This window comes from Sparus aurata, unplaced genomic scaffold (genome assembly GCF_900880675.1).
Source record: "Sparus aurata unplaced genomic scaffold, fSpaAur1.1, whole genome shotgun sequence".
NCBI lineage: Eukaryota > Metazoa > Chordata > Actinopteri > Spariformes > Sparidae > Sparus > Sparus aurata.
The window spans coordinates 1-143,639 of NW_022045101.1; the positions used below are offsets into that span (position 1 = coordinate 1).

A 143,639-nucleotide genomic window follows, 5' to 3' on the forward strand; every position below is an offset into this window, starting at 1 on the left:
TGTATAACTGCACACAATATAGATCTTGATTTTTTTAAATGTCCTCAAAAGTCATTAATGCGAGGACTGGACAACAAAAAGAAGTATCACAGTTAATTTAACTAAATACCTTGATATCAGTATTGCAACAATATTTAAAAAAAATAAAGACTTTGAGATTTCTAATCTATAATTATTGATCATGTGGATATAATAATTTAGAGTGACCTATGATGACGGCGTGACCTATGATGATGGCGGTAAGAAAGTTGTTGAACTGGGACAGTGTGCAAGCATTGTGTAACACGTGTTGTTTATGCTAACAGTAACACAACTAACATGTCAGCTCATCTGCGAAGACATCATCCCAGTGAGACAGTGCAAGGAGGAAAGGGAGAGAGTCGACAGGACAACTTCTACTCCCTGCAGCTTTTAAACAGCCTTACAGTGAGTCAGACAGGGCAGCATGCATAACGAAAGCAGTGGGGTATTTCATAGCCAAAGATATGCAGCCTTTTGCCATGGTGGAGGGTACAGGATTTCGTTGTATGATTTAAATACTCGAGCCACAATATAAAATCCCCTCCCGCAAACACAATAATCACAGTAATTCCTGCAATTTATGAAGAGACCCAACGAGTAATTGTTAAAGAGTTGTCTGACATACATAGCCCATGTGGCGCTTACTGGTGATGGATGGACCTCCAGGGCTACTGAATGTTTCCTGACTGTATCTGCCCATTACATTATCTCAGAATGAGAGACGAAAAGTTCCGTTTTACAGACTTATGAGAGCCATACAAGTGAGCATCTCTCTGAAGCACTGACAGAAGCAGTGAAAGTTAGGGTTATTGTATTAACTGAATGTATAAACTTCTTCTGTCCTGCAGTGAAACACTCCCTGAAGTATATCACCACTGCATCTTCTGGACTATCAGACTTACCTAAGTACGTTGCAGCTGCAGTGGTTGATGATAATCTGGTGCTTTACTGCGACGGCAGCAACAAGATACTTGAACCGAAACACGACTGGGTGAAAAAATTATTGGAAGATGATCCACATCACTTGGAGTATTACAAAAGAACATGTTTTGAAATAGAGCCACCTTATTTCAAGGTCGAAGTCAGTCGTTTGAAACAGCGCTTCAACCAAAGTGGAGGTACAGTATGTACTATGTTATACTTCACCTTTTACTTCATGAGCTGTTTTAGTAAGTTTTGTATCAGAAATATTTGGAATTGATTTGATCAGCCTCCCTGGGCTGAAAGAAAGTTTCCATCATGCACAGTGAAAAAGACTGAATACTTTATTAACTAATACTGCTTCAGGGGACGACTGGACCACAGAACATCTGACTGATGTGCACATTTAAACATGAGGATCCAAAAACCTTTAAATCATTTATTGAGTTGGGAATGCTCGATCAGATGGATGGATGAATGACATGATGGATGATTTCTGTACAACAGCAGATATAGATCAATATATTTACATACATGCCAAAACTCTGTAACACAAAAAGTGCATGAGAACAAAGGTAGCTTACATTATTAATGCATCCATGAAGGATATATATTCTGTAATCCTTCACTCTGATTCTGTTATTTAAAAAAAAAAAAGTAAATACAGAACAACAATACACAGTGAGTGTGAATCTAAATACAGTCCATGAGCCATATTTACAGGATTAAACTTCTCACAGGAGAGGAAGTAGGAATCAAACAACTCCAAATAATACACCACAGTCTTGTGTGAAGGCAGATACACATTATAAATACTGGCTAGGGGTGCACCGATCCGATGTTAAGATCGGATATCGGCCCCGATATTGACAAAATGGCTGGATCGGGGATCGGTAAAATTAACAGATCCACAGGCCGATCCAGTTTTGTTTTTTTCTCCGTTGCAGCACATCCTTCGTCAATAGTCAGCGGCGTGTGTGTTGCATGCTGGATAGCACAAGTTGTTGATTGACCAACTTTTTATTAGTTTATTCTCAGGTTCAGCTGCTATGTTTTATGTTGGATTCCTGTTTACAGGATGTTGCACTTACTCATGTCACATTTCTCCGCTGATTAGCTGTTAGCCCCCCCCCCCCCCATCAGTTGTTAGCCTCACCGATCAGCTGTTAGCCTAGCAACGCTAACTTTCAAACCGACGTACTCAATACTATGTGGGCTGTCCATCGTTGCTCCCAGAGCCGGCCCAGGGCGTAGGCAATATAGGCAAATGCTAGGGGCGCCGTCATCTGCGGGGGGCGCCGAAAATGGGACAGAAAAAAAGAAATAATAAAAAATTTAAATTATTTATTATATTTCGAAATATTATATAAGCCCACAGCAACATAACGTCATAGCAAAAGACTATTAAATAATGGAGAAGCCTTTTTTCTGGGTTCTGGCTCAATGCACTGTACCTGTCCTCTGTGAGGGGGCGGGTCGAGAGGCGAGCTGCCTGGAGCTGACCGGACCGAGACCCCAAGACCCAGAGAGAGATTTACTGATACTGTAGCAGAACCACAAGGTCCAAAAGACTGAAACCATCCGGCACACAGTGAAGGAAAAGACGGAAAGCAAAGGAAGAAAAACGTGAAGAAGATAGAGGTACAGTAATGTCAATGTGATGAAGTTAATGAAATTAGAAGTTTAATGATCGTAGTTACCGTTGTTGGAGCAGAGTGTTAGCTTGCTAGCTTACTTCGGACGACAGCAGCATCGTCTAGTAAATAGTCAATAAATAGCTGAGTCAACGTGTGTTAATGTTACTCCATCTTAAATTCATCAGGGACGTTTGGAAAGTTAACGTTAGACCTGTTCAGGTGTTATTACAGGTGTCTTTACTGCTTGTATGTTAAAATGCTATTAGTTTGTCATAGTATAGTTTTGAGCCTTTGGTTTATTGTGTCACCGTTTATGTTTGTTAAAGTTTACATCAGTGTTAAAGTGCAGTTAAAGTGTATTACTGTTAATACCCCACACCTTAGCTTTCCCATATCATTCATAGGTGAAATATATACACTGCACTTGTACTCTGGTTAGACTATATTGCTTTTCAATGACAAAGTTGAATGAATCTTGTCACATTTTCATTATTATTCTGTATTGGTCTTATGTATAGCACACATCAAGCATCTGTTTTTTTTTTTCATTAATATGTAACATGCAGTGGTCACATATACTTCTCCTCTCTCTTCAGATGTACTTTAACATATTTCACCAGCACCAGCCCAGTGACACAGCATCAGGACTAGGGGTGTAACGGTATGGGATTTTACAGTACGGTACAGTGACGGTGTTAGTACAGTATACCGCAGTATTTCACGGTGACAGTATTTTATTTTTTTTTCTTTCTCCCTCTCCTTTTTTCCTTCAATCTCTCTCTTTCTTTCTTTCGTCTTGTTTTTCTTTGGCATGACGTCACTGCCATGCCCCAAACAAACAACTAATCTATAAGTGAACAAAGCATTGCAAAGCATTGCAAAGCATTGCAAAGCGACGTAGTGATGCCTTGTAGATGTGTATATGCTGTAGACGACAAGACCATGCCGTTCCACTGAGAATGAAAGTGACATACAACAACAATAACCATGCTCTTTGAATGAAACATCGTAGACCGGCTACAGTGGGATTTATAATGATTCATCTTACCTGCTTGGACTTAAGCTGTGCATATTCTTTTTTATGCCACTCGCGGAGATGGGACATCATGTTAGATGTATTCGCCTTTCTTGCAACTACTTTCCTGTTGCATAGTTTGCAAGTCGGCTCTCCGTCGTCCTTTATGGATCCATCCGGTTGTTTAAGGTAGCCAAAAAACTCCCAAACAAATGAACGGAGTCGCTTGGCTGGAGGATTAAAAAGGCGGTGGAGTAGGGGACATCTGGTCAACCGGGCCCGAGGGTAAATCTGCCTCTGGTTGGGAGTCTGCCATCATCATGCCATGCTTTTTTCTAGCTTCCTTGATCATGTGGGTCTCATGTGTGTTTACCAAAACTACCTTTTTTGATTGGACTGTCACCGAACCAACTAAAAGACGCTGACCATGCAGCCTGCCCTGAACTAAATGGAATATAGGCCTACATTTGAGCAGCACACAGGTAGGAAATGCTTTTTAAATCTACTGCTGCAGCTGTAAAATTAGATTATAATGTGACTGAGTGACAACTGACCACCACTGATCCTAATGTGAACGTGAAGTGAAATGTTTTATTTGTGAGTTCCCTACTCGTGTAAGTGGCGTTGTGCCAGCAGCGCTGCATAATATTAAAATAATTAATTAATTACCGTCACAGTGAGCTTGGAAATCTCATTGTGTCACCACCGTGGCTTTACACCACCATGGTATACCGAAATACGGTATACCTTTTCACCCCTAATCAGGACTCAAGGCTGCACCAACAGACCTGCTGACTGGACATCTCTTCCAGTTCACAGAGGTCCAGTTAAAATAAAAAAGCAGTTACACATTTTCCAAAAACAAAGATGAGAGAGTGTCAACATGACTTTTGTAACAGTCTTGCTGAAAAAAATCAAAAGAAGCTAGCTGATGTACTCAAACAGAAATGATAGCTTGCACTGCTTCTGCTGCTAAATGTTTTCTCCAAAAGAATACAGACTTTCACATATGGTCCCCTTTAAGCGAACCGAACTTAGTCCTCTGTAAGTGGACCAAAAAGTGTACCAACAGAAAAAGAACTCAGTTGTTTTGTTTTCACATTGTGAGTTTATTACAAAGAGGACCGGGTTCTCTTTCTGGTCCAGTTCAGCTTTGATGGGGCCTCAGTCCCCATTCTGTTCACACCTGGTCCTCTAGAGCTCTCAAACCCCCAATGCACTGAATTCTGGGTAGTTTTCACTTGGAACAAAATGTCTGCTGCCATGCTTACCCTCCTGTGTTTTCTGGTTAGATTTGCGCATATTCATCAGGAAAATAGAGTTATCCAGATTACATATGTACGGTGGCCAACAAGGGCAAACGCGCAGCAACGGCCAAACGTTGCCAATACATAAAGTATGCAGAACCAAAGACACACAAAACACATGCAACAACAAAATGCTGCAAACAACAAAATGCTGCAACAACAAAATGCTACAAACAAGAAACGATGCAGAACAAAAACGACACATACTCCAATACAATATATCTAATTTTTTTATTTTTTATTTTTTTATTTTTTTTGCAAAATGCTTCTTGTTAACACTAGAAGGGCCTGAACTCCAGCACTACTAGAACGGCCATAAGCGGTCATTGTGACCGCTAGATATTAAACTCTATAATCTCTCATGTAAATACCCAGTGACGAATGCATTCATTGTGCCATGATATTTAAAAAAAAAAAAAAAATAACACCAATATGTACATTTTAACACACTTAATAATACATTTATCAATATTCATATCATGCACATATTAAACCGCAATTATTGCATATGTTTACACAAGATTTTATTAGAGAAAACTCAGAACAAGAAAATTGACAATTAAAAATAACTCATTTGATTATGAAACATTTTATTTTAACACTTAAAACAATAATAATAATAGAAAAAGCTTGAAAGGAGTTGATCTAAAACAAAAAAGAGTCGTTTGGATCCCTGGTCACAGTCTGCAGATTACCTCCGCTCTCATCACAGTCACCACACACGGGCTTGTGGCATTTCAAGTGTCCGATGTTTGGTTCCGTTTGCAGCTCTTTCGGACCAGCACTGCCTCCGGTTCTGTGTCTGCTGCTGCGGTGGTTGCTTCTACTGCTGCCCACCTTGTGCCGACTGCCGCGGCTGCTTTCCCCTCCATGTATTCTGCCCTCAGCTCCTCTGCCAGCTGCTGCAGGACTTTCCTCCGGGCTCTCCTGCTGCTGGTGCTCCTTGAATAAGATGCGGGCATTGATCCAAGCCAGGTCGAGGATGTTATAGAAGACCACCACTGGCCATCTTCCGTACCGCATTTGACGGAGTACGGCCTCGCAGTATTGGTGTTGTTGTAGTACATCACAGACTCTGGTTTTGCCTTGGCGCCTCTAAAGGTGCCCACACCTGTGTGCACGGTGCTTAGGATGCGGACATTCTTCCTCGGCTTTCCCTGCTACACAGTCGCATCTCTTCAGCACCGAACAGCTCCGCTCGCTGTTTCACGGAGGGGGAACTCCCGTTTATGTTTGCGCATGGTGCCAACCAGGCGATATAATTAGGGTTGTCAGTTTAACGCATTAATTAGATTAATTAATTACACAGCAAATTAACGCGTTATGAAAATTAACGCAATTAATTCTGAGATTCTGAGTGGCAATTCAAATTCAAATTTGGCCCATTGAATGATCCGTAGGCTACTTGGCAGTGGCACGTTACGGTAGCCATAGACATATGTCTTAGAGCTTAGATCGGTTCCAAAATATCCAGCCCGACCCGACACGAGCCCGTGTACGTTGTGTCCGAGCCCGGCCCGACACATTAACTGTAATTATGAGCCCGAGCCCGATTTAAACCCGACATTTTTTTTAATACTTGGGTTGTTATAACTGACGTTCTCAAGGTCCTTGTTGCACTTACAATCAGTGACGCCGGTAACGTGTTACTCTAATCTGACCACTTTTTTCAGTAATGAGTAATCTAACATGGTAATATTTCCAAACCAGTAATAAGATTAAAGTTACTAATTCAAGTCACTGTGCATTACTATTATTTTTGTCATTTTCCTTAGTAAAAATATATATTTTGCTTTCTTCTTGCGTCTCGAGGAGTGACGTCTCGTGCGCGAGAAGTCACGTTTTCAGCACAACGACACTCACTCACGTGTAACACAACGCAGCGACACAAGCATCTTGGAAGGAGGAGAGAGATGCGCGTTTTCTAGCTGGAAATACAGTCATTATTTTGAGTTATTAAAAACACACACACACACACAAATGCTTGATCAAGGGCCCGGCCCGAGGACAGTGACGGGTAATATCGGGCTCGGGCTCGGCCAGAGAATCTAAACTCTAATATGTCTATGACAGTAGCACCGAGGAACTGTCCGGACATGTTCGTCACTTCCCACCTGCGTCGCTTGTCAAAGCAGGGTGACAACAGACACCCTGGACGCGACTTAGGGGAGCGAGGCGAGCACATCGTTGCTAGGGCATTTGAACGGCAAGTTTATTTATAAAAAGAACGAAGACGGGACTATCAACAAGAACGCAATGATTTGTAGCTTTTGTAAAAAAGAATTTGCCTATCACCGAAGCTGCTCCAGCTTGACTTATCATTTAAACGCTAAACACGTCAGGGATTAAGAGTCTGCTTAAGTGCCTATTTGAGATTCAGCCTTAATTTATTTCTGAATTTCATTTATATAAGTGTATTTGTATTGCATTTTTGAATAATGCACCTGGCCTAATTGGTTTGCTGGGATGTGCTTTACCATTTTCTTTTAAATTTCATTTATGAAACGCACTTCATGAATAAACATGTGGATTTCAGATCTTCTCTTCTTAGTGTATTCAATTGATTAGTCATGCAATACAATTTTGTAATGTCCTAGAATTTGAATTCTTTATTTGGGTACCTTTAGCAGATATGAGATTAAAATGCAGTTAATTAGATTAATTAATTACAAATCCTTTAATTAATTAGATTATTTTTTTTAATCGCCTGACAACCCTAGATATAATACAACTATAGATTAAGAAGATTAAGAAGCACAATAAATACGGAGTCTTGTTGTTAATGAGACCCTGCAAAATGATGTGCGGTCAATACGACCGCTTATGGCCAAAATAGGTCAAATATGTATTTTCATTGTCTTTTGTGTACTGTGAAATAAAAAAAAATGCTGAGTCATCGGTCTGAGTTAGTTTTAAGGGCTGAATAGGACCAAGTGTGATAAGGACTAAAGGACTGGACAAATGCAAGTCACTTGCTGAAGGTTCATGAGGATAGCCAGGAGCACAATACCCACATGGCAACATGGAAGGAGTTGGAGGTCGTTTTGCAAAGCAGCTGACAATAGATAAGCGAGAGATGGCACTCTGAGGCTGGGAGATAATATGTTTGCACAATGCCTTATTTATGTTGTATTTTTATCACTTGTTTCTTTCCTCAGTTTTTATTTGGTGTGATATTTTTGACTTAAAAGAAATAAAATCTTGAATATTGTGGCATCACCAGGAGGCAGGTGGTAGAGGGCTGCTATATTCCCCTTCAGGCTTGGCTGCAGCAAAACAAAATGGCCGCAGCACACACTACGCTTCCCAGCAGGTATCACTCCTCTGACAGGTGTAGGTGTTTAGGCCACCTGATTAAGGGAGAGGGGAGGAGAACAAAGGAGGACAGAGTGCAGAGAGCAGCCATGCTTGGAGCTGGGAGCTGAAAGGAGCTGAAAGGCCAGGGATGAAATAACTGCAGCGACAAGGAAAGTGCTTTCAGGGAAAATAGAGGACGACGGACACTTTTTGTTAAGAGACTTTGTTGGGGGTGCAGGAGGAGTTAAAGGGCTCTCCCCCTCCTTCGGGAGGTTTTTTCAGTTGGACTCATAGGGGATTTTTGTGTGAAAGAATAAACCGTCTGCATTGATTCTTCTGATTTTGGCTTGTTTTTTCAGTTTTTGCACTGCTCCGCCTTGAATATCGGGATTACCTCTCATGACCTCACAATATATACATGCAGTTTCTGTGTAAGTGTATGAGCATTGATTGTGAAATTGCGATGCAAGGGGGCGCCGGCTAAGATCTTGCCTAGGGCACCAAATTACTCAGGGCCGGCACTGGTTGCTCCGTTGGTCCTCCCTCCACCACCACCTCTGGGTTATTCACCGCTTGGCTCCTTTGTCACTCTCCTCTGCTGCTGTGGTCTCTCCCAGCTCGCAGCGATGTTGGATGGTCGCTACACCGCCGTTGCTGGCGGGGTCTTCAGGTGTTCAGTGCAGGAGCACCTGGACCTCTGCTGTCACTTCAACCCAGGCTTCATCGCTGGGATTGGATCTCTTGGTCACCTGTGTCGCCCCGCTGTGTGCACGGAGCCTCCAGACGCAAGTTTGTTTACGGACGACGCTACTGACTTAGGTGCTAGTGTTCCCTCCGTGCTGACTGATAGGCGCTCCATTTATTCTTTGTTTTGTTTGTTCCACTTTGTTAAGTGTCCTTGGGTACCCTGAAAGGTATTTTGTCTTAGTTAGGAAAGTCTGGTACATTTAGTCTCTTCCACATGGTGGAAGGAAGGTATAAGGTGGACGGTATACAGTTTATTATTAATTCAACAACGGTATCGGATCGGTATCGGGTATCAACAGATACACAAAGTCCAGGCATCTGTATCGGTGCATTCCCAATACTGCCTGCATTTAAACTTCATTTAAAAGATAAACAACATGTCATCTGGATGCATGTACACTTAACTTAAAGGAAAGAACAACAATGTATCAGGAACAAATTGGCAGAATAAGTTGAAACTAACTTGTGGCAGCTTGGTCTCACACAGCGACACATACAGGACACACCCAGCATATATGTCCTCCTCTTACTAAACTCCTTCCTGCACACAGGTAGGTGAATCTCTTCTCCAGTCAAAGTCTCACAGAACTGACGCTCACCCTGACATTTTAACACACAGAATATAACTATCATACTACAAAACTAGAGAAAACAGTTTTTGTGTCAGTCCCCGCTGTAATAGTTTGGACTCAAACCAACAATGCTGCATCACTGTTCATTGTTGGCATGTTAAACCTTAAAGTGATGAGGTGAGGTGTTTCTTTCTCTGTCTCAGGTGTTCACATTTTACAGAGGATAAGTGGCTGTGAGTGGGAGGATGAGACCGGAGAGGTTATTGGTTTTAATCAGTATGGTTATGATGGAGAAGACTTCATATCAATCGACCTGAAGACAGAGACATGGATCGCTCCAAAACAACAGGCTGTCCTCACCAAACTAAGATGGGATGCTGACAAAGCTAGAATGAAGTCCAATCAGAATCACCTAACAGAGATTTACCCTGAGTGGCTGAGGAAGTATTTGGCCTATGGGAGGAGCTCTCTGCTGAGAACAGGTAGAATCACATGACCTGATGTAGTTTAATGGACACAATCATGTTCATACAGTCTGCTCAGACTGAACTGCTGTTGTGTTTTCCCTCCAGTCAGTCTGACATTACATTGTTAGATTGTTAATTGTTGTCTCTGTTTATTTTCTGTAGCTGTAATTCAATGTTGTCCTAACCAATCAATAGACACTGACATTTTGGCTGTTCTGAAACTTCTTTCCATCGATAGTCAGACTGTGATAGCCAGTTTACATTGAGCATGAGTTAGGTAAGTTTGCTGTCTCAGTGTTTCAAAATAGAAATAGTTTGATTCATCTCTCTCCAGTGCTTCCCTCAGTGTCTCTCCTCCAGAAGACTCCCTCCTCTCCAGTCAGCTGCCTCGCTACAGGTTTCTACCCTCACAGAGCCTCACTCGTCTGGAGGAAAGATGGAGAGGAGCTTCATGAGGAGGTGGACCACGGAGAGATCCTCCCCAACCACGATGGAACCTTCCAGATGAGTGTTGACCTGAACCTTTCATCAGTCACACCTGAAGACTGGACGAGGTACGATTGTGTGTTTCAGCTCTCTGATGTGAAGGAGGAAATCATCACCAAACTGGAGAAAGATCGGATCAGAACCAACTGGGGTAAGAGTGAGATCAGAGGGTGCTGAAGGGGAGTGCATGGGAACAACAACAAAAACAGTAATAATAAACTATTATCGTATTCAACAGTGAAGCCCAGTAACATGACCGTCCTCGTCACTGCTGCAGTGGTTGTTCTTGTTCTCATTGTCATCGGTGCTGCTGGATTCATCGTTTACAAAAAGAAGAAAGGTGAGAAAGAAGATTTCAGAACTTTGATTTCAGTCTCTCAGTTTCATTTGAAAAATTTTAATAAGCATCATCATTTCACAGTTAGAAGCAACAGTAAAGTCGAAAAAGCTCAGAGCCTGTGAGTCATGATAATGTCACTACTGAGATGATGTTGAAGAGGAGTCATGAGAAAATAACCTGCAGATGGTGTCAAACTTCTGTTTCACTTCAAGTCGTATGTCAGTCTTTTCTGATGTTGGGGATTTTGTTTGCCCTGTAACTTTTCTTGTTGGGCTGTTTGACTGCTTGTTCCCCCTTGACATCAAATCTCTCAGCTGCCATGCTGACTAGGATTGTCGCCGAAGTCCATGGAAACTTCACCACATCCTCTTTAGCTGTTGCTTTCTGGCCCTATGCCCACTTCCTCATCATACTTCTGCCACTCAGCACAGTCTTGCAGGCTCTGGGCCATGTGATCCTTCTCTTGCTTTACTGTGAATAGAAAAACTAGCATTAAGGGTACCATGGTGGTAAATACAGATGCAGCAGCTGGTGACTCATTCAAACTGTTACTTATTCAGCTGTTGTTCTGAGACACATATTGCCTTTGGCAGAAATACATTGATTGTCATTGGCAGCAGACTGAGACAAACACTGCCCATAGCATCTTTCCATCATCCAACCTGACCAGGCCTCACACCCCAGAGAGGAAGAGAGTCAGAATAAGAGCCGTGCTCATCCATCTTGGTCTGGCTGCTCCTGGGTAATGTGTGGTCACAGGACAATAAAATGGACAAATGGGACTCGAGGAAATCAGAGACTGTTGTGCTCACCTCTTTACAGATACCTGTCTCCAGCACGACATCATGGCTCCAGCTGCTGCACTCGACGGGCAGACAGTGTCCCAAACAGACAGACCTCTTCTTGTTTCAGCCAGATGCCCTCCATGTCGTGAGTGGAACTTGTTTTATACAATTTTATCTGGTGTGACATTCACTGGAGTCATGCACTTTTTTTTTTACTGGAAAATACAGTCAAATAAATGGAAACTGATAATTGACAGATCAGTCTCATCATCAGGGCATAAAACAGTTGATGTGAAGCTCAATAATCATTTTCCCATCATCACTGAAATCAATTCTGGAAAAATAAATACCAGAAACAAGGACTGTTTAACACGATGTGGAATAAGATTGGAATAATCAAATCCTAAAAAAATGTTGATAATGAAATGTATGAATGAATTAGTTATTTGTGTGACACTTATAACACATTATTGAATTTATATACATTGTGGATTTGAATGTTATGAATTATTCTTTATGATCATAAAATACAAGATGGCATCATCAAAGACAGGTTACGTCACTGTGCTGCTGTTTAGGCTGCTGCAGGCTGCAAATGTCAACAGGTTGTAGTTGTTTCTTAAAGGCATGTCAGTGCAGGATAAATGGACTAACAGTGTGTTTGTCCTTACAGCTCCTGACAACAGCTCTGAGCTCTCTGAGAGACTGAATGAAGACACTTGAGTTACAAACACAATCTGGATGACTTCAAATGAGACGACAAAACTATCAGTGATGATACAAAACAACATGGTGTTGTGATTGACAGCAACCAAGCAACCCAAAACCTGTAGCCTGTTCCTGATAGGTGCATGGAAATATATGACGTCACATGTTTTTCCCCTATTAGAGCTCTGCCCACTTCAAACATGCAGCACGTGATTCTGGAGAAACATAGTTGATTGTTGAGTCTCATTCCCAGGTCATCAAATACCAGAGCTTTGGGTCGGGCAGCTGTGAAACTCTCAGCCTCTATTTCATACATGTCTTTGCTGCCATCTAACGGCTGTTTAGTGGTATTATATACAGTATCACAAACAGGGCTGTGACACTTGTATTGTGGAGCCTGATTCCCTTTCAAGTGGATAAAATAAATATCACACACACACTGGGTACTTTAAGGAATCCAGGTTTGACTGGTTCTGTCCAGACTGAAACCTTTGTAGAATATATGTGCTCATGTTTACTTCAAAATATGTTATAAAATCAAATACATTTACACTTGACATTTTTAGAATAATTTCAAGAATTTAAGGAATATTTTTTTCCTCTCTGTTGACTTTTTGGTTACGCTGAAAAGCTTGAATGTGTGAATAATTTTTCACTGTCCCATTCCTCTTGTTCTTCTGCTTTTTAATAAAAAAAAAGTCAATAAGATGAATCATCAAAGCACTTCCTGTATCAGGGCTCCATTTTCCTCATCACAATAAATCAAGTAGCTGAATCAATGTGTCTGATTAGATACACAACACATGTGAAGCTTATTAGTGGTAACTGAGTGAACCTCTACACACATTCTTCTACTACAGAGCTGCTCCACAGCTGACTGCAGAGGCCTCAGTGTCTCAGAGGCTAACGCTGAATTACTTACAGTTTAATTGGTGTGTACTTTGTTTGTTAGGATCAATTTTCTAATTTAACTTAGATCACCTGAAATTTGTGGCCACACTACTGACTTTATTGTAGAGCATATCAGTATCTTATGGGGCGCCAATTGTAAAGTGTCGCATGCTAAAATAAAAAGCAACTTTTCCCCACATTTAGCAACAAAACATGTTTAAAAAACATATGTGAATTTTTTTGTTAATTTTGACCAGATTTACAGCAATAACTGGACTTTGTGATAGTTACCTCTCTTATAGAAATATAATTTCAATGTTAAATCTACAAAAAAAATCTAAATGTTAAATCTAAATCTAAATGTTAAATTTAAATCTAAATGTTACATTTTAATATGAATGTTACATTTAAATCTAAATGTAAAATATAAATCTACATTTTAAATGTTAAAATCTAAATGTTAAATCTAAATATCACGGGTGAAACTAAATATTTAGCTAATAAACAAATCTACACTGACTGTCACCGGAAGTACCAAAATAAAAGCTCATTGACACGAACGAGCGCTATCCGCGGTCTTCTCCGGGTAGCCGGACGGAGGATTGTGCTGCACTGTAACGTCTCCTCACCGTGCTCTCATGTTGCCTGCCAGCATGTCGAGCGACTTAGCTGGAAACATTGGTTGTACCATTTTGACAGTGTGGTTGGTTTGACAGTATCCATATGATCATAAACAGGCAGCAGGTACATGTTTAGATTGACAGGTAAACACACGGGGAAACACCTTGAAAAAAACACACAGACGTCATCATCATCATGAATACCGCTACAGCGGTTCTCAATTATTTTCTGTCATGCCCCCCCAGAGGACAGACATTTTTTCGCGCCCCCCTGTATTGAAATACTATTGAGAACCTGATAATATTTATCTATTTATCTGTATAACCCACTGTATGAGTTGCAGCATTCTGCATACAATCACCTGATTATCAAAATGGTTTCATGCTGTCCTGCCAGAGTTTTTAGGCATAAAACACAAACAGGTCTTTCCTCATTTCTGACCGTGTTCACAGTAAACCCAAGGTCTATGTAGGCATCGTCATATTTCCTGCTGCATAGTTCCCGACCGAGGGATTAGCAGAAGAGCTTGTGTTTGTCTCTTTTTAGAGGTGTCAAAACGGAGTTTTTTAATTTGAAAAGTAACCGGATGTTATATTGTTATTTCGGCGCTTGACTTCCGGTCTGTTTGGTGCAAAATTCAGCTGAATTGCTGTGTCGTGCTCCGGCATCCACCAGATATGTAGAAGTCCTGCATATCTGTGCCGGAGGGCTCCGGACTGCTGGAGCTGGACGGAGCAGAAACGCAGTGCAGCGGACCTGCTGGAAGTTAACACTTACACTAAAGTGAAAGTGAAACTTATCAGCTCTGCTGGCGTGACGGAGATGTAATGCAGCAGACAGGTATCCAGTGGAAATGGACCTTCGCGTCCTGCCCTGCCTCACATGCCCCCCTGACACCTCACCATTTGAGAACCACTGCGCTATGGTGATAATGCGACGACTCTGTGAAAAGGCTTACTGTCAATGTTCTCAATGCTCCTGTTCATGTGTAGAGACCCTGGTGACACTACGAGCAAAGTTTCATGTTGTGTCGAGCCTTCTTACTGTTTTAAAAATAGAGATTTTGATGCTATCGTAAAAGTGCCCGTAGCACTCCCATTGAAAATGAGTTGGACCCGAAAATACGGTAAATCTTAAAAGTGCCTCTTTTTGCTTTTACTTGAAGGTTTGACTCATATACATACACAAAAAAAGCCTAGGTTGCATTTTGGTGTGAGTTTCACATTAAGTTACTGCTGGTGAAATCATTTCAGTCTCTCAGATCACCAGCAGAGGAAGGACTTCGACCATATTATCATAAAAAGGGAGCCAATTCTTTCTTTCTATCATCCCACGATAAAATTGTATTCCGTACCCTGATGATGCAAGATAGTTAAATACAAAAGAAATATTTTGATAAATGAAATCCAATAACAACAATAATGATATTAATAAGTCACAATTAAAATGAAGTGGGAAAAATTATTATAATAATAATAATGCTAAACAGCTGATCAGCTCGGTCCTTCACTCACTCGTCTTCATCAAATCAAGACGAGAACGTTATTGTTGTTGCTTCTCTTCTGTCACGTTTCATCACCAGGTAAGATCACATTTTAAACCTTTAAACTCTTTAAACTTTACAGTCCACTCAAGTCTTTACTCCAAATTTAGTTTCACCTTTGTTTCACCTTGATCAGACTGTTTTAACTGAATCATACTGACTTCATATTTCTGAGTGGTGATGATGAGTGTGTGTTCAGACTGAATGGAGGCTGTTTGTTCTGCACATTACATTTAAAACTTTTGCATTTTGATCCTTCGCAGCAAACACACACACTTCATATCAGAGTTATGATTTGTGTTATTTATCAGCTCCTTTGTTTGTCCTGCAGTGCTACACTCCCTGAAGTATTTCATAACGTCATCAACTGGAATCCCAAACATCCCAGAACTTGTGCTGACAGTAATAACCCTTAGCAAAAAGTAGTATACTTGAAGTTCATTTTATTAAGTATGCTTGAGTATAAGTATAGCAAGTATACTATGGACCATGTACTTGTAGCATACTAGAAAGTATACTAATTTAATACTTCTTCGGACTAAATTGGAACATTTTAAGTTTATAAAGTATACTTTAAGTATACTTTTTAAGGTCATTTTAAGTTTACAGAAGTACATTTTCAGGTATACAACAAGTACACTCATCTATATACTACTAGTGTACTAAGTATATACTTCTAGTCCATATTTTAGTTTATTAACATGTAAGTTTATAACAGAGGTTATACCTCTAAGCAAACATGTGTAGTCAAGAACATTTTAATTCTACTAAATTATACGTAAGCACAACTCAACCTTTTTCTGTACTTACATGTGGCCACCTCTAGCCAGAGATTCACCATTTATTACCATATATCCAGACAGTTCAACAGACAGGAAGTCTCTCCTGGAAAACACCCCTTCACTCACGGTGCCAACATTTTTATCATCTTTGTTAATTCGACACAATTTAACCACATAACAAGGATGTGAATTAACCCGCAACCGTCTTACACATCATCTTATTCACAAACACATTCAGGAACCATAATCACATCAACAACAACAGAATACCCAAGAGTCTTTGCGCCACAGTCCACAGTATACTAAAGTATAAGTATAAGCTTTAGTATTAAAGTATAAGTCTAAGTATTAATGTACTTAGTCTTAGACTATTCTTTGTACTTTTCAGTATAAGCCAAGTATACTTCACTACACTTTTCTTAAGTATATAAAATATAGTATATAAAAAGTACACTTCAAGTATACTGCCTCAGTTTTAGTATAAAATAAGTATACTTGTAGTACACTTGAATAAACTACTTTTTGCTAAGGGAATGGATGAACATCTGATGGGGTACTGTGACAGCAACAAAACGATTGATGTAAAGGACATTGCTAAATATCCTAAGCGGTTGGAGATGTACAGACAAGGGTGTTTCCAGTTTTTGCCAAACATCTTCAGAGCCCGCACCAACAGTCTGATGAGTCTCTACAACCAAACTGGAGGTACAGTATGTAACATCTTATAGCCTGTTTAACTTTTTACTGTTCTGCTACTGATCTTAGTTGTAAAGTGACCCAGGGCCTCAAGATACCAATCAGTTCAAACTCTAACATCATTTTACACATAACCTGAAATAGAGATTCATGTAAAGTAAACCATCATATCAGTTTGTCTTCAGTGGTCCAGCCACTACCTGTCATTCATCATGTCACCATTAATCAGCTGCTAGTTAGACTTGTTGCTGAAGCTGTTAAACACAAACTAATGATAATAATCAGATTCATGAACACACGACTAAAATAACAGCAGTCATCACACAATGTACAATGTTTTTAAGATCATCTTTCCACTGAATGTTTCATCTGTGAATCAGTGTTAATTACAGTCTCTGTCTCAGGTGTCCATGTTTTACAAGAGGTGGGAGGCTGTGAGTGGGATGATGAGACTGGAGAGATCAAAGGTTTCGCTCAGTTTGGTTATGATGGAGAAGGTCTCTTGGAATTGGATCTGAATACATATACATGGATTGCTCTAAGACCTGAAGCTGTCATCGCCAAACTCAGATGGGATGCTGATAAAGATATGATAGAACAATTTAAGACTTTTACTCAGATGTTTCCAGAGTGGCTGAAGAAGTATGTGGAGTATGGGAGGAGCATTCTCCTAAGAACAGGTAGAGTCATCGCCAAACTGATAGTGGAAGCTGAACCATTTTTAGGAGGACAGTCTAAACGTAGTTTAACTCACTATTGTCCAGAACGGTTGAAGAAGTATTGGAGGAGAATGGGAGGAGCTTTCTGCTGAGAACAGGTAGAGTCACCTGACCTGATGTAGTTTATTAGACTGCTCAGACTTAACTGTCATTGTATTATTAATCCAACCTGTCTGACATCAGCTTTTTTGTAGTGGTTACATTTGCTTTAGTCCTGACCAATCACAGACATCTTTGAGTTATTACTCAATTGATTTATTACTCTATGGGGCGCCGATTGTAAACTTCCGCATGCTAAAATAACAACCTTTCGCCACATTTAGCAACAAACCATGCTCGAAAAAAAATGATGTCAATTTTAAAATGTTACGTTTGACCAGATTTACAGCAATATTTGTGAACTTTGTGATATTTACTTCTCTGGTAAAAATATAATGTCAATGTTAAATCTAAATAAAAAATCTAAATGTTAAATCTGAAGGTTAAATCTAAACCTGTTAAGAAACACTGGTAGGGCCGTTTTGGAGGCAATACAGAGGTTCAGCAATGCATCTGCAACAACAGTGACAGTAGCCCTTTTGAATGAGTCACCGCATCATCGCTGCAGCGGTGGTTCGCCAATTCTCCGTTTTGTTCTCAAAGAGACAAGCAGCTTGTTGTTTGGTGGGTTAGGGTCTCAATCCCAACACATCAGAACAGCATCCATATGATTATAAACTGTCAGCAGGTTCATGTTTAGATTAACAAGAGGACACCTGGAAAAACAACACACAGACTCTTTAGGAGCCATACAAGAGCTTTCTGTGTGAATTACTTGCCGGCGCTGCTTGGCTCCGTGTGAACAACCAACGGCAGAGAATTGGCGAACTGCCGCTGCAACGATATGTATCTCTGTGTGAAAAGTGCTAGCAACAGCTACAGCATCCACCACAGCAGAGCCACCACGGCACTCGGTAGCTTTTATTTTGGTACTTCCTGTGACAAGCAGTGTGAATTTGCATATTAAATGCATATAGTAAATATTTAGTTTCACCCGTGACATTTATATTTAACATTTAGCCTTTACATTCAAATTTAACGTTAATATTTCTATTTAACATTTATATTTGTATTTGATTTTAGATTTAGATTTAAATGTAACATTTATATTCATATTTAGATTTAGATTCAACATTTATATTTAACATTCAACATTTATATTTACATTTTTAATTTTTTTACTAAACATTGATGTTATATTTGTACAAAAGAAGCAAATATCACAAAGTTCACAAATATTGCTTTAAATCTGGTCAAAAGTAACATTTGAAAAATGACATGTTTTTTAAACGTTGTTTGTTGCTAAATGTGGCAAAAAGTTGCTTTTTATTTTAGCGTGCAGCATTAAATCGGCGCCCCATATTACTCACCATCAAAACTCAGACTGTGATGCCAGAGTTAGTTTAAGGAAAGTGATTTTACATTTGCTTGAAAGCACTTTCACACCTTCTGTTATTGATTCCAAATGTAATTTCTTCATCTTTCTTTTACCTTGTTTCTTTTCCTCTCTCTCCTCTTTAATATCTCTCTCTTTACTCTCCAGATCTTCCCTCAGTGTCTCTCCTCCAGAAGACTCCCTCCTCTCCAGTCAGCTGCCTCGCTACAGGTTTCTACCCTCACAGAGCCTCACTCGTCTGGAGGAAAGATGGAGAGGAGCTTCATGAGGAGGTGGACCACGGAGAGATCCTCCCCAACCACGATGGAACCTTCCAGATGAGTGTTGACCTGAACCTTTCATCAGTCACACCTGAAGACTGGACGAGGTACGACTGTGTGTTTCAGCTCTCTGGTGTGAAGGAGGACATCATCACCAAACTGGAGAAAGATCGGATCAGAACCAACTGGGGTAAGAGTGAGATCAGAGGGTGCTGAAGGGGAGTGCATGGGAATTAATCTGGGGAAAAAACAGTAATAATAAACTATTATTGTATTCAACAGTGAAGCCCAGTAACATGACCGTCCTCGTCACTGCTGCAGTGGTTGTTCTTGCTCTCATTCTCATCGGTGCTGCTGGATTCATCGTTTACAAAAAGAAGAAAGGTGAGAAAGAAGATTTCAGAACTTTGATTTCAGTCTCTCAGTTTCATTTGAAAAATTTTAATAAGCATCATCATTTCACAGTTAGAAGCAACAGTAAAGTCTGAAAAGCTCAGAGTCTGTAAGTCATGATAATGTCACTACTGAGATGATGTTGAAGAGGAGTAAAAAGAAAATAAACTGCCGACCATCTTGAGATGGTGTCAAACCTCTTCTTCTGTTTCACTTACACCCATTGTCGTCGAAGTCCGTAAAAACATCACCAAATCCTCATGAGCTGTTGCTTCCAGCACTATGTCCACTTCCTCATCATACTTCTGCCACTCAGCACATTCTTGCAGGCTCTGTGCCATGTGATCTTTCTTTCATTTGACTGAATAGAAAAACTAGCATTAAGAGTACCATGGTGGTGCATACAGATGCAGCAGCTGGTGACTCATTCAAACTGTTACTTATTCAGCTGTTGTTCTGAGACAAATATTGCCTTTGTTAGAAATACATTGACCATCATTGGCAGCAGACTTTGAGACAAACACTGCCCATAGCATCTTTCAATCGTCCAACCTGACCAGGCCTCACACCCCAGAGAGGAAGAGAGTCAGAATAAGAGCCGTGCTCATCCGTCTTGGTCTGGCTGCTCCTGGGTAATGTCTGGTCACAGGACAATAAAATGGACAAATGGGACTCGAGGAAATCAGAGACTATTGTGCTCACGTCTTTACAGATACCTGTCTCCAGCACGACATCATGGCTCCAGCTGCTGCACTCGACGGGCAGACAGTGTCCCAAACAGACAGACCTCTTCTTGTTTCAGCCAGATGCCCTCCATGTCGTGAGTGGAACTTGTTTTATACAATTTTATCTGGTGTGACATTCACCAGAGTCATGCACTTTTTTTACTGGAAAATACAGTCAAATAAATGGAAACTGATAATTGACAGATCAGTCTCATCATCAGGGCATAAAACAGTTGATGTGAAGCTCAATAATCATTTTCCCATCATCACTGAAATCTCTTCTGGAAAAATAAATACCAGAAACAAGGACTGTTTTAACATAATGTGGAATAAGATTGGAATAATCAAATCCTAAAAAAATATTGATACTGAAATGTATGAATGAATTAGTTATGTGTGTGACACTTATAACACATTATTGAATTTATATACATAGATTGTGGATTTGAATGTTATAAATTATTCTTTATGATCATAACATAAAAGATGGCATCATCAAAGACAGGTTACATCACTGTGCTGCTGTTCAGGCTGCTGCAGGTTTCAAATGTCAACAGGTTGTAGTTGTTTCTTAAAGGCGTGTCAGTTCAGGATAAATGGACTAACAGTGTGTTTGTCCTTACAGCTCCTGACAACAGCTGTGGACTCTCTGAGAAACTGAATGAAGACACTTGATTTACACAAACAATCTGGATGACTTTAAATGAGACGGCTAAACTATCAGTGATGATACAAAACAACATGGTGTGATTGGTAGCAGCGACCAAGCAACCCAAAACCTGTAGCCTGTTCCTGATAGGTGCATGGAAATAATTGATGTCACACGTCGTTTTTTCCCCCATTAGAGCTCTGCCAACTTCAAACATGCAGCGCGTGATTCTGGAGAAAAATGGTTGATCGTTGAGTCTCATTCCCAGGTCATCAAATACCAGAGCTTTGGGTCGGGCAGCTGTGAAACTCTCAGCCTCTATTTCATACATGTCTTTGCTGCCATCTAACGGCTGTTTAGTGGTATTATATAAAGTATTACAAACAGGGCTGGGACACATCGTGGAGCCTGATTCCCTTTCAAGTGGATAACATAAATATCTCTCACACACTGGGTACTTTAAGGAGTCCAGGTTTGACTGGTTCTGTCCAAACTGAAACCTTTGTAGAATATATGTGCTCTGTGGTATTTCTGTCTACTTTGGTTCAGTTGAAGTCGAGGAGCTGCTGAATGATTTCAGTGGCATCTCTGTGCAAAGGATCATTGTTATCATGGTATTATCTACTGTCTGATGTAGAATAGGTTATAGGTGGTGATTACCTTATAGTTGTGAAGCTATTTTTGTGTATGTCTGTGTAGACAAGCCACACCTACCAGCACCATGTTTACTTCACAATATGTTTACATAATAAATACTTTCACACTTTACATTTTTAGAATAACTTCAAGAATTTAAAGAATATAATTTTTCCTTGAGGTATCTGAACTGCAACACATTCTGATATCTTATTCGACTCAGTTTAAAATTACCCTGTTCCTCCACCTTGTGTGAGTTAAAGACTGTAGACGGTGGGGCTAACAGCTCCAAGGGACCTTGGAGTCAGTATTCAGCTGTATGTGTGTCAAAGGTTAGCAGAAGACAAGTCCACTATAGAGGACTAAAACAGAGTTTGACCCCTCATTTAGGTCATTTTGGGATACAATACCAAAGGGGTGACAGTAACAGATTTAGTCATTTATGGGAGATGAGCAGACCAACACCTTTTCTAGCTGACTGGACAGATGGACCCTCAACTAGGGTTGGGTATCGAGTATCGAGTATCGATTGGAACCGGGACTTACTTTCCAATTCTCCCGGAATCGTTCAAAAGTTTAAATTTCGATTCCAAGTTTCGATACCCAGTCCGCCGACCGGAAGAAGAAGCCGCTGAACACCCACGAAGAAGCGTCCACCGGAAGTGTTTGCTAACCGAGCGAGTCCAGCATGGATAGCCTGCGTCGGCGGTCTAAAGTGTGGCTTCACTTTTCGAAAAAGACAAAAATCTCGGCAAAATGCAACGCTTGCGACCGAATTGTTTCGTGCATAGGAGGGTGCACGACGAACATGAAAAAGCACCTCTCCCGAGTTCATGGAGTAGAAATAAATGTGTGCCCCGTCTTTGACGCGCTGCGCCGACCGTCCACCGCTGCCTCTTCCTCTTCCTCTGGCTCTGGCTCCGGCTCCGACCCCCAGCGTGGCACCGCAGTGACTGCACTGCAGTCCGAATCCGGTAAGTAAAACAATACATATTCAATAAATAATATGTCTTGCGCCAACATTGAGGCAGCTAACAAATTAGCCCACGTATTTTTTCATAGACAATTTACGACCTGAGATTGCTAACGTTAGCCAGGCTGGTGACTCCACGACTCCGCGATGTGCTGAGCCTACTCCGTTCACTATAGCGGCAAAGGGGAAGATGTCGGTGCAGCAAAAGGAAGAGTGCCACAGAAAGGTCACTGCACACATCGTCAAAAGGCTGCATCCTTTTTCAGAGGTGGAATCACCAACATTTAGGTTAGTTAAGCAATAACGATAGAGCTAAGCTAATTGATACTGAGCTAAACAGTAACAACAATATTATATGTTTGTATATGTTTGCAGGGACATGGTGAAAACTCTAAACCCCAAATACACACCACCTTCCAGGGACTACCTGTCAAACACTTTAATCCCATCGTGGTACAAGGTTGAGAAGTCCAACATTATTACAGAGCTCAGTGAAGTCAGCTCTGTTGCACTCACATGTGATGGCTGGAGTAGCATCACACAGGACCACTACCTCACCATCACAGCACACTACATAGAGGAGGGCAAAATGCAGCAAAAAGTGCTAAAAACAAAGGCTGTGTACAAAGCACAGACCGGTTGTGTTGTTGCAGAGGAAATCAGTGATGTTCTGACAGAGTTTGGCATATCTGATAAAATTGTAGCAGTCACTGTAGATAATGCTGCCAACATGGATGTGGCTATTAAGCACCTGCGATTTGTGAAATTGTGCTGTTTTGCCCACACACTTAATTTAGCAGCACAAAGTATATACTCCCTAAATTCTGTGAGTCAGTGGGTGGCCAAGGTCCGAACCATTGTTGTGTGGATGAAGAGGTGCTTGATGGCCAAGGTGGTTCTCCAAGAGAAGCAAGAACTTCTACGTAAGACACACAAAGTTCACTTTATCTAACTGTTGTGCATTGACATGTAATGACTTTATATGTCTGATCTTATTATTATTTATGAGCTCAGCAGAGTAGTACTACAGTATTTGAGTCCAATTATACAAAAATATTGTTTGTCTCCTAGGATGCAAAGCATCTGCTAAATGACTTCAAATTGATGTTCTTGTTTTTATCAGAGCTGCCCCGACACTCACTCATACTTGATGTGAGAACACGCTGGAACTCTCTGTACCTAATGCTGGAGAGATTCACAGAGCAGTACCCTGCAATTCAAGCAGCCAGCTTGGATCAACGGCTGAGAAAAAATATGGACAGGGACAGGTAGAGATAGATAGACAAGCTTAGACAAAAAATACCAGTACACGCAAAATAAGAATTCAAAGAACAGTATTAGAGCTAATGTAGGGAGTGCCTATGTTAGGTGTTTTGTTAGGAAAAAAGGGAATATTTCTAACTCCAATCTATGTGTTCTTAATTATTTTTCATACAGACTTGCTCGGCTAACTGAGGAGGATTTTAAGAAAGCTGAAGACTTCATCAACCTGATGAAGGTGCTCTACACCTCAACACTCTGTGTGTCGTCCGAAAAGAGTCCCACATGCGGACAGATTCTGCCTATCCTCAAAAAGCTTGAGGCACACCTTGCTGTAAAAGATGGAGACACAGTCTTTGTGTCAAACCTTAAAAAACAGGTTTTGGCAAACCTATCCAAGCGCTACCAGGTAAGTGACTGAGGCAGGGCATCTGGAAAGAAATTGTTGAAGAATAGAAATATCACATGGCTTGTTAAAACATTTAAAGAACAACAAATGTGTTTTGCAGAATGATGAGATCAGAAACTTTCTCCAAGTGGCCACTGCGTTGGATCCACGCTTTAAACATAAATTGGATGATGACACCATCTGGGACCAGATCCAGAGAAAGCTGATTGAACAGGTGAAATGTCATTCATGCACAACTGTCCTTTTCAGCTATTAAAATCTAAGATTTAAATGCTAATTATGTTCTTTGTAGTCAACAGAGGAAGACTGTGGAGCTGATGGGGACTCCATGCAGTCTGAGAATGAGGATGAGCAGGAGAGTGTGAGTATATGATAGTTGATATTATATAGGTTTTCAATTTAAATAATAATCATGCCTTTAATGGAGGTTTTCCCTTTTTTAGTGATAATACTGATGAACCTTTTGTTTTGTATTTTAGCAACAGCCTCCCTGCAAACTCCCCAGGAAGACTCCACTGGAGGAGCTGTTCGCTGAGGAAGAGGCACAGAACATAGTGTCACAGCAGAGCTCCATGTCCATCAAGAAACGAGTGGAGAGAGAGCTTCAGATATACCAGGAAGTTCCACCGGTCCTTATGTCTGAGGACCCTGCTGCATGGTGGTGGAACCAACAAAAGACTTATCCTTTGCTGTCAGATCTCGCTTTCTCCTATTTATGCGTTCAAGCTTCTTCTACACCCAGCGAACGTGTGTTCTCCACAGCAGGAGACACTATCTGTCCAGAACGCTCCCGCATCCTGCCCGAGAAGGCAGATATGATCATTTTCCTAAACAAGAACTGTTTCTGATTTCATACTGCTGCTAATCTGGACTGGGTTTTACAAGTTGTTTCTTATTGTTTATTTGCAATTCTGCACCAGGTTAGCCCATCAGTGGGAGCACAGTAATATGTTTAAGTACCTGCAGCATCATACACTCATGTGTAAATGTGTTTTCATGACGTTTACAAAAATAAAGCTCTCTTGAGGAAAGTGAAAACGTATTCATAATTTATAATATTTATACTCAAGTTCATAGATTTGATATTTATACTGTAGTTGAAAACAGCCCTGTGAGAAATTCATAGTAAAGTTCATAAAAAGTAAAAAGTTCATAGAATTAAAATTGATGGAGAAGTTTAGACTATTTCATTCAGAAAGTCTGTTGGTTGGGTAGCTCATTTAAAATATCCTTAACTTTTGTGACCCTGCCTCTTAAAAGAATCGGAATCGAGAATCGTTAGGAACCGGAATCGAAACAAGGAATCGGAATCGGAATCGGAATCGTTCAAATTCAAACGATACCCAACCCTACCCTCAACCCACCAAAGTAACCACTTCGAAGAAAAAGGCCTGCGCGGGTAGAGACGTTTAGGTGGTAATTGGTAGATTTCCTAAGATTGAAGGCTTGATAGGATTTCTGAAAGGGCAGAGGGCGAAGCATTTTGGCATTGCTTTGCCATAGATTTGAGAACACCAGAGGGCGGACGCATCTGGTTCGGACACTGGCTTGAGATTTGTTTCAATAAAGATTGCATCATCATTCCCCCCAGCCTGGCCTCCACAGAGTTCTTTTATCATCAAACTACACACCAACACCTTTGATGAAGAGAGCCCAGAAACTACATCCTCTCAGCTGACTCTTTAGAAAATCTGATTGGATGAGGGAGAGAGTTGGTCATCCTAAAAGAAACAAGATGCTGTTCTGTAAAGAGCGGAATTGGCACCATGTTCTTGCTCCAGCTACTGGAGTAGTTGAAGGAGGGGTAGACACTGAAGAAGGAAATGGTCGGTGGCGGGGCCGGAAATTGGAAGATCAAGGATGGACGTTAGCAAATGCTAGTGGGCGAACTGGAGCAGCCAGAGAAAACCCATACAGAAACCCAGAGAACATGGTCGCTCCACTAAGGTGACAGTTATAACCACTGAGTCGTAGTTATCAGCTGCGACAGCATCGTCACAGGCACTGTCCTCCACTCGTCAGGTTTTGAAGAGCTCGGTGAATCTTTTCCACAATGATCTCAAACTACTGGTTCTTCTCACTGGCTGTGTCTTTGATTGAAGGACATGTATTGTCGTGTTCTCGTCTTCAGCGACTCTCTGCTCCTCCTCTGCTATCAGAGCTCTAAGACTCATCACCAGACTCTCCTTCATCAAAATGAAGGTTAATGGTTAACCAAAATCATGGTTAATGTGTAAAATCAGACAGTTGTTGATGTATGGTTCATTCATGAGGGTGATTTATGTTTTTAGGGCATTTATCAGACACTTTTTTCCAAAGTGACTTAGAGTGATTTATACACACATTCGCACACTGATGGTGGTGGCTGCCATGCAAAGTGCCAACCAGCTCATCAGGAGCAGTTTGGGGGTTCAGTATCTTGCCCAAGGACACTTCAACATGCAGACCAGGGGGATCGAACCAGCAACCTTCTGAAATGAGACGCTGGCTCTACCCCTGGTCGACAGCTGCCACCCATTTTGACCGATTTATAACTAATTCACTTTTAAAAGATGCCAGCATGAATGCAAGTCTTACCGTTAAGTGTTGCTCACTTGAACTCAGAGACTCAGAAAAAACAAACATTTTTATCTGATCCAATCTCTGACTCGAGGTTCTTTTGTCTGTTTTTATTTTTATTCACCGTAGTTGTGTGAAAAAAGGAAGGAAGTGAGGGAGTTGAAAAGCTGATGACACTGTTAATATGTTACTTAATGTGAGGGGGGCTGATGAGGACTGAATCACTTGGAGGCGGTCTGGACTATTTATTCTTGGGACAGAAACACTCTCACTTCCCTGTGCCAGGATGACCAACAGGAAACAGCTGAGCCAGCTCGGTCCTTCACTCACTCGTCTTCATCACATCAAGATGAGAACGTTATTGTTGTTGCTTCTCTTCTCTCACGTTTCATCACCAGGTAAGATCACATTTTAAACCTTTAAATTCCACTCGACTCCTTTGCTCCAAGTTTGGTTTCACTTTTGTTTCAACTTGATCAGACTGTTTTAACTGGATCCCACTGACTCATCATGTTTCTTAGTGGTGATGATGAGTGTGTGTTCATACTGATTGGAAGCTGTTTGTCCTGCACATTATTTATGATTAGTGTACTTAATAAGCTCCTTTGTTTGTCCTGCAGTGCTACACTCCCTGAAGCATTTCATAACTGCATCAACTGGAATCCCAAACATCCCAGAAATTGTGGCGACAGTAGAAGTTGATGAACTTCTGATGGTGTACTGTGACAGCAACAAAAAGATGGACGTGAAACATGACATTGCTAACTTATTCTTCATAAAGTCTCCTGAGCGGTTGGAGTCTTACAGACATCGGTGTTTCCAGGTTCTGCCAAACTCCCTCAAAGCCTACACAAGCAGTTTGATGAGTCTCTTCATTGAAAGTGAAGGTACAGTATGTAACATCTTATAGCCTGTTTAACTTTTTACTGTTCTGCATCTTAGTTGTAAAGTGACCCAGGGCCTCAAGATACCAATCAGTTCAAACTCTAACATCATTTTACACATAACCTGAAATAGAGATTCATGTAAAGTAAACCATCATATCAGTTTGTCTTCAGTGGTCCAGCCACTACCTGTCATTCATCATGTCAACATTAATCAGCTGCTAGTTAGACTTGTTGTTGAAGCTGTTAAACACAAACTACTGATAATAATCTGATTCATGATCGCATGAAATGTTTCATCTGTGAATCAGTGTTAATTACAGTCTCTGTCTCTGTCTCAGGTGTCCATGTTTTACAGACGGTGGAGGGCTGTGAGTGGGATGATGAGACTGATGTGCTCAAAGGTTTCGCTCGGTTTGGTTATGATGGAGAAGACCTCTTGGAATTGGATCCAAATACATTTACATGGATCGCTCTAAGACCTGAGGCTGTCAACATCACACTGAGATGGGAAGCTGGTAAAGATTTAAGCGAACGCTATAAGACCGTTTTTACTCTGATGTGTCCAGAGCAGCTGAAGACGTATGTGGAGGATTTGAAGGACATTCTGAGAACAGGTAGGATCACCTGAACTGATGTAGTTTATTAGACACAGTGATCTTCATATAGGCTGCTCAGACTGAACTGTCATTGTATTATTAATCCAACCTGCCTGACATCAGCTTTTTTGTAGTGGTTACATTTGTTTTAGTCCTGACCAATCACAGACATCTTTGGGTGACATCACTCACCATCAAAGCTCAGACTGTGATGTCACAGTTAGTTTAAGGAAAGTGATTTTACAGTTTCAGTGTTTCACAATAGAAATAGTTCCACTGAACATTGACACTGTGATTGATGACCTGATTGTGAATCATAAGAACAGACAGACATTGTTCTTCTCTGACTGTAGTGAGTGTCTTTAGTGGTGGTGTAGTTCCCTCCTCTGTCTGTATACAGATCATGTGGAGGCTGTGTAGCAGATGTGTTGTTATGTACCCTGTCATTATTACACTGTGGTCTGGATACATGGAGCACATTACTTGGCCACCATCACCACTTTCACACCTTCTGTTATTGATTCCAAATGTAATTTCTTCATCTTTCTTTTACCTTGTTTCTTTTCCTCTCTCTCCTCTTTAATCTCTCTCTCTTTCCTCTCCAGATCTTCCCTCAGTGTCTCTCCTCCAGAAGACTCCCTCCTCTCCAGTCAGCTGCCTCGCTACAGGTTTCTACCCTCACAGAGCCTCACTCGTCTGGAGGAAAGATGGAGAGGAGCTTCATGAGGAGGTGGACCACGGAGAGATCCTCCCCAACCACGATGGAACCTTCCAGATGAGTGTTGACCTGAAACTTTCATCAGTCACTCCTGAAGACTGGACGAGGTACGACTGTGTGTTTCAGCTCTCTGGTGTGAACGAGGACATCATCACCAAACTGGAGAAAGATCGGATCAGAACCAACTGGGGTAAGAGTGAGATCAGAGGGTGCTGAAGGGGAGTGCATGGGAACAACAACAAAAACAGTAATAATAAACTATTATTGTATTCAACAGTGAAGTCCAGTAACATGACCGTCCTCGTCACTGCTACAGTGGTTGTTCTTGCTCTCATTCTCATCGGTGCTGCTGGATTCATCGTTTACAAAAAGAAGAAAGGTGAGAGAGAAAAAGGAAAGATTTCACTACTTTGATTTCTTTAATTCAGGTTGCTAAATTAAAACAAGCATCAGAGAAAGTAAATACAGTCAGCACTCAACAGACTGAGTATAAACAGATACTCAGTCTGAGTGAGTAGAAGAGAGGAATAAAGTGACTAAAGATAATCTGGCATTTACAACTGTGACTGAAATTATTTTTCTTGTTTTGATTTCAGCCATCAGTCCTCCATCTTGTAAGTAAAACTTACTTTGGTTCTATCTCAGCTGATCTGACTCACACTTCATGTTTTAGATTAAAACATGTTTCACATTATTGTGCAGATGAACCTTTTCAACACTGTTTCCTGTATTTATTGTTTATAAAAGTTTGTTTATAAATGTTTATATAAACAAAGCACAACATGGGATGTTTACTACTTACTACTACTTGATACTTACTCTGGATAAATATAGTAGATATAAGTATACGTATATATCTATCTATCTTTCTGTTTCTGACCTGCAGCTCCTGACAACAGCACAGAGCTCTCTCAGCAGCTGGTCTGCATGTTGAAGTGTCCTTTGGCAAGTTACTGAACCCCAACCTGCTTCTGATGTGCTGGTTGGCGCCTTGCATGGCAGCCACTGCCATCAGTATATGAATGTATTTATTAATTACTGTACTTCGCTTTGGATACAAGTGCTAATAAATGCACTAAATGTAAATGAATCCAGAGACCTGAATGACAGATATACATGATTACAACTGAAAGCAGCAAGGGTACCCTGAGAGAGGAGAGAACAATAATCACATTACTTTCTGTCAAAAAATGTAATTTAATCCACTAATTTAACACACTTTTATTCATTTATCATAAATCTCACCTTACAGAAGTAGTTTCTTCATTAATTCACTCTTCTCTGTAACTCTGTCACTCACTGTGTCAGTATCAAGGCACACAAGGACATCCTTTTCAGTGGCCATCAACAGAAAGGCAGACAGGCAACTCCTCACTCTGTTTTTGATGTAGCGAGGGTTGAAAATGACCGCTCACAGGCTACCTTAGTTATTGACAGGGTCAGCAAAAACTTGTATGCCAACCCAAATCGGCATGTTATATCTGAGAAGGATTTTGTAGCAGCACAGGCAGCAGTCTTTGCAAGAGACACAGGTTTTGCTGATTATGTCGATCTTTTCTTGATCATCTGATTCCTTTTCAATTGCTCTAGTTGCGTCGTCATCCAAGGGCGGTTGTACCGGCCTGTCCCATTGCTGTGCCAAGTTTCTCAGTTCAGTTTGTAGATTGGTAACAGTTGCCCTCCTGCCCTGCTGTCATACACAACTCGGCACTTGCTGAGTCCTTCAAGTACAGATTTAAGCAGAGCACTGGTGTGGATAAGGGGGAAGATTTGGGATGTAGGAGGGATACATCTGCATACACGGTGCCATGGGTTAGGAATCTTTTGTGCATGGCCTCAACAGCTCTATGAAGAATCTGGTGGTGAATATTTACCTGACAGGTCTTTCCTGAATCACTGAGGCTTTCATCCTGGGCCATCTCTCCTGGCATTCTTCATCCTTTTCTGAGGCAGTGCAGCCTCCACTTCCACATCTAGCTCATCCTGCTCCTCTAGCTTTTAATTTGCCCAATGGACAAAACAGTCAGCTGCATCTTTGATGGCCGGGAAATCTCTTGCTGTCTCTTTCAGTGAATCTTGTGTTGTGGTTACCATGTTATGTTCTGAGAGGAAGTCCATTCCTCCAGTTTGTAGGTATGTTGATAGTGGTGAGGTGAACTCAAATATATAGAGAAATCACTGAGCTGTTGGCACAGTTTCATATCGGAGTAAGTCATCTTGGTATCCTTTGGCTTTGTTTTGTGCATTTGATGCTTCATTATGGCAGAGAGTTTGGATACCACTTCTACAAAAAGGCCGCCATGAGGTCTGCCATAGTTTCCTAACACTTTCCTCAGGGCATCATGTTTGGCCCACCATCTCGTCTCTCCAATTGGTGAAATGCATTTGTGCCTCTTGTCCTGGCTCTCAGTCTCCCACACACTCACTCTAGTAAATGATTCCTTGATGAACACAGCAATGTCGTAAAGGCTCCTTCTGTGGAGTTGCCGATGCACAGGCCGATGTCCAACTTCAGCCGCTCAAGTACTTAAATTAACAGAGTCACAAACAGCTGTCCTGTAGTTGTGCTGTAGATGTCCCGCAACCATGATGTACCTCAAAATCACAGAACACTGATCTTTCCCTGTAATATCTTGAGTTGTGTCAAGCTGCACAGAAACAGCCCTGCTGTCTTGATGTCTGCAGAGATGCTCTCTTCAGTTAAATGCTTGATAGCATCGATTACTGCATTCACAGTTGTGTTGGACAGGAGGGTGATCAGAGAGCCTCTGCCTTGTGTGCCTGAAGCATGGATCTGACTGCTTGTTTCAGTTACACTGCTGAGGTGCTCTTTTAAGCACACATCATATTTCCCCAACAGTATAATTAGTTCTAAGGAATTGCCATGGCCGAGACTGTCGTTGTCCAAAGTGTATGCAGATTCATTGTGCTCCTTCCTGTAGCTGACGCCTCTCTTCCGTACGACTTTCACAACCTCCACTACACGTTCCAACTCTTCTTAACCTGCTCACGGTGTCCTGCCAGCTGTCTTCCTTCAAGGAGGTGACCAGTGCTTGCTCTGGTGTGCGACGCCTCTCTCATGCTCCTCTATTCTTTGGTGCACATGCCTCCAGTCTGTCATGCCTCTAATGAAAGTACTTGGATCATTGGGCTTGTTAAAAACAAGGCAAACAAAACAAATTAAAGCTCTGGAGGACAGGGTTTGTGGCATCCTGTCGTAGGTGAAACTTAATAAATTCCTGCCTCTTTGTGGAATGAGGGCGGCTAAAATAGTGCCTGATCTCCCTGTGACTCCTGCACTCCTTTTTCAACAGTCTGGCTTGACTGAACACAGAGAAAGAGAGCGAGGCAGGAATGTTAATTTCACTAGTGTTATTTTTCTGGTTACCTATCAATGATAAATCATCATTTTGGCAAAGCAATGTTTTACTAATATTAAATGACAATTAAGCTGTAGTACCTGCAAACTGTAACTTTATGTCAAGCTAAAATCACACTGTACTTCTCATAGCATTATTTGAAAACAAAGGCAATTCTCACACACACACACACACACACACACACACCAGCCCTCCGCCCTCCCTACATGAAACGTCCCTCTTCATTCTGCTAACATTTCAGCTATTTCTTACTGGGCTTCTCCTCCAAATCCACCTGAATAGCTAATTCTCCTTCCTTCTCCGGCCCTGCACCTGCTGCCACAGTTGAACTTGTGGCTGCAATAACAAACATATCAGTAATTTAAGCACATTTTGCTGCGTCCTCTTGTTGGCTTTTTAGCCTTTTTTCTCGTAGCTTCTCTGTGCCCCCCTGGCGCTGTTGTGGTTTATCCATTTCCACTCCTCTCCAACTCTGGTCAGCTCAAATTGCAAAATTTGATAACCTTGGTCAAGGGGGAGGGGCACCCAAAATGTGCGTCGGCCCAGTACGCCAGATGGCCTGTCCATGCCTTGAGCCAGTGTGTCTCTCGTATGAGTGGTGAGCAGAGTGGGAGGTAGGGGGGTGGGATGGAGTCATGCTATGCAGGGTCAAGGTTGTTTCTGAACAAGCGAATCTTGAGTCTTTTTGCGAAAAGATGGCGAGTGACTCTTCTGTCCTGACATTGGTCGGGAGTTTGTTCCACCACTGAGGCGCTGATGTAGTGGAGCAGATTGCTCGGGACAAATGTATGACTATGAACTGATGAGACTAAACATGTAAATTCCTTTACATTGATGAACATGAATGAATGTTAAACTCAAATGTGTTGTTCTTTGTTTCTGTGCTGATGTTTGTCTTTTCAATAAAATCCTCACATTTTGAAAAGTTTGGTCCACATGCTCATTTGTGACGACACTTCAATATATTACCTGAACATTCAGTATTCTCACAGAGGATTTGAATGAGGAGATTGATATCAATGTGAACTCTGAGCAGAGTTAGCTCCCAGACAAGGTTAGCTTAGCTTAGCATGAACACTGAAGTTAGAGATTAATCAGAGAGCCAGTATCTGTTAAAGGAGCCTTCTGACAACTAAACAGCTGACTGACTGATGTCCTGTAACGCTTCACCTGTGAGGAGGTCATAAGATACGTTTAGAAAGAAAGAGAAACAAACTGAGACTGAGAGACTCAGAGTGAGATACATGTTGAAACATGTTTATTCACAGCAGTGATCTGAGCTGATGGTTAACACCAATTAAATGTACAAGCAACATACAACAATAATAGAAATGACTTAAACACAGAGGAACCCTGAGAGAAAATGATTAAATGTTACTATATAATACTCTAAATAATCAATATCACCTGTTTCTGTGTGACTCCTGACTGTTAATAATAATAATAAATATCTCTCACACACTGGGTACTTTAAGGAATCCAGGTTTGACTGGTTCTGTCCAAACTGAAACCTTTGTAGAATATATGTGCTCTGTGGTATTTCTGTCTACTTTGGTTCAGTTGAAGTCGAGGAGCTGCTGAATGATTTCAGTGGCATCTCTGTGCAAAGGATCATTGTTATCATGGTGTTATCTACTGTCTGATGTAGAATCAGTTATAGGTGGTGATACAAATGTACATGAGGACACATTCTCTGAGATCTGAACTATCCACTGAGACCATGATCATGTAAACTCACCTGCAGAGCCGTTTCTTGCTATAAGCGTACTATGCGGGTGCATAGGGCCCCCGCGCCACTAGGGGGCCCCCTCAAGTTGCAAGGTCAGCTGCAATACCTGAGGAATGATCCGAAGGAAAAGTTGTGAAAAGGACCTGACACCTGGCCCGCTGATTGGTCAGATCTGGTGTCTACCACGCCGCGTTGCTATGACGACCAGTACTACTAAACTAGGAGGGGGCGGGGAATTGCGCCGAGCCGTAAGTTCAGGTCATTAACGGCATGGCGTCCAAACTAACGTATTCATCTGGTGCAGAAAAAAGAAGAAACTAGATGAAGAAAAACACTAGCTGAATAAAGGTAAGGTTTTTTTTTCATGATGTGGGTTGGAGGGGCTAAAATAAAATGTATCTCACATGTGAAGGCCATAACACTGATTGACTGAAGTGAAACCCGTTTTGGTGAATCACAGCAGGTCCAGTTCGTTGGCATCATATTTGTGAGGGAGGGTGTTAGGACCAGGGCCTAGGGGAAACCCTGGCGCAACAAGAGTGTGAGACTCCCCTCTTACCAAGCACCACCAGCAGCAAAGCATTTTTCAATAGTTTTATTAACAAATATTTTTATCACAATCACATTGCTGGCAGTCTGGGACAGCAGAGGAGAGCCTGCAGGAACTGGGAGGAGCTGGCCTTTAAACTTATAGCTCCAGGGAAGCAGCCAATCAGCGCCACAGGGCAACCTACAATCAGACACACCTGCAACCACTCTCTCTCACACACACGTAAAAGAGGGATATTAAAAACAAAATAGAAAAATAGAACAAAAAGACAAATAGAAACATGACCTCTAGGGTCGTAACACCTCCTCCCTTAAAACTGAACATTTCTCCCTAAAGTAATGTTCAAGTTCATGGCATGCAATCGGGTGATGAGCAATCACAAGTCTGTTCCCTTTTAAAACCATTCTACATGAAAACACTTCTGCACAGGACCAAAATCAAGTCTGTGGGTGCCACTCCCACAAACAAAATGGCCACCACCATGAGAAGAGAACACAAAAAGCAAATGCACCAACTGTGGTAACGGAGACAGGCACACCAAAAACAGCAACAGGTGCCCAACACAGTGGAGTGCAACAGCCACCACACAAAAGGCATCACTGTATAGTCAACACTACACACAAATGTTGCCAGCTTACACCTAAGCTGCAACCACAAGTGACCCGACAAAAGTGAACTGCCACTACCACACCCAAAATGGACACCTTGTGATCTCCAACCACACGTTACTGTAAAAGGAGTGTAACAAAAAGAGACAAAAGTGACCAGACAAACTGGGAAGCCACATCCACCACTCAAGATCCACTGATCTGGGGAGTGACACCATGCCAATCTTACTAATTAATACACTAAATCAGTAACACCTATTTGACCACACCAAAAGTGGACTGCAACAGCCACCACACAAAAGGCATCACTGTATAGTCAACACTACACACAAATGTTGCCAGCTTACACCTAAGCTGCAACCACAAGTGACCCAACAAAAGTGGAGTCCAGTTACCACAACCAATAGGTCACAAAAAGTTACTGCACACAAGTATTAATTAGGGCCACACATCACAACGTGACCAACACAAAAGCAGCCATCTCACACAGAACTACGTTGCTGTGCAAAGTATAAACGAAGGAAAATTGTAGAGACACCCCAACTTGACCTGCCTACAAAAGGTGGCTAACTCTCCTAGCTAGTCTTCAGTGGCTTGCCGAGCTCGAGGCGTCTTTAAACGCTGAACTCACTGAATCACCGAAGACCAGGAATCTAGTCAACTGCGAATCACTGAAGCGTACCCCCACTCAGGATTACCACCAAAAATAAGAAAGGCAAAATAACAAAAGGTGGCAAATTCTTGAAAATGCCCGGCAGCGTACTGGTCAGGGTGCTCAGACAGACACACAACATGCCTAACCCTAACCCTAGCAACAACTTAACAAAAGAGATGACCACTACACTTAACTAAAGGCCAATTACACAAACTACATCTACCTCACCTCATGGACATTCAGATCCCTGACGAGCCCCCAATTGTTACGACCAGGGCCTAGGGGAAACCCTGGTGCAACAAGAGTGTGAGACTCCCCTCTTACCAAGCACCACCAGCAGCAAAGCATTTTTCAATAGTTTTATTAACAGATATTTTTATCACAGTCACACATTGCTGGCAGTCTGGGACAGCAGAGGAGAGCCTGCAGGAACTGGGAGGAGCTGGCCTTTAAACTTATGGCTCCAGGGAAGCGGCCAATCAGCGCCACAGGGCAACCTACAATCAGACACACCTGCAACCACTCTCTCTCACACACACACACACACGTAAAAGAGGGATATTAAAAACAGACAAATAGAAACATGACCTCTATCTGTCATGTCTGCTGTATCCTCATCCAGTAGAGCTGCTGCTCTGTCATAGACCTCCTCTGCTCCTCAATATTTGTCACATAACATCACTTTAGGATTGTTTTTATGATTAATTTATCAATTTTAGTGTTTCCTCAGTTTGTACGTCTCTAATGTGAAGTGTGCTAAACAACCCTAATGCATATGAAGCCTACTGTGGATGATTATGGACTATTGTGGCAGTAGATTATTGCTCTCAGTGGATTATTTTTAACTCTACTGAGCTAGTTGCGTCTTTCTTTTCCACATTTATCAGAATATTTATTGTGACAGTGTAACCTGAACACATTTGCCTACATTCCTACAGTTTAGTTATGTGTTTGATGTATTACTTTGTTTTATTCAAAAGAATCATGATAACACAAATTAAAGTCAATTTAAAGTGAACTATACTATATAGGACCGTTAGTTCTGCCCACAGAATATAAGTTAAGACTAAATCATCAGTTAAGCAAGTAGTTCACTTCGTAATACTCTGTGAAATATAAACTAAGATATTCCTTCAATATCACATAAAGCTCATCAGTCATTTATCTTTGTCTGATAACTCTTTGAAACTGCTTAAAAGTGACAACTTTGAAATTGGGTGCATGCTTTAAAGGGACACTGTGCTGTATATAAGGTTTAAAATAAAAACAGATTATGAATTTCTCCATTAGTGTAACATAACTCAATTATACAGTATGAATATTTTCTTAGGATCTGTTTTGCTTGGTAACCTGAGGAGTTTCGTCTTTGCAGGAGCAATTCTGAAGTATTTTGGAGCCGCAGAACAGGAAGCAGCACTGCCGCCTTCAGCACCAGAGACTGGTAAGCAGCTCTCATATGCTGGCAAGGAGGCAGAAATTTTGAGGAGGGGCTTAGGGTAGATCTGCTTAAAACACAAGACTCAGATGATACTGATAATCATCACAAAGTGGTGTGATTGTGTTATATAGTTCTGTATGGTTCCTTTAAAGTATTGTTTTTATTGTTGGTTTGTTTTCATTGTTGCATTTTTATTGTATGCTGGTTTATTGTGTTGGTCCTGAAGGGCTTGTGTTACATTTGAAAGGTTCCTTACTACCTCAGCAGTATTATTCTTGTTAGTTTTTTTGTTTGTATTGTTTGCTTATTGATATGGATGCTGGCTCATTGTGATTTTCATTTCTAAGTAATAGCACATTTTATTTTCTATACAACTTTAACTTTAGTTTTGGGTGTATGTATGTTATATGTTTAATGTCAACTTAAAAAAAATAAAATTGAGGAACACTCCATCAGTTTCATTTATTGACCTATCAAGGATCCCTATTGTTTACCTGTATTATCATTTTCTATCAGTTCAACTTACTAGTGTGGGTCAACTTAAGATGTTTGATTTTAATTTGAGAGAGGTTCTCACGACTCTAGCCTGTTTTCCTCTTAAAATGTAATAGATTGTTGCATCTTTATGGATCACCCAAAAGGGTTACGAATCTATCCATCGTAGTTTGACAAAATAGGGGCCCCCAAACAGCATCTTGCATAGGGCCCCCAAAAAGACAGAAACTGCCCTGTGAAGCGGGACTGGCACGGCGTGGTTTCTGTGGGTGCTCCTCTCTAACGCTGGGCCCAATACCGCACATAGATCCAAGAGGACAGCTCGTGGGAGTCGGAAACGGCTCATCAGCCACTCGTCACTGTTGGCCAGTGGATCTCGCTGGTCTCTGAAGTTCCGCTCCCTCCATATCCTTCCGTTTGCCACATCCTCCAACAGTGCCAAAGCAGCCATTGTGCGCCATAACGCATTGTAAATACATGCCTTTATATACCCATCTATTAGGTAATATCTGCTACACGTGTGAGAATTACCCTGATTGACAAACAGTCCTCCACACTAACAATATAAGATCATTATAGTCTTTATTTGTATGGCAACAAAACACAGTTACAAAGTGTTTTATGCGTTACGCATTGAAAACGGAGATGAAACGAAATGGGCTATATGATATAGGATATTAAACTGCATTCATATCAGTGTAGACGTAATTTGCTCTACTGTTGTCTTACTATTGTCCTAAATTATATGTTTCCCGTTTGTTTATTCATTGTAGAAATATATATATATTTAAAAAAAAAAACATTTCTTGCAAATAAACTGTTCATATATGAGAGGTAATATTACTATTATTTTACACGATCATTATCAGTTTCACGACGACTAAATTCCTGAAGTTATTCTATAAATGTAAAGTGTAAAAGTATTTATTTTTTAAACATATTGTGAAGTAAACATGGTGCTGGTAGGTGTGGCATGTCTACACAGACATACACAAAAATAGCTCCACAACTATCAGGTGAATTTACATGATCTTGGTCTCAGTGTTTAGTGAAGATCTCAGAGAATGTGTCCCCATGTACATTTGTATCACCACCTATAACTTATTCTACATCAGACAGTAGATAACACCATGATAACAATGATCTTTGCACAGAGATGCCACTGAAATCATTCAGCAGCTCCTCGACTTCAACTGAAGCAAAGTAGACAGAAATACCACAGAGCACATATATTCTACAAAGGTTTCAGTTTGGACAGAACCAGTCAAACCTGGATTCCTTAAAGTACCCAGTGTGTGTGAGATATTTATTTTATCCACTTGAAAGGGAATCAGGCTCCACAATACAAGTGTCACAGCCCTGTTTGTAATACTGTATATAATACCACTAAACAGCCGTTAGATGGCAGCAAAGACATGTATGAAATAGAGGCTGAGAGTTTCACAGCTGCCCGACCCAAAGCTCTGGTATTTGATGACCTGGGAATGAGACTCAACAATCAACTATGTTTCTCCAGAATCACGTGCTGCATGTTTGAAGTGGGCAGAGCTCTAATGGGGGAAAACATGTGATGTCACATATTTCCATGCACCTATCAGGAACAGGCTACAGGTTTTAGGTTGCTTGGTTGCTGTCAATCATATAACGTGCTGCTACTAATTAACAATATTAACTAACATTGATTAAGATGAAGCAGACAGATTTCTAAGTATTACCATGTAGATGTTAGTGAAGGATGAGCAGCAAACAGTCAGGAATCACACAGAAACAGGTGATATTGATTATTTAGAGTATTATATAGTAACATTTAATCATTTTCTCTCAGGGTTCCTCTGTGTTTAAGTCATTTATATTATTGTTTTATGTTGCTTGTACATTTAGTTTGTGTTAACCATCAGCTCAGATCACTACTGTGAATAAACATGTTTCAACATGTATCTCACTCTGAGTCTCTCAGTCTCAGTCTGTTTCTCTTTCTTTCTAAACGTATCTTATGACCTCCTCACAGGTGAAGCGTTACAGGACATCAGTCAGTCAGCTGTTTAGTTGTCAGAAGGCTCCTTTAACAGAGATACTGGCTCTCTGTTTAATCTCTAACTTCAGTGTTCATGCTAAGCTAAGCTAACCTTGTCTGGGAGCTAACTCTGCTCAGAGTTCACATTGATATCAATCTCCTCATTCAAATCCTCTGTGAGAATACTGAATGTTCAGGTAATATATTGAAGTGTCGTCACAAATGAGCATGTGGACCAAACTTGTTAAAATGTGAGGATTTTATTGAAAAGACAAACATCAACACAAAAAGAAGCAATAACATATTTTTGTATGCTGAAGTTAGCATCACCCTGGTTCTAGTTAATGTTAGGCTGGTAACAGACAATATCACGGTCACATGACTTAAACGTTACCACTACTAAGTGTCTTACTACATAATGACAATACATATTTTCTATGAACGGATCAATGTAGAAGTTGTAAAGTTAAAGTTAGAATAGTCCCCTGAATGTTTTGAGTATGAATTTGACAGAAAACAACAATCAATAAAACAACCAATCAGAGCCATATAACGGAGAACAGTCCCACCTTTTCAATCAGTCCTTTTTATATAACGTTACTTCTAGTGCAAGAAGCATTACTGTCGTTTAGTTCAGCAAAGCTAAATAAAGTGACACCAGGAGAGTCACTGAGTGTGTTTGTCATTCAGGTCTCTGGATTTGGCCAGTCAGGGATCTCTACACTGTTGTCAGCAGCTGCAGGTCAGAAACAAACATCCTGTATTGAACTTTTATAAACAATAAATACAGGAAACAATGTTGAAAAGGTTAATCTGCACAATAATGTCAAACATTTTTAATCTAAAACATGAAGTGTGAGTCAGATCAGCTGAAATAGAACCAAAGTAAGTTTTACTTACAAGATGGAGGGCTGATGGCTGAAATCAGAACAAGACAAATAATTTCAGTCACAGTTGTAAATGCCAGATTATCTTTAGTCACTTTATTCCTCTCTTCTACTCACTCAGACTGACTCAGTCTGTTTAGCGCTGACTGTATTTACTGTCTCTGATAATCGTTTTAATTCTGCAACCTGAATAAAAGAAATCAACTCAAAGACTGAAATCAAAGTAGTGAAATCTTTCCTTTTTCTCTCTCACCTTTCTTCCTTTTGTAAACGATGAATCCAGCAGCACCGATGAGAATGAGAACAAGAACAACCACTGCAGCAGTGACGAGGACGGTCATGTTACTGGGCTTCACTGTTGAATACAATAAATTAAGACTGGTGCAGATGAAGCAGGTTAGAACAAATTAAAACAATCAATTAGTTTATTATTGAAGATGATCTCACTCTTACCCCAGTTGGTTCTGATCGGATCTTTCTCCAGTTTGGTGATGATGTCCTCCTTCACACCAGAGAGCTGAAACACACAGTCGTACCTCGTCCAGTCTTCAGGTGTGACTGATGAAAGGTGCAGGTCAACACTCATCTGGAAGGTTCCATCGTGGTTGGGGAGGATCTCTCCGTGGTCCACCTCCTCATGAAGCTCCTCTCCATCTTTCCTCCAGACGAGTGAGGCTCTGTGAGGGTAGAAACCTGTAGCGAGGCAGCTGACTGGAGAGGAGGGAGTCTTCTGGAGGAGGGACACTGAGGGAAGATCTGGAGAGTAAAGGGAGAGATTAAAGAGGAGAGAGAGGAAAAGTAACAAGGTAAAAGAAAGATGAAGAAATGATATTTGGAATCAATAACAGAAGTTGTGAAAATGCTTTCAAGCAAATGTTGAATGTATTGGATGTATTTTGTTCCTTAAGAAACATCTGCAAACCTTTTAGAATATTAAAAATGATGCATCATATACATCCTTTTTTACTTGCTAGCAGACTCCGTTTGCACTATTTTGTTACAATACTATGTTTGTTGGCACATCACTGCTGCAAACTGTAGATGAGGGGAATAGTGTGAAACCAGCAGCATGATGTGAATCATGTCGACCATGTGCTTGTGTGTCCTCGCCAGTCAACTCTTCTTTCTCTGGTCAGATTTTAAGTTCAATGGGACTTCTGGGTTGTGCTCGGTTATCAGGACTACACTAGAACTAGATGCAGAATTCTGTAGGGACAAATTAATCCTCCACAGAAGAACACCCACCAATGCGTGCAGGGCAGAATTAGGCCGTTACCAATTGATTAATAATATTAGAAGTTGTGAATTTTGGTCACATTTTAAATCGAGCCCTCCACACACAGTAAACTTTCAGTCACTCCAAACCCAAGAAGTAAATCCAGAAAAGATACTTATTCTGTCAGCTGGTCCAAAGTTACTGATCAACCAACACCCAACACTGTTCAACCTCAGACCAACACCGCTTTCCAGCCACCAATCAGAGAAAGCCAAACCATGAATACAAATTAGCAGATCCTGACCAAACAGACTCAGTGACCACAGTCCAACCATAGTGAAGGACGACACAGGAAGTCCTGACTGCCAACAGAGGAAAGAGTCTGTGGTCACTGCACCACAGGCGAGGTAGAGACAGAGATACACTTCCTCTTAACATGTAAAAAATATAAGGACATGAGAGTAGAATACTTAAAATGTGGTATATAAATACCAACATTTTGGAAAGTTCATCTTGTTTGTTCCTCTTTTTCTTGAAATGTATTCATTGGTTGTATTTGTACTTTTTGAAAATCGTCCTTAAAATTTACACCTGCAACAGTTTGTAATAGTGTCGGCCGAATAAATATTGATGGTTAAAAAAGCAGGATGACAGTGTTGATGGTGGTCAAGTAATGTGATCCATGTATCCAGACCACAGTGTAATAATGACAGGGTACATAACAACACATCTGTTACACAGCCTCCACATGATCTGTATACAGACAGAGGAGGGAACTACACCACCACTAAAGACACTCACTACAGTCAGAGAAGAACAATGTCTGTCTGTTCTTATGATTCACAGTCAGGCCGTCAATCACAGTGTCAATGTTCAGTGGAACTATTTCTATTGTGAAACACTGAAACTGTAAAATCACTTTCCTTAAACTAACTGTGACATCACAGTCTGAGCTTTGATGCTGAGTGATGTCACCCAAAGATGTCTGTGATTGGTCAGGACTAAAACAAATGTAAGCACTACAAAAAAAGCTGATGTCAGACAGGTTGGATTAATAATACAATGACAGTTCAGTCTGAGCAGCCTATATGAAGATCACTGTGTCTAATAAACTACATCATGTCAGGTGATCCTACCTGTTCTCAGCAGAACGCTCCTCCCATACTCCACATACGTCTTCAGCCACTCTGGATAAAACCGAGTTAAAGCAGTCTTATAATATTCTCTTAAATCTTCATCAGCGTTCCATATCTGTTTGGCGGTGAAAGCCTCAGGTCTTAGAGCGATCCATGTAAATGTATTCAGATCAAATGCCAACAGGTCTTCTCCATCATAACCAAACTGAGCGAAACCTTTGACCTCTTCAGTCTCATCATCCCACTCACAGCCTCCCACCATCTGTAAAACATGGACACCTGAGACAGAGACAGAGACTGTAATTAACACTGATTCACAGATGAAACATTCATTAAAGATGATCTTAAAAACATTGTACATCGTGTGATGACTGCTATTTTTAGCGGTGTGTGTTCATGAATACTTAGATTATTATTATCATTACAAAATGATATGATGGTTTACTTTACATGAATCTCTATTTCAGGTTATGTGTAAAATGATGTTAGAGTTTGAACTGATTGGTATCTTGAGGCCCTGGGTCACTTTACAACTAAGATGCAGAACAGTAAAAAGTTAAACAGGCTATAACATGTTGCATACTGTACCTCCAGTTTGGTTGAAGAGACTCATCAAAATGTCAGTCCAGGATTTGTATACTGGAAACACATGGAAACACATTTTTCTATACCACTCCAATTGCTCAGGATTCTCTGTTAAGAACGATTTAGCAATGTTCTGTTTTAGATCCACCTTTTCGTTGCTGTCACAGGACCCCATCAGAAGTTCATCAACTTCTAGTGTTACCACAAAGTCTAGGAGGTTTGGGATTCCAGTTGATGAAGTTATGAAAAACTTCATGGAGTGTAGCACTGCAGGACAAACAAAGGAGCTTCTTAAGTACACTAAATAGAACAAAGCCTCCATTCAGTATGAACACACACTCATCATCACCACTCAGAAATATGATGAAGTCAGTATGATTCAGTTAAAACAGTCAGATCAAGTTGAAGCAGGTGTGTAGTCAGTAATGGGCCAAGTTTTGTCAAAGTACATTATATCACAGAACATTTAAAAAAATCATGTTCATGAGTCACAAACCGAAAATATATTTAAGCACAAGATTTTATTAACAAAAAATGAATCAACCAAAAATTAACACTACCAGAGTCTGGAGGTCCGGCAAAAATAAACATAGGAATGAAGGGAGTCCGGGCCAGCCACGCCATGGATCGTAGGACCCAGATTTCCTTCCCTAAAGTAAAAAAAAAAAATAGTTATCTAAGTTACCAAACTAATACCCCGAAAACAGACCAGACTACCAGACCTCCATCCTCAAAGTACAAAACAAAAACAAAAAAAACTGCCTCCAGCGCAGACAGCCTGGAACCCGACAGCACGGGAACCTGATAGGAAGTGAAGAGCAGAGAGGGAGCGGCACCTCCAGCATCTCTTAAATAGACCACGGCGAAAACAGAATAACCACCCTCGTCAAATGCACCTGGTGAGAAGAAAAGAAGAGGGGAAAGGGCGGGTGCAAGTAACACGAGCAACACTTCAAGGGCTGGGATGGAGTAGATGCGCGTTGAGTCTCGCTCCAGCAACAATTGACAATCTCATGTCTTAAGACCCATAAAGTCACAACAAAGCGGCAATATTCGAGTGATTTTGTCTTATTTGACTGACACACCACTGAAATATGTCAACATATGCAACCAGACAGACTATGAAAGACCAGGATGCTAAGGTCAATCCCTCACACGAGGCAGGTGACGAGTTTAGCATGGTGGCCATTGCTAACCTCTTGGAAGAACACCGCCAAGTCCTCTCCGCTGATGTTAAAACTTTCATTTCAACACTTGAAGCTAAGTTGGACCACGTTCACACCACAGTGTCATACCATGGTCAGAAATTAAGCTCTCTCGAGGCAAATGTTAACTTACAAGACAAGCGCCTTTTGGCATTAGAGGCATCCTGAGCTACACTAGCGGAAAGCTATAGTTAGCGACCTTGAGTTCCAAAGTCTGCAGAACAATATCAGAGTGGTTCGCATACTCGAGTCAGTGGAGGGGCCACGGCCCACAACCTTCTTTGCCAAGCTGTTCATGGAAGTTTTTGGCAAAGGCTTCCTGGAATCACCACCACAATGTGACAAAGCTTGACAAAACATTTTTAGTTATACATGCACACATGTTCTGGACTTGCCCGAGGCTGACCAGTTTCCCCCCGACTCACAACAGCTGGATAAGTGACATTTTACAATGTCTAGTTAGAAAAATTAAGGTTTTCGCAGAAGGGATCTTTGAGAGCATGCCATAAAACTTGGGACCCACTGCTGGCTTATATTAGTGATAGTCTTACTGTTATTCATGATGATCCCGAGGACGCTTCTTAAGAGTTAGAAGGAGAGAGAAACCACCCCATTTATTTATGTAATTTATGTATTTATGTAATATTTTACTCTATTTTGTCTTGTAGTACTTTAATTTCCACTTATGTTGCTATATGTTATTGTGTAACAATTTAGTTGTTTATTGTGACAACATCTGACATGGGTTGTCGGGAGGGTTAGTGGATTCATATTTGGGTTTTCTATCACTCCAATGCAGACACTTAGACATAATGTGAAACTGTTCTTAGGGCTGGGCAATAAAACAATAAAGATGTCTATCGCGATAGAGACGGGATCAATATCAATAGAAAATACGTTTGATAATTTCACTGAACTCCATTAGAAACAGGTGATCTGCGAGCAGCGAAATACAGTGCAAGGCCCAGTTGCTGGACGAGGGGCTTATGCACGCAACTCTGTTTACTTTCGATCAAAACAAAACTTTACAATCTCAGACACAGACCGTTTAACCTCCATATCCCTATGCATTAGCGCAACGGCCCAGTTGCGCTAATGCATAGGAATATGGAGGTTTTACGGTTGAGAAAATGTAGTGCCAAAATAAATCGTCGGTCTGAGGCGATGTTAAGCGGTGTGAATTTTCTCTATACAACATATACTTGTAATAACTAGATTTTTTTTAGGTGGGCCTTGTTTTAGGTGGTTAAAGTTCACTTTGCATCTGGACTCCGTTCACTGAAGTACAAAGCTGAGCGTCTGGGCTGGAGCGGCCCTTTGCTCCTCCAAACTGAGGCTGCGCTGATCGGCAATTACGGTAGGAAAAAGACCAACTCTAGATATGTACTTTATATGACCCCACTCAAAAAAACCTGAACTATCCCGTTAACATATTGTCGAGCAGCAATGTCAGCTTCTACACTATTTTGTCTCATGTCTTAGATTCTGATTCTGAAATCTTGAACATTATTTTTTTTCAAAAATCTCACCTGTAGTCACCATTTAAAGGGTTTTTTTGAAATGGAAAAAAAAAAGAATCAATAATTATCGATATCGACTGATATGAAACACTTACATAGTGATACATTTTTAAAACCATATCGCCCAGCCCTAATTGTTCTGTACTTTTCTGTACTGTCTTCAAAAATGAGTCAGCCTACAGGGCGGAGGTGTAGCAGCTGACTGGATGGTGCAGGGACAATAACCTGGTCCTTAACACCACCAAGACGAAGGAGCTGATTGTAGACTTCCGGAGGAAGAAAACGGAAAGCATTCTATAACTGTGCATCAGCGAGGACTATGTGGAGAGGGTCTCTGACTTCAGGAAATCACTCCAGAGTGTCATACACACTGCCAAGAAGATCACTGGCTGCTCTCTTCTTCATAGATGAACTTTCCAGTGCAAGGTGCCTTAAAAAAGCTCAAAACATCACCAGGGACCCAACACACCCCGGACATAAACTCTTTGAACTGCTGCCCTCTGGCAGGAGATACAGGACAATAAAATGCCGGACAAACAGTTTCAAGAACAGTTTTTACCCAAGAGCAACAGTGAATGCAATCAAGACATAAAAGAATGTGTGTCTGACTGTGCAATAATGAGTATGGTGTATGTGAGGTGTGTGCTTGGTATTTATGTTTTTTTATTCATTTTATCCTAGTATCATTGTTTTTTTTATGTTTTTATCTATAAATTGCACTAATAAGGAGCCTCCTTGAGGCTCAGTTCCTGCTCCAACAACTACAAACAAAATGGTTTAGATTTTTACTTGTCACATTTTGGAAATGATTTCAGAATCAATTTTGACACACAGGGTTTACAAAGTCCAACATTATCAGATTCTGAGTGCGCTGTAGAGGCGATGTGCTGCTCTTGGAACTGAGCTCTTTTGGTTGTATCATGTTGTACAGGCAATGATTTTCTCTTATTGTATTTGTGATGCACAATGATGCAAAGTTTTTCAGTTTGTCTCTGTCTGTTTAATAAGTTTTATAAGTCCTATTTTGTTCTGGGAAAAGATGGCCCACGTAATTCTGCACTGACCAACACAAAGTCCAGTTTCTTGCTACTCCACTGGAAGTAAAACTTAACTTAGAGCAAAAGAGTCAAGTGGACTGTGAGGTTTAAAGAGTTTAAAGGTTTAAAATGTGATCTTACCTGGTGATGAAATGTGACAGAAGAGAAGCAACAACAATAACGTTCTCATCTTGATTTGATGAAGACGAGTGAGTGAAGGACCGAGCTGGATCAGCTGTTTCCTGTTATTTTATCCTGGCAGAGGGAGGAGAGAGAGTTTCTGTTCTGACTGAAGATGGGCGGGTGACTTGTTTGTCTCTCACCTGTGAACTCTGACTCAGCAGATTTTGCCTGTGTCACATGAATCTGCCTAATACCACGTTATCCCTTAACTCAAAACAGACGTCAGACTGAAAGAGTTTGTTTTTTGATCCTAGCCTCATTGAATTAATGACAATGTAGTCTTTAATGGCAAGACAATGTGTAAAACCCAGTTGTTGCTGAATGAATGATTAAAACAATGATACCTGAATAAAAGTGAATTAATCATGAAACCAAAATGTATTTCTGCATTATAGAAGGTATAGGTCTATTGTGTTTCATATGACTTTTAGACTAAAATCTAAAATCTATCTATTAGGCCTGCATGATATGAGGAAAATCTGCGATGTGCGCACACTGTTCAATATTGCGATGACAATATAACTTGTGATAAATAAACAAATATTGAAGTTTGCATATTATTAACTATACAGTTAATGATAGCTAACGTTAGTTTTGAATTGTTGGTGTAGGTCTTTATGGTTGTATTGCAGGTAGTAATGGAGGTTGGTTGTGTCTCCTCTAGAAGTTGCAACAACAGCTCGGCATATTTTACACAGTACCTGTGTTTGTAACACGTCGTCTCTCCTGAATCCAGAATAAGTCCATATAGCAGAAGTGCTGTCTCTTCTCTTCATTGACCACATTTTCATCGCTTTACTCTCCTCCCTCAGCCATCATAACCTGTCAATCACAACCAAACTGCTGGGGCTTCATCCGATTGGCTAAATGTTGGCATGCTCAAGGTGCATGCATGGCGCATGTAAACAAGATGATTTTTCGTATTCATTGCGTGTCAGGCAGTCTTTTGCTCAGGTAGCAGTGCAGCTAGCAGTTCAATCTCTGAACTGGTGTGTGTCTGGGGCTTTCTGTTTAGCGAGCCAACTAAACAAAGAGATCATGATGTCAAATCTGTCATCAACAGATGGTGGTATGAGGAACCTTTCATGGATTATCATGAAAGTTTCCTCATACCACCAGGGCTGCTAACTATGGTGAGACTAGTCGAACCAGACAGACAGTGATGGTGGTTGGACTGCTCAGTGGGCCGTGGGATCCATGTGAAGTTGCCGATGACACTTGGGTCAAGCAATGTAGTTTCAACTGAGCAGTTCCAGTGTAGATAACAGACCGGGTCATACTGCAGAGTTTCTGCTGTTTGTTTGGCTGAGTGAAGGATTTAAAGGCAGCTTAAAGATGTTGAGGTCAGGGTTAGAGAATAGTGTCTCCTGTCAGAGGGCTCAGTACATTTGTAGTGGACCAGTCTGATACCCACTGCAGTTCACTGATGGTCCAAACATCATTCAACATGAATACTGTGCAACCAACTGTTGGCACATTTTACAGTGTACTGATTGTTGATGAACCTCTGTTCATCTGATTAACCAGGTGAAGAAGGAGATTCAGGAGATGTGATTACTTACACTGAAGTATTTAATGAAGCTCGATGGAGGAGAACAGGTTCAACAGTACATGTGGTAACAATGTTGTTCTGTGCCAGTTCTGCAGAAACAAACTTCCTGTCTGTGATTATTTTACCTGCCACAGAATACTCTGTGGAAATGTGCTTACCTGAGTCATGTTGTCATTGTTGGGAGAATATGGAGTTTGAGCCAGTGCGTCTCTCTTCTGAGATATAGTGAAGGTTGGATGTTGGAGGAACAGAATGTGGCCTGTTTGGGAGGCAGCACCTGATCTGACCAGCTGCTTAATACAACCGTTTGTTCCACTACCAACAAGATCTGGTGTAGGAAGAGGAAAAGGAAGCTCTGCACACACAGAAGCCTTTGACCCCGAGCATGACCTCAGGGTGACTGTTCCTCCTGGGTGAGCAGAGTGGAGGATATTTATCTAAATATACTGAAATCCTTTACAGGGATGAACATGAATGAATGTCAAAGTCAAATGTATTGTTCTTTCTTTCTGTGCTGATGTTTGTTTATTCAATAAAATCCTCAAAGTTAAAAAGTTTGTCTCTTTTTCTTCATCCACATGCTCCTTTGTGACTGTAGTTGCATTAATTATATTATTTGAATATTCAGTATTTGAACATACAGAGGATTTACATGAGAAGATTGATATCAGTGTTCACTCTGAGCAGAGTTAGCTCCCAGACAAGGTTAGCTTAGCTTAGCATGAACACTTAAGTTGTTTGAACTGAACTTGTTCACCTTAAAAGAACAGCTTCAGAATCATTCTGATGGTACAGTGTCTTGTAACAGATAAATGGTGTCTCTGTCACTTGTTTCTGCACGATGTAATTTCAGTAAGAGTGTCAGATCACAGTGTTGTACACGTTTACTTTAACATGCAGGTTTTCAACACACAACATTGTTCTGATGTAATGACTTTAGTTTGTAGTTAGCACCCACATTACATCTGACAGACTGTTACAGACCTGAGATCTGTGTTTATTATAGTGGTGTTGCACTCAGAAGCTTCAGCACGTCAGAACAAATCTGTTGTTCTTTGCCTGCGAGGTGATCAGAGGATCTGTTTAGAAAGAAAATGAAACAAATGATGATGTAGAAAACTGAGACACTCAAAGTGAAAAACATGATGAAACGTGTTCACTCACAAACGTGTTAGTTGGGAGGAAAAAACATTAAATGTACGAGCAACATTCAACAATAATGAAATCACATATACAGAGGTAACACCTGAAGAGTAAAAAAGAAATACATACAATACATACATAAGCACAGTTACCATATAATACTGTACATTATTAATATCACTCCGTTCAGTTTGATCCCTGATTAAAAGCTTGTTTGTGCACGAGATCAGTCTGACAAAGTCAGATTTTAAACTTGATTAAACTTTGGTTGAAGTCAGATGATGATAACTTGAAACACTTTCTAATCCTTCCAATCCCCATCTCTAATAGACACAAGAGAAGGTGAACTCAAAGTAGAAGCAGGTTAAGCAGGTTTCAGAGAGAGAGAGAGAGAGAGAGAGAGCAAATGTCAACAGGTTGTAGTTGTTTCTTAAAGGCATGTCAGTGCAGGATAAATGGACTAACAGTGTGTTTGTCCTTACAGATCCTGACAACAGCTCTGAGCTTTCTGAGAGACTGAATGAAGACTCTTGATTTACAAACACAATCTGGATGACTTCAAATGAGACGGCTAAACTATAAATTCTGTGACATGAACTATTCACACCTCCAGGTGAACAACACAGACATTATAAGATAGAGAGCCAAATTTTTTCCAACTTAAATCTAGAACTTTAAAGAAAATCCTCGCAAAAGTTACTTTCCCACAGCAAAGTAAAGCAGCTTTGTGTTAAATCCCTGAGAAATGTCATGTTTTTCTCTGTAACAATCACAAGACATGGGGAACAAGAGGAAGTCAACATAAAAAAAAGTAATTTTTCAGATTATGAGGAAGTAATTCTTAAAAACTCATCTTAATCCTCATCAGGATTGTGTAGATGTGGTTTTATAAGACATGATGCTGTTTTCTCCTGGCAGGTCCAGATTCCTGGATGGTCCTCTGGTTCCCGCCCATGACTGGGTCTGCAGGATGTGCTGAATCAGAGTTCTTCACAGGGGAGAGAAAAAATGTGGGAATCATCCACCAACCTGCAGTCAGACAGACATCAAGTGTCGCTCACTTGAACTCAGAGATAAGACAAAATAAATTCTCCAGTCAGACCCAGTTTCTGACTCTGAATCTGTTCAGTCCTGATTTGTTTTTTTGTTTCTTTTTTCACCATAGTTATATGAAAAACAAAGTGAGGGAGTTCACTGGACAAGCTGACCTTGGCTCTGTGGTCGGGGCTGTTTTAAGATAATGACTTTGCGGAACTAACTGTATTGTTCACTGTTAACACGTTACTGTATGTGAGGGTGTTGGTGAGGACTGGATCACTGGTTTTCAGGACAGAAACACTTTCACTTCCCTCTGCGAAGGATGACCAACAGTGAACAGTTGATCCAGCTCGGTCCTTCACTCACTCGTCTTCATCAAATCAAGATGAGAACGTTATTGTTGTTGCTTCTCTTCTGTCACGTTTCATCACCAGGTAAGATCACATTTTAAACCTTTAAACTCTTTAAACTTCACAGTCCACTCAACTCTTTCCGCTGAGTTCAGTTTCACTTCCAGTGGAGCAGCAGAAACTGGACTTTGGGTGGTTCAGTGCAGAATGATGTGGGCCATCTTTTATCAGAACAAAAAACTTAAAAACAGCAAAAAAGGACAAACTGTGACAATTTAACATTCTGCATCACAATAAGAACAAAACATTGCCTGTACAACATGAAACAACCAGAAGAGCTCAGTCTATAAAGGCTGACACAACTAAAACCTGTCTGTTACATCCTGATTCAGACTAAAACATATTTACACCCACAGAAAGAGCAGCACATCGTCTCTACAGCACACACAGGTTTTCAGAGTGATACAGCATTATTTATTAACATATGATAGTTTTGTGTTTTCTTCACATTTCGGACAATGTATTGATATTCTTTCATATTTAAATGAATCAGTGTTTATGCATCACACAGCCTTCTATTGAGGTCAGTCCACACGAGGACACGCCCACCACTGACATTTAACCAGGAAATCAGTCCCTTGTCTGTTGTGTGATTCATGTGTTTGCTAGGAAATTCATCCAGAGATTAAATATAATCTGAATAGAACGACATGTTCCATCATAGAAGTGATTAAGAAACTTACTGTATCAGCTTCAGGAGATGCTTCGGATACAAAGAGCTGTGAGACTGCTGTTTGGTTATTGTTGGACCTGACACTTCGTGAAGGCATCTTCTCACTCACATCTGTGTTTCTCCATCAGTTTTCATTTGAGTGGTGCACATAGCAGAGTATTGGTCACAGCCTGATTTAATATATCTACCTTGGGGCAGCAGCAGACAAGTCCCAACTGGCTTCCTGTGAGAAAACCTGCCACCACGAGGCTCACACCATCTCGTCCTATCACTGTCGATCTCTCATTTCTCATTCATTAAACTACAAACAAACGTCCAATACTTCCATGAGGAATGGAAATTCCAGCCCACTGAGAACTTTCCGACGCAGCTGCTCAATGAATAGTGCTGTTTATTCAACCTACCTCAACCGAGATGAGATAGTGATCACACGGGTCCACAGAGTCCTTCTGTGTAAATGTCTTGGACTGTACTGATCCTCCTGGAAACAAGAGTCCAGCTCTGTCAGCTGTCTGTCAGGATATCATTCCAGATGTGTCTCTGGTTCTAGCTCTTGATTTCATTTTATTGCATCAGCTGTTCTGTTAGCTTCATAACTTGTTCAAAATCTCACTCTGAATCATCTCTAAACTGAGCATGGCTCTCTTGTAGTCCCTCAAATAGGTCAGTGCACTCAGAAAGTGATAATGTTGGGCTTTGTAAACCCTGTGTGTCAAAATTGTTCAACTTCAATAATTCCCCAAATGTGACGAGTAAATATCTAAACTGTTTTGTTTGTAGTTGTTGCAGCAGAGACTGAGCCTCAACCTTTGTTTGACCGCTGCTGTTAAGGTTTTGTGTTGGATCTGGACCCAAATGCACGACTCGACTCAGGTTAACAGTGCAACAACAAAAGTCTTTAATGTTCAAAAGGTGCAAAAACAGGTGCGAGGTGGAGGGGTGGTGCAAAGTCCCAGGATCCAGACGTGGTAGGTGAAGTCACCGGTGAGTGCTTAGGTGAAGGTGTCATGACGTGAGGTCCGCAGTAGGACGATGGCGGTGCTGCGGCACGGGGCAGAGTGGTCCGTCTCTTCGGCGGACTCACACTGAGTGGGAAGAAAGGAGTGCTGGTAACAGGCAGGCAGGTCCACTGACAGGCAGGGAGAAAGCAAAGCTCGAGACTGCACAGCAAGCACAGCAATCTAAAGCGAGGTGGGAACAAACAGGAGGATTAGCTTCACAAGCTAAAGCACAGAGCATGAAGGCAAAAATACAAAGGAGCCGGGATTCAAACAACCACGTTGACTTATGAAACGATCTGGCGATGATCAGGAGGGAAACCAGTGGCTTTATGGGAGACTTGATTAGTGGAGTGTAATCACCTGGCACTGCCTGTGGAAAAGAAGCCACGCCCATATGCACACATACAGAACAGACGGGGGGAGAGACACAGGAGGAATAATACAGACAGGGACACAAAACACACACAAGGGAAAAGGCAGGGCTGCCATGATGGAATCATGACCGCTGCTTTCAACACACTCTGCAAACACTTCTAATATGGAACTGCTAAGCATCTTATGTATATTTATATTGTAATTAGTGTTTTAAACTGCGATATTGTACTCTTATTGTTTTTTTTGTATTTCTGATTGTATTGTACCGCTGCTACGATTACCTAATTTCCCCTCGGGGATAAATAAAGTTATCTATCTATCTATCTATCCATTACATCGAGTAACGTCAGTATTTTTGCTCACTGCTCCAGATTCGGAGCTCCAGCATCAAACCTGCCAACCTTGAAGAAATTTTATAAGCACCTAGCCTGTCTAAAACTTTCTAGATTTCTGGACATTTCATCACTTTTCTAACTGCGCCCCCACTAATGGGAAGGATGGTGGGTGTGATAGGCTAGCCTATTGACACTAAGAATGTTTTTTCTCATCGTGCTTTTATTTTTAATATCATTATGTTTTGAGGGCCTGGGGAGTATTTGTGTGTGGGACTGTGCTCATTACCAGTTGCCCCTTGGTGACTGATGTTAACGTCTGTCTTGCACAAGGTGCAGAACGCATGATGGGGTAGCCTGGACATGTGGAGGCAAGGCCATCTCCCCGAAAGCTGTCAAGAAATCTTTGAGGTTTCCAAAGCTTTTTTTGAGGCAGTTCCACCACCATGGCACACAAGCCCACAGTTTTGTCAATAGTAGTGATGGATTCGGGGGCACTGAATTGAATTGGCATTTGGCTGTGAGGGGCAGGTGGGCAAGGGTGTTAAAATGCAGTGCTCTGATTGGCCAAACGATTTTCACTCCACTTACACACAGATTGTTGTGGCCCAGCGGCAGTATCAACTTCACAGATTGAACTTGCATGGAAACTGAAACTGTCAAACTGTGAGATGATACAAAATGCATACCTGGAGAGCAGCAATGCGTACAAGCGTACTTAAAATGCGTACGTGTTGGCAGGTTGTTCACTGTATCAAAGAATGTGCTAACGTGCTGAGAGACACTAAATTCAGTCTGTGAGAGTGACAGTGGACGTTCACGGCTCGAGGAAAAGATTGTTTCAGAATCACATTCACACCTCCCTTGTTTCCTGACACAACGGAAACGCTGTCAAAACTAAAGCCAACGTACAGAGATGGGTCAAGTTGCAGTGGTTCAATAACCTGTAATATCTTCTCTGAAATACTTGTGTCCTTGAACCTGGTGGTCTGTTCTTTTATTTTCCCTGTGTGAACATATTTCACACTAACAGCTATGAGTTCACACTTTGACTCATCCTTACATCCGTCTGCCATCGGGACATAATAGCTGCCTGGTTCAAGGACTTCAGATCTGATCCTGAACAACAGCAAACAGGCTGCTGACTCCAGCAGCTCATCTTGAACATCTGGACTCATCAAAGTTCTGTTTCTGGGCAGCTGCTCCAGATGATTTTGGATCCTCATGAACTTGAACTGTTTCAGAAAGTTTTCATTATTGAGAGCGTCTGCATTTTCCCTGTGTCCACGTAGGGGGAAGTCCTGCTTGGCACACAACAGTACAATATCCAAAAGAACTGTTAGATGGTCCTGGTCCCTCATGATAAATGAATAGTTGATGGCGTCACGGTTTATTGTTGTGACAGTAAAGTAACATCGACTGTAAAGCCATGTGTTTATTAGATTCATTTTTGTATTTTCTGTGATGAAATGTATTCTGACTAAACTTGGTCCGTTACTGACCACTCACCTGCTTCAACTTGATCAGACTGTTTTAACTGAATCATACTGACTTCATCATATTTCTGAGTGGTGATGATGAGTGTGTGTTCACACTGAATGGAGGCTGTTTGTTCTGCACATTACATTTGAAACTTTTGGATTTTGCTCCTTTCCAGCAAACACACACACTTCATATCATATTTATGTTTTCACTTAACATCATATTTATGATTGTTACGTGGGGCGGGTGTGCGTTTCTCTCTCTCTCTTCCCTGTGTTTCTTTCTCTTGCAGGTAGCGCTCCTCCCCCGTTAGCTGAGCACACCTGAGCGGAATCGGGGCTCTGGAGTGGGCGGAGGTGTTATAAGGGCCAGAGTACAGCGACACAGGGGGGGAATGACACACGAGCAGCAGCACACCAGCGGAGACTCTTCTCCTCCCGTTTCCTCCTGGCCTGATGGTTCGAGCCAGGTTACGAAGTCCTTTCTCCCCCCCCCCCGTGCGCCTTGGGTGCTGAGGGTTGATTGTCTTTGTTATTCTGCTTTCAGGGCTGGAGATCACCGGCAGTTTTGTTGTTCGCCTTTTGTTTTAGGTTTAGCGATCATTTAGGCAGTTCAGGGGAAAGGTGCGGGAGCGACGGCCCATTGTGTGGCTGGTCCCGCATCATCCCACGTTTGGTTTCTTTTTGCCGGGGTCTCCTGTCCCTCTTTTGTTTGCTCCTGGTTTTTGTTTCCCTCTCTCTGAGAGTAATAATAAATTTGGCATTCTTGCGGACTTTGTGAGTGGCATTTCTTTGTGTGTTGCTTCCTCTTTTGAGCCGTGCTATTTAAGTATCGGAGGAAGCCGTAACATATTTGGGGGCTCGTCCAAACGCGGTTTACCGCATAAATAGTCCGTAGGCTGTTGAAGGTGTGGTGCGGCAGCTGAAAATTTTTTTTTGCTATGCCTAGGTGTATAGCTGTTATTTTTGGCGTCAGCACAGGTGCTTGTATAAATAAACGGTATCGTAACTGTGCGTCCCTTTTCCGTCATTAAGCGTGGTCTGATGAGAGAGCCGCTGTGATTTTGTATGGTTTGCTGTGAAGCCACATTGCCTACTTCTTTTTTTTGTTGTATGTGCGTTTGTAAATGCCACTGGTTTTTTTTGTTTTGTTTTTCTTTTTTTTTCCCCTCTCATTTTGGGTGTTGCTGCTGCTGATCATTGAGTTTTGTGTGCATGGGATATTTCCCTGTTTGTATTAACTTAACAGGGATTTGTTTTTTCTGTCGGGGTGGTGGTGTCATTTGCTCCTGAAAATGGAGTTTAACCTCGAGGACTTTGTAGAACAGCCTACTTTGGATAAGTTACATACTTGCACGAAAGACAACTTGTTGGCTATTGCGGACCATTTTTGTGTCACTTTGCTTAAACAGGCGAAAAAGGAGGTGGTAAAGTCGGAGTTGGTGACTGCTTTGACTGATAAAGGGGTTTTTCCTTGTGAAACCACTGTGGTTGCAGAAACTTCATCTGCAGGGAGGACAGATCCGACGGTACAGCTCCGCTTGAAGGAGTTGGACATAGAAATGCGCCGACTGGCAATAAAAGAGAAAGAACTTGATTATGAATTGCAATCTAGGAAAATCGAGGCTGATAAACAAATTCGATTGAAGGAACTCGACCTGAAAGGGCCTGATTTTGATGTTAATAAGTGCGTTCGTTTGGTCCCTCCCTTTAGTGAACAGGATGTGGATAAATACTTCACTCTGTTTGAACGCGTCGCAGAAACGTTAAAATGGCCTAAGACCATTTGGCCGTTACTTTTGCAAAGTGTCTTTACAGGCAAAGCCCAAGATGCTTACACATCCATGTCACCTGAGTCGAGTCTGGAGTATGAAAAGGTCAAATCAGCTGTGCTGAGAGCGTATGAGCTGGTGCCAGAGGCGTATCGCCAGAAGTTTCGCCGCTTAAAGAAAACTGATGACCTTACCTATCAGGAATTTGGTCGCAATAAAGAAATTATGTTTGGTCGTTGGTGTCGGGCTACAAGTGTAGCTGATTTTGTTAGCCTGCGTAATCTGATATTACTCGAGGAATTTAAGAACTGCTTACCAGACAGGATCGCCACGTATGTGAACGAACAGAAAGCATCCACAGTCTCTGACGCGGCGGTCCTGGCTGATGAATATGTTCTTACGCATAGGTATAACTTTGAGCGGCCTCACCTGTCCGCTGAACGTAGTGCACCTGTAGCCAATCCTTTTGTTTTCCCTATAAAGTCACATCTTCAAGATGAGGCTAAGCCTCCTAATAAAGAAAGTGCTGACACAAAGGACAGGCCAATCTGTTTTTATTGTAAAAAGCGCGGACACACCATAAGTCAATGTTTTGCTTTGGAAAAACAAAATAAATCCCCAAAAGCCGTAAACCTGTTGAAAACAGAATTCTCCCCGAAAATACAGTTCGGGCCTAAGCAGCCCATTCTAGTTGAGTCCAATCTTGATGTGTATGCCCCGTTTCTTATGAAAGGCACCGTGTCCCTATCAGAACAGTCATCGAAAATCCCCGTTACCATCCTGAGGGATAGTGCAGCCTCACAATCGGTCATCCTGGAAGGGGTGCTTCCATTTTCAGATACGTCCTCTACTAATACTAAAGTCTTGGTTCGAGGTTTTGGTATGCAGTACGTGGGTGTACCTTTGCACACGGTTCATCTAGACTCCAAGTTGGTGAAGGGGCCCGTGGTGGTGGGCGTAAGCCCGCAGTTTCCTATTAGTGGGGTAAAGTGTTGCTAAACCCTGAAGTTACGGCTGTTCCACTGTCGGGGCACTCCGATGACCTGAGCCAGAGGTTCCCAGAGGTATTTACAGTCTGTGTGGTCACTCGGGCGATGCGAGCCGGACAAAAGAGATGTTTAACGGGTGGGAACGGTGAGGTAGAGGCGGCTGACATTTTCAGGGCTAAGTCCGATTGTCCAGACCCCGCGCCACTAGTTCCCCCTCCCACACCATCTACACCGGTAGTCACTCCTGAAGCTCCGACTGTTTTCTCTCCTGCTAAGGACCTTAGCGTCAAAGTAGAGATGTCGCGGGAACAACTTATTATCGACCAAAAAGATGACTCATCTTTAGCTCTCTGTTTTGATGCCATCGTTCCGGCAGGTGAGGTTGAGAAGTTGCCCACCTGCTTCTTTCTGCGTGATGGGGTGCTTGTACGTAAATGGATGCCAAGATACGCATCCTTACAGGATGATTGGGGTACACTGACTCAAGTGGTAGTTCCGAAACCTCGCCGGCAGGAAATTCTAGTACTAGCTCATGATAATCCACTCGCTGGCCACTTAGGGGTTAATAAAACGTATGATCGTATTCTACGATGTTTTTTCTGGCCAGGGTTAAAGCGTGACGTGAGACAATACTGTAAAACCTGTCACGTGTGCCAGGTTGCGGGTAAACCGAATCAGACCATTCCACCTTTCCCGCTTTACCCGATTCCAGTGGTGACACAGCCATTTGAGCGAGTTATTGTGGACTGTGTTGGTCCTTTGCCGCGGACAAAAGCGGGTAACAAGTTTCTCTTAACCATCATGTGCTCAGCAACTCGATTTCCTGAAGCTGTTCCTCTGCGAAAAATTACGACTAAAACCGTTGTGAAAGCCCTGTTGAAGTTTTTCTCGATGTTTGGTTTACCTAAAATAGTGCAAACTGACCAGGGATCCAACTTCATGTCACGAATTTTCGCACAAGTGCTGAAGCAGTTGGACATCACTCATTACTACTCTAGTGCGTATCACCCAGAAAGTCAGGGGGCGATTGAACGTTTCCATCAGACTTTAAAATCTATGCTCCGCACTTACTGCATTGAGTCCAATAAGGACTGGGATGAGGGTGTCCATCTACTTCTTTTTGCGGCCCGAGAGGTGGTTCAAGAGTCTTTGGGGTTCAGCCCAGCGGAGCTAGTGTTTGCACACACAGTGCGTGGCCCTCTCAAACTACTGCAGGAAAAGTGGCTGGGTGGTGACGAACAAAAAAATCTGTGTGATTATGTAAGTGATTTTCGTTCCAGGCTTCACCACGCTTGTGAGTTAGCAAAAGAAAATATGTCCGTTGCTCAGACGAAGATGAAAACGTGGTTTGATGTGGGTGCAAAGAGTAGATCTTTCGACCCAGGTGATAAAGTGCTGATGTTGTCACCTATTCATGGCTCTACTTTGCAGGCTAGTTATAGCGGACCATATCTAGTCCGAGAGAAAGTAAATGACCGAGATTACATAATCACGACGCCTGAACACCGACGGAAGAGCAGATTGTGTCACATAAATATGTTGAAGCCTTACCTGGACAGAGAATCTGTCCCTGTCAATACAGATGAGAAGGTGGTTGTGTCGCTGTCCAGTGTTGAAGTGATTAATGAGGCGCAGGGGACTGGGGTGCTGTCCGGTGCTGATTCCCCGGAGGCTCTGGTGGCCCCAGCCGTGTCCGACGATGAAGACATCACTGGACCGTCTGCCGTCATGGTCCAGGGACGGTTGAAAAACTTTGAAATGCTGTCTAAACTGGATGTGTGTCTCCCGCATTTAACTCAGGCTCAGCATGAGGATGTGGTCAGTCTGATAAAATCCCATCTCTCTCTGTTTTCAGATGTGCCGACTAGGACGAATGTGCTGCAGCATGACATTGATGTTGGCGATTCGCCGCCAATTAAGCAGCATCCATACCGGGTCAACCCCAATAAGCGCCTCCGTTTACAACAGCAGGTCACCTATATGCTGGAAAATGGCATTGCAGAGCCCAGCTCCAGTTCATGGAGCTCACCGTGTCTATTAGCCGATAAGTCTGATGGCTCGGATCGGTTCTGCACAGACTTCCGTAAGGTAAATGGGGTCACTAAGCCAGACTGTTATCCTCTTCCCCGAGTTGAAGACTGTGTTGACCATGTTGGGAACGCCACATATGTAACAAAGCTTGACCTGTTAAAAGGGTATTGGCAGGTGCCGCTGACTCCGCGGGCAAGGGAGATTTCTGCATTTGTGACACCGGGGTCATTCCTGCAGTATACAGTGATGCCCTTTGGGGTGCGAAATGCACCTGCTACATTTCAACGGCTTGTAAACATAGTCTTATCAGGCTTGTCGGGGTGCGAGGCATATCTGGACGATATTGTGATTTATTCGAATTCGTGGCATGAACATATTCGACAGCTTAAAGCGGTGTTCACGAGGTTGTGCGACGCAAATCTCACGCTTAATCTGGCTAAGTGTGAGTTTGGGCGAGCTACTGTTGAGTACTTGGGAAAAGTTGTGGGACAGGGCCAAGTTAAACCAGTGAACTCGAAAATTGAGGCCATACGGTCGTTCCCTGCTCCTGGATCCCGTAGGGAGCTGCTTTGCTTCTTAGGGATGGCGGGGTACTACAGATGTTTCTGTAATAATTTTTCTGCTGTAGCCGCCCCTCTTACCGATCTGTTGAGCCCCAAAACGCGTTTCCACTGGTCTGAAAGTTGTCAGCGAGCGTTTGACTGCGTGAAGGCTTTGTTGGCTCATGCGCCCGTCCTGGCGGCGCCTGCGTTTGACCGCCCGTTTAAACTGGCTGTTGATGCCAGTGACGCAGGGGCGGGGGCTGTCCTGCTCCAGGATGGGGATGATGATGTGGAGCATCCTGTCTCATACTTCTCTAAGAAGTTTAATAAGCATCAACGGGTATATTCCACGATTGAGAAGGAGGCTCTCGCACTTGTTTTGGCCCTCAAGCATTTTGAGGTTTACGTCGGCTCTGCTAGTGCGCCCGTTGTCGTTTATACTGATCACAACCCCCTCGTGTTTATAAATCAAATGCGCAATACAAATCATAGACTAATGCGTTGGGCATTGTTCCTACAATCCTTTGACATCATGATCCGACATGTAAAGGGCCGAGAGAACGTTGTGGCCGACACCTTGTCGCGCTGTTATGGACTATGAAGAGCGAATGATGGTAGCGGTGCTTCCCCCATTCACTGTTTTAGGGTGGGGGTGTTACGTGGGGCGGGTGTGCGTTTCTCTCTCTCTCTTCCCTGTGTTTCTTTCTCTTGCAGGTAGCGCTCCTCCCCCGTTAGCTGAGCACACCTGAGCGGAATCGGGGCTCTGGAGTGGGCGGAGGTGTTATAAGGGCCAGAGTACAGCGACACAGGGGGGGAATGACACACGAGCAGCAGCACACCAGCGGAGACTCTTCTCCTCCCGTTTCCTCCTGGCCTGATGGTTCGAGCCAGGTTACGAAGTCCTTTCTCCCCCCCCCCGTGCGCCTTGGGTGCTGAGGGTTGATTGTCTTTGTTATTCTGCTTTCAGGGCTGGAGATCACCGGCAGTTTTGTTGTTCGCCTTTTGTTTTAGGTTTAGCGATCATTTAGGCAGTTCAGGGGAAAGGTGCGGGAGCGACGGCCCATTGTGTGGCTGGTCCCGCATCATCCCACGTTTGGTTTCTTTTTGCCGGGGTCTCCTGTCCCTCTTTTGTTTGCTCCTGGTTTTTGTTTCCCTCTCTCTGAGAGTAATAATAAATTTGGCATTCTTGCGGACTTTGTGAGTGGCATTTCTTTGTGTGTTGCTTCCTCTTTTGAGCCGTGCTATTTAAGTATCGGAGGAAGCCGTAACAATGATTAGTGTTATTTATAAGCTCCTTTGTTTGTCCTGCAGTGCTGCACTCCGTGAAGACTTTCATAACTTCATCAACTGGAATCCAAAACATCCCAGAATTCGTGGTGACAGCAGAAATTGATGAACTTCTGTTGGGGTACTGTGACAGCAACAACAGGCTGGATCCAAAACAGGACATTGCAAAATCATTCTTAACAGAATATCCTGAGTGGTTGGTGCAGTACAAAAAAGAATGTCGCCATTTGTCGCCTATCTTCAAAACGTTCACTTACATTTTGACGAGTCTCTTCAATCAAAGTGAAGGTACAGTATGTAACATGTTATAGCCTGTTTAAAGTGAAACTCTCACCAAAAAGCAAACAAGGCTTTAGTTGGGATTGAATATGAGTCAAACCTTTGTGTTAATTTTAGAACACTAAGAAGGCTCGACACAACATGAAACTTTGCTCGTAGTATCACCAGGGTCTCTACACATGAACACGAGCATTGAGAACATTGTTTGTGTACACAGAATTTATGAAAAAGAAGGTTTTTGAACTACTCACGTTAGCTGCTGCATCTCCTGCGCGTCGCCATCATGGCATTCAAAAAGTGTCGATCCCTGAGTGCGACCTGAGAGGCACGCTTGAGGAGCGGTTCACCATCACTCTCCTGCCTGTCATGCTAGCGTGTCTTGCCCAATGCACTCCCGTTCAAAATTAATGCGCCAAAAACCGAAACTACGATAAATCTTAGAAGTGCCTCTTTCGTCGCAATTATGCTTTTACACGAAGGTTTGACTCATATTCAATCCCAAATAAAGCCTTGGTTGCTTTTTGGCGAGTTTCGCTTGAACTTTTTACTGTTCTGCATCTTAGTTGTAAAGTGACCCAGGTCCTCAAGATACCAATCAGTTCAAACTCTAACATCATTTTACACATAACCTGAAATAGAGATTCATGTAAAGTAAACCATCATATCAGTTTGTCTTCAGTGGTCCAGCCACTACCTGTCATTCATCATGTCAACATTAATCAGCTGATAGTTAGACTTGTTGCTGAAGCTGTTCAACATGAACTACTGATAATAATCTGATTCATGATCGCATGAAATGTTTCATCTGTGAATCAGTGTTAATTACAGTCTCTGTCTCTGTCTCAGGTGTCCATGTTTTACAGATGATGGGAGGCTGTGAGTGGGATGATGAGACTGATGAGGTCAAAGGTTTCGCTCAGACTGGTTATGATGGAGAAGATCTCATGGAATTGGATCCAAAAACATTCACATGGATCGCTCTAAGACCTGAGGCTGTCATCGCCAAACTGATATGGGACGCTGATAAAGATAAGAGAGAATCCTTTGAGACTGTTTTGACTCAGTTTTGTCCTGAGCAGCTTAAGATGTATGTGGATTATGGGAGGAGCGTTCTGCTGAGAACAGGTAGGATCACCTGACCTGATGTAGTTTATTAGACACAGTGATCTTCATATAGGCTGCTCAGACTGAACTGTCATTGTATTATTAATCCAACCTGTCTGACATCAGCTTTTTTGTAGTGCTTACATTTGTTTTAGTCCTGACCAATCACAGCCATCTCTGGGAGACATCACTCACCATCAAAGGTCAGACTGTGATGTCACAGTTAGTTTAAGGAAAGTGATTTTACAGTTTCAGTGTTTCACAATAGAAATAGTTCCACTGAACATTGACACTGTGATTGACGACCTGACTGTGAATCATAAGAACAGACAGACATTGTTCTTCTCTGACTGTAGTGAGTGTCTTTAGTGGTGGTGTAGTTCCCTCCTCTGTCTGTATACAGATCATGTGAAGGCTGTGTAGCAGATGTGTTGTTATGTACCCTGTCATAATTACACTGTGGTCTGGATACATGGAGCACATTACTTGGCCACCATCAACACTGTCCTGCTGCTTTTTAAAAAATCTATATTTAGCAACCGACACTATTACAAACTGTCACAAGCACATGACATGATTCACATCCTGCTGCTGGTTTCACCCTGTTCCCCTGATCAACAGTTTGCAGCAGTGATGTGCCAACAAACATAGTATTGTAACAAAATAGTGCAGATGAAGTCTGCTAGCAAGTAAAAAAGGATGTATATGATCCATCATTTTTAATATTCTAAAAGGTTTGTAGATGTTTCTTCAGGAACAAAATACATCCAATAAATGTGTTCAACATTTGCTTGAAAACACCTCACACCTTTTGTTATTGATTCCAAATGTAATTTCTTCATCTTTCTTTTACCTTGTTTCTTTTCCTCTTTCCTCTTTAATATCTCTCTCTTTATTCTCCAGATCTTCCCTCAGTGTCTCTCCTCCAGAAGACTCCCTCCTCTCCAGTCAGCTGCCTCGCTACAGGTTTCTACCCTCACAGAGCCTCACTCGTCTGGAGGAAAGATGGAGAGGAGCTTCATGAGGAGGTGGACCACGGAGAGATCCTCCCCAACCACGATGGAACCTTCCAGATGAGTGTTGAGCTGAACCTTTCATCAGTCACACCTGAAGACTGGACGAGGTACGATTGTGTGTTTCAGCTCTATGGTGTGAAGGAGGACATCATCACCAAACTGGAGAAAGATCGGATCAGAACCAACTGGGGTAAGAGTGAGATCAGAGGCTGCTGAAGGGGAGTGCATGGGAACAACAACAAAAACAGTAATAATAAACTATTATTGTATTCAACAGTGAAGTCCAGTAACATGACCGTCCTCGTCACTGCTGCAGTGGTTGTTCTTGCTCTCATTCTCATCGGTGCTGCTGGATTCATCGTTTACAAAAAGAAGAAAGGTGAGAGAGAAAAAGGAAAGATTTCACTACTTTGATATCAGTCTTTGAGATGATTTCAATAATTCAGGTTGCTAAATTAAAACAAGCATCAGAGAAAGTAAATACAGTCAGCACTAAATAGACTGAGTGAGTAGAAGAGAGGAATAAAGTGACTAAAGATAATCAGGCATTTACAACTGTGACTGAAATTATTTGTCTTGTTTTGATTTCAGCCATCAGCCCTCCATCTTGTAAGTAAAACTTACTTTCGTTCTATTTCAGCTGATCTGACTCACACTTCATGTTTTAGATTAAAATATGTTTCACATTAGTGTGCAGATTAACCTTTTCAACACTGTTTCCTGTATTTATTGTTTATAAAAGTTCAATCCAGGATGTTTGTTTCTGACCTGCAGCTCCTGCCAACAGCACAGAGCTCTCTGAGCAGCTGAATCCAGAGACCTGAATGAGAAACACACTCAGTGACTCTCCTGGTGACACTTTATTTAGCTTTCATGAACTACATGACAGTAATGCTTCTTGCAATATAAGTAAAGTTATAATCAAAGGACTGTTCTATGTTCTATGGCTCTGATTGTTTTATTAACTGATGTTTCTGTCGTATTCATTCTCAAACCAATCAGGAGACAGCGTGTGACCAGACTTTAATTACAAACTATTCTTACTCTAACTTTACAACTTGTACATTGATCAGTTTATAGAAAACGTGTATAGTATTTTTGTAGTAAGACATTAAGCAGGGCTGTAGCTCAGTGGGTAGAGCTGGTTGACTGGTGATCAGAAGATCTCTGGTTCAAATCCCAGCTCCCCAGGGCGGGACTGAGCTGCATGTCGAAGTATCCTTGAGCAAGATACTGAACCCCAAAGTTGCTCCTGATGTGCAGTTGGCACCTTGTGTGAAGGCAGCCACTGCCATCAGTAAGGGTCTTGCGATGAACTGGCGACTCATCCAGGGTGAACCCTGGCCTACGCCCATAGAGTGAAACTGGATTTGGCCCCAGTAAGCCCCGCAACCCCTTAGGGGGGAAGAGCGGCAACATCCCGCGACCCTCACGGATAAGCGGAAAAGAAAACGGAACGGACATTAAGCAGTGGTGACGTTTAAGTCATGTGACTGTGATGTCATCTGTTTACAGCCTAACATTAACTTTTTACTAATCAAGATTTAATTTACACCTCAAAAATTGTGTGTTTTCATCTGTGAAGATTATCTTTCTGAACAAAACATGTAAGAATCATAAACTTGTGTTTGTCACAGAGATTATTTTTGGCGATTTTCTAAAATCCTATTTAAAAAATCCCATAGACTTCTTGTGGAGTGAACCAGGGCGATGCTAACTTCAGGGTTAGCCTCCAAAAATAGTTTATTGCTGCACCACTCTATAGATTGAGAATATGGAGTTTGGTCTGTCATGGAGCCAGTGTGTCTCTCATATGAGTGGTGAGCGGAGTGGGAGATTTATGTTGATAAATTTACAAGTATGAACTTCTGAGACTAAATATGTAAATTCATTTACACTGATGACCATGAATGAATGTTAAACTCAAATGTGTTGTTCTTTGTTTTTGTGCTGATGTTTGTCTTTTCGATAAAATCCTCACATATTAAAAAGTTTGGTCCGTATGCTCATTTGTGACGACACTTCAATATATTACCTGAACATTCAGTATTATAATGCATTTTTTTATTTATTTATAGGCGCCTTTCAGGACTCTTAAGGTCACCTTACAAAAAAAATTTAAAAATTACAAAACAACAACAATAATAAAAACAATTAAAATAAGTAGAATACAAATATTGAAACAATTCAATACAAATGGTAAGAGAAAACAGCAACAATAAATTCAGATAACCTATATTATGGGGGGAAGGCCAGTCTGAACAGGTGTGTTTTGAGATGTGATTTGAAGGTTGACAGTGTCGTTAAGGACCGGATGTCCTGAGGGAGTGTGTTCCAAAGCTGAGGGGCAGAGCAGCTAAAAGATCTTAGTTCCATTGTTGATAAATGTGCAGAATGGGTGAAGAGGAGCGAAGCAGAGGAGGTCCTGAGTGTACGGGAAGGTATGTATGTTTGAAGGAGTTCGGTGAGGTACGGAGGTGCAAGGTTATGGAGGGCCTTAAATGTGAGAAGGAGAATCTTATAGTCGATGGGGAGAAGGACCGGAAGCCAGTGAAGCTGTTTGAGGACAGGAGTGATGTGCTGTGTGGATGGCGTTCTGGAAATGACACGTGCAGCCGAATTTCGGACCAACTGGAGTTTATTGAGGGATTTCTGTGGTAGACCACGTAGAAGAGCATTGCAATAATCAAGGCGGGATGTGAACCAGTATGGAAGTGCTATTAAGGGAGAGTGATGGAAGAAGGCGATTGATATTGCGAAGATGAAAGTATGCAGACCAGGTGATGTTATTAATGTGGGTGATGTTAATAATGTGGGCAGTAAAGGAGAGGGTGCTGTCCAGGATGACACCCAAACTTTTGACCTGAGGGGAGGGATAAACAGCAGTGTTGTCAATGTGAAGTGAGAAACTAGTGTTAGATTTGGACAGTGTGGATTTTGTGCCAACCAGAAGGAATTCAGTTTTATTTCCGTTGAGTTTGAGAAAATTGTGTGAAAACCAGGTTTTGACATCTTGCAGACAGTCAGGAGGGAGGGTGGAGGAAGTGAAGAACCAAGTTTGCAGGAGAGATAGAGCTGGGTGTCGTCTGCATAGCAATGAAAATTGAGTCCATGATTCCTGAAGATATTACCGAGAGGGAGTAGGTAGATGATGAAAAGAAGAGGACCAAGGACAGAACCCTGCGGCACACCACTATTGACTGGGGAAAGATGGGATTTGTACTTCTTCTTCTGTACCAATTGTGTGCCACCAGAGAGGTAGGAGGTGAACCAGGAGAGAGTGGTGTGATTTAGTCCAATGGAGATTAGGCGGTTAAGGAGGATGCTATGGGAGATTGTGTCGAAAGCTGCAGTAAGGTCAAGCAGGATGACTAAGGTGAGATGTCCGGAATCTGCTGCCATGAGAAGGTCGTTGGTGATCTTTGCCAGAGCTGTTTTGGTACTGTGATGAGGACGGAAACCAGACTGAAACTGTTCATAGAGGGTATTGTGAGTGAGATGATTATGGACCTGTGCAGCAACCACTTTTTCCAGAATTTTGGACAGAAACGGAAGGTTTGAAATTGGTCGGAAATTGTTGAGATCATTGGGGTCCAGGCCAGGTTTTTTGAGTATTGACGTGATTATTGCTGATTTGAGGGGGGCTGGAATTGAGCCGGAGGAGAGGGAGGAGTGTATGATGTCGGTAATGAGTGGGAAAAGAGAAGGGAGATGGAGTTTAACAAGATTTGTAGGTAGAGGGTCGAGACTACAGGTGGAGGACTAAAATTTCTGAATGATGGTGGATATTTCAGTACTGGTTGGGAGATCGAAATTAGAGAGAGGGGATATAAGAGGTGGAGCAGGAAAAATGCAGTATTTACAGTTTTTTTTCTTTTGCATGAGGGAGGTAGTTGTTTATGAATATTAGCAATTTTGCTGGTGAAGAAGTCCATGAAATTAGGTAGGTAGTAGAGTACATGTGGGAGACAAGAGTGTCAGGGGGCCGTAATATATTGTTGAGTGTGGTGAACAGAGTGCGTGTGTTTCCTTGAGCAGTCCCGATGACAGTGGCGTAGTATTCCATTTTGGCTTTGGCTATGGCATCTTTATATTTCAGCAGGTGGTTATGGTACATGTTATTGTGAATAGTGAGACCGTTTTTTTTTTTGAGAGGCGTTCCAGTTGGCGTCCTTCAGTTTTGAGTCAATGGAGTTCCGGGGTGTACCAAGGGGCAGAGCGTGTGAAGGTGACAGACCGTGTTTTCAATGGTGCCAGTGTGTCCAGGAGGTTGTTGAGTCTGTAGTTATAATGAGATACCAGATCCTTGGGTGTGGTTAAGTGGTCAGTGCTAGGGAGAGAATGTATTGCCGCTGAGAGAGTTGATGGATTGATGTTCTTGATGTTTCTTAATGTAATGTTCATTTTGGATAAGGGTAGGTTAACAGTAAAATATATAAGTTTGTGATCTGACAAGGGAAAATCTGATATAGTGTATTTGAGTGTTGATACGCCAGTGCAACAGATGAGATCCAGAATATGTCCTCTTGAGTGGGTCGGAGTGTTAATAAACTGATGGATACCAAAACTGTCCAGGCAAGATGTGAATTCTTTTGTAAGAGAGCTGTCTATGTTGTCCATGTGAATATTAAAGTCCCCTAGAAGTATTATGTTGGGTGACAGAGAGCATAAAATGGCAACAAAGTTCGAGAATTCATTTATAAAACCAGAGTTATGTTTAGGTGGACGGTAAATAACAGCTTAAGTAGTGGGAGTGGTTCCATGGAATTTCAGTGTAGTGGATTCAAATGATGTGTGAGAGGTGACTGGGAGAGAGGAGACTTTGTATTTCTCGTTGTAGAGTATTGCTAGACTGCCCCCGCGTCCTGAGGCACGGGCTTGACAGGTGTAGATGAAGCCATATGGGGTACATAGGTTGAGTTCAGTGTAATCGCTGGGTTGCTGCCATGTCTCAGTCAAGCACAGAAAATCAAATTTGTGATCATTCACTAGATCGTGAATGAGCTGTCCCTTGTTAGAGATGGTGCGGACATTAAGCAGGCCCATGGAGATGTTACTTTCACTCGGACCAGTGCTAGTCGTCGCGACTAGGCTAGTCAGCAGTGAGTTATCTCTACCTCTGCTACTGATGGTTTTAGGGCAATGATGTCTGTTGGTGACATGGACGGGGATGGGGAGAGGCCGAGCAGTAGCATGCTCAGCCCACAGGGAGGAGGGAGGGGTAGCCTGCTGCCTGTTGGTTATCCCAACAGGAATAGGTAAAACAGAAAGGTTATCAACAACAGCATCAGCAGGACCCGCATTGTCGGGGACAGGGCTTTGTGGGGTGGAGCCAGTGGTCTGGGCAGGGTCCTGCTGGAGAGACCATCAATTGGTGTTAAAAGCAATGAAGTTAATGAAGTTTTGGGTTAGTATGCCTGTTCATTTCCTGTTAAGATGTAGCCCATCATGCTTAAACAAGTCCCACTTAGTCCCGAAGGAGTTAAAATGACTGAAAAACCAAGACTGGTGGCAGTTGTAAGATTTTCCATCCACCGGTGGAGACTAAAAAGACGGCTAAAACGCTCAGAGCTCTTTGTCAGAGAGGGGGTGGGACCAGATAAAATAAACCTCCTCCCCAGACTTTCAACTGAGGTGGCCAGAGACTCAAGGTCATAGTGAAGTTTAATTGACTGCCTGGACATGACGTCATTTGTGCCAGAGTGTGAAATTACAGTGTGAACAGAGGGATGAATGTCCAGGAGAGCTGGGATCAGTTAAAAAAATCGGCCGTTTTACCTCCAGAGAGACAGTATGTTATTGCACCAGGGAGCCTTAAAAATCTAACAATGGAGTCGCCGACAATTAAAATCTCAGGTTGGACTGTACCGAAGTTATCATTGTAGAGGGCAAGCTTTGAACTCAGGTGATGTCCAATAGGACGAAGCCTGCACATCAACAGGTGAAGAAGCAGAGGACACCAGTGCTGACACGGAGGTCTCCAAGTCCGCAGGTGACCAACAGGGTCGCTTGCCACCGGGGGCCGTTGGGGAAGGGGAGCCTGAGGAAGAGGTGGAAGTGACAGGTGCATGGTGCTTTCTTGATGCAGGCTGGGCCGGGATAGTTCTGTGAGCCAACTGAGGGGGAGCGGAATCCATCGTGTCAGGCTAGGCAAGCGGTGAAAAAAAGTTACTGAGCGGGAGGTCAGCATCAGGTGGGTCGTAGAATGGGAGGGAAAGGCGCTTGGTGCCTTTTACTATCGAGGCCCAGGTGGGGGACTGCGGTGAAGACGGGCCGGGGACATCGTGAGGAGTAGTGGATGAATTTTGTGTCCAAGGCAGCTGGTCGACCAGGTGCTCAAGACGCGCCAGCCGGGAACACAGGTTGGATTGCCGCTGAAGGAGTTCCCCGATGAGCCGCTCTATGGACCTGAGTTCGGACTTCAGCTCCATGGACACAGCATTATCCATAATCTCTGACGGAGCCATCAGAGGAGCTGAAAACAGAGATAAACACAGAGCCAGCAAGACGCAGACAGATGGAGGTAGAGTTTTGCAGGAACTATCAGCTTGAGAGTGCAGGGCTCGGAGCGGAGACTTACACGCCGAAGCGGAGAAATCAACTCAGAAAGCGGATAAGGTAGGCTGAATAGAAGGAAACTTACCGGCAGGGGCCTGAGTCAGGCCCGCTGCGGTGAGATCGGCTCGGGTAGAAATTCCGGTATTCGCTGATAAATTACAGCAGGTTGAAAAGTTAGCAGTAGGCTAGCTTGTTCCGCTAGCCGCCGTTGTGAGTTTTCCCTTTGTCAGATTTGATTGTAAAATTGCTGATTGTAAAAATGACTGAATACACAAGCCTCTACACTGAAGGTCAACTTGTGGAAAACTGTGACAGGCAAATACAGATAACAGTGCCTGTTAAAATAAACAGGACTTTTACTTCTCCAACCGTGACAGTATAAGGCTGCTGCACTTCCTGATGTCAATCTTTCCACTTCAGAGGATTTGAATGAGGAGATTAATATCAATGTGAACTCTGAGCAGAGTTAGCTCCCAGACAAGGTTAGCTTAGCTTAGCATGAACACTGAAGTTAGAGATTAAACAGAGAGCCAGTATCTCTGTTAAAGGAGCCTTCTGACAACTAAACAGCTGACTGACTGATGTCCTGTAACGCTTCACCTGTGAGGAGGTCATAAGATACGTTTAGAAAGAAAGAGAAACAAACTGAGACTGAGAGACTCAGAGTGAGACACATGTTGAAACATGTTTATTCACAGTAGTGATCTGAGCTGATGGTTAACACAAATTAAAAATACAAGCAACATACAACAATAATAGAAATGACTTAAACACAGAGGAACCCAGAGAGAAAATGATAAAATGTTACTATATAATATTCTAAATCATCAATATCACCTGTTTCTGTGTGACTCCTGACTGTTCGCTGCTCATCCTTCACTAACATCTACTTGCTTTGCCATAGATTTGAGAACACCAGAGGGCGGACGCATCTGGTTGGGACGCTGGCTTGAGATCTGTTTCAATAAAGATTGCTTTATTATTCCACCCAGCCTGGCCTCCACAGAGTTCTTTTATCATCAAACTACACACCAACACCTTTGATGAAGAGAGCCCAGAAACTACATCCTCTCAGTTAACTCTTTAGAAAATCTGATTGGATGAGGGAGAGAGTTGGTCATCCTAAAAGAAACAAGATACTGTTCTGTAAAGAGCGGAATTGGCACCATGTTCTTACTCTAGCTACTGGAGTAGTTGAAGAAGGGGTAGACAAAGAAGAAGGAAATGGTCGTTGGCGGGGCCGGAAATTGAAAGATCAAGGATGGACGTTGCTTCTTGTTATTTATTTATGTATTCTTTTAAAGCAAATGCTAGTGGGTGAACTGGAGCAGGCAGTGAAAACCTGTACAGAAACCCAGAGAACATGGTCGCTCCACTCAGGTGACAGTTATAACCACTGAGTCGTAGTTATCAGCTGCGACAGCATCGTCAGAGGCACTGTCCTCCACTCGTCAGGTTTTGAAGAGCTTGGTGAATCTTTTCCACAGTGATCTCAAACTACTGGTTCTTATCAGGTATCACCTGCTATCAGAGATCTAAGTCTCATCACCACAAAATCATCGACTCATCAAACCTCTCAAGTTTTTTCAGGTTTGCAGTCAGGGTTCTGCTCTCGCTCACCATGGCCTGTAATTCCTCCTCAATCGTCTCATCGTCGTCCTTGACGATGTCTTTCAGGTGGACACATTCAGCCTTGAGCTCTGCAGTCTCCTGGTTGTCTGAGTCATAGAGGTGAAGCAGTCCGTCATAGCAGCTGAACGTGCTCTTGACCTGTAAACCCATGTTGAATTGAGCCATCAACTCCAGTCTGAGTTTATCCTTGTTCTCCTGAATCAGTTGTTCAAGCTGTTGGACTTTTTCAACAAGTCTCTTTTCCCTGTGAATCAAATTCTCTCTCAGTGTGACGACACTCTATGACATATTTGAACGTCTGTTGTGATCTTCCTAATTTTCCCTGTAAATCGTGCAACTCGTCCACTCATGTGTCTTCCAGCTGCTCCTCTTGGCTGCTGCTAGCTTGGCTCAGCTCCTTGTTGCTCTCGTGGCTCCTCATGTCTCTGAGTTTGTTAGAAATAGTCATTTAAAATGTTCACAGCTATAACCACCGAGTACTGCTTAGTGTTGGAACATTCTAGAATATTTTAGAACATCAACGGACATCAAAGGACACTCCATTCTAAAGTTTAAATCTAATCTAATCTTTTTATTTGAAACAGAAACAGATTTTGTTACAATATTATTTATCCTAAAATCTGTATTTTCACCTCATTTTCATACTTTTTAAAGAATTGCTAACCCTCGCAATGAGCCCTAAGTGTGCCAATAATTATCATCTCTGGATACAGTGATGGACATTTTGTACTGACATATAGGGACATTTTGAAGTCTTGCACCTCTTACCATAACTTGTTTTTCTACCCTAGTTTAAGGAAATGAGTATTCACCCCTCTGAACTTTCTTTGTGTCACTCACCCTGTCTGAACTTTCTGTGTTTACATGACTTCCTCTTTGCATGCAGACTCAGTAACTGTCGCGGAAATAGAGTTTTAAGACACACTCACAGAGACAGATATATATATATACCAAGTTTTCCTCCTCACAATCTGAGACTTTCCTCTGTAACAAACCTGTGTTGTTGCTCTGTGATTGCTCCTCTTGTACAAGATTAAACTTAGTTAACCTTGAGCTGGCTCTGAGCTCCTTTTCCAGTTCTAAATTATCTAAGAGTTATTTTAACAGATACTATTTGAATACCAACAGCAAATAAACAAGTGTGCACATCATTTGGTTAGAGGTATTTCTTCATTAAAGTCGTACGCTAAATTATGTATGTATGGAAAGACATTCTATTCACCGACCCAACGTCTGCAAGTTGTATGTGTCCTATATGCGTACAAATCAACTTAAAAATATCAACAAAGGAAAAACAGGAAATTTAGTTGACTTTTTTGATTTTTTAAAATCTGCTCCAGGATCAGCACACTGGACAGCAGTCATCAGAGTCTAGCATGTTGAAACACCTCAGCTCTAAATATATGTAAAAAAAGAAAAACAAAGATCATGGTGTGATTTTATAATAATGATGATGAAATCAAAACTCGAATCTATAGATTTTTATGAAGCACTTAAGCTGTCTCAACATGACTTTTAGAAATCTGTCTGCTTTATTTTATTGTACGAATTTGTCATAGTCATTATATAAAATATTTTAATATTTAGTTCAGTGACAGTAATCTTATAATTGTTAATATGTTACTTGCTTGAGTGTGTGTGTGTGTGTGTGTGGTGAAAGACATGGAGCAAGTAATGAAGTGAAGTCACCAGTCACATGCCAGACTCCCTTACAAATCCAGTGATTTTTAGAGTTGTTGCATCACAAGGAGAGACTTAACAAACTCTGTGAAACAGCTGCGGCACATTTTAAGTCCTTGTTGCCTACTTTTAAATTCAGCATTAAGTACAAAACATTAAGATGTTTCTTTCCTTGTAAAAAAAGTGTCATCGTGGCTCTAAAAGCCTGTCACTTCTTGGAGACAGAAGAAAGCCGAGAGTCGCCTTCATGACTGAGACTTCAGTCATGAAGGGCTGCTGTATCTTTACAAGCCACCAGATGTCAATATGCTGCAGAGTTTGAAGCCCAAAAGCTCCATAAGGCTTCATCCGCCTCTCTCTAGTTCAGACTCAACTGAATGAGACTGTACAGGATGTATTGTGGTGGGGAGGGGGGTGAATCTACTGTTTCATGTGATAAGAAAGTGAGTCCATCCGGCATCACTAATATTGTTCTTTGGACCCTCCCCCAATATCTCAAAACATTATATTTGAAACAAGAATGACAAAATGTTGAAAAATACAGCATTTTTTAAATAAACAGCTGTTGAATAAATTATTATTAAAGGCCCCAGATGTGCAAACAGAAGCTTTGTTATATGGGCCATTCATTCCACACCGGACACCAAATAGAAACAATTAGATTTGAGTTGGATCAGGTGATGTTGAAGGTTGATATGTTTGAATGTTTGTCATTATCAAAACATTAAATGATGCTGATGGTCAGAAACTCAGGTGTGACCTGTGGAGGAGCTTCACTTGACACGAGCTTCTCTTAAACATGATTAGTGCGAAACTGAGGAGTCTCTAAAATATTGACAGGATGATGTTTTTTGCCATGAATTTCTATTTTTCTGGATCTTTATCATCATCATGGTTAATGCACAGAATTAGGCAATTATTGATGTATGGTTCATTCATGAGGGTGATTTAGAACTAATTCACTTTAAAAAATACCAGCATGAATGCAAGGCTTACCATCAAGTGTCACTCACGCGAACTCAAAGACAGGCTTAGGAAAAAAAACACTTTCACTCTCTAACCCAATCTCTGACTTGAAGATTTTATGATCTGTAAATCACCATAGTTAAGTGAAAAGGGAAGGAAGTGAGGGAGTTCACTAGAAAAGCTGATCCACAGGCTCCGTGGTCGGGTCTGTTTTAAGATAATTACTGTTTTGTTCAATGTTAACACTCTAGTGTATGTGAGGGGTGTTGGTGAGGACTGGATACCTTGGAGGCACTTGGACTATTTTTGTTCTCAGGACAGAAACTCTCTCTCCTCCCTCCGCCAGGATGAATAACAGGAAACATTTGATCCAGCTCTGTCCTTCACTCACTCGTCTTCATCAAATCAAGATGAGAACGTTATTGTTGCTGCTTCTCTTCTGTCACGTTTCATCACCAGGTAAGATCACATTTTAAACCTTTAAACTCTCTAAACTTCACAGTCCACTCGACTCTTTTGCTTCAAGTTCAGTTTAACTTTTGCTTCAACTTGATCAGACTGTTTTAACTAAATCATGCTGACTTCATCATATTTCTGAGTGGTGATGATGAGTGTGTGTTCATACTGAATGGAGGCTGTTTGTTCTGCACATTACATTTAAATTTTTGGCATTTTGATCCTTTGCAGCAAACACACACACTTCATATCATATTTATATTTTCTCTAAGATTAGTGTTATTTATAAGCTCTTTTGTTTGTCCTGCAGTGCTGCACTCCATGAAGCATTTCACAACCGCATCAACTGGAATCCCAAACCTCTCAGAGGTTATGGCAACAGTTGAAGTTGATGAACTTCTGGTGGTGTCCTGTGACAGCAACAAAAGGGTGGAAATAAAACAGGACTGGGCAAAGAAATTCTTAATAGAGCGTCCTGAGCTGTTGGAGTGGTACGGACAACAATGTCTCCATTTGTCACCTATCTTCAAAGCTTTCATTTACATTTTGATGAGTCTCTACAACCAAAGTGGAGGTACAGTATGTAACATGTTATAGACTGTTTAACTTTTTACTGTTCTGCATCTTAGTTGTAAAGTGACCCAGGGCCTCAAGATACCAATCAGTTCAAACTCTAACATCATTTTACACATAACCTGAAATAGAGATTCATGTAAAGTAAACCATCATATCAGTTTGTCTTCAGTGGTCCAGCCACTACCTGTCATTCATCATGTCAACATTAATCAGCTGCTGGTTAGACTTGTTGCTGAAGCTGTTAAACACAAACTACTGATGATAATGTGATTCATGATCGCATGAAATATTTCATCTGTGAATCAGTGTTAATTACAGACTCTGTCTCTGTCTCAGGTGTCCATGTTTTACAGAGGCTGAATGGCTGTGAGTGGGATGATGAGACCGGAGAGGTCAAAGGTTTTGTTCAGTTTGCTTATGATGGAGAAGACTTCTTGAAATTGGATTTGAATACATTGACATGGATCGCTCTAAGACCTGAGGCTGTCACCGCCAAACTGATATGGGATGCTGATAAAGAATTAGGAAAAGTATTTAAGATTTTTTTGACTCAGATTTTTCCTGAACAACTGAGGCAGTATGTGAAATATGGGGGGAGCATTCTGCTGAGAACAGGTAGGATCACCTGACCTGATGTAGTTTATTAGACACAGTGATCTTCATATAGGCTGCTCAGACTGAACTGTCATTGTATTATTAATCCAACCTGTCTGACATCAGCTTTTTTGTAGTGCTTACATTTGTTTTAGTCCTGACCAATCACAGACATCTTTGGGTGACATCACTCACCATCAAAGCTCAGACTGTGATGTCACAGTTAGTTTAAGGAAAGTGATTTTACAGTTTCAGTGTTTCACGATAGAAATAGTTCCACTGAACATTGACACTGTGATTGACAACCTGACTGTGAATCATAAGAACAGACAGACATTGTTCTTCTCTGACTGTAGTGAGTGTCTTTAGTGGTGGTGTAGTTCCCTCCTCTGTCTGTATACAGATCATGTGGAGGCTGTGTAGCAGATGTGTTGTTATGTACCCTGTCATTATTACACTGTGGTCTGGATACATGGAGCACATTACTTGGCCACCATCAACACTGTCTTCCTGCTTTTTAAACATCAATATTAAGTCAACCGATGCACCGTTACAAACTGTTGCAGGTAAAATCTTTGAGGACGATATACAAACAATATAAATACAACCAATTAATACATTTCAAGAAAAAAAGACAAACATACAAGATGATCTTGAATGTAACCAAAATGTTGGTATTTATAGACCACATTTTAAGTCTTCTACTCTCATATCCTCATATTTTGTACATGTTAAGAGGAAGTGTATCTCTGTCTCTACCTCGCCTGTGGTGCAGTGACCACAGACTCTTTCCTCTGTTGGCAGTCAGGACTTCCTGTGTCGTCCTTCACTATGGTTGGACTGTGGTCACTGAGTCTGTTTGGTCAGGATCTGTCTCTGCTTTGTACCTCTGACAGTAAAGAGATTATCTGCCAATTTGTATTCATGGTTTAGAAACTGATAGCAATTAAGTTTCTTTTGAGTTTTACTTTGATTTGTCCTTTTACCTTGTTTCTTTTCCTCTCTCTCCTCTTTAATATCTCTCTCTTTCCTCTCCAGAGCTTCCCTCAGTGTCTCTCCTCCAGAAGACTCCCTCCTCTCCAGTCAACTGCCTCGCTACAGGTTTCTACCCTCACAGAGCCTCACTCGTCTGGAGGAAAGATGGAGAGGAGCTTCATGAGGAGGTGGACCACGGAGAGATCCTCCCCAACCACGATGGAACCTTCCAGATGAGTGTTGACCTGAACCTTTCATCAGTCACACCTGAAAACTGGACGAGGTACGACTGTGTGTTTCAGCTCTATGGTGTGAAGGAGGAAATCATCACCAAACTGGAGAAAGATCGGATCAGAACCAATGAAAGTAAGAGTGAGATCAGAGGGTGCTGAAGGGGAGTGCATGGAAATTAGTCTTGAAAAAATCAAATACACTAATAATAATTATCATATCCAACAGTGAAGCCCAGTAACATGACCGTCCTCGTCACTGCTGCAGTGGTTGTTCTTGCTCTCATTCTCATCGGTGCTGCTGGATTCATCGTTTACAAAAAGAAGAAAGGTGAGAGGGAAAAAGGAAAAGTTTAATACTTTGAATTCAGTCTTTAAGTTGATTTTGTTTATTCAGGTTGCAAAATTAAAACAAGCATCAGAGAAAGTAAATACAGTCAGCACTAAACAGACTGAGTATAAACAGATACTCAGTCTGAGTGAGTAGAAGAGAGGAATAAAGTGACTAAAGATAATCTGGCATTTACAACTGTGACTTAAATTATTTGTCTTGTTCTGATTTCAGCCATCAGCCCTCCATCTTGTAAGTAAAACTTACTTTGGTTCTATCTCAGCTGATCTGACTCACACTTCATGTTTTATGTTTCACATTATCGTGCAGATGAACCTTTTCAACACTGTTTCCTGTATTTATTGTTTATAAAAGTTCAATCCAGGATGTTTGTTTCTGACCTGCAGCTCCTGACAACAGCACAGAGCTCTCTGAGCAGCTGAATCCAGAGACCTGAATGACAAACACACTCAGTGACTCTCCTGGTGACACTTTATTTAGCTTTGCAGAACTAAAAGACAGAAGTGCTTCTTGCATTATAAGTAATATCATATAAAAAAGAACTGTTCTATGTTCTGTGACTCTGATTACACTTCAAAAATTGTGTATGTTCATCTGTGAAGATTATCTTGATGAACAAAATATGTAAGAATCATAAACTTGTGTTTGTCAGATTATTTTTAGCAACATTCTAAAATCCAGTTTGAAAGAAAAATCCCATGGACTTCTTGTGTAGGAACCAGGGAGATGCTAACTTCAGAATTAGCTTTCAAAAATAGTTTATTGCTGCACCACTCTATAGATGGAGAATATGAAATTTGGTCTATCATGGAGCCAGTGTGTCTCTCGTATGAGCGGTGAGCAGAGTGGGAGATGTATATCGACACATTTTCAACTATGAACTTATGAGACTAAACATGTAAATTCCTTTACATTGATGAACATGAATGAATGTTAAACTCAAATGTGTTGTTCTTTGTTTTTGTGCTGATGTTTGTCTTTTCAATAAAATCCTCACATTTTAACAAGTTTGGTCCACATGTTAATTTGTGACGACACTTCAATATATTACCTGAACATTCAGTATTCTCACAGAGGATTTGAATGAGGAGATTGATATCAATGTGAACTCTGAGCAGAGTTAGCTCCCAGACAAGGTTAGCTTAGCTTAGCATGAACACTGAAGTTAGAGATTAAACAGAGAGCCAGTATCTCTGTTAAAGGAGCCTTCTGACAACTAAACAGCTGACTGACTGATGTCCTGTAACGCTTCACCTGTGAGGAGGTCATAAGATACGTTTAGAAAGAAAGAGAAACAAACTGAGACTGAGAGACTCAGAGTGAGATACATGTTGAAACATGTTTATTCACAGTAGTGATTTGAGCTGATGGTTAACACAAATTAAATATATAAGCAAAAAACAATAATAGAAATGACTTAAACACAGAGGAACCCTGAGAGAAAATGATAAAGTGTTACTATATAATACTCTAAATAATCAATATCACCTGTTTCTGTGTGATTCCTGACAGTTTGCTGCTCATCCTTCACTAACATCTACATGGTAATACTTAGAAATCTGTCTGCTTCATCTTAATCAATGTTAATTAATATTGTTAATTGGTAGCAGCAAGTTACATGATTGACAGCAACCAAGCAACCCAAAACCTGTAGCCTGTTCCTGATAGGTGCATGGAAATATGTGACGTCACATGTTTTTCCCCCATTAGAGCTCTGCCCACTTCAAACATGCAGCACGTGATTCTGGAGAAACATAGTTGATTGTTGAGTCTCATTCCCAGGTCATCAAATACCAGAGCTTTGGGTCGGGCAGCTGTGAAACTCTCAGCCTCTATTTCATACATGTCTTTGCTGCCATCTAACGGCTGTTTAGTGGTATTATATACAGTATCACAAACAAGGCCGTGACACTTGTATTGTGGAGCCTGATTCCCTTTAAAATGGATAAAATAGATATCTCACACACACTGGGTACTTTAAGGAATCCAGGTTTGACTGGTTCTGTCCAAACTGAAACCTTTAGAATATATGTGCTCTGTGGTATTTCTGTCTACTTTGCTTCAGTTGAAGTCGAGGAGCTGCTGAATGATTTCAGTGGCATCTCTGTGCAAAGGATCATTGTTATCATGGTGTTATCTACTGTCTGATGTAGAATAAGTTATAGGTGGTGATACAAATGTACATGGGGACACATTCTCTGAGATCTTAACTATCCACTGAGATCATGTAAATTCACCTGATAGTTGTGGAGCTATTTTTGGGTATGTCTGTGTAGACAAGCCACACCTACCAGCACCATGTTTACTTCACAATATGTTTACATAATAAATACTTTTACACTTTACATTTTTAGAATAACTTCAAAAATGTAAAGAATATAATTTTTCCTTGAGGTATCTGAACTGCAACACATTCTGATCTCTAATTCAACTCAGTTTAAAATTACCCTGTTCCTCCACCTTGTGTGAGTTAAGGGATGTAGACGGTGGGGCTCACAGCTCCAAGGGACCTTGGAGTCAGTATTCAGCTGTGTGTGTGTCAAAGGTTAGCAGAATACAAGTCCACTATAGAGGACTAAAACAGAGTTTGACCCCTCACTTAGGTAATTTTGGGATACAAGACCAAAGGAGTGACAGTAACAGATTCAGTCATTTATGTGAGATGAGCAGGGAGATAGACCAACACCTTTTCTAGCCGATTGGACAGATGGACCTTCAACCCACCAAAGTAACCACTTCGAAGAAAAAGGCCCACGCGGGTAGAGAAGTATAGGTGGTAATTGGTAGATTTCTTAAGATCAGAGGCTCGATAGGATTTCTGAAAGGGCAGAGGGCGAAGCATTATGGCATTGCTTTGCCATAGATTTGAGAACGCCAGAGGGTGGGACGCATCTGGTTCGGACGCTGGCTTGAGATCTGTTTCAATAAAGATTGCTTTATCATTCCCCCCAGCCTGGCCTCCACAGAGTTCTTTTATCATCAAACTACACACCAACACCTTTGATGAAGAGAGCCCAGAAACTACATCCTCTCAGTTGACTCTTTAGAAAATCTGATTGGATGAGGGAGATAGTTGGTCATCCTAAAAGAAACAAGATGCTGTTCTGTAAAGAGCGGAATTGGCACCATGTTCTTGCTCCAGCTACTGGAGTAGTTGAAGGAGGGGTAGACAATGAAGAAGGAAATGGTCGGTGCAAATGCTAGTTGGGTGAACTGGAACAGCCAGAGAAAACCCGCACAGAAACCCAGAGAACATGCTCGCTCCACTAAGGTGACAATTATAACCACTGAGTCGTAGTTATCAGCTGCGACAGCATCATCAGAGGCACTGTCCTCCACTCGTCAGGTTTTGAAGAGCTCGGTGAATCTTTTCCACAGTGATCTCAAACTACTGGTTCTTCTCACCGGCTGTGTTTCTGATTGAAGGACATGTATCGTTGTGTTCTCGTCTTCAGCGACTCTCTGCTCCTCCTCTGCTATCAGAGCTCTAAGTCTCATCACCAGACTCTCCTTCAACAAAATCATCGACTCATCAAACCTCTCAAGTTTTTTTCAGGTCTGCAGTCAGGGTTCTGCTCTCGCTCACCATGGCCTGTAATTCCTCCTCAATCGTCTCATCGTCGTCCTTGACGATGTCTTTCAGGTGGACACATTCAGCTTTGAGCTCTGCAGTCTCCTGGTTGTCTGAGTCATAGAGGTGAAGCAGTCCGTCATAGCAGCTGAACGTGCTCTTGAGCTGTAAACCCATGTTGGATTGAGCCATCAACTCCAGTCTGAGTTTATCCTTGTTCTCCTGAATCAGCCGTTCAAGCCGTTGGACTTTTTCAAGAAGTCTCTTTTCCCTGTGAATTAAATTCTCTCTCTCAGTCTGACAACACTCTATGACATATTTGAATGTCTGTTGTGATCTTCCTAATGTTCCCTGTAAATCGTGCAACTCGTCCACTCTTGTGTCTTCCAGCTGCTCCTCTTGGCTGCTGCTAGCTTGGCTCAGCTACTTGTTGCTCCTCATGTCTCTGAGTTTGTTAGAAATAGTCATTTAAAATGTTCACAGCTATAACCACCGAGTACTGCTTAGTGTTGGAACATTCTTCAACATCAATGGACATCAAAGGACATCAAAGGACACTCCATTCTAAAGTTTAAATCTAAATGTTTTTATTTGAAACGGAAATAGATTTTGTTCCTAAATCCTAAAATCTGTATTTTCACCTCATTTACAGACATTTTAAAGAATTGCTAACTCTCACCATGAGCCCTGTAAAGTGTGCCAATAATCATCATCTCTGGATACTATTTGAATACCCACAGCAAATAAACAAGTGTGCACATCATTTGGGTGTTTCTTCATCAAAGCCGTACACTTTGCATGTATGGAAAGACGCTCTATTCACCGGGCCAACGACTGCAAGTTGTATGTGTCCTATATGCGTACAAATCAACTTAAAAATATCAACAATGCAAAAACAAGTCAGAAAAATTGGTTGCATGTAAATTTAGTTTAAAGGACTTTTTTTATTTTCGATTTTTAAATGCAACATTGTGAGGCTAATACTGTCAAAAGCTCTGAGTTGACGGTTTACACAGATGAACTGTACAAGCAACAATAATAGAAATGACTTAAACACTGAGGAACCCTGAGAGAAAATTATTGAATATTACTATAATAATACTCTAAATTATCAATATCACCTGTTTCTGTGTGATTGCTGACTGATTGGTGTTCATCCTTCACTAACATCTACATGGTTATTGTACTGTATTTCTATAGAAAGAGTCCTTCTGACCTGTTGATAACTGGCTCATTGAATAAAAACATCTGGAATGTACTGATGATGCTGAACAGGGTGTAACACTTGTGCCCAGTCGAACGAAATCAAGCAGTTTAACACTAATACAAACAGCTGATGTGGGACTGACAGAGGTCGTCATCTGATCTGGAACACATACTCTGTCTGTGTGAGAGGTTAAATGACCCACTGTGGGTTTAGATGGTCTTTAGAATCATTTATCAAAAAGTGGCTCAATTCAGATGATTCTACCATCACACAGTTTAACCACAAAACTCAGGTGTGTCCTGTGGAGGAGCTTCACTTGACACGAGCTTCTCTAAAATGATTAGTGCGAAACTGAAGAGTCTCTAAAATATTGACAGTATAATGTTTTTCTGTATCTTCATCATCGTGGTTAATGTGTAAAATTAGACAGTTATTGATGTACGTTCATCAAGATACCAGCATGAATGCAAGTCTTACCATCAGGTGTCACTCACTTGAACTCAAAGACAGGCTCAGAAAAAAAAACCCTCTTCAGTCTGACCCAATCTCTGACTCGAAGCTGTTTTGACATGTTTGTTTCAAATCACCATAGTTATGTGAAAAGGGAAGGAAGTGAGGGAGTTCACTGGAAAAGCTTATCCCCCGGTTCTGTGGTCTGGTCTGCTTTAAGGTAAGCATGTTGCTGAACAAACTGTATTATTCACTGTTAACACTTTCCTATAAGTGAGGGGTGTTGGTGAGGACTGGATCACTTGGAGGCGATCTGGATTATTTTACTTCTCAGGACAGAAACTCTCCCTCCTCCCTCTGCCAGGATAAAAGAACAGTAAACAGCTGATCCAGCTTGATCCTTCACTCACTCGTCTTCATCAAATCAAGATGAGAACGTTATTGTTGTTGCTTCTCTTCTGTCACGTTTCATCACCAGGTAAGATCACATTTTAAATCTTTAAACTCTTTAAACTTCACAGTCCACTCGATTATTTACTCAAAGTTTAGTTTCCCTTCCAGTGGAGAAGCAGAAACTGTACTTTGGGTGGGTCAGTGCAAAGTTTGGTTGGCCATCTTTTCCCAGAACCAAAAAAAACTTACAAGTAGCAAAGAGGACAAACTGCAACAATTTAACTTTGCAACATTCTGCATCACAAAGACAATGAGAGCAAAACATTCCCTATAAATCATGATACAACCAAAAGAGCTCAGTTCTGAGCACAGTGTCATGGATGGAGCTCTTTTTGCACGTCCACAAACCTCCATGTCTGCTGCTTTCTCTCATAAAACTATTACATATTGTTTCAGAGTCACATGCACACCTCTATTTTTACCTGACATAACAGAGGCGCCATCAAACCTAAAGCCAACGCACAGAGATGGGTCAAGTCACCTTGATTTTCCATTCTTGACAGTGTCTGTGCCACAGTCGAGTGTCCAGCTCCTCCCCCACAACATCACCAGCCCTTCTGATCAGTTTGTGTAGTCTGTTGTTATCTGTGACCTTCAGCCCACTGCCCCAGCATGTGACAGCAAAGAAGATCGCACTGGCCACAACAGACTCGTAGAACATCCTCAGCATTGTCCGGCAGATGTTAAAAGACCTCAGCCTCCTGAGGAAAAAGAGTCGACTTTGGCCTTTTTTATAGACCGCCTCGGTGTTTCTAGACCAGTCCAGCTTATTATTAATGTACACCCCCAGGTACTTGTACTCCTCAACAGTGTCCACAGGGACCCCATGGATGAAAACAGGGGTCACTGGTGTTTTCGCCCTCCTCAGATCCATTATGAGCTCCTTCGTCTTTGTCACGTTGAGCTGCAAATGATTCCGTTCACTCCAAGTGACAAAGTTACCCACAACAGTCCTGTATTCATTCTCATCACCCTTCTCGATGCAGCCAACTATTGCTGAATCATCAGAAAACTTCTGAAGGTGGCAGGACTCAGTGCAATAGTTGAAGTCAGAGGTGAATAGAGTGAAGAGGAAGGGAGAGAGGACAGTCCCCTGGGGGGCCCCAGTGTTGCTGACCACTCTGTCAGACACACAGTTCTGTAGGCGTACGTACTGTGGTCTGCCCATCAGGTAATCCACAATCCAGGACACGATGGGGGCATCAAGCTGCATGGCAGCCATCTTCTCACCCAGTAGAGCTGGACGGATGGTGTTGAAAGCACTGGAGAAGTCAAAGAACATGACTCTCACAGTGCTCGCCGGCTTGTCCAGATGAGTGTAGACTCTGTTCAGCAAGTAGATGATGCCGTCCTCAATTCCCAGGCGGGGCTGGTAGGTGAACTGTAGTGGATCAGTGAAGGGCCTGACCATAGGCCTTAGCTGCTCCAGGACGAGCCTCTTCAGGGTCTTCATGATATGAGATGTCAGGGCCACCGATGAGTGTGTTACGGTTGAGGTTATAATTAAGGGCCCAACTGCAGACCATACACAGGAGGCAGAATGGGGGAAACAAAAGGCGAGCTTTAATTTACAAAAACAAGTACAAAAACAAAGGGAGCTTGACACAAAAACTAGTCAAAAGGGACAAAAAGCAAAGTAGCAACAAAAGCAAAGTACAAATCAACAGAAAAAAACACAAGCCAAAATGAAATGTGAAACCGGAGGGACACTAGAGCAGAACATGAGACGAACGGAGGCTGACGAATGACGGTGGGTACAACACGGAGGACATCACAAAACAAACTGACGAAGACAAGAGGGAGGACCAGGCCTTTGAGGTTTTTGAAGGCGAGTCCTTCAGAGAGACCTTGTTAATCTCGTCAGCCGTTGTTAAATGGTACGGTCTAGCCTTTGTAGCATTTCCTGGTTGCATCACCAGATGTTTTACCCTTACATCACGATTTCTGCCGGCCAGGCCCGCGAAAGTGATGATCTACGCCACGCGATGTCGCCATTTTCTCTCTCTCTTTCTTTCTTTTTGGGGCACTCAAAGAATCTTGGGATTTGTGTGACCACGAAGGATAGTAGTGGTGCATCCTCCAAAAAGAGGGAAAAGAAGGAGCATTTGTGGGCTGCATTTGAGGGAGCCTTTGAATTGGGACAGTCTTCACGCAGCGTTGTGACATAATTGGCCTTCAAATGCTCCTCCAAAGGATGCAGACCCTGAATTGAGACACAGCAAGTATGGAGACACACTGACGACAAGACGAGGAACAGGTGAGGTAACAAAGGGAAACAGAGGGAAAAACACAGAGGAGATACTTGCTCTCTCTCAAATCAGGGTCTGCATTGAAGAGCAAAAAACATGACGATGGCACGTGGCATTTAAATGCAAGTATTGGGTTTATACTAGTTTTTTACTCATTTGAACATCCAACGGCAGATATGTTAAACTTCAAGGGACCTTAAAACCTCAAACTTTCAGTTAAAATACATAGGTAATGCTCAGCTCAGGGGCAGTTCTAGGGGGGGGCCAACAGGGGCCAGTGCCCCAGCGACTCTGAGTCTGGACCCCCCTGTGGCCCCCCTGACAGGGAGTCTGCATCAATAATACAATGACAGATTTCTTGCAATGATTTTGTTTTGAAGGGAAAGGCAGAAATAAAGTGTCTCAGCAGTTTACTACCCAATCAAAATAGCTGAAATTGTAAACACTGTTTTGTCTGAATGAGGGTTTTATCTTTTTTTCCGGGTTGTATGTGCCTCCTAACCAAAAAGTCGGCCCTAACCTGGCCCCCCTATTAAAACTGGTCTAGAACCACCACTGGCTCAGCTTGATGCCTTTGGAAGTAAAGCCTTAAAAACCTTCACTTTCGAACGTTAGACGTTCAGAGGTTGACTTATACCTAATATCTTATTGTGACTGTTTAGATGTTATAGAATAGTTTTTCTTCATGTACATAAATGGACCAAGATGATAAGATTTAGATCAGGCTGTGATCCCTGCTTTATTTCCAGACTGTAAAACTGTAAAGTCTAGTTAAATGTTTGAATTGAATAAAGAGCTACGTTTAGGAAAATCCTATTATGATTATATTTTTGCTATATTAGAACCCTTTTGTCGACTGACATAACACAAAACATCTTTTACATTTAATTTTGTTTTAGGGAGCAAGGAGCAAACAGAACAACTCATTAAACTCCAAGGTCAAAACGACCATCTTTTCACGGGAGCCAAACATTCCACTGTGGCTGGATGGAATTAAGGCAATAATAAATAATAAGTAGCCCATTTGTCAGTCCTGATGTCACTTTTTGTAAATCTTTGCATCCTTGTGTTAATGTGATCTTGTGTTCCTTTTCTCTTGCTTTATGTGTTTAGATCAATACTGGAAAAGATGGGCCTGGAGGAAAAGGCCGTGCCCCAGCAGGCCAAAAAAAATGGGACAACCTCAAAAAACAAATACAAAGTAGGTGCAGGTTTGAATGATGTGGAAACTAAATTATATTTGTTTTACTCATGAAAGTTAATAAATTCTGTGCTGACAATTGCTGATGTGATTGATTTCCACTGCCTTAGGATTACAAATATCCAGGGACGGAAGAGGGGACCAGTGGGAGGACCGGCGCTGCTACTGGTCCTGGTTTGTCCTCATGGATAAGGTGTTACGACAGAGGCCTTTCATTGGCCCCCCTGTCCTAATTGCCTCTATCCCTGAGGACACACCAGGGCCAAGTGCCGAAGTGGATGACAGGGAGGAGGAAGAGGATGACGATGATGATTAGGAGGAGGAGAGCCAGCCAGGGCCGAGGAGAAAGAGGAGGAGGGAGGATGAACTCAGGTAGGACATGCAGCTGCAGAGAGAGGCTGAGGCGAGAAGGGAAAGAGAGAGCAGAGAATGCGTGGAGAGGCTGTTGTCTCTCCTTGAGCGGATGTCTGACCGTTAAATTATTTTGTTTGTTATTTTGTGTACTGCTATATTATTTAGTTAACTTATGAGTTCTATTTATTTTAAATTATTAATTGTTCAGAAGATTTCATTTTGTTCATGAATAAAAATATTATTCAATTGTAACACATTGTCTGTTCAATGTAATATTTACAACTTAAATACATTTATGATAGGATTAGCAAATGGCTTCAAGTGCTACTAGTCAGGGAATACAAGGGATTGAATTTTTGCTATTTTTTATCAAAATTACACATGATGTACAATAACAGGCTGAGCAGGAGTCCCTGGCAATGTTTGGGGGTCCAGTCTCCTCTGTCCACCACATTGTCCATCTACTGGGTTTGCAGGGCTGACTCGACAAAGGCTGCCATTTCACTATGAATTTTTTAAGAAAGAGGCAAGAATTATAATTTCATAATATTATTAGCATAATAATAAATCATAACAGACAGAGCTATCTACCAAACACTTTAATTAGGAATAATGCCTTTAAAATTATGTTACGTGCCGACTACAGATGGTCATGGTTTTGGTTAATCTTCAGGGCCGACACCACGGAGCACCACTGGCGGCCTCCAAGCTATACTCTCCCTCATCCTCCGGCATGTCGTCCTGCAGCTCATCCTCTGGGAACATGATGTCACCTGCCCCCAGGCAGATGTTGTTCAGGATGGCACATGCTGTTATGACCTGAAATGAAAAACAGTAAATATTTATTAATTTTGATTTATTCTGCTTCAATACTCAAAAAAAAAAAGAATACTGTTGAGTGATGACGTACCTGGGGCACAAAAGGTGTGATACACCTCCAGCGCTTTCAGGAAGATGGACTTGAACCTGGTCTTCATCATCCCAAAGGCACACTCAATGATAACGCGTGCCTTGGAATGATGGCCGTTGAAGCGCTGGGCTGCCACATCTTGCAGCGGCCGCTTGTAGGGAGTGATGAGGGGGAGTGGATGTTGGAGGCATGGGTACCCGCTGTCTACGAGGATGAAGTGCCCTGGAGGTGGGTAGATAGCCCGCATGTACAGTGGGCTGTGCCGGAGTAATCTGGAGTCGTGCACCGACCCTGGCCAAAAAAAAAGCTCTGTGTCCTGCCAGCCATGCAAACCCACGAGTTACTGCCACCAGGTCTTCAGCGGTCTTTAGGACCTAGATGGCTATGTGGCAAATGGCCTCCACCTCCACAGTAACTCGGTGGACAATACAGTGGACAGTGGAGCGCGGCATCCAAAACACCCTTGACCACCCTGTATGCTGCCCCACTCGTCACCCATAAAAGGAACACCAACGTCTCTATTGTGGCACCCCATCCATGTCTCCGATCCTGTCGGAGATGGTTCAGCAGTGACTCTCTGCTCAGCCTGAAATTCTGCCTGGTGTCTCCATCATTAAAAGAACCTGACCAGGACAGGGACGGCCATATTGTTGGTCATAAATATGGCAGACAATATGGCCATCCATGGCAATCGGATGCAAGAGGACGCCGGCGTGAATATCAACACTTCTCCATCCACAACAAAACTATTTTTTATGCTGAAATATGAAAGCCAAACTGTCTTTACAAGCTCTAGAGCTATGCTACAAACTTTGAAGACTGCACACCTGAACGTCTGGCTCTGGTGTACTCACCTTTCTCTGCTGGTCATCTTCTCCCCAGACTCCATAACTAGGATTAAATCTCTTGGTCTCCTTCGTCGCCCCCACTATATGCACAGGGCCTCCAGACGGAAGTTTATGACGGACAATGCTTTTCCCTGCAGCGCTGACAGCGGTGCTGCTATTCCCTCCATGCTGACTTACAGGCGCTCCATTGCACCAGCTCAACGTCATCTAAACCATCCACAGGTGTGCACACTAAGCTATCTGAGACCCTTGGCTTGTGTGAATGGTGCTGTTTCCTCCACATTCACTGCATCAGCATCTGTGAACAATACTAGCCGCTTTCATGCTGCTAAATCCACGTTCACTAAACAACAAAGGAATACTCATCCATGACATCATCACAGACAGGCAAATTTACTTTCTCTGCCTAACTGAGACATGGCAGCATCAACAGGACTTCTTTACTCTGAATCAAGCCCCGCTCTGAGGGCCGTGGTGGTGGGCCGGCAGTCATACATCGAGCCGACATCCTGGTTAAACAACTTCCAGTGCTGAATGTCACCTCATTTGAATGTGCAGCCTTCTCTCTGGCTGGGCATACACAGCTGCAGGTTGTCCTCATCTACCGCCCTCCAAAAGCCTCCTCCACCTTCCTGTCTGAGATGTCTGAACTACTCACCTCCATCTGCTCTATATCTTCATCTACACTCCTGCTTGGTGATTTCAACACCCATGTGGACTCCACCAGCTGCCCCTTTGCCTCTGAATTCCTGTCACTCCTGGATTGTTTCAGCATCACTCAGCATGTTAAAGGTCCCACTCATGTCAAAGGCCACACACTGGATCTGGTGTGCTCCACTGGCACAGCTCCCTCCCATCTACAATGTCTGGACCTCGCCGTTTCTGACCACTATGCTGTCCTCTTCACTGTTCCTGTCCCTGTGCCCAAGCAGTGCATAAGTCGAAACATCACATACAGGAACATCCAGACAGTGAACACTCTGGCCCTGACCAACATCCTGGAAACCCACCTGGCCTATGATCCCCTCGACTCCTCACTGGATGGACATGTGGCCCACTATAATGCTTCTGTCTCCTGGGGTCTTGACTCCTTTGCCCCTCTTAAAACCCGGACTGTGTCTTTTACCCATTCTGCCCCCTGGTTCACCATTGAACTCCGCACCCTTAAGACTACTGGTCACCGCCTGGAGAGGCTCTATAAAAGATCTGGCCTCACCGTCCACCATGAAGCCTAAAACGACCACGTTAGGTCTTATAAAGAAGCTCTCTCCAAGGTTAAAACAAACTACTACACCACTCTCATTGGAGACCGGCAAAATAACCCCAGAATGTTATTCTCCACCATTAACCGGCTCCTTAGCCCTCTCTATGTCCCCCAGCTTTCTGGTGCCCCTGACCTCTGTTTGAAGTGCCTTGAATTCTTCCAGGAAAAGGTGGCTACCATTCACCAGCAACTCCTGGCATCTGCCACCACCCTACCATATACACCTCTGACACAGATAGCTGATCCTCCCACTGTTCGCCTGCCCCAGTGCTCTCTCTCCTCCTTCTCTCCTGTGGACTCTATTTCTGTAGCTAAGTTGGTCTCCCAGGCAAAAGTCTCCACCTGCTCTCTGAACCCCATGCCAACAACTCTGGTGAATACTTTACTGCCTGCCCTATGCCCCCTCATAATGGAAATTATCAACTCATCCCTAGAATCTGGCATTGTACCGTCCACCTTTAATACAGCTTCAGTTACCCCCATCCTCAAGAAGCCAGGTCTGGACCCAAATGACTAACACAACTATCGGCCAATCTCCAACCTTCCTTTCCTTAGCAAAATCCTGGAGCAGTTGCCTCCCAACTCCAGCAGAAGATGTCCAACCATGAGCTCTTTGAACCCCTTCAGTCTGGCTTCAGGGCGCGCCATAGCACAGAAACTGCCCTCATCAAGCTCACCAACGACCTCCTCATTGCTGCAGATTCTGGCCACATCAGTATTCTCATCCTTCAACACAATCTCCCACACCATCCTCCTCACCTGCCTATCTGACTACCTTGGCCTCACCAGTACAGCACTCTCCTGGTTCCAGTCTTATTTACCAAACAGTAAACAGTTTGTCACCATTGGAGACTCCAGTTCCATCCCGGCCCCAGTCAACCAGGGCCTGCCTCAAGGCTCTCTGTTTGGACCCCTCCTCTCCACGATCTACATGCTTCCCGTTGGTCATATAATTCGCAAAAATGGTCTCAACTTCCATTCTTATGCTGATGATACTCAATTATATCTCTACACCAAACCATCCACCCAGCTACCCCCACAGTCACTCGTCAACTGCCCAAATGATTTAAAACTCCAGATGACATCAAATCTACTTAAACTAAACACCAATAAAACAGAGCTCATGGTTGTGGCCTCCAGGGCCCTGCTCCAGAAGGTTGGAGATCTTCTCCTGGACGTGGACGGCTGCACTATGTCCCCATCCACGGAAGTCCGCAACCTGGGTGTCATCCTTGATTCCACGCTATCTTTCCAATCATAAAATCCATTTCAAAATCAGCTTTTTACCATCTCAAAAATGTCTCCAGACTCTGGCCCACTCTCTCTTAACCTGTACCTAAGACCCTTATCCATGCCTTCATCACCTCCTGCCTGGACTACTGCAATGGAGTCCTGTCCGGGCTCCCTTCCAAAACCCTGGATAGGCTCCAGTATGTGCAGAACTCTTCTGCCAGGGTCCTCACCTGCACCAAGCCCTGGCAAGACATCACCCCCACTCTCATCCGCCTTCACTGGCTCCCGGTTAAATCACGCATCACCTACAAATTCTCCTCCTGACCTATAAATCTCTCCATTCCCTCGCCCACCAAAATCTGTCTGACCTCCTCCACCCCTACACCCAGTCCCGGATGCTGTGCTCATCAGGCACACACCAGCTCTCCATCCCTCACACCAAACTACAAACCTTTGGCGACAGAGCCTTCTGTGTGACAGCCCCCACTCTCTGGAACACTCTCCCAGCTGAAATCCGCAAACAGACTTCTCTGGAGACTTTCAAAAGAGACTTAAAAACCCATCTTTTTAATAAGGCCTATCAGCTCTAGATCCAGCCAAATCAATCAACTTTTCTATCTTTATCTTTTATGTATTTTTTGTTTATCCATTTATTCTTTGTTTTGTTTGTTCCATTTTGTCAAGTGTCCCTGGGTACCCTGAAAGGCACTATAAAAATTAAATGTATTATTATTATTGTATTATTATATTGATCCTGCAGTACATGGGTCTGGTCTGGATTGGGAAAGGAGGGGAAGAACAGGAGAAGAAGAATGGTTAATTAAACAATAGCTACATAATTGTAGTTAATAAGATAATTTGAGTTCATTTTAGAGCTTTGATAGATGATGCTAGATATGTTTATCGATCCACTTATCAGTTTATCTAGGCTTCTCAATCTGGTTTGACTCATGGCTAAATATTTTCATGTTGAACTGAGGTCATGGTTCTTTAACTATTAATCAATTGCCAAGGTTATATGGCAGCCGATCAACTGTTTATATGTCTAGCATTAACGCCATGTATTGGTATGTTGATTACCCTTGACTGTTAGCTAGTTGATAATGATAAATGCTAACATTACTCTGGGTTCAAATAACAGGTTAACCTCTCCACTGTCCTCTCTTAATCGGAGATATAACAGTTGCCGGTGGGGCCGATGGAGCCGCTTCACCTCTTCCTCCAAAAAAAGAAAGTTTAAAAAGAAAATCAGGATTTTCTTTATGTCTGACATCATCACAAACTTACTTTTACTCTTCTTGTCACTTTCGCGGGACTGGCCTGCATGCACTGCCTTGCCAAAGTATTCATCCCTGTTGAAGTTTTCCACATTTTGTCACATTTTAACCACAAATGTAAATGTATTCTATTGGGATTTTATGTGATAGACCAACACAAAGTGGTGCATAATTAAGTGGAAGGAAAATGATACATGGTTTTAATTCTTTTTGTAAATAACAAACAGAAAAGTGTTTTGTAAGTATTCCCCCCCTTTACTCTGATACCCTTCAGTAAAATCCAGTGCAACCAGTTGCCTTTAGAATTCACCTAATTAGTAAATGGGGTCCACCTGTGTGTAATCTAATCTCAGTGTAAATACAGCTGTTCTGTTAAGGCCTCAGAGGTTTGCTAGAGAACATTAGTGAACAAACAGCATCATGAAGCCCAAGAACACACCAGACAGGTCAGATAAAGGTGTAGAGAAGTTAAAGCATGGTAAGGATATGGAAAAAATATCCCAAGCTTGTAACATCTCACAGAGCACAGTTCAATCCATCATCCGAAAATTTAAAGAGAATGGCACAACTGTAAACCTACCAAAACATGGCCGTCCACCTAAACTGACAGGCTTGGCAAGGAGAGCGTAGATCAGAGAAGCAGCCAAGAGGCCCATGATTACTCTGGAGGAGCTGCACAGCTTCACAGCTCAGGTGGTAGAATCTGTCCACAGGACAACTGTTAGTCATGCGCTCCACAAATCGGGCCTTTATGGAAGAGTGGCATGAAGAGAGCCATTGTTGAAACAAGGCCATGCAGTTTGCCACAAGCCATGTGGGGGGCACAACAAACATGTGGAGGAAGGTGCTCTGGTCAGATGAGACCAAAATTTAAGAGTTTGGCCTAAATGCAAAACACTATGTGTAGCAGAAAACAGTGGACATCACCCTGAACACACCATCCCCACCGTGAAACATGGTGGTGGCAGCATCATGCTGTGGGGATGCTTTTCTTCAGCAGGGACAGGGAAGCTGGTCTGAGTTGATGGGAAGATGGATGGAGCCAAAGGACAATGTTGGAAGTAAACCTGTTAGAGTCTGCAAAAGACTTGAGACTGGGGTGGAGGTTCACCTTCCAGCAGGACAACGAAGCTAAACATACAGCCAGAGCTACAATGGAATGGTTTGGATCAAAGCATATTCATGTGTTAGAACGGCCCAGTCAAAATCCAGACCTAAATCAACTTGAGAACCTCTGGTAAGACTTGAAAGTGCTGTTCAGAGACACACTCCATCCAATCAGACTAAGTTTGACATATTTTGCAAAGAAGAATGGGCAAATATTTCAGTCTCTATATGTGCATCGCTGGTAGAGACTTACCCAAAAGACTTGCAGCTGTCATTGCAGCGGAAGGTGGTTCTTCAAAGTATTGACTCAGGGGGGTGAATACTTAAGCACACCACACTTTTCCATGTATCATTTTCATTCCACTTCACAATAATGCACCACTTTGTGTTGGTCTATCACATAAAATCCCAATACATCACATTTTGTGGTTTAAACGTGACAAAATGGAAAAGTTCAAGGGGGGTGAATACTTTTGCAAGGCACTGTAAATAGTGACATACAGGTAGGGGCGGAAACATCTGGTGTTGCAACCAGGAAATGCTCTGAAGGCTACACCATCCCATTTAACAACGGCTGATGCAGCCATCGCGGGACTCTCTGAAGGACTCTCCTTCAGCGACCGCAAAGGCCGGGTCCTTGAAGGGTGCAAACCCGGAATTGAGACACATCAACTGAAAAGACAGAAGACTAACAAAGGGGCATGGAGTCAAAATGAAACAAAAAAAAAACATTACAAAAAGACACTGAATCATAACAGAGTGTGTATTCATTCTGAATGGAGGCTGTTTGTTCTGCACATTACATTTAACATTTTAGCATTTTGATCCTTCGCAGCAAACACACACACTTCATATCATATTCATGATAAGTGTTGTTTATAAGCTCCTTTGTTTGTCCTGCAGTGCTACACTAGAAGTTGATGAACTTCTGATGGGGTTATGTGACAGCAACAAAGGGCTGGATGTAAAGGACGTTGCGAAATCATTCTTCACAAAGTATCCTGAGCGGTTGGAGTGGTACAAACAAGGATGTCTCAATGTGTTGCCAATCTTTAAACCCCGCATAAACCGTTTGATGCGTCTCTACAACCAAAGTGAAGGTACAGTATGTGACATGTTATAGCCTGTTTAACTTTTTACTGTTCTGCATCTTAGTTGTAAAGTGACCCAGGGCCTCAAGATACCAATCAGTTCAAACTCTAACATCATTTTACACATAACCTGAAATAGAGATTCATGTAAAGTAAACCATCATATCAGTTTGTCTTCAGTGGTCCAGCCACTACCTGTCATTCATCATGTCAACATTAATCAGCTGCTAGTTAGACTTGTCGTCACACAATGTACAATATTTTTAAGATCATCTTTACTGAATGTTTCATCTGTGAATCAGTGTTAATTACAGTCTCTGTCTCTGTCTCAGGTGTCCATGTTTTACAAGAGGTGAATGGCTGTGAGTGGGATGATGAGACTGAAGAGGTCAAAGGTTTCGTTCAGTTTGGTTATGATGGAAAAGACTTCTTGGAATTGGATCTGAAAACATTTACATGGATCGCTCTAAGACCTGAGGCTGTCATCGCCAAACCGATATGGGATGCCAGTAAAGTAGGAGTAGGAGTAGTGGACTACTATAAGACTGCTTTTACTCTGATTTATCCAGAGTTGCTAAAGAAGTATGCGGAATACGGGAGGAGCTTTCAGCTGAGAACAGGTAGGATCACCTGACCTGATGTAGTTTATTAGACACAGTGATCTTCATATAGGCTGCTCAGACTGAACTGTCATTGTATTATTAATCCAACCTGTCTGACATCAGCTTTTTTATAGTGGTTACATTTGTTTTAGTCCTGACCAATCACATACATCTTTGGGTGACATCACTCACCATCAAAGCTCAGACTGTGATGTCACAGTTAGTTTAAGGAAAGTGATTTTACAGTTTCAGTGTTTCACGATAGAAATAGTTCCACTGAACATTGACACTGTGATTGACGACTGTGAATCATAAGAACAGAATATCTCTCTCTTTACTCTCCAGAGCTTCCCTCAGTGTCTCTCCTCCAGAAGACTCCCTCCTCTCCAGTCAGCTGCCTCGCTACAGGTTTCTACCCTCACAGAGCCTCACTCGTCTGGAGGAAAGATGGAGAGGAGCTTCCTGAGGAGGTGGACCACGGAGAGATCCTCCCCAACCACGATGGAACCTTCCAGATGAGTGTTGACCTGAACCTTTCATCAGTCACACCTGAAGACTGGACGAGGTACGACTGTGTGTTTCAGCTCTATGGTGTGAAGGAGGAAATCATCACCAAACTGGAGAAAGATCGGATCAGAACCAACGAAGGTAAGAGTGAGATCAGAGGCTGCTGAAGGGGAGTGCATGGGAACAACAACAAAAACAGTAATAATAAACTATTATTGTGTTCAACAGTGAAGTCCAGTAACATGACCGTCCTCAGCACTGCTGCAGTGGTTGTTCTTGCTCTCATTCTCATCGGTGCTGCTGGATTCATCGTTTACAACAAGAAGAAAGGTGAGAGAGAAAAAGGAAAGATTTCACTACTTTGATTTCAGTCTTTTAGTTGATTTCTTTTATTCAGGTTGCAAAATTAAAACAATCATCAGAGAAAGTAAATACAGTCAGCACTAAACAGACTGAGTGAGTAGAAGAGAGGAATAAAGTGACTAAAGATAATCTGGCATTTACAACTGTGACTGAAATTATTTGTATTGTTCTGATTTCAGCCATCAGCCCTCCATCTTGTAAGTAACTTACTTTGGTTCTATTTCAGCTGATCTGACTCACACTTCATGTTTTAGATTAAAACATGTTTCACATTATTGTGCACATTAACATTTTCAATACTGTTTCAATACAGGCTGTTTGTTTCTGACCTGCAGCTCCTGACAACAGCACAGAGCTCTCTGAGCAGCTGAATCCAGAGACCTGAATGACAAACACACTCAGTGGCTCTCCTGGTGACACTTTATTTAGTTTTGATGAACTAAAAGACAGTAATGCTTCTTGCATTATAAGTAATATTTTATAAAATGACTGTTCTATGACTCTGATTGGTTGTTTTATTGATTGTTGTTTTCTGTCTAATTCATTCTCAAAACAATCAGGAGAGAGCGTGTGACCAGACTGTAGTTACAAACTTTCCTAACTCTAACTTTACAACTTTTACATTGATCAGTTTATAGAAAACGTATATATTAAATTTGCAGTAAGACATTAAGCGGTGGTGACGTTTAAGTCATGTGATCGTGATGTCGTCTGTTTACAGCCTAACATTAACTTTTTACTAATCAAGATTTAATTTGCACTTAAAAAATGGTGTGTTTTCATCTGTGAAGATTATCTTGATGAACAACCCTTAGACTTCTTGTGGAGGGAACCAGGGCGATGCTAACTTCAGGATCAGACTCCAAAAACATGTTATTGCTGCATTACTCTATAGATGGAGAATATGGAGTTTGGTCTGTCATGGAGCCAGTGTGTCTCTCAAATGAGCGGTGAGCAGAGTGGGAGATGTATATCAACAAATGTGTAATTATGAACTTATGAGACTAAACATGAAATTACTTTACACTGATGAACATGAATGAATGTTAAACTCAAATGTGTTGTTCTTTGTTTTTGTGCTGATGTTTGTCTTTTCAATAAAATCCTCACATTTTAAAAAGTTTGGTCCACATGCTCATTTGTGACGACACTTCAATATATCACCTGAACATTCAGTATTCTCACAGAGGATTTAAATGAGGAGATTGATATCAATGTGAACTCTGAGCAGAGTTAGCTCCCAGACAAGGTTAGCTTAGCTTAGCATGAACACCGAAGTTAGAGATTAAACAGAGAGCCAGTATCTCTGTTAAAGGAGCCTTCTGACAACTAAACAGCTGACTGACTGATGTCCTGTAACGCTTCACCTGTGAGGAGGTCATAAGATACGTTTAGAAAGAAAGAGAAACAAACTGAGACTGAGAGACTCAGAGTGAGATACATGTTGAAACATGTTTATTCACAGTAGTGATCTGAGCTGACGGTTAACACAAATTAAATATACAAGCAACATACAACAATAATATAAATGACTTAAACACAGAAGTACTCTGAGAGAAAATGATTAAATGTTATAATACTCTAAATTATCAATATCACCTGTTTCTGTGTGATTCCTGACTGTTTGCTGCTCATCCTTCACTAACATCTACATGGTAATACTTAGAAATCTGTCAGCTTCATCTTAATCAATGCTTATTAATAATGCTTATTGATATTGTTAATTGATAGCAGCACATTATATGCTTGACAGCAACCAAGCAACCCAAAACCTGTAGCCTGTTCCTGATTGGTGCATATGTGATGTCACATGTTTTTTCCCCATTCGAGCTCTGCCCACTTCAAACATGCAGCACGTGATTCTGGAGAAACATCCCACATAGCAAAATTGGTCTGGCCCAGCTCTGGCCCACATAAGGCACTTGCACTCGGCCGACATACCGCAAAGAATGACGGCCCCCCAGTGGCCCGGATATGGTTTTCCAGAGCTGGCTCACACATGGGCCAGCTCTGGGCCAACTGCAAACACACACAGTTGGTCCAGAACTGGCCCATGTGAAAGCCAGCTCTGGCAAACCAGATTTGGGCCACTGGGGGGCCGTCATTCTTTGCGGTATGTCACCCAAATGCAAGTGCCTCAGTTGGTCCAGAGCTGGCCCATGTGTAAGCCAGCTCTGGCAAACCAGATCCGGGCCACTGGGGGGCCGTCATTCTTTGCGGTATGTCACCCAAATGCAAGTGCCTCAGTTGGTCCAGAGCTGGCCCATGTGTGAGCCAGCTCTGGCTAACCAGATCTGGGCCACTGGGGGGGCGTCATTCTTTGCAGTATGTCAGCCAAGTGCAAGTGCCCCATGTGGACCAGAGCTGGGCCAGACGTCAGTCTAATCCATGCTGCATCTGGCCCGGATTAAAAAACAACAGAGGTACAATTATACAAATGACTTTATTTTCACAGCAAATTTCCAAAATACATTTCCAATATTGAATAATCAATGCAAAGTGTTATCAGATAAGTGCAATATGCATCGGAACATTCAGTACTTTTTTCACAATTCAAAAAGCGGCAACATTTTAACACTGAAAAGTTGTATAGCTGGCAGTATATGACTGCAGCCATGCTGCATTCATGGTAAACACACATCCTTTATAATAAAAGCATAGTATCAGAAATTATAGACTTCAAAATAAAACTCTGAGATTTTTCCATTCACATGTACGACCCACTTGGGTCCTGACCCATCAGTTGAGAGCCACTAGCATAGACTGTTCAAAAACATACAATGCAGCAGAATGTTGCATAATAGCTTAACATATACTTACAACATATCTGTCAGCAAACACAACATGTCAAGAGTCTACAAAACATTATTACGAATTTAACATTCACTGCCATATCTTCAGTTTAAAAACCAACACTGAACATTTTAGACAAAACAACTTGGCATAGACTTTCACACCATGCATAGAAACATCACGTCTCCATGTGTTCCACCAGCAGTAGCACCAAAAAGTGAAGAGAGTTCAGATCAAAAGTCTAAAATGCATTACGCATGAGAGCTTCTCTCACTGTCCATCATTCTCATTTACTCACTTCCTCCGCTGTTCCCATCAGGTGCTTTCTGCAACCATTTTGTAATCCTGGTCTCGATTTCTTGGTCTGTGGCATCAGAAGTCAGACACACACATACAAACACACAAATTAATGAATATCACAGTACAGTTCACAAGTGACACATCTGATGACTAGCCAATAAATATGATTGGCACTACATTACAACAGCCATCAGTGTGTTTGGCCATTAACATGCCCCCCCCCCCCATGCATTGAATGGAAAAGAAATTCATGAAACTATTTAACAGTCTTTTTACTTTATTTAAATTTTGTGATGACGAATGCAATCACATTGCTGCAATTTAAATTGTTAGAATACACATATAAAGCACTAGGGATGTTCCTGATTAAACGACTGGTCATGTAAATGTTTCAAACATCGCTTGTCGTCACCAGAAATAGTGTAATCTAGTGTAAAAGGTGGCAGCAAGTCCGGCAGTATCTCGACATAGAAAATGAAAATAAGGATGTAGCCTGTGTCAGAGTAAACTGGCATACCGGTATAAGTGCTCGACCGGAGCAATGCATAACCACATTCAGAACCCACATCACACACACATTCACATCAGCCTGCTTGCAGATCTTGCCAAACAAATTTCTACAACATCCCCCCCTCAGAGAAGAAAATAACAGCTGCACCCCCCCAAATAATTATTATTGCTATCATTACTGTTAATATTTTTGCTGTTGCTATACGTCATGTTCCATGCATTGTCAGACATTGGGATGGCATTTAGCTCGGCAGCAGCAGCTTCTCCATCATCACTGAACACAATTGAACTCCGTTTTTATTTAAATGAGGAGCTGTTTGATAGATACCATTGATCCCACTGTTCAACAACCAAATGCTGATATAGTTGGCACTTAGTGGCACACATTAATGAACTGAACTATGTTAATGAAATGTGTCATCTTCTCTGACCACTGACATGCTGTGTGGCTACCGTTAGCAGTGCTAGCAGCAGCCTGCTCTCCGTGCAGGATAACATCCACATCTGATGATTTTCCAACTTTTACTAAATCATTAATAATTAGATGCTAAAATCATAACATTCCATCCATTTCTACATAGGCACTCTTTAAAAAAAAAGAAAAAAATAATTAAAATACCACTGAGCCATCAGCTATTCTGGATTGCACAATCTCATCTCAAACAGGCTGGGCTTTGAAACAGTTTTCTTTACCTTGTAGGCCTTGATTAGCTCCTCTGTTTTTCACCAAGATAGAGAATGAGGCCTCTGATCACATCCTCTCTTCTGGACTCAATGCTGTTGTGCTATAAAAAAAGAAAGGAGATCATGCTAAGTACAAACATCAGAATGCTAATATATAACTAACTATTTAACTGCAATAAGTACATGCCTCATTTACCATGTCACAGGTCTCATCAAGTTTCTTCCCAACAGCTTAGAGGCTCAACAGCCTGGGTGTGTATTGGTCCAACTTCCCCAGTAATGTGAACTGTAGTGGCTTTAGTGTGATCCTCCATAATTCATCCTTGATCTGCAAAAGAGGTCAGAAGTGAGATGGAGAAACATCTTGAGATACAGAAAAAAAGAATAACAGAGACACAGAGCAACAAAAACAGAACAGAGTCATGCATTTTATTCTGACAGCCTCATCAGGCTTACTTTTGCTGCATTTTAGACTGGGCTGTCACGACATTTTTTTCAGTGAAAGACCAGAATCTCTGCCCCCAAAAATTACTTTTTGTCTGGTCCATAAACTGAAATAATCTAACATGTGTCCACTTTCCCCACAACAATTGTTTCTGCATACCTTCACCAGTGTGCTTGACACGATAAATCATCTGATAAGCACACAATGACATAGTAACTGACCACTAAAGAGATCGTCTATGCAGCACGCATCTCACTCTGCCGCCTGTACAGTGGGCTCTCTATTTGAGAACTCGGCGCGGTGTATCACCTGCAGCGTGGCTCGCTCTGCCCTCTGCTGCGGTTCGTGGCTAACAAGCAGACCTAACTTAACAACCTAGATGTAGGCTAAGTTACCTGCTAGTTAGCAGCCACCGCTGCGAGCAAAAACCGGCCACACAAACCCAAACACACACGGCCGACTTACAGCTAACACTCCTCGCTAACGGGGTTAGCTAACGGCTAACCCCGTTAGCGAGGGGTAGCCCCGTACACCGGGGTGTTAGCCGTTAGCGAGGGGTGTTCGCGGCACCAGGCGCCCCTCGCTAACGGCTACTGCCTCGCTAACGGTGTTAGCCATTAACGGTTAGCCGTTAGTGAGGAGTTACCGAGGGGCGCCGTGTGTCGCGAACACCCCTGGCTAACGGCTAACCCCCCCCCCCCCCCCCCCGGTGTTAGCCGATAGAGAGGGATTCTGCACAGTGCCATAGATAGAAATGCATACTAACGTTAGTTTACTCTATCACTCTGGTTCTGCATGCAGCCATAAACCGGCACCCAGCGCTGTCTGATTAACGTAATGGGAAAGAAAAAACACATCCATGCTTACTTTAAATTATAGTCACTTGCAAACGTCAGGTTCAAATTACATTTGAAGCAAGTATTTTAAAACTTGCTAACATTTGTTTCAAGTTACACAGAAGTCTGTTGAAGCCACTGTTGTTAATTACAAATTACATCAAGTGCCTCCAGTTATTTTACTTATTTCTACAACAATGTAAAACCTGAAAGATTGTAGTAAGTAACCAACTATATCAATAACATTAACTAAATTCTTACCTCAACAGTTCAGTCTCCCATTTTTCAAATTTCTCCTTCTGTCTTTGCTCAGGCGTTAGGCGCGAATACCCAGAATGCACCACAGGGGGGGGGGCAGTCGGAGTAAATGCAAAGTGTAGAACAGGGGTACTCAAATACAAATCTTAAAGGGCCACAAAGATTTTTTTCAATGACTCAAAGGTCCATGTGTTGAGGTCGGTCAGGCCACATGCAATAATACTATAATATTCAAAACAAAATGTCCTTTTCATTCTAAACAACAAAATACGAACATAAATAAAATGTAATTTCCATTTTAACATAAATTAAAATACATAGTTGAATATTTCCTCTTTTTGTTTGCCTTCAAACATTGTGTCCATCACTTCAGTCATGCATTATTTTATTTCATTGTGACATAGATGTGACAAGGATCCTGCTTGCAGCTTGATATGACGATTTCAGTGCATTTATTTGTGTTGTGCTCATCTCTGAATTTTGAGGAAATGTCTCTTCAAAATTTCTATGCTTCGTCTCATAATGCCGTTTCAAATTGGAAATCTTCATCACAGCTTCCCCTGGCATATTGTAACGCCCCTTGTGGACTGTGGCGCAATGACTCTTGGGTATTCTGTTGGTGTTGGTGTAATTATGGTTCGTGAATGTGTTTGTGAATAAGATGATATGTAAGATGGTTGTGGGTTAATTCACGTCATTTGTTCTGTGATTAAATGGAGTTGAGTTTTAACAAGGATGATAAAAATTTTGGCACCGTGAGTAAAAGAGTGTTTGCCGGGAGAAACTCCCCGTCCGTTACAATTCTTATGGAAATATATGATGAGGCTTGCTAATAATAAAGCTGTTAAGCATCATAAGCGTGTGTTATTACAGTACCGTCAGATCCAAGGGTTTTGTCCTGGTTGGATGAATGAATGCAAAGTTCCCACTTCTATGAGTGGCTGATTCTCATTGTCCACTTTGTTATAGCAGTATACTTGGAAAACGCCATTTCAATCTCTTACAACCGGCGAAATGTGAATACGCGAACTGCTCCGAAAGCGAAAGTGAAAGTTAAAAGTTGCGATCGCAGCGGTGAGTGACCCAGCTGTATGTGTATCGTTGGCATGGAGACAAGTCCCGGTGTACATGTGCTGACCCAACCAAAACACATGACGAAGGAATAACAGTTCGGGGGCCACAAACAGGGGCCGCCTATTGAGGACCGCTGGTGTAGAAGATTTGTTGATCCGCTTTACATACAGCTTGTTAGGGAAAACAATCAAAATGACTTGTGTTTTGAACAAATGTAGAATAATTCACAACTTGATATATTCATGTCTAGAGACAAACTTTGTTTTGTATTGTTATTATCACAGGATTAATTATGTTACAATTATTTATTCTTAGATTGACTTGTTTCAGTGTATAGAAACGCCTGTAGGAACCAATAAGACTTATGTGGGAACCATTAAGACTCCTATAGAAGACTCCTGTAGGAACCATTAGACTCCCGTAGGAAACGTTAGTAGGGACCGTTGAAGTCCTGTAGATTTGTGTAGGAGATATTAGAACCTTAGAAAAACAAACCAAACCATTAGGACAACATAAGTAGCCATTAGAAACCATTAGAAACCACCAGGAACCATTAGAAACCAATAGAATATGCCTAATGGTTTGTCTGACTTTTTTCAGCAGGGTACATATCTGGGCCACATACAACTAACCACAAATAGCCCACATTTGGCATGCCATTACATAAACGGTGCCATCATTGCCAGACCTGGCCCACATCTGGCTAACATTCTATTTACCAGGTCAGAAATAGGCCAAAAGTGCCGGCTTGATGCCAGATCTGGCCCAGACCTGTCTGTTACAGATCTGGGCCACATACACCTAACCACAATTGGCCCACATTTGGCATGCCATTACATAAACATTGCCATCATTGCCAGACCTGGCCCACATCTGGCTAACATACTATTTACCAGGTCAGAAATAGACAAAAAGTGCCGGCTTGATGCCAGATCTGGCCCAGACCTGTCTGTTACAAATCTGGGCCACATACACCTGACCACAATTGGCCCACATTTGGCATGCCATTTCATAAACAGTGCCATCACTGCCAAACCTGGCCCAGACCTGTCTGTTACAGACCTGGGCCACATACACCTAACCACAATTGGCCCACATTTGGCATGCCATTACATAAACGGTGCCATCATTGCCAGACCTGGCCCACATCTGGCTAACATACTATTTACCAGGTCAGAAATAAGCCAAAAGTGCCAGCTTGATGCCAGATCTGGCCCAGACCTGTCTGTTACAGATCTGGGCCACATACACCTAACCACGATTGGCCCACATTTGGCATGCCATATCATAAACGGTGCCATCACTGCCAAACCTGGCCCAGACCTGTCTGTTACAGACCTGGGCCACATACACCTAACCACAATTGGCTCACATTTGGCATGCCATTACATAAACGGTGCCATCACTGCCAGACCTGGCCCAAATCTGGCTAACATACTATTTGCCATGCCAGATGTAGGCCAGAGGTGCCGGCTTGATACCGGATCTGGCCCGGACCCGCTTGCTATGTGGGATAGTTGATTGTTGAGTCTCATTCCCAACTCATGGGAGGTCTAGAGCATGATATAAAAAAACATTTCTTTCGGTAATGTAATGTTGTTTTATGATACGTAGAAATGTTTTCCAAAATGTAAATTTGTCTCAAGCTCCGTAAAAGTGTTTCACATTTTGTAATTTTGGTTTGCACCTCCCGGCCACCGTAGAATAATCCACCAACCTGCAGTCAGACAGACATCAAGTGTCGCACACTTGAACTCAGAGATAAAACAAATACTTCAGTCAGATCCAGTCTCTGACTCTGAATCTGTTTAGTCGTGTTTTTTGTTGTTGTTTTCTCTATCACCATAGTTATATGAAAAACGAAGTAACGGAGTTCACTGGAAAAGCTGATCCTGGCTCTGTGGTCTGTTTTAAGATAATGACTTTGCCGAACTAACTGTATTGTTCACTGTTAACACTTCTCTGTATGTGAGGGCTGTTGGTGAGGACTGGATCACTTGGAGGCGGTCTGAACTTTTTTTGTCCTTATAAAGGTTCGGACTTCATCAGTCATGTGGTCCACGAAAGTTGGAACAGAAACTCTCTCTCCTCCCTCTGTCAGGATAAACAACAGTGAACATTTGAAAAAACAAAGTGAGTTCACTGGAGAAGCTGATCCTTGGGCTCTGTGGTGTTTTTGAAGATAAGGGATTTTTTCACAGTTAGTATTTATTCCTTTCTAATACGTTACTGTACGTGAGGGGTGTTGGTGAGGACTGGATCACTTGGAGGTGGTCTGGACTATTTTTCTTCTCAGGACAGAATCACTTCCCTTCCCTTCTCTCTGCGAGGACAAACAACAGTGAACAGCTGATCCAGCTCGGTCCTTCACTCACTCGTCTTCATCAAATCAAGATGAGAACATTATTGTTGTTGCTTCTCTTCTGTCACGTTTCATCACCAGGTAAGATCACATTTTAAACCTTTAAACTCTTTAAACTTCACAGTCCACTCGACTCTTTCCTCTGAGTTTAGTTTCACTTTCAGTGGAGCAGCAGAAACTGGACTTTGTGTTGGTCAGTGCAGAATGATGTGGGCCGTCTTTTCCCAGAACAAAGAAGGACTTATAAAAACTCAGTAGTTGCAAAAAGGACAAACAGCGACAAACTGAAAATCTTTGCAACATTCTGCATCACAAAGACAATAAGAACAAAACATTGCCTGTACAACATGATACAACCAACAGAGCTCAGTCTATAAAGGCTGACACAACTAAAACCTGTCTGTTACATCCTGATTCAGACTAAAACATATTTGCACCCACAGAAAGATCAGCACATCGTCTCTACAGCACACAACACTGTTCATTAACCACTTTACTGCACAAAGTGATGGAGACAAAACCAAACAGCAGAGAAGGTGTTAACATGCTGCATGACAGAGCAAACATCAGACTGAAGTCACACATGGAACCAGTGGTGTAGTGGGGATTTTATCACTGGGGGAACTCTAAAAAAAAACAAAAAAAAAAACATGTTATTTTAATTAGGTCACCCGGATAGACCCAAGTTGCGAATGCTTGAGCCATATATCATTGCAATTAGACGGCTCTCCTTCTCTCTCTCTCACACACACAACATAAACATAGGCAAAACTGTTCAGTGTGTGTCTTTGTATCAGTGTGTTGCTGTAATGGTAAAATAAATATATATAAAACTGTAACTGAAGTATTTGTGTGTGTGTGTGTGTGTGTGTGTGTGTGTGTGTGTGTGTGTGGTGTTGCTGCCTCACAAAAAACTACAACTAAGATGATCTGTAACTGTATACATTAAGTGTTTGGTATAGGCTATGGTGATTGAGATAGAGAGAGAGAGAGAGAGAGATGATAAAGGTGGAGTTCTTTTCTGCAATGACTCTGAATTCACTGAATACACATTTAACCCATATCAAATCAGTTGACTCAAAACTGCTGATAAATAAAGAATGCATATAGGTAACAATAAGTACAGTAATACCACCGCTTACCCTTTTCTTCATCAGAGTAGTGACCCTGGCCTTTGTATGTAGCTGGTCATGGGCTGATAATGGACCTGACTCCACATGCATCTCACTGGTTCCTTCTCCTGCTCTTTCTCTCTCCTCTCCTCCTGTCTCTGTCCCTTCAACCTCTTCATCTCTCTCTCCTGTCTCATCCTCTGTTGAATTTTTAAAATGAAAAGTCTAAGTGTACTACTGAGTCATGACCGAATATTTGAATGCCATGTTTAGTCACATTATTACCTATTCATCCAAACATCCAAATAATATTATTGATGGATAATTCATACTGTGACTGAACATGGCCTTAAAATATTCTGATTCATTGCATGTCCTTTCATTTTGCTAGCCTAGGCTATATTTACAGTAGGTTACAAGTTTGCATCTATATCGGCTATCTGTTGCATCTGTAGGCTAGTTTACTATTTTTCTCATTCTCTTTGCTTATTACATTTCTCACCTTTCCTCCTCTTTGCCTGATCATCCTCTGCCTTTCTTGCTGCAACAAATGAGAACTTGGATTGATGCAACCTCTTACCACTACGTTGCATCTTTGCTCTGATTCATTCGATTGCCATTCTAAAAATAGACCTGCAGTCACATTGCGACTGTGTTTACATTCGGTTTTAATGAAAAGAAACTTAAGGAAAAAAATACAGAGGACATGACATCGGTGTCCTCAATGGTGGCTACGGCCCTATACAGTGGGGCAAAAAAGTATTTAGTCAGCCACCAATTGTGCAAGTTCTCCCACTGAAAAAGATGAGAGGGGCCTGTAATTTTCATCATAGGTATACCTATGGTATACTATCAGAGACAACAGAAAAAAAAAAAATCCAGAAAATCACATTGTCTGATTTTTAAAGAATTTATTTGCAAATTATGGTGGAAAATAAGTATTTGGTCAATAACAAAAGTTCATCTCCCTTTGTTGGCAACCAATGACAGAGGTCAAACATTTTCTGTAAGTCTTCACAAGGTTTTCACACACTGTTGCTGGTATTTTGGCCCATTCCTCCATGCAGATCTCCTCTAGAGCAGTGATGTTTTGGGGCTGTCGCTGGGCAACACGGACTTTCAACTCCCTCCAAAGATTTTCTGTGGGGTTGAGATCTGGAGACTGGCTAGGCCACTCCAGGACCTTGAAATGCTTCTTACGAAGCCACTCCTTTGTTGCCCGGGCGGTGTGTTTGGGATCATTGTCATGCTGAAAGACCCAGCCACGTTTCATCTACTATGCCCTTGCTGATGGAAGGAGGTTTTCACTCAAAATCTCCCGATACATGGCCCCATTCATTCTTTCCTTTACACGGATCAGTCGTCTTGGTCCCTTTGCAGAAAAACAGCCCCAAAGCATGATGTTTCCACCCCCATGCTTCACAGTAGGTATGGTGTTCTTTGGATGCAACTCAGCATTCTTTCTCCTCCAAACACGACAAGTTGAGTTTTTACCAAAAAGTTCTATTTTGGTTTCATCTGACCATATGACATTCTCCCAATCCTCCTCTGGATCATCCAAATGCTCTCTAGCAAACTTCAGACGGGCCTGGACATGTACTGGCTTAAGCAGGGGGACACGTCTGGCACTGCAGGATTTGAGTCCCTGGCGGTGTAGTGTGTTACTGATGGTAGCCTTTGTTATTTTGGTCCCAGCTCTCTGCAGGTCATTCACTAGGTTCCCCCGTGTGATTCTGGGATTTTTGCTCAACGTTCTTGTGATCATTTTGACCCCACGGGGTGAGATCGTGTGTGTGTCTGGATTTACTGATAACTGAGAGTTGTGTGTCAGAGTTGTATGTCTAATGAATGATTCTTGTATGTCTTGTTTTGTTTTTTTTCCTTTCTTTCTTTCTTTCTTTCTTTTCTAAACTTAATATAACTGGGAGCTGTAAACTGAATTGCTCGTATGGGATAAATAAAGTTTTCTGAACTGAAATGAACTGAGCCCCAGATCGGAGGAGATTATCAGTGGTCTTGTATGTCTTCCATTTTCTAATAATTGCTTCCACAGTTGATTTCTTCACACCAAGCTGCTTACCTATTGCAGATTCAGTCTTCCCAGCCTGGTGCAGGTCTACAATTTTGTTTCTGGTGTCCTTTGACATCTCTTTCGTCTTGGCCATAGTGGAGTTTGGAGTGGGACTGTTTGAGGTTGTGGACAGGTGTCTTTTATACTGATAACAAGTTCAAACAGGTAATACAGTTAATACAGGTAACGAGTGGAGGACAGAGGAGCCTCTTAAAGAAGTTACAGGTCTGTGAGAGCCAGAAATCTTGCTTGTTTGTAGGTGACCAAATACTTATTTTACAGAGGAATTTACCAATTAATTCATTAAAAATCCTACAATGTGATTTCCTGGATTATTTCCCCCCATTCTGTCTCTCATAGTTGAAGTGTACCTATAATGAAAATTACAGGCCTCTCTCATCTTTTTCAGTGGGAGAACTTGCACAATTGGTGGCTGACTAAATACTTTTTTGCCCCACTGTATATACACACACACACACACACACACACACAGACACACACACATGCACACACACACACACAGACACACACACACGCACGCACACACACACACACACACACACACACACACACACACACACACACACACAGACACACACACACACACGGTGCTTCTCAACACACAGATTCAAAAATATGCACATTATGGCCCCACAGCAAAAACGGACAAATTATAGTCCTAATAATTGCATGAATGCTTGAAGTATAGACGTATGGCATCGCAAATAGGAGACAGTGCTGCTTCTCTCCTCTCTCATATAGGCACTGCCACTTCACACAGGCTTCAAATTTGTGACATTTTCATCTCGGATTTTTGAGAGGAATTAATTAAACGCCTGTCCCAAATAAACGCCTGGTCATTGATTGAGACAAATAAACGCCCCGGCTATTATTACCGTAATTTACGGTATGATAACTCTCCCGGCCCGGGGAGAGAGACATGCATCGGCTCGGCCCACAGTGCTCAGCTGCAGAGAGGTGACAGTTGGCCCAGTGGCTTGTCTGTCTAAATCAGTGGTCCTCAATAGACGGTCCCCGGGCCGCATCCGGGCCGCCGGCCTCCTATTTGTGGCCCCCGGATTGTTATTCCTTCACTATGTGTTCTGGTTGGGTCGGCACGTGTATACCGGGACTTGTCTCCATGCCAACGATAAAGAGACAGCTGGGTCACTCACTGCTGCAAGCGCAATTTTTAACTTTCACTTTCGTTTGTGGAGCAGTTTGCGTATTGACATTTTGCCGGCTGTAGGAGCCTCTAGATTGCATGAAAATGACGTGTTCCAAGTTCACTGCTAAAAGAAAAGTGGACAGTGAAAATTGGCAATTCAAAAAAGAATGGACTGAAAAATTTGCATTAAAGGTTGAATATGTAATATTCTTATTAAAATCTATATTTTTTCAAAATAATACATCCATGGGGCGTTTAGAGGGGCGCAGATTAAAAGTAATGCGTTTCCTTGAAAAATTATATTTAGTCTGAAATAAATAATTTAAGAAATTTTGACGGGTTCGACAATGACTTCCTGTTTACATCGTACCAGCCAAACAGCGGCCGGCATTGCGGGTTGCCAATTTCGCAACCTCGGCAATGCTCGGCACAGCTAGGCTGACACTGGGTAAAATGGCGGAGTCTGCAAGCTCTTCAGATCCCCAGCGAACGGTGCGTTATCTGTCCCAGCAGCTGAGTGACCGGAGAAGAGCACAAACCAGAGTAAATATCGGTGAAGCAGACGCTCGATGGACTCAGGTAAAGGATTTCCACGGAATCATAACACACGCGGAAATGGCGAACTTTCTCCTGGATCGGTAAGCTAACTCGCTTGCTAACTTAGCTAACGTTACCTGTCAGTCAAACTCCTCTGCTATACTTATTTTCATTATACCACGTTGATCCTAGATATGAGAATACTGATCGTGACCCATCGACCTCCACACCCAGTAAACGGAGGAAACGGAGGCGGCTCAATCCTCTTGCCCTGTACGATTCATCACTTGACATGATGCTGGCTGATCCTGACACACTCGGCAACAAACCTGGCAACCCGACCGCTGGAATTACTTTTTTGTTGTCGCGACTACGATCTTGAGACACTAGATGGCGGCATTCAGCTCATATTCCATATTCCACCTTTAATTCTCCCTCCAACCAGCACAAGAGCCATGTGCTTAATATGCCAGGAGACAATAGCTAAGATGAAGATTTCCAATTTCAAAAACGGCATTATGAGACGAAGCATAGGAATTTTGAAAAGACATTTCCTCAAAATTCAGAGGTAAGAACAACAAAAATAAATGCACTAAAATCGTCATATCAAGCTGCAAGCAGGATTCTTGTCACATCTATGACACAACAACAAAAAACAACAGTGCTCACTTAGAGTGGTGTGGATTTTAAGCACAAGACAAAACAAAACAAGCCATTCTCAGATGCAGAAATAATAAAAGAATGCATGACTGAAGTGATAGACACAATGTTTCAAGGCAAACAAAAAGAGGAAATATTCAACTATGTATTTTTATTCATGTCAAAATGGAAATTTTGTTCTGAATATTACAGTATTATTGAACATTAATACATGGAACTTTGAGTCACTGAAAAAAATCTTTATGGCCCTTCAAGATTTGTATTTCAGTACCCCTGGTCTTACGAATACCTGGCCTGGTGATTGGACAAATTATCATTTCCTCCTCCCCTATTGTCCCCTGACAGCGTCTGGGCCCCGGTGCAGCTGCACTGGTTGCACGGCCGATACTTACACCACTGGCTTCAGTATTGATCAGCTCAGCTGTTTACACAAATGAGCAGTAAAATGAATCAAAGAATGAAAACAGCCAGCAGAGCAATGTTTGAATTAAGAGAAAACAACACTTTATAACTGTTAAATTAACCACATACTGTACAATCAACTCTGGATGAAATGTACTGATCAACCTGTACAGAGAACAACTTCCTCTGTCCTCAGACCCTCGAATCAAGTCAGGAAAAAACATAATACCATAGACAGTGTGAACTTTATAGTGTTTTTAATCTTCTTTCTGTCGTTGTTGTTTTTTGATGAAATCATGAATGATACCATAACATTATATTGAACTATTTCCTGATTGTATTAATGTCTATTGATGATATATTGATGTTGTATTGATAATATTCCCTCAGAATTGTCTAAAATGATTGTCAGCTGTCTTATATATGAAAAGTAGTCACACAAACAGTCTCTTCATACATCTGAGAAAAATACATTTAGTAAAACATTATTTATTGTCAACATTTTAACTGTTAATTCATTAGTACTGAAGGATGCAGTTCTTCAGAGTGATGAATCATTATTTGATAACATATGATAGTCGTGTGTTTTCTTCACATTTAGGGCAATGCATTTATATTGATTCATATTTAAATCAATCAGTGTTTATGCATCATATAGCCTTCTATTGAGGCCAGTCCACATGAGGACACGCCCACCTCAGTCTGGTGATGATGAGTGCGATCGCCAGTGACACATATGGAGTGTCTGTCCACACACACTTCATATTTATATTTTCACTTAGTATCATATTTATGATTAGTGTTATTTATAAGCTCCTTTGTTTGTCCTGCAGTGCTACACTCCCTGAAGTATTTCATAACTGCATCAACTGGAATCCAAAACCTCTCAGAGGTTGTGGGGAGAGTAGAAGTTGATGAACATCTGTTGTTATCCTGTGACAGCAACAAGAAGGTGGATGTGAAGGACATTGTTAAATCATTCTACATAAAGTATCCTGAGGTGTTGGAGCGGTACAGACAAAAATGTTTCCAGGTTTGGCCAAACACCTACAAAGCCTTTATTCACAGTTTGATGAGTCTCTTCAACCAAAGTGGAGGTACAGTATGTAACATGTTATAGCCTGTTTAACTTTTAACTGTTCTGCATCTTAGTTGTAAAGTGACCCAGGGCCTCAAGATACCAATCAGTTCAAACTCTAACATCATTTTACACATAACCTGAAATAGAGATTCATGTAAAGTAAACCATCATATCAGTTTGTCTTCAGTGGTCCAGCCACTACCTGTCATTCATCATGTCAACATTAATCAGCTGCTAGTTAGACTTGTTGCTGAAGCTGTTAAACACAAACTAATGATAATAATCTGATTCATGAACACACAACTAAAAAACAGCAGTCATCACACAATGTACAATGTTTTTAAGATCATCTTTCCACTGAATGTTTCATCTGTGAATCAGTGTTAATTACAGTCTCTGTCTCTGTCTCAGGTGTCCATGTTGTACAAGAGACAGGAGGCTGTGAGTGGGATGATGAGACTGAAGAGGTCAAAGGTTTCTGTCAGTTTGGTTATGATGGAGAAGATCTCATGGCGCTGGATCCGAATACATTTACATGGATCGCTCTAAGACCTGAGGCTGTCATCGCCAAACCGATAGTGGAAGCCGATCCATTTTTAGGAGGACAGTCTAAACGTAGTTTAACTCACTATTGTCCAGAATGTTTGAAGACGTATGTGGAGGAGTTGAAGGAGATTCTGCTGAGAACAGGTAGGATCACCTGACCTGATGTAGTTTATTAGACGCAGTGATCTTCATATAGGCTGCTCAGACTGAACTGTCATTGTTTTAGTCCTGACCAATCACAGACATCTTTGGGTGACATTACTCTATGGGGCGCCGATTGTAAACTTCTGCATGCTTAAATAACAAGCTTTCGCCACATTTAGCAAGAAACCACATTTGAAAAAAAATAATGTCAATTTTAAAATGTTACTTTTGACCAGATTTACAGCAATATTTATGAACTTTGTGATATTTACTTCTCTTGTAACAATATAATGTCAATGTTAAATCGAAATAAAAAATCTAAATGTTAAATCTGAAGGTTAAATCTAAACCTGTTAAGAAACATTGGTAGGGCCGTTTTGGAGGCAATACAGAGGTTCAGCAATGCGTCTGCAACAACAGAGACAGTAGCCCTTTTGACTGAGTCGCCGCATTATCCCTGCAGCGGTGGTTCGCCAATTCTCCGTTTGGCGAAGCAGCTTGATGTTTGGTGGGTCAGGGTCTCAATCCCAACACATCATAACAGCATCTATATGATTATAAACTGTCAGCAGATTCATGTTTGGATTAACAGGAGGACACCTGGGAAAACACCTTGAAAAACTACACACAGACTCTTTAGGAGTCGTAGCGCCAGATTTCTGTGTGAATTACACGCCGGCGCTGCTTGGCTCTGTGTGAACAACCAATGGCAGAGAATTGTTGAACTGCCGCTGCAACGATATGTGTCTCTGTGTGAAAAGTGCTAGCAACAGCTACAGCATCAACCACAGCAGAGCCACCACGGCACTTGGTAGCTTTTATTTTGGTACTTCCTGTGACAAGCAGTGTGAATTTGCATATTAAATGCATATACTAAATATTTAGTTTCACCCGTGACATTTATATTTAACATTTAGCATTTACATTCAAATTTAACATTTATATTTATGTTTAACATTTATATTTATATTTAAAATTTCTATTTGAAATTTCTATTTAACATTTATATTTCTATTTAGATTCAACATTTAGATTTAACATTTATCATTTATATTTAAATTTAACATTTATATTCATATTTATATTTAGATTCAACATTTATATTTAACATTCAACATTTAGATTTACATTTTTTTACATTTAGATATACTTTTGATTAAACATTCACATTATATTTGTACAAAAGAAGTAAATATCACAAAGTTCACAAATATTGCTGGAAATCTGGTCAAAAGTAACATTTTAATATTGACATGTTTTTTAAACGTTGTTTGTTGCTAAATGTGGCAAAAAGTTGCTGCTTATTTTAGCATGCGCAACTTTAAAATCGGTGCCCCATATTACTCACCATCAAAGCTCAGACTGTGATGCCAGAGTTAGTTTAAGGAAAGTGATTTTACATTTGCTTGAAAACACTTTCACACCTTCTGATTCTAAATGTAATGTCTTCATCTTTCCTTTACCTTGTTTCTTTTCCTCTCTCTCCTCTTTAAGGTGGTGGACCACGGAGAGATCCTCCCCAACCACGATGGAACCTTCCAGATGAGTGTTGACCTGAACCTTTCATCAGTCACACCTGAAGACTGGACGAGGTACGACTGTGTGTTTCAGCTCTCTGGTGTGAAGGAGGAAATCATCACCAAACTGGAGAAAGATCGGATCAGAACCAACAAAGGTAAGAGTGAGATCAGAGGGTGCTGAAGGGCAGTGCATGAGAATTTATGCTGGAAAAAAGTAGTAATAATAAACTAATTAATTGTTTTAATTTGTTCTAACCTGCTTCATCTGCACCAGTCTAAATTGATTGTATTCAACAGTGAAGCCCAGTAACATGACCGTCCTCGTCACTGCTGCAGTGGTTGTTCTTGCTCTCATTCTCATCGGTGCTGCTGGATTCATCGTTTACAAAAAGAAGAAAGGTGAGAAAGAAGATTTCAGAAATTTGATTTCAGTCTCTCTGTTTCATTTGAAAAATTTAAATAAGCATCATCATTTTACTATTTGAAGCAACATTAAACTCTGTAAGGCTCAGAGCCTGTGAGTCATGACAGAGTCACTACTGAGATGATGCTGAAGGGGAGTCATAAGAAAATAAACTGCAGATGGTGTCAAACTTCTTCTGTTTCACTTCAAATCTTATGTCAGTCTTTTCTGATGTTGGGGAATTTTGTTTGCCCTGTATCTTTTCTTGTTGGCCTGATTGACTGCTTTTTCCTCTTTAACATACAATTTCTCAGCTGCCATGCTGACTAGGATTGTTGCTGAAGTCCATAGAAACTTCACCACATCCTCATCAGCTGTTGCTTCCCGGCCCTATGCCCACTTCCTTCTGCCTCTCAGCACATTCTTGCAGGCTCTGGGCCGTGTGATCCTTCTCTCGCTTTACTGTGAATAGAAAAACTAGCATTAAGAGTACCATGGTGGTGCATACAGATGCAGCAGCTGGTGGCTCATTCAAACTGTTACTTATTCAACTGTTGTTCTGAGACACATATTGCCGTTGGTAGAAATACATTGAATATCATTGGCAGCAGACTGAGACAAACACTGCCCATAGCATCTTTCTATCATCCAACCTGACCAGGCCTCACACCCCAGAGAGGAAGAGAGTCAGAATAAGAGCCGTGCTCATCCATCTTGGTCTGGCTGCTTCTGGGTAATGTCTGGTCACAGGACAATAAAATGGACAAATGGGACTCGAGGAAATCAGAGACTGTTGTGCTCACCTCTTTATAGATACCTGTCTCCAGCACGACATCATGGCTCCAGCTGCTGCACTTGACGGGCAGACAGTGTCCCAAACAGACAGACCTCTTCTTGTTGCAGCCAGATGCCCTCCATGTCGTGAGTGGAACTTGTTTTATGGGGTGTAACATGAACTTGTGTCAGGATTTCTTAACTGGAGGATACAGTTAAATAAATGGAAACTGATCATAAACAGATCAGTGTCATCATCAGGGCATAATACAGTTGATCTGAAGCTCAATTATCATTTTCCCATCATCACTGAAATGTCAACAGGTTGTAGTTGTTTCTTAAAGGCATGTCAGTGCAGGATAAATGGACTAACAGTGTGTTTGTCCTTACAGCTCCTGACAACAGCTCTGAGCTCTCTGAGAAACTGAATGAAGACACTTGATTTACACAAACAGTCTGGATGACTTCAAATGAGACGGCAAAACTATAAATTCTGTGACATGAACTATTCACATCTCCAGGTGAACAACATGGACATTATATGACAGAGAGCCATATTGTTTCCAGATGAATTCCAGAAATTTAAATAAAATCCTCGCTTACTCTCTCACAGCAAAGTGAAGTAGCTTTGTGTTAAATCCCTGAGAAATGTCATGTGTTTGTAACAATCACAAGACATGGGGAAAAAAAGAGGAAGTCAACATAAAAACAAGTCATATGATTATGAGGAATTAATTCTTAAAAAATCATCTTAATCTTCATCAGAATTGCGTAGATGTGGTTTTATAAGAGATCAAACAAGATAATCCTTTATTGATCACCAGAGGAGAAATTCAGTAAAGACAAAGTAGAAAAAGCACAAATAACGACTTTACACCTTACCTTACCTTTAAACCTTTACACTGATGAACATGAATGAACTTAAATGTGTTGTTCTTTCTTTCTGTGCTGATGTTTGTCTTTTCAATAAAATCCTCACATTTTAAGTTTGGTCCACATGCTCATTTGTGACGACGCTTCAATATATTACCTGAACATTCAGTATTCTCACAGAGGATTTGAATGAGGAGATTGATATCAATGTGAACTCTGAGCAGAGTTAGCTCCCAGACAAGGTTAGCTTAGCTTAGCATGAACACTGAAGTTCGAGATTAAACAGAGAGCCAGTATCTCTGTTAAAGGAGCCTCTGACAACTAAACAGATGAACAACATGGACATTATATGATAGAGAGCCATATTGTTTCCAAATTAATTCCAAAACTTCCAGAAAACCTTCGCAAAAACAATTTTCCCACAGCAAGTACGCCCTGAGAAATCTCACACGTTTTTCTTTAACAATCACAAGACATTGGGTAAAAAAGAGGAAGTCAACAAAATGTCATATGTTAGTCATATGATATAATTATGAGGATTTAACTCTTAAAAACTCATCTTAATCTTCATCAGGATTGTGTAGATGTGGTTTTATAAGAGATAAGATAATCCTTTATTGATCACCAGAGGAGAAATTCAGTTATTGCAGAGTAAAAAGACAAAGTAGAAAAGTAAGCACAAATAACTACATGGTGTCATTGATAGCAGCAAGATACATGATTGACAGAAACCAAGCAACCCAAAACCTGTAGCCTGTTCCTGATAGGTGCATGGAAATATGTGATGTCACATGTTTTTTCCCCCATTAGAGCTCTGCCCACTTCAAACATGCAGCACGTGATTCTGGAGAAACATAGTTGATTGTTGAGTCTCATTCCCAGGTCATCAAATACCAGAGCTTTGGGTCGGGCAGCTGTGAAACTCTCAGCCTCTATTTCATACATGTCTTTGCTGCCATCTAACGGCTGTTTAGTGGTATTATATACAGTATTACAAACAGGGCTGTGACACTTGTATTGTTCTCTGTGGTATTTCTGTCTACTTTAGTTCAGTTGCCACACCTACCAGCACCATGTTTAAATCAAAATATGTTTAAAAAAAAAAATTATTTTACGCTTAACATTTTTAGAATAACTTAAAGAATTTAAATATATTTTTTTTCTTTTGTAAACACTGAAAAGATTGAAAGTCTGATGAAGATGAAGTCAAGAAAAGAGTTTTCTCTTATATCAGTGAGATTAAATTAGTGGGCTCCAAACTGTGGAGCTATAAAGAAGAAGGGACACAATCACTGATGACATGTTGCTGGTACATGAGGGTGAATGTAATCCCTGAAACTGTCGAGCTGAAAGGAAAGTTCAGTACTTAACAGTAACATCTGCTGTGTGGAGACATTGTTCACCTGCTGTCTTTTTTTAAAATGTTGCTTCTTAACATATATGACATATATCACTTGTTATCGTTTATTTGTACATCTTGGGTTTTAATTACTGTTTAAAGAATAAATTGTCATTAATATATTTATTTCTTACCACTGATATTTATGTTATTGTGTATTTACTAAGTTCTCCTTGTGGTTATAATAATTTCAGTTCATTCGTTACTGTTCTGCATATTTGCTTGTTGCTCTTGCATTAATAAAGTCTGATAGTATTTTTTCTCACACATTTTCACATTAAAGATGTTTTAATGTTTTTTTGAGTGATCTGAACGCTGTGAGTATAATTCTGGTCTCATGAAAGCACTTCCTGTATCAGGGCTTCATTTTCCTCATCACAGTCAATCAAGTAGCTGAATCAATGTGTCTGATTAGATACACAATACATGTAGATTATTAGTGGTAACTGAGTGAACTTAAGTTAAATGTCTCACTTAAACTTAAGGTGCAATTATTGTATTGTTGGTTGTCATTAATTTAGTTGAGGCTACACAGTGACAGGCAGATGAGCTTTTGACATTTAAGTTCCTTTTATATGTTTTTACAGTGGTATATCCAGGACTCTTATTTTGAAGGGTAACAGTCTGGAAGTGATGTGCTGAACTTGACATGTAAGCAGAATAAAAAGTTGACCCCACACCTGAGGCCTATACTGTTAAGGGGCCTCAACATAGCCCGGCTTTGTGCTCATGATGCAGCTCAACAAAGCCCCAAGTCCCCAATCAGAGTTAAACGGTACTGCGACGGTGGTTATCAACTTACTTTGTCAAGTCCGGTTCTCTGCTTTGTGCTCTGCGCGCGTTCACATAAAAGGGGGCATTTGACGTCATATTATTCTACTTCTGTGTGAAAATGGATCGATCCCGGGCCACATATTTTACTCAAGATGAGCAGATTCTTATTATGCAAGGCTATGAAGAAGTCAAAGAAACCATCATGGCAAAAAGTAACACTGTCGCCGCCAATAGAGCGAGGGAGGGCTGCTGGCAGAAAATTGCTGACCGTGTAAATGCGCAAGTTAACAATGATTAATATTATGATCAATATTATATTAAGCCCTTAGTGTTTTAATTTCTGAAAGCTGAACATTGTGCAACTTTTATATATTAACCCTCATCCATTTAAAAATAAATAAACTGAAGCAACAACTATCTTTTTTTCATTTTTGAATGATGTCTATATTATTTTCACATTTTACTGATCTCAGTTATAGAATGCGTGTGTGTGTTTTATTGAAAGCGAGGCTGAGTGTGCGTAGGCTATACATGTTCAGTGTTTTTTTTTTTTGTATTACTGTGTCGGGATGAACAAGCAAATGTAGCTACTGTCCCTGTACAATGACAATAAAGAGCTTTTTGACGGTGAAAATAGCTCAAGCCTGTAAGATTTGTGTTTGGGCATACACTGCCATACAACGGGTGAAACATTGGTCAGTTCATCAGTTTATTCATGGCCACATCAAAGAAATAATTAACTTTACCCATTATCTGTGACAAATAAATACTAGGTTGGCCTAACTAATATTTCATATTGCATTTTATTAAGATGTGGAAGCAGCAGTCGGACATGGCAGCAAGTTAGAGCCAGATACAAAAACATCATTCAAAGTGGTAAGTAGCCAAGCTGCCCCATCATTTTGTCAGTGTGTGGATAATATACTGTATCCCATTTTATTTTAATATCATCACTATCTTAAGCCAACAGGAAGAAGAATGAAAAGAGGAAGACTGATGGTCAATTGATGGTCACAAGTCATCTGTTAACGGGATTTCTGGTTAAATTTAAAGAGAGCACTGCACAAAGGTGGAAAGCATAAAGAGATTCCTTTAAAAAGACCTATAATGCAACTGGATATTTCACTCATGTGAAAAGTCTGTTTAGACGATATTGTGTGCCACTGATAAAAGCCTATACATTCACTGTGCATGTGCTACCGATCACCTGCAGAAATTATTTTTGAGATTTCACCTGCACATTGATGCTGTGGATGGATTTGCGGTTGACATAGTCAGCCTCATGTTCCCCCAGGGGCCCCGTGATGGGTACATGTGTGCAGTCCACAGCACCAATGATCCTGGGGAATCCTAGTTACATATATTATATGTAACTATATATTAGATTTCATTATGCAAGCAAGTAATACTGATGATGTAGAGGGGTATGAAAGTACATTACCAGATATTTTATAGAATCCTTCCTTAACAAGCATTGTGCTCAAATGACTTGGGAACACTACAAACATATTCAGCTTCTCAGTAAGAGCAAGAACCACTTTGCGGATGGCGCAACTCGCAGTGTTCTTGCTCAGATTTTCTGCATCACCAATTGAATGTAAGTAGGTTCCCGTGGCAAAAAAACAAAGGGCTTCACAAACAGTTTACCCGACAGTGAGCGAACAGCTTCTTCGAGTGGCATTCCTGACACTCGGCTCAATGAGAGAGCAAATGTACCGTATTCCCTCGGCTGAAAATCTATATCGCTCATAGAGAATTTCATCAGGAAATGCCAGCGGATCAGCGTGATCTCGAAGAAGCCGCTCACGTCGTCGTGCTGCCCGAATTATTCTTGCTCCCAGGTCCACCAGGTTCTCAATGAATGGTGACGCCATCTCCGAATGAGTTACACAGTGAAACTGCGGCACTTTTATAGCCGATTTAAAGCTTAAACTCTGAACATAACCTGGTCGGGACCAGGTTATGAGCTAAGCATAAGTTACCATGGTGATCAGAGCATGTGGGCGGAGCTGAGCGGCAAAAATTTCCGCTCCCCGCTTATGTGGGTGTTCGCTCCTTCGCTCCATCGCTCAAAGTCATACCAGACAGCTCCGCTCAAAGACCGCTCTCCGCTCACCTAACATTTCATTCGCGCCACACTTGCTCAAATTTAAAAGAGGGAGCAATTCCTGACATTGCACGTTGTTAGTTGGCTGCCGCGGTCTTCTCGTAAAAAAAGCGCCTCCGGCTGACGGTGACGAGCGTCCGTCCCCCGGCTGACGGTGCGCCTGTCTGCTTGCTTTTCGAAATATTTTTACAAACTCCATCTCTCAACGAATGACCTCCTTGAAGGCACACGTGAGTCTGTGTGGACAGTATCGGAGCGGAACTGGAGCGAAACGGAACCATCGCTCTGGCTTTTGGATTAAAAACTGCTCTGCGCTCCAACTATATTTCGCACACTCCGCTCCCCGCTCGCTCCGCTCACATGCCCTGATGGTGATCTCAACATACCTCGCTAACCCGCTAAACTGGCTTCGCAGTACACCCCTCTGGTGTCCTCTGTTACCTTGGATACAAACCTGCACGTGTGCGGCAGGCTCCTCTGTGGGGGCTAGGGTTGCCAACTGTCCCTTGGAAAACGGAATCGTCCCATATTTAGAAACAAAGTTACGTGTCCCGTATTGAGCTGAAAAGGGACGCACTTTGTCCCGTATATCCGTGAGAATCAAAATGGTCTTTAAAATGTCAATGGAATCAATGAATGACAGGGCGTTTTATATGAAAATATACGGTAATCTTACTGCCGGCCCTCTCCTGCTCTGTGACCAATGAGCTGACAGCACACTCACACACAATAACAATGCAGAATCCGGCTCTTCTCATTGGTCGAGGCACTGTTGCTTGCAAGAAGATACCGGAAGACAAGAGACTGAGGCAACTGGCAAAACAATCATGCATGGCTCACAACGACACAGGTTCACAGGACACTGCAGACGGTACGCTTTCCACCATGAGCAGTAACGTTACTGAAAAAGAAAAGGCTGCAAAAATACAGACTCGAATGAGAAAAAGAAAACATGGCTGGAAAAAGTGTAGATAATGTCTGCTGGCCCACTTTTTCTATAGCCCATGGTGAACTGTTTGACGTGAAACAGCATGCATCTAGTGGCCTACACGTGAGGGACAACCAGGTGGACCCTTGACTGGTTTGTTGTCCACCAGGCAACACCAGAGGTAGATATGGTATGTAGAAAAAATAAGAATTTTTAAGTCTAACAAATGTCAGTGTTTTGTGGCCAAAAAAATCTTTAGTGTAATAAACACATACAATTGATAGATGAATACATAACATAGATGTACATAAAAGTAATACATAGATGAATAATAGATAAAGAATACACACTATGCTATATACATACATATATACAACCTCGCACATGTCAGTTCAAACAGTCCATAGATAGATGTGATGTGCATAATTTGTACTGCACAGGCAGTTGTGTAGTTCACTACACATGAATATATATCAGTAAGAAAGTAACAACTTTCTATTGTTTTCTGTTATTTTATACTGTTTTCAGTTAAGCAGGACAGTTCTGTTAAATAAATAAATATTTATTTTATTCTGTCAAGTTAAGCAGGATAGATTTCTGTTAAAAATTTATTTTATTTTGCACAAAAAAATAAATTGTTGAATAATATTGTTTTCTATGTATTCGTGTCACTCAAAAACATGCATCAAACTAAATTCACATAATTCTCATTTGAATCAAATTATTTTGAAATTGTTTCACACACAAAAAAGACAACAAAAAAAAGATACCAAGCCGTCTGGGGGGGGGGGGCGGTCCCTTTTTCAGGGAGTTGGCAACCCTGGTGGGGGCGGTGCTTTGAAAGCAGCGGAGCAGTGAGAGAGAAGGACTGACCTGGGAGCTGTATCATTCAAACATTCTGGCTAAGTCCATGTTTTTCTCAAATCTCCAGACTGCAGCTTTAATATAAGGACTATGTGAGAAGTGTCGGTCAGGACCGGATCACTTGCAGGCGGTCTGATATATTGTTGTTATTGTGTTGGACTTCAGCTTTAACTCAGTCGTGAAACGTGGGACAGAAACTCTCTCCTCCCTCTGCCAGGATAAACAACAGGAAACAGCTGATCCAGCTCAGTCCTTCACTCACTCGTCTTCATCAAATCAAGATGAGAACGTTATTGTTGTTGCTTCTCTTCTGTCACGTTTCATCAGCAGGTAAGATCACATTTTAAACCTTTAAACTCTTTAATCTTCACAGTCCACTCGACTCTTTCCTCCGAGTTTAGTTTCACTTTTGCTGACTGTTTTAACTGAATCATTCTGATGTCATCATATTTCTGAGTGGTGATGATGAGTGTGTTTATACTGATTGGAGGCTGTTTGTTCTGCACATTACATTTAAAACTGTATCATGTTGATCCTTCACAGCAAACACACACAAAAACACACATCATATTTATATTTTCTCTTAGCATCATATTTATGATTTGTGTTATTTATAGGCTCCTTTATTTGTCCTGCAGTGCTACACTCCCTGAAGTATTTCATCACTGCATCAACTGGAATCCCAAACATTCCAGAAGTCGTGGCAACACTAGAAGTTGATGAACTTCTGATTGGGTCCTGTGACAGCAACAAGAAGGTGGATGTAAAGGACATTGCTAAATCATTCTTCATAAAGTATCCTGAGCAGTTGGAGTGGTACAGACAAAAATGTTTCCAGGTTTGGCCAAACACCTTCAAAGCCTTCACTTACAGTTTGATGCGTCTCTACAACCAAAGTGGAGGTACAGTATGTAACATGTTATAGTCTGTTTAACTTTTTACTGTTCTGCATCTTAGTTGTAAAGTGACCCAGGGCCTTGTGGTTTCTGGGATTCTCTTCTTTAAGGTGTCGGCGTGTAGTTTGATCATAAAAGGAATCTGCGGAGGCAAGGCTCAGAAATATGATGAAGTCAGTATGAGTCAGTTAAAACAGTCTGATCAAATTTAAACAAAAGTGAAACTAAACTCAGAGGAAATATTCAAGTGGACTGAATGTTTCATCTGTGAATCAGTGTTAATTACAGTCTCTGTCTCTGTCTCAGGTGTCCATGTTTTACAAGAGACGGGAGGCTGTGAGTGGGATGATGAGACTGAAGAGGTCAAAGGTTTCTCTCAGTTTGGTTATGATGGAGAAGACTTCATGGTACTGGATCTGAATACATTTACATGGATCGCTCTAAGACCTGAGGCTGTCATCGCCAAACCAATATTGGAAGCTGATCCATTTTTAAGAGGACACTCTAACCGTACTTTAACTCATTTTTGTCCAGACTGTCTGAAGACATATGTGAAGGATTTGAAGAACATTCTGACAACAGGTAGGATCACCTGACCTGATGTAGTTTATTAGACACATTGATCTTCATATAGGCTGCTCAGACTGAACTGTCATTGTATTATTAATCCAACCTGTCTGACATCAGCTTTTTTGTAGTGGTTACATTTGTTTTAGTCCTGACCAATCACAGACATCTTTGGGTGACATCACTCACCATCAAAGCTCAGACTGTGATGTCACAGTTAGTTTAAGGAAAGTGATTTAACAGTTTCAGTGTTTCACAATAGAAATAGTTCCACTGAACATTGACACTGTGATTGACGACCTGACTGTGAATCATAAGAACAGACAGACATTGTTCTTCTCTGACTGTAGTGAGTGTCTTTAGTGGTGGTGTAGTTCCCTCCTCTGTCTGTATACAGATCATGTGGAGGCTGTGTAGCAGATGTGTTGTCATGTACCCTGTCATTATTACACTGTGGTCTGGATACATGGAGCACATTACTTGGCCACCATCAACACTGTCCTTCTGCTTTTTATAAAAATTAATATTTAGTCAACCGACACTATTACAAACTGTCACAAGCACATGACATGTTTCACATCATGCTGCTGGTTTCACACTATTCCCCTCATCAACAGTTTGCAGCAGTGATGTGCCAACAAACATAGTATTGTAACAAAATAGTGCAGACGAAGTCTGCTAGCAAGTAAAAAAGGATGTATATGATGCATCATTTTTAATATTTTAAAAGGTTTGCAGATGTTAAGCAACGAAATATTTCCAATAAATTTTTTTGGCATATGAAGTAATAATAACTTAAGTTCAGAAACTAGATCATGCCTCCCCTGGCTAATTTGCCACTTGAGCCATCTAACCAAAACCACCTGGGCCCCTTTAATGCAACACCTGTGCCTTTCCAATCCATTCAGCCATGCAGACCTATATAGGCAAGCCTAACCCTTTTTCTCCCGTTCATCTCAAGTTTTCACAGTCCTCCTCCCCAGACCCTCTACTTCTCCTTTATACTCCCCCACAGAACCACTAAGCAGGCCAGCTTTCGACATCGCTGTCCCACAGCAAGAAGACATGGACACCAGCCGTTCCAGCACAGGAACTCTGGAGGGGTAATGAAGCAGCACAAATCAAGATGCGTGCTCATCGACTGACCCCTCTGAGTCTCAAACTGCCTGATCCTAGATGGACCAGAAACTCTACAACCGTAGACGATCCCCTCTCCTGCCTTCCTTCATCCACCTACCTCGAACCCTTTCTCCCTACCCTTATCAAGCCTTCCATCAATTAGATAAAAGTACCTTTACACTCAACGATGGCGTGGTCTTTTTTTAGTGAATTATACGAAAGCACTTTCACACCTGTTATTGATTCAGAATGTAATTTCTTCATCTTACCTTATTTCTTTTCCTCTCTCTCCTCTTTAATATCTCTCTCTTTCCTCTCCAGAGCTTCCCTCAGTGTCTCTCCTCCAGAAGACTCCCTCCTCTCCAGTCAGCTGCCTCGCTACAGGTTTCTACCCTCACAGAGCCTCACTCGTCTGGAGGAAAGATGGAGAGGAGCTTCATGAGGAGGTGGACCACGGAGAGATCCTCCCCAACCACGATGGAACCTTCCAGATGAGTGTTGACCTGAACCTTTCATCAGTCACACCTGAAGACTGGACGAGGTACGACTGTGTGTTTCAGCTCTCTGGTGTGAACGAGGACATCATCACCAAACTGGAGAAAGATCGGATCAGAACCAACGAAAGTAAGAGTGAGATCAGAGGGTGCTGAAGGGGAGTGCATGGGAACAACAACAAAACAGTAATAATAAACTATCATTGTATTCAACAGTGAAGCCCAGTAACATGACCGTCCTCGTCACTGCTGCAGTGGTTGTTCTTGCTCTCATTCTCATCGGTGCTGCTGGATTCATCGTTTACAAAAAGAAGAAAGGTGAGAGAGAAAAAGGAAAGATTTCACTACTTTGATTTCAGTCTTTCAGTTGATTTCTTTTAGTTAGGTTGCAAAATGAAAACAAGTATCAGAGAAAGTAAATACAGTCAGCACTAAACAGACTGAGTATAAACAGATACTCAGTCTGAGTGAGTAGAAGAGAGGAATAAAGTGACTAAAGATAATCTGGCATTTACAACTGTGACTGAAATTATTTGTCTTGTTCTGATTTCAGCCATCAGCCCTCCATCTTGTCAGTAAAACTTACTTTGGTTCTATTTCAGCTAGTGAGCGACCGATTATACCGATATATCGGGGCCCGATAGAATGGCCCAATTTCTATTGGGGGTTCTATCGCATCGGTGAAATGTTGCGCCGATAGAAAAAAAAGTGTGAGAATGACAAAAGCACGCGCTGGTGTACTGATTCATTTTGTCCAGTGGGGCGCGCTGAGCTCAGCCAGAGACTTTGGCTCAGCTCACATTTCAGTGAAGTGCCTCCCCCATGCTACACCACGAAACCTCCCGACCTGTTGGGTGCAAATGCAGAGAAGCTATGCTTCCTGTATTACAACCTGCCACACACTGACTGACAGCATGTTGTTTTTTTAGATTTGTTTATTTATTTTTATTTATTTATTGAAAGTTCTGCTACATTATTTTATTTATTTTTGTTTGTGTGCCAATCTGCACTTTTTCTCAGCTTGACTGAACAAGTTCAAATGTTAAATGTCATTTTAAAAAAGTCTGTTAAATGTTAAAAGTCTTGAATAAAGACATTGGTTTAAGAAAGCATCTGTCTGTACTACTGTCACTGTGACTGTACTATTGCATAATCATATTGTGCAAAATCTATGCACAATCCAAGGCCTGTTTTCATTCCAGCTCAAAAACTCACTATATCGGTTGCATATCGGCTATCGGTGATTGCACCCCTTCTAATATCGGCTATCGTTATCGGGCCAAAAAATCCCTATCGGACGGACACTAATTTCAGCTGATCTGACTCACACTTCGTGTTTTAGATTAAAACCTGTGTCACATTATTGTGCAGATTAACCTTTTCAACACTGTTTCCTGTATTTATTGTTTGAGCAGCTCAACAACAGACACCTACCAACAAAGACACCAGTGACTCTTCTGATAACACTTTATCTACTACAGAAGGAGAGAGGAATTGAAGCTGATGAATCCAAATCCGAATGACAAACACACTGAGTCTTCTGGTCATGAAGGTGAAAAGGCAGAAAATAACATATAAAAAGGACTGATTGAAAAGGTGGGACTGTTCTATGTTCCATGGTTCTGACTGGGTGTTTGATTGTTGTTTTCTTCCTCTAATGATGTACAGCTGAGGTGATGCCAGATGATGCAGCTCTAATTATCATTAAGTAAGAGAGACTTAGGGAAAACTACACCTCACCATGTGAAGAGACAGTAATGTAAGATGGTTTGGACTCTGCTGTCCACTTACATCTCATGGAGAAACATCATTCCTTTAAGGACAACCATATAAACATCTTGGCCTAAGAAGATCCTTATCACCCACCTACAAGCTGTACTGAGTTCTCTCTCCGGACAGCTTTACAACCATTCACACCTGGACTCACCTAGCCTTAGAAACCCACATGAAGGCCAGTTTGAACGACAAACCACAAGTGGCCCTAACAACTCTGAAACTCAGAGTTCAAAAGTGTCCTTAACGACTCTGTAAGGACACTCCCACACAGAGTTTAAAAGCCTGAAGCTCTCCTCCAGTTAGTTAGAACTGTAGAAGCCTCTTGGGTGAGACGTGGTACTGAACCAAGTCCAGTTGCCAACAATACAGCACCTGATTTGTTGGTGTGCTGTCAGTTGTCTGCGTAGAGTAAATTGAAGTACTGACCCGTTCTGTGTTCTTTCTGTTACAAATAGTTTGTTTTTAAGGAGTTGTTAATGAACAATTTAAGCATGAAAGAGATGACAATCCAACCGTTTCACTCGACCAGTATGAAGTGATCAGACTGGCTACATCGGGCCTCTTCAGCTACTTCTTTTGAAAGGCTGGATTTGGAGAAAATTAAGTGCCGAGGAGCCGGACTTTTACGTTTCCTGTATCTGACCTGCTCTGAATGTAATGGTGTTAAAAAAATGCACTTTCTATGTTTTTTTTTCTCCACTTAGTGTGTTAGTTTCACAGCAAAAAGAAAAAAGAAACACACTTTGAAATTAATTATTTTTGTGACTAGCAACAGAAAAAACTAATGAATATTAATAAATGTCACATCTGTCATTTACTGTGTTTACATCCTGTTGTTACTTTTATTCACTTGTGTTTTTTAAATTGTTTCCGACAACAATTCTTACACGTTGCACCTTAAAAACCTTAAAAACCTTAACTTGGAGAGAAGTCATACTGCAGAGTTTCTGCTGTTTGTTGTTTGTTTGGCTGAGTGAAGGATTTAAAGGCAGCTTAAAGATGTTGAGGTCAGGGTTAGAGAATAGTGTCTCCTGTCAGAGGGCTCAGTAGATTTGTAGTGGACCAGTCTGATACCCACTGCAGTTCAATGATGGTCCAAACATCATTCAGCATGAATACTGTGAAACCAACTGTTGGCACATTTTGATTGTTGATGAATTTTCCTTCTGATCTGATCTGATCTGATTAACCAGGTGAGGAAGGAGATTCAAAATATGTGATGCTATACGTTGAAGTGTTTGATGAAGCTCATTAGTCCGTCTTTACAGGCCGACTTTAATTACAAACTATTCTAACTCTAACTGAACAACTTGTACATTGATTAGATTATAGAAAACATGTATAGTAATTATGTAATAAGACACTTATGCTGTGACAGAAGATTATCTTTCTGAAGAAAACATGTAAGAATCATAAACTTGTGTTTGTCACAGAGATTATTTTCTGTGTTTCTTTCTACAGTCTAATCAAAAACTCCTGTAGACTTCTGGTGTAGGAACCAGGGTGATGCTAACTTCAGGATTAGCCTCCAAGAATAGTTTATTGCCGCATCACTCTATAGATGGAGAATATGGAGTTTGGTCTATCATGGAGCCAGTGCGTCTCTCATAAGAGCATGAATGTTGATAAATATTCCTTTACATGTGTTTGTCCCTTAATTAAGATAATAACACTTGCATATTAAGTATGTCATTATATACAATATTTAAATTTAGGTAAGTGACAGTTAAGTGATGTTACTCTACTTCACACTTGGCAGGTTTGTTGCTGAGAACTGAAGGAAGTGTAGTGTCAGATTTTGCCAATTCTCAACATATTTAACATGAATACATTTTGACTGAACAGAATGATGTATGTCCATATGTAATATATACCATGTCGCTCTCTCTCTCTCTCTGCCATACCTTTTCATGTTCAAATTAAAAAGCTGTTGTTGTGATCTACTTTACACAGGCTGCTGTGTGTGTGTGTTTGTGTATAAGTGTGTGAAGTCACTAGCAACATGCCAGACTCCCTTACAAATCCAGTGATTTTAAGAGTTGTTGCATCATGAGGAGAAATTTAACAAACTCTGTCAAACGGCTGCAGCAAATTTTAAATCATTGATGCCTTCTTGTGAATTCGGCATTAAGTACAAAACATTTAGATGTTTATTTCTTTGTAAAAAGTATCACCATCGCTGTAAAAGTCTGTTACTTCTTGGCGACAGAAGAAAGCAGAGAGTTTCCGGACTCCCTTTAAAAAAGCCTAATTTTGAGACATGTTGCGTTGAGAAAACTGTATACATTTTGTGAAAAGCTGTATACAACACATTCTTTAATATTTTAGCCTACTTGTTTATTTGTTAATGTTTTACATGAATATATTTCTTTCTTTGTGTAAAAAACATGTATCTGTTTGTTGTAATGAGCATTGGTCACTCAAGATGAAGCTGGAACACATGATGAGCAACAGTGACAACAGGCTCAACTACACCAATAAGGCACATTCAAATTAAAACTTTTCACAGGCTTCATGGACATTTATTAATTATTTTACAGTCACATATTACACAATAATATCTACATGTAATGCAACAGTATGACAGATTTGATGATAACACACAGGCTTCTTGACTTTTATTGCTCAAACTGTTCAGATCACAGAGTGTTGTGGTGCTGAGACTCCAGTCATGAAGGGCTGCTGTATCTTTATAAGCCACCAGATGTCAATATGCTGCAGAGTTTGAAGCCCAAAAGCTCCATAAGGCTTCATCCACCTCTCTCTAGTTCAGACTCACTGAATGAGTGACTGTACAAAAATGTATTGTGGTGGGGGTGAATCAGTACAGTCCCTGAAAAAGAACTCGCTTTTACCTAAATTGTGCATTGACAATGTCCTCTAACAACTTTTATCATGTGGCACAGTCATTACGTACAGCTACAGCCCTTAGTGCTGTTTAAAGGAGCTGATAATAGGTCACACCTGAAGGTATTCTTAGTCCCCAACTATACAGGAATGACTTTGACACATTTTTACATCAAATAGATATTTAAGAGACCCATGGGAATGAATAAAATATTATTAGATCTCATGCAGAGATTATTAGATGGTCTTTAGAATCATTCACCAAAAAGTGTCTCAAGTCAGCTGATTCTACCATCACACAGTTTAACCACAAAACCAGGTGTGACCTGTGGAGGAGCTCAACTTGACACAAGCTTCTCTAAAACATGATTAGTGCAAAGCTGAGGAGTCTCTAAAATATTGACAGCATGATGTTTTTCTGTATCTTTATCATTATGGTTAATGTGTAAAATTAGACGATTATTGATGTACGGTTCATTCATGGTGGGTGATTTAATTCAGTTCAGTTATAGTTTTTTTTAAAGATGTTGTTGTCATAGACACCTTTATTAGCAGTAGACAGAGAGGAAACACGGGAGAGAGAGAGGGGGATGTGACATGCGGCAAAGGACCTCTGGCCGGAATTGAACCAGGGTCAGCTGCGTTTATGGCAAGCGCTCTAACCACTCAACCACTTGCACGCCATTTAATTCAGTTTTAAAACAGATCAGCATGAATGCAGATCTTGGCAACAAGTGTCGCTCACTTGAACTCAAAGACAGACTCAGACAAAACAAATTCTTTCAGTCTGACTGAATCTCTGACTCGAAGCTGGTTGATCTGTTTTTTTGTTTTTTTTTGTTTTAATGACCATTGTTGTGTGAAAAAGAAGGAAGGGAGTTCACTAGAAAATCTGATGTGTGGGTTCTGTGGTCAGGTCTGTTTGAAGATAAGAATATTTCCGGGTTAATAATTATTCACTGTTAACACTGTGCTGTATGTGAGGAGTGTTGATAAGTCCTTATCAAATGTCCAAACTGCCTCCAAGTGGTCCAGTGCTGGATCACTTGGAGGCGGTCTGGACTATTTTTGTTCTCAGGACAGAAACTCTCTCTCCTCCTCTGCCAGGATAAAATAACAGTAAACATTTGATCCAGCTCGGTTCTTCACTCTCTCGTCTTCATCAAATCAAGATGAGAACGTTACTGTTGTTGCTTCTCTTCTGTCACGTTTCATCACCAGGTAAGATCACATTTTAAACCTTTAAACTCTTTAAACTTCACAGTCCACTCAAATCTTTCCTCCGAGTTTAGTTTCACTTTTGTTGACTGTTTTAACTGAATCACACTGACTTCATCATATTTCTGAGTGGTGATGAGTGTGTGTTCATACTGAATGGAGGCTGTTTGTTCTGCATGTTACACATAAAATGTTTGTATTTTGATCCTTTGCAGCAAACACACACACTTCATATCATATTTATGTTTTCTCTTAGCTTCATATTTATGATGAGTGTTATTAATAAGCTCCTTTGTTTGTCCTGCAGTGCTACACTCCCTGAAGTATTTCATGACTTCATCAACTGGAATCCCAAACATCCCAGAACTTGTGGCAACAGTAGAAGTTGATGAACTTCTGTTGGGGTACTGTGACAGCAACAAAAAGGTGGATGTAAAACAGGACATTGCTAAATCATTCTTCATAAAGTATCCTGAGCGGTTGGAGTGGTACAAACAAAGATGTTTCCATATTTTTCCAAGCTCCTTCAAATCCTACACTAACAGTTTGATGAGCCTCTACAACCAAAGTGGAGGTACAGTATGTAACATGTTATAACTGTTTACTGTCCTGCATCTTAGTTGTAAAGTGACCCAGGGCCTCAAGATACCAATCAGTTCAAACTCTAACATCATTTTACACATAACCTGAAATAGAGATTCATGTAAAGTAAACCATCATATCAATTTGTCTTCAGTGGTCCAGCCACTACCTGTCATTCATCATGTCAACAGCCGCTTGTTGCTCAACCTGCTAGTTAATGTTGACATGATGAATGACAGGTAATCAGCTGCTAGTCAGGGTTTAAGCACAAACTGTATGAGGACCCTCTTGAAATGCAAGGAATCATTTTTTCTTTCTTTCTTTCTTTGCCTCAAGTAAAGCGCTTTTTTGAAGGGCTAAGCAAGACAAACTTGGTCAAAATATATGGGGATTTGCACAAGGGTGGGGCAAAAAGGCCCGCTAGCACCCTCCAGAGCTCAGCGCCAGCAACGACTTTTACGTACATCAATGAAATTTCGTAAACATGTATATCGCACGTCGACTTGCAAAAAAGTCAGTTGTTGCGATGACTAAACCCAACATAAAGTCATCCATTTTGAATTTAGCGCTCATTGTATTTGCATTCTTTAACAAACTCCTCTTACAGCATTAAACCGGTCGACTTCAAATGTTGTCGAGTTTTCAAGTTCAAGTTCAAGTTTTCATTGAATAGCGTAGCAGAGAATATTGATGCTTTGCCAAGAAACAGGAAGCTGTTGCTGAAGCTGTTGAACACAAACTAATGATAATGATCTGATTCATGGACACACAACTATAGAAACAGCAGCCGACACACAATGTACAATGTTTTTAAGATCATCTTTCCACTGAATGTTTCATCTGTGAATCAGTGTTAATTACAGTCTCTGTCTCTGTCTCAGGTGTCCATGTTTTACAGAGGGTGAATGGCTGTGAGTGGGATGATGAGACTGGAGAGGTCAAAGGTTTTGTTAAGTATGGTTATGATGGAGAAGACCTCCTGGAATTTGATCTGAATACATCTACATGGATCGCTTTAAGACCTGAGGCTGTCACTGCCAAACCGATATGGGACGCAAATAAAGTTATGAGAGAATACTATCAGACTGCTTTTACTCAGATTTATCCAGAGCGGCTGAAGACATATGCGGAGTATGGGAGGAGCGTTCTGCAGAGAACAGGTAGGATCACCTGATCTGATGTAGTTTATTAGACACAGTGATCTTCATATAGGCTGCTCAGACTGAACTGTCATTGTATTATTAATCCAACCTCTCTGACATTTTTTTGTAGTGGTTACATGTGTTTTAGGCCTCTGTCTGTATACAGATCAGATATACTGTCCTCCTGCTTTTTTATAACTCAATATTTAGTCGACCGATGCTTACATGTTTCTAAAGGAACAAAATGCATCCAATACATTTGTTCAACATTTGCTTGAAAGCATTTTGACACCTTCTGTTATTGATTCCACATGTAATTTCTTCATCTTTCTTTTACCTTGTTTCTTTTCCTCTCTCTCCTCTTTAATATCTCTCTCTTTACTCTCCAGATCTTCCCTCAGTGTCTCTCCTCCAGAAGACTCCCTCCTCTCCAGTCAGCTGCCTCGCTACAGGTTTCTACCCTCACAGAGCCTCACTCGTCTGGAGGAAAGATGGAGAGGAGCTTCATGAGGAGGTGGACCACGGAGAGATCCTCCCCAACCACGATGGAACCTTCCAGATGAGTGTTGACCTGAACCTTTCATCAGTCACACCTGAAGACTGGACGAGGTACGACTGTGTGTTTCAGCTCTCTGGTGTGAAGGAGGACATCATCACCAAACTGGAGAAAGATCGGATCAGAACCAACGAAGGTAAGAGTGAGATCAGAGGGTGCTGAAGGAGAGTGCATGGAAACAACAACAAAACAGTAATAACTAGAACTGCAAGCAGTTATGAACGGGGGCCAAGCCCCCCCGCGCGACTCGGACCCCATGCACCGCAGAGCCCATGGAAGTTGGCCCCAAAGGATGATAGGCTCGGGGAAAAAGTGAGGACACAGGCCAACATCTGAGCCGTGGTATTTGCTGTAATGGGAAGTGCACTGGAAGTGCAAAAGGCTGAATGTGTGCCGATTTGGATTTGTTGTAATAAGCCACGCCCACATTGAGCACCTTCAAGATATGGCCTCAGGATTGGCCACATCATACGACCACATTTCGTAAAAATCGTTGTAGCCATTCAAGAGATATAATGTTCACATATTTTTAGCGACCCTTACTGGCCAAAATTCGCCAAATTCGGCTCATCCCTTCCCAGTGTCATGGCAACCAAGGATCTCAAATTTGGTGTTAACAGCATTTAGTTTGACCGAGATATCAAACAGTTTACATTTTTATAGCTAGCAACAGAAATGTGTTCATTAATAATTTGCGCATTTTTTGACCGAGCAAAATTCTTTTGATAACTTTAGATGAGATCCAGCTGAAGAGTGTACATGCCAAGTTTTACGCAGATCCGACAAAATCCCGAGGAGGAGTTCGAAAAAGTAGGTTTTCCAGTTTTTGCGATTTTGCGAAAAAACTTTCTAACCAGAAGTGGGCGTGGTCATCGCAAAGTGATTCAGTCCCATTCAGGGAATCTGGGGATACAAGGTTTTTGAATGTACGACATACGGTTTGGGAGTTATAGGCAAAAACGTGTTGGCCTAGGTCAGCGGTTCCCAAACTTTTTTTGCGGAGCACCCCCTTCTACGTCCCAACCGGGCTGACGCACCCCCCCCCCCCCCCCCCCCCCCCCCCCCAAAAAAAAAAAGCCATATAAAGACTCATGTTTAATCATGCGCAAATAACCACAACATGCATGACGATAACAACATCAACAGAGTTTCAATATCATACAACAAAGTTACGCACAAGCTTCCACTTTGAGGAGGATGAGTGACAGACAGGCTCAGTAACAGAAAGCACGATTTTGACATAATGTTATATTTTCAGCCGCGTAAAAGAAAAATTGCAGCAGTATTAAATAACCGTGGAGCTAACATCAACATCATCATAACACAACAGTTATGGAAATTAGAACGACAGAACATTGAATTAAATTGCAATGAAGTTACAAACGATCCACAACATTAAAGAGCATGGGCTCAGAAACAGGTATAAATAAATAAAAACGAGGATCAATCTGAAACTTTACAAGTGAGATAAAATTACACACGATCCACAAAATAAGTAACAAAGAGGATGGGCTCAGAATCATAAGATAGGCCTAAATTAAAAGAGGATAAAAGAGGATCCATCTGGAACTTTTCAAGCGCGGCGCAAAAGTCGCTCAGCCTGCAGCAAGAGAGGGAGAGAGAGAGAGAGAGAGAGAGACGGGGAGGAGGATGTGTGAGTATTCCCAGTAGGCCTATATTTGTAGCAATAATATCAATACCGACAAAGACTTACCCATATTAATGCAATGGATGGGAGCCAGGTGGACAAGGAGGGAAAGGTGGAAAAGGCGGTGGCGGGAGTAAAAAACAAAAATTTAAAATCCTCCAAATTTATGTAATGAGCTATGATGTGTCTAGGTGGAAAAGGGGGAAAAGCCATGCAATATCCAATGGGGATGTCTCGCTCTGCTGTCCTCCCTCAGTCAGGTCGGTCCCAGAGAAATTGGGACTCGAAACTCGTCACCTCTCTGATGTGTCTGCAGCTGAGCACTGTGATGCATGTCTCTCTCCCAGGCCGGGAGAGTTATCATACCGTAAATTACCGAATAATAGCCAGGGCGTTTATTTGGGACCAGGTGGCAATGCGTGACAGGAGTTTAGTTCCTTCCTCTCAAAACCCAGGATGAAAATGTCACACACTTCGCCAGCTTCTCGGTGAATTCTCTGGCATCTTTCTGCAAGTGAAGTTGTTGTGGCGGAGGAAACGATTCAGCCGACCAGCACTCGCTGCAAACTCCTCATCTCTGCTGTCACTCACGGTGACATTTGTTTCGCCTTGATCATCATGCGGGACACTCTCTCATGGCGTGCCCATTTGCTGATCACCCATCCCCGCATGTTTATCTCCAGCTTCTCGCTAGACTTCTTCCTCCCTCCAGCAGGCAGCCTGGTCCTGCTGCTTTCCTCCTCGGACAGACACTGAAGCTCAGTTTGATTTTTTCACCAATCTCTCACTCTCTAAAATAAATGAATAAAAATAAAATAAAAAACGGCCGTCCATCGGCCCACCGGAAAAAACCCCGGTACTCCCGATGGCCAGTGCACCCCTGCAATAGCAGTTTCTCCAGTGGCTGTGTGTGTGTGTGTGTGTGTGTGTGTGCGCGCGTTATCAAGTTACTGTTCAATGAGTAACTTTCCGTGATCAACGATGTCGGTAAATGGATGGGCTGTGCTACAGCAGTAGTTGCGTGGTGGTGTTTAACGCGGGCCCTTTAAATTTAGAAGCAAGAACGAACAGGGTGACTAAGCGACTTAGGTGGAGTGGACAAGGTGGATTTTACTCTTTGTGCGCTTTCGGTCTGAACGCACAGACACTGTGTAATATTTTTACACCAGACCACCATTAAATTTTTCATCTCGCGCACCCCCTGGTGGCGGCTTGCGCACCCCCAGGGGTGCGCGCACCACACTTTGGGAATCCCTGGCCTAGGTTATAGCGCCCCCTGCAGGTGAATATATGTAGTTTTTTGTGTCTGAGATATTCGCAGGAGTCTGGACCAACCCTCCAAATTGCACCTTTAGCCTGCAGCACCACTTTTAGCAGGAGAAAAATAAAAATAAAATTCTTTACAATTACAATAGGGTTCCTAGCACCTCTGGTCCTAGGAAATACGCGTTCCCTCGGTCCCTCGGGAACAACAACAAAAACAGTAATAATAAACTAATATTGTATTCAACAGTGAAGCCCAGTAACATGACCGTCCTCGTCACTGCTGCAGTGGTTGTTCTTGCTCTCATTCTCATCGGTGCTGCTGGATTCATCGTTTACAAAAAGAAGAAAGGTGAGAGAGAAAAAGGAAAGATTTCACTACTTTGATTTCAGTCTTTGAGTCAGTTCAGCCTTTTCAACACTGTTTCCTGTATTTATTGTTTATAAAAGTTCAATCCAGGATGTTTGTTTCTGTCCTGCAGCTCCTGACAACAGCACAGAGCTCTCTGAGCCGCTGAATCCAGAGACCTGAATGACAAACACACTCAGTGACTCTCCTGGTGACACTTTGTTTAGCTCTGCTGAACTTGTTAAAACCTGCAGAAAGCCTGTTTTTACTAACAGATTTAATTTAGGTTTTAAAATCACAAAAATGTTATTCGTCTGTGAAAATTATCTTGATGAACAAAACATGTAAGAATCATTAACGTGTGTTTGTCACAGAGATTATTTTCTGTGATATTCTAAAATCGAATTTAAAAATCTCATAGACTTCTTGTGGAGGGAACCAGAGCGATGCTAACTTCAGGGTCAGCCTCCAAAAATAGTTTATTGCTGCATCACTCTATAGATGGAGAATATGGAGTTTGGTCTATCATGGAGCCAGTGTGTCTCTCGTATGAGTGGTGAGCAGAGTGGGAGGTATCGACAAATTTACAACTATGAACTTATGAGACTAAACATGTAAATTCCTTTACACTGATGAACATGAATGAATGTTAAACTCAAATCTGTTGTTCTTTCTTTTTGTGCTGATGTTTTTCTTTTCAATAAAATCCTCACATTTTAAACACTTTGGTCCACATTCTCATTTGTGACGACACTTCAATATATTACCTGAACATTCAGTATTCTCACAGAGGATTTGAATGAGGAGATTGATATCAATGTGAACTCTGAGCAGAGTTAGCTCCCAGACAAGGTTAGCTTAGCTTAGCTTAGCATGAACACTGAAGTTAGAGATTATACAGAGAGCCAGTATCTCTGTTAAAGGAGCCTTCTGACAACTAAACAGCTGACTGACTGATGTCCTGTAACGCTTCACCTGTGAGGAGGTCATAAGATACGTTTAGAAAGAAAGAGAAACAAAGCATCTCTGTGCAAAGGATCATTGTTATCATGGTGTTATCTACTGTCTGACAGGCAGCATGGCGTCAGGCGCGTCAGGTGTGCCAGGTGTGTTTGGAGCTCTGGTAGCAGTAGCAGTTTATTCCGTGTTTTTAAGTATTTTAGGCATCCGTTTTAATTCTGTTGATTGCGTGGAATACGATACGCTTACGCAGCTAAAAACTGAGCGTTTGGACAAAATATGGCGTCTATCAGTAAAGGCTGAGAAGCTGTGTGGATATGGCAGTGTTGCCTTGATTACCTCGCAGTCCAAAGCCGCTTTCCATACACGCTCAGGAGGAATCCAGCTAGCCGATGTGTTTGGCGAAATATTATCAATGTGCCTACTGCTTTCGGGAGATATCCATCAGTGCCCAGGCCCTACAGTCTTGCAAACAGCGAAATGCCGGCAAATTAATCTCATGAGCATGAGCGGTTACTGCCCTAACTGTGGGAAGGTGTTACGAGCAAATGGCAAAGCAGTTGCTTGTGACAACTGTGACGCTTTTGTAAGAAATTTCATAAGAAATAAGGCAGATATCCCGCTGGTTTGTAACAGGTGTTGTATGCGGGAAATGTGCAGCGCAGATGTCATAGAGGACTCCTTCCAAGGGAGAACATATGATGAGGATGGTTTGGATGTGAGAGACTGTGATCCGCTCGGACCTTTGAGTGGGAAAGGGACGCACTTCATTCATGTCAATACTAGGAGTCTTCTTCCTAAACTGGATGAAATCGGGCACCTAGCGATTACCTCCAAGGCTGCCGTGATAGCTGTGTCGGAGACATGGCTAGACAACTCAATTCAAGACGGGGAAGTTGGTCTTCCAGGATATTGCATCTACCGACGCGATCGCAACAGACACGGAGGAGGAGTGTGTCTCTTTATAAGGAGTGATATAACTTTCAACCCGCGCCACGATCTACAGGTGGATGGTCTGGAGTCTGCTTGGGTGGAGATAATACTGCCCAGGACTAAGCCCATCATTGTCGGGGTATGTTACCGCCCACCGAAACAAACTGACTTTTATGAACTCCTTGAATCCGTGTGCTGTAAAAGCAACATATGTCTAGAGAAAGAGTGTATTATTATGGGTGATTTTAATACAAATCTGTTACTGCCACGAAGTAGCCTGAAGGAGTCTTTCTCATATTTATGCAAGGTGTCTGGTCTACAGCAATTGATTTCTGAGCCTACTAGGTTGTCTATGAATAGCCAGTCCCTCCTCGATTTAATTTTAGTATCTGACTGTGGAATGATATGTCAATCAGGTGTGTTGGATGTGGCTTTTAGTGACCATAATGCTGTTTTTTGCACACGCAAGAAAATTAGACCTCAACCTATAAATGAGCATTGTTCCATCAAATACAGGTGTACAAAGCAGTACTCTGTGGAGGTGTTCAATCAAAGGTTATATGATAAGGATTGGTCTGATGTGCTTGAATGTATTGATGTTGATGAGGCCTGGGATTTGTTCAAGCAGAGTTTCATTGCTGTTCTTGATGAAGTTGCACCAATGAGGGAAACTAGAATCAAGCATAGAAGTGCATGCTGGATGAATTCGGAAATCGTTGATCTGATCAGACAGCGTAATAGATGTTTCATTAAGTTTAAGAAATCCAAGCTGCCAGCTGACTATAACAGTTATGTTAATCTCAGAAACCAGGTTAGTTACAAGGTTCAACAGGCAAAGTCTGATTTTTTTTCTGATTCCATTTCTGCTAATGCCAAACAGCCTAAAAAACTATGGAAAGTTCTTAATGACATGGGATCTACAACTAAAACCAAATTGAAGTCTGGTAATGCTGCACTTTTAATTAATGATGAGATGTGTTTTGATAAGCGGCTGATTGCCTGCCACTTTAATCAGTACTTTACAACCATTGCTGCCAGTCTGGTCAGTAAATTGCCAGGTGCTTCTGATAAATATGGCAAAGCATTTGTTAATTCGTTCTATAGAAATAAAAATGTTTCCCCAGATGCATTTGAAATTAGTCTTGTCTCAGAGGATAAAGTAAGAGAGTGCCTCTCCTCCCTGTCAGTAAATAAGGCCACTGGCGTGGACCTTATCCCCCCCAGGTTTCTCAGGGATAGTGCTGAGGTTACATCTACTATCCTCACCCATGTCATTAATCTGTCCATAAGTCAGGGTGTTTTCCCAAATGACATGAAAAATGCTAGGGTTGTTCCTCTTTTCAAGAAAAATAGCAGAGCGGATGTTGGGAATTATAGGCCAGTCTCTATCCTGTCAACCATTTCAAAGATTTTTGAGCGTCTTGTGTATGAACAGGTTGAGGAATATCTTATCAGGCATGATATATTATATGAGCTCCAGTCTGGTTTTAGAGCTGCACACTCCACTGACACCTGTCTCATCCATCTTTTTGACTATGTGCGTCAGAATCTAGATCAGGGGAACTATGTTGGCATGCTTCTTCTTGACCTACAAAAAGCGTTCGATACTGTGAACCATGATATTTTAACTTCTAAATTACAGTGCATGGGTTTTAGCAATTTAGCTCTCAAGTGGTTCTCGTCTTACTTAACAGATAGAACACAGGTGTGCGATGTTGAGGGGACCCTTTCCGAACCTCAGAGTATAGTATGTGGGGTGCCGCAAGGCTCGATCCTGGGGCCCCTGTTATTTTTACTGTACATTAATGACATGTCAGCTGTGGTTCATTGCAAATTGTTGTTGTATGCTGATGATTCTGCTTTACTTGTCCCAGGGTGTAATGTTAGTGACATTGAAAATACTCTTGGTGCTGAGCTTGAATCTGTCAATCAGTGGCTCATAGTCAATAAGCTCTCTATGCATCTGGGCAAGACCGAATCAATTTTGTTTGGTACTAAAAGGAAGTTGGTAAAATCAGATGTGTTAAAAGTGATGTGTAATGGGTCTGAAATTGTGTCTAGATCAAATGTCACATATCTGGGTCTTACTTTGGATCAATCACTTACGGGTGAATCCATTGCAGCCAACATTTTGGACAAATGTGACTGTAAATTGAAGTTTTTATATCGTAAGACAAGGTTTTTAGATTGTACTGTAAAGAAATTATTGGCTATGACATTGATTCAATGTCACATTGATTTTGCTTGCTCTGCATGGTTTTCTGGGTTGACTGTGAAACTTAAAAACAAATTCAAAGTGCTACAAAACAATGTTATTAGGTACCTGTTAAATGCACCCCCTCGTACACATATTGGTAGGGAGGAGTTTAATAAAGCTGGCCTACTACCTGAACTTAAGTTGAACCATATGTTTAACATTGTTAATCGTAAGGCCCCCAACTACTTAAATGCCAACATAAACATGGTCCACACACAGCATAAGCATAACACCAGGGCTAGCATTCGTTCCTGCATAGTACCTAAAGTGAAAAATGCAGGTAAACATTCTTTCTTCTATACTGGGATCATGGTATGGAATGGCTTACCTACTGCTACTCAACTCGCATCATCTAGCGGAATTTTTAAAAGACAGGTTAAGCAGATTTTATGGAATAAGATATTTTAGATAGTTTTCAACTCTATTTTGCGTTTCTTATTTCTTTGTTTTCTGGGTTGTCTGCCTCTTGTTTTAGTTGTTTTATGTGTAACACCAAGGACCATGCTGGAAATAAGTTGTACACTTTTGCATGTCATCCTTTTGGATTACCGTTTTATTGTGTTTTCGATCCATAAATAAATCAATCAATCAAATCAAAAAAAAGTCTGATGTAAAATAAGTTATAGGTGGTGATACAAATGTACATGAGGACACATTCTCTGAGATCTTAACTATCCACTGAGACCAAGATCATGTAAACTCACCTGATAGTTGTGGAGCTATTTTTGTGTATGTCTGTGTAGACAAGCCACACCTACCAGCACCATGTTTACTTCACAATGTGTTTAAAAAAATATATACTTTTACACTTTACATTTATAGAATAACTTCAGGAATTTAGTCGTCAAGTGATGAAGCCTCGGCTTCTACAAGTGAGAACTTTGTCGACGAGATGGTCTACTCCTGCATGATGTGGTCAAGACATCAAGAAGTCGAGGAGTCACATCTTCAAATCAGACTTTCAGTGTGAACCTCCTGCCACG

The 143,639-nt window shown here is 41.6% G+C and overlaps 9 protein-coding genes and 2 long non-coding RNA genes across 15 annotated transcripts; 9 read left to right on the forward strand and 2 right to left on the reverse strand.

Moving 5' to 3' along the window:
• Positions 1-372: 372 nt before the first annotated feature.
• Positions 373-21,428, forward strand: LOC115577560 (major histocompatibility complex class I-related gene protein-like). Its single transcript, XM_030410441.1, has 7 exons — positions 373-426; positions 870-1,139; positions 9,721-9,999; positions 19,138-19,440; positions 19,533-19,634; positions 20,356-20,463; positions 20,994-21,428. Coding segments are annotated over exons 1-7 (1,113 nt in total). The 5' UTR covers positions 373-425; the 3' UTR covers positions 21,044-21,428.
• Positions 21,429-22,154: 726 nt separating this feature from the next.
• Positions 22,155-25,333, forward strand: LOC115577559 (zinc finger BED domain-containing protein 1-like). Its single transcript, XM_030410440.1, has 8 exons — positions 22,155-22,627; positions 22,716-22,914; positions 23,002-23,549; positions 23,750-23,894; positions 24,064-24,295; positions 24,396-24,509; positions 24,588-24,656; positions 24,775-25,333. The coding sequence occupies exons 1-8, from the start codon at positions 22,342-22,344 to the stop codon at positions 25,141-25,143; spliced, it is 1,962 nt and encodes a 653-aa protein (XP_030266300.1). The 5' UTR covers positions 22,155-22,341; the 3' UTR covers positions 25,144-25,333.
• A 1,786-nt stretch (positions 25,334-27,119) lies between these two features.
• Positions 27,120-29,427, forward strand: LOC115577562 (BOLA class I histocompatibility antigen, alpha chain BL3-7-like; the record flags this gene model as incomplete). The annotated part of the gene is made up of 5 exons (XM_030410443.1): positions 27,120-27,252; positions 27,475-27,741; positions 28,080-28,355; positions 28,943-29,245; positions 29,333-29,427. Coding segments are annotated over exons 1-5 (1,053 nt in total), but the record flags the coding sequence as incomplete, so codon positions are not given.
• A 10,819-nt stretch (positions 29,428-40,246) lies between these two features.
• Positions 40,247-44,365, reverse strand: LOC115577534 (major histocompatibility complex class I-related gene protein-like). Its single transcript, XM_030410423.1, has 7 exons — positions 44,309-44,365; positions 43,752-44,015; positions 43,164-43,442; positions 41,265-41,567; positions 41,065-41,166; positions 40,825-40,842; positions 40,247-40,660 (listed from the first exon to the last, which is right to left on the reverse strand). Exons 1-7 carry the CDS (start codon positions 44,337-44,339, stop codon positions 40,611-40,613), a joined length of 1,047 nt encoding a protein of 348 aa, XP_030266283.1. The 5' UTR covers positions 44,340-44,365; the 3' UTR covers positions 40,247-40,610.
• A 7,308-nt stretch (positions 44,366-51,673) lies between these two features.
• LOC115577539 (major histocompatibility complex class I-related gene protein-like) lies at positions 51,674-66,709 on the forward strand. The gene is made up of 7 exons (XM_030410427.1): positions 51,674-51,860; positions 62,344-62,607; positions 63,445-63,723; positions 64,606-64,908; positions 64,996-65,097; positions 65,310-65,327; positions 65,493-66,709. Exons 1-7 carry the CDS (start codon positions 51,749-51,751, stop codon positions 65,540-65,542), a joined length of 1,128 nt encoding a protein of 375 aa, XP_030266287.1. The 5' UTR covers positions 51,674-51,748; the 3' UTR covers positions 65,543-66,709.
• A 9,035-nt stretch (positions 66,710-75,744) lies between these two features.
• On the forward strand, positions 75,745-79,741 carry LOC115577540 (major histocompatibility complex class I-related gene protein-like). The gene is made up of 7 exons (XM_030410428.1): positions 75,745-76,013; positions 76,321-76,584; positions 76,923-77,201; positions 78,219-78,521; positions 78,615-78,716; positions 78,951-78,968; positions 79,124-79,741. The coding sequence occupies exons 1-7, from the start codon at positions 75,902-75,904 to the stop codon at positions 79,171-79,173; spliced, it is 1,128 nt and encodes a 375-aa protein (XP_030266288.1). The 5' UTR covers positions 75,745-75,901; the 3' UTR covers positions 79,174-79,741.
• Positions 79,742-95,364: 15,623 nt separating this feature from the next.
• Positions 95,365-98,544, forward strand: LOC115577544 (major histocompatibility complex class I-related gene protein-like). The gene is made up of 6 exons (XM_030410431.1): positions 95,365-95,961; positions 96,285-96,572; positions 96,900-97,202; positions 97,290-97,391; positions 97,604-97,621; positions 97,760-98,544. Exons 1-6 carry the CDS (start codon positions 95,724-95,726, stop codon positions 97,807-97,809), a joined length of 999 nt encoding a protein of 332 aa, XP_030266291.1. The 5' UTR covers positions 95,365-95,723; the 3' UTR covers positions 97,810-98,544.
• A 1,138-nt stretch (positions 98,545-99,682) lies between these two features.
• On the reverse strand, positions 99,683-102,990 carry LOC115577545 (uncharacterized). Of its 5 annotated transcripts, none has more exons than XR_003983190.1 (4): positions 101,908-102,294; positions 101,721-101,812; positions 100,516-100,581; positions 99,683-99,821 (listed from the first exon to the last, which is right to left on the reverse strand). It is a non-coding gene; the product is annotated as an uncharacterized LOC115577545 (long non-coding RNA). The 5 variants fall into 5 exon arrangements; XR_003983187.1 differs by lacking the exon at positions 99,683-99,821 and adding an exon at positions 102,923-102,990 and having other exon boundaries at positions 100,441-100,581; positions 101,908-102,039; XR_003983189.1 differs by lacking the exon at positions 99,683-99,821 and adding an exon at positions 102,552-102,576 and having other exon boundaries at positions 100,441-100,581; positions 101,908-102,039.
• A 13,312-nt stretch (positions 102,991-116,302) lies between these two features.
• On the forward strand, positions 116,303-117,760 carry LOC115577546 (uncharacterized). The gene is made up of 3 exons (XR_003983191.1): positions 116,303-116,326; positions 117,144-117,251; positions 117,497-117,760. It is a non-coding gene; the product is annotated as an uncharacterized LOC115577546 (long non-coding RNA).
• A 3,694-nt stretch (positions 117,761-121,454) lies between these two features.
• On the forward strand, positions 121,455-129,100 carry LOC115577535 (major histocompatibility complex class I-related gene protein-like). The gene is made up of 8 exons (XM_030410424.1): positions 121,455-121,458; positions 124,344-124,379; positions 124,688-124,951; positions 125,252-125,527; positions 126,953-127,255; positions 127,342-127,443; positions 127,679-127,696; positions 128,541-129,100. Exons 1-8 carry the CDS (start codon positions 121,455-121,457, stop codon positions 128,621-128,623), a joined length of 1,086 nt encoding a protein of 361 aa, XP_030266284.1. The 3' UTR covers positions 128,624-129,100.
• Positions 129,101-132,836: 3,736 nt separating this feature from the next.
• Positions 132,837-138,689, forward strand: LOC115577543 (major histocompatibility complex class I-related gene protein-like). Its single transcript, XM_030410430.1, has 6 exons — positions 132,837-132,969; positions 133,274-133,540; positions 134,430-134,708; positions 135,080-135,382; positions 138,408-138,514; positions 138,630-138,689. The coding sequence occupies exons 1-6, from the start codon at positions 132,921-132,923 to the stop codon at positions 138,687-138,689; spliced, it is 1,065 nt and encodes a 354-aa protein (XP_030266290.1). The 5' UTR covers positions 132,837-132,920.
• Positions 138,690-143,639: the final 4,950 nt, after the last annotated feature.

Bases quoted from the DNA above. Each gene is read 5' to 3' on its own strand.
- LOC115577560 (XM_030410441.1), top strand. The intron at 10,000-19,137 runs GTAGAATCACAT...TTTACTCTCCAG, and splicing joins GAGCTCTCTGCTGAGAACAG to ATCTTCCCTCAGTGTCTCTC. The intron at 19,441-19,532 runs GTAAGAGTGAGA...TGTATTCAACAG, and splicing joins TCGGATCAGAACCAACTGGG to TGAAGCCCAGTAACATGACC.
- LOC115577559 (XM_030410440.1), top strand. From the start codon at position 22,342: ATGGATAGCCTGCGTCGGCGGTCTAAAGTGTGGCTTCACTTTTCGAAA. The intron at 22,915-23,001 runs GTTAGTTAAGCA...ATATGTTTGCAG, and splicing joins GTGGAATCACCAACATTTAG to GGACATGGTGAAAACTCTAA. The intron at 24,510-24,587 runs GTGAAATGTCAT...TGTTCTTTGTAG, and splicing joins AGAGAAAGCTGATTGAACAG to TCAACAGAGGAAGACTGTGG.
- LOC115577534 (XM_030410423.1), bottom strand. From the start codon at position 44,339: ATGTTTATTTTTGCCGGACCTCCAGACTCTG. The intron at 44,016-44,308 runs GTAGTGTTAATT...TTTGTCCTGCAG, and splicing joins TGCCGGACCTCCAGACTCTG to TGCTACACTCCATGAAGTTT. The intron at 41,167-41,264 runs GTAAGAGTGAGA...TGTATTCAACAG, and splicing joins TCCGATCAGAACCAACTGGG to TGAAGCCCAGTAACATGACC.
- LOC115577539 (XM_030410427.1), top strand. From the start codon at position 51,749: ATGACCAACAGTGAACAGTTGATCCAGCTCGGTCCTTCACTCACTCGT. The intron at 62,608-63,444 runs GTACAGTATGTA...TCTCTGTCTCAG, and splicing joins TCTCTTCAATCAAAGTGAAG to GTGTCCATGTTTTACAGATG. The intron at 64,909-64,995 runs GTAAGAGTGAGA...TGTATTCAACAG, and splicing joins TCGGATCAGAACCAACTGGG to TGAAGTCCAGTAACATGACC.
- LOC115577540 (XM_030410428.1), top strand. From the start codon at position 75,902: ATGAATAACAGGAAACATTTGATCCAGCTCTGTCCTTCACTCACTCGT. The intron at 76,014-76,320 runs GTAAGATCACAT...TTTGTCCTGCAG, and splicing joins CTGTCACGTTTCATCACCAG to TGCTGCACTCCATGAAGCAT. The intron at 76,585-76,922 runs GTACAGTATGTA...TCTCTGTCTCAG, and splicing joins TCTCTACAACCAAAGTGGAG to GTGTCCATGTTTTACAGAGG.
- LOC115577544 (XM_030410431.1), top strand. From the start codon at position 95,724: ATGATAAGTGTTGTTTATAAGCTCCTTTGTTTGTCCTGCAGTGCTACA. The intron at 95,962-96,284 runs GTACAGTATGTG...TCTCTGTCTCAG, and splicing joins TCTCTACAACCAAAGTGAAG to GTGTCCATGTTTTACAAGAG. The intron at 96,573-96,899 runs GTAGGATCACCT...TTTACTCTCCAG, and splicing joins GAGCTTTCAGCTGAGAACAG to AGCTTCCCTCAGTGTCTCTC.
- LOC115577535 (XM_030410424.1), top strand. The intron at 124,952-125,251 runs GTACAGTATGTA...TCTCTGTCTCAG, and splicing joins TCTCTACAACCAAAGTGGAG to GTGTCCATGTTTTACAAGAG. The intron at 127,256-127,341 runs GTAAGAGTGAGA...TGTATTCAACAG, and splicing joins TCGGATCAGAACCAACGAAA to TGAAGCCCAGTAACATGACC.
- LOC115577543 (XM_030410430.1), top strand. From the start codon at position 132,921: ATGAGAACGTTACTGTTGTTGCTTCTCTTCTGTCACGTTTCATCACCA. The intron at 132,970-133,273 runs GTAAGATCACAT...TTTGTCCTGCAG, and splicing joins CTGTCACGTTTCATCACCAG to TGCTACACTCCCTGAAGTAT. The intron at 135,383-138,407 runs GTAAGAGTGAGA...TGTATTCAACAG, and splicing joins TCGGATCAGAACCAACGAAG to TGAAGCCCAGTAACATGACC.